Source organism: Mchenga conophoros, linkage group LG15, assembly GCF_057382185.1.
Source record: "Mchenga conophoros isolate Kocher_MC1m ecotype Shallow Benthic linkage group LG15, M_conophoros_male_GT1.1, whole genome shotgun sequence".
Lineage (NCBI taxonomy): Eukaryota > Metazoa > Chordata > Actinopteri > Cichliformes > Cichlidae > Mchenga > Mchenga conophoros.
Window position 1 is genome coordinate 5847777 of NC_140540.1, and position 144179 is coordinate 5991955.

Consider the following 144179-nt stretch of genomic DNA (forward strand, 5'->3'; position numbering starts at 1 on the left):
TGGAATTCTCTCTCTATTATTGTAGGGACTTTACAATATAAAGTGCCCTGAGGACACTATTGTTAAGACTTGGTACTAAACACACTGAATTGAATTCAACTGAACTTAATTGTAAATGACATCAAGTCATTTAGAGCTAGAAAGATCATTCTAGTCTGCGACTTAAAAAAACAACAACAACTTTGATATAGCCTTTATTCATCCAGGTTAAAAATGACACTGACATTAAAATTTTTTATAAAGTCTATAAAGTCAAAAATGACTGAATATAATGTAGGTATAATAATGCAAGGTAATAAACAAAGAAACAAAAAACAAGTAATTTCTTTATTTTATATATAACCCCTTCGTAAATCTTGTTTACCACAGACTATTTACCCCCAACAAGCACAGATTTTAGACATCAAAAAAAGCAAATCACACATAAAAACATGGGAAATTACTTTTGGGGGGTCAATCACATTTCAAACAGGCCCAATAACTTTTCCTAGCCACTCAAACCTCATCAGGTCAGTTTAGAGAGCAGAGTATCTGCAGCAGCAGGAGCAGCAGCGGGGATTCAAGATATTTCGGGTATCTCTGGTGCCCCCCGCTGGCCCGTTGCATTGTGGGACAGCGACAGGCAGTGTTTTCACACAGCTAGTCGACAGTTGCGTTTGCCGTGCATTTTGCAGAACGGTATGGAGGAGAATGGGAAGCCACCGTACTGACTCTTCACAGTGAAAGCTCCGCACGGATTCTGCGGTTTTAGGTAAACTACTGTGAGCGTGGTTGTTGTGGTTCGACACGGTGTTGACGGTGGTTCGGTCCGGGCGGGTTACTTGCAAGTTGCTAGCTGACGCCGTTGCTAACTTGCTATTAGCATTTCCGTGATGCTGGCTGTCATAAAAGAGCGAAGCCGAGGCGCCCGCCGTTGTTTTCGGCTGCTTTCTGTGGGTTTTGTGTCAGTCGGCGAAATGCTAAAAACTGTATCTCGTGGTTTTAAAAAAATCGATTGAAGCCGCCGCTGGCTCGGTGTTGTCCAACGGCGGCCAATTTAGGACAGAAAAAAAAACTGATGGGGTTTGTGCTGTAGGCTCCAAGACGAAACTGCACATTTACATGATAGGCGCTTGTACTGCTAGTATAAACCGGTTTAGGTCACGATAAAAGAAATTAAGTGGATTAAAATGGGAAATACTTTAAGCTGTAGACCAAATATTTGAGTTGATTTGGCAGGAGGCGTGTGGAAAGCATTTAGCACGGAAAAGCCGAATGTGGGCATGCAAATTACAATAATTTGAAGAATGTGGGTTAGAGAGCTGTATCGTTTTACTCCTGCATTTAGCTGCTTTCCTTAAAGTACACATCACATATTAATACATTTCTGTGCACATTTACTAATAGCGTTTGGGGCTTACTTTAATGTATATGTCTGTGTGGGGCAGTTACAGGGAATGTGTTTACTTCTGTTATCACAGACTCTAGTAGGTATCAGATACCTTTCTCAGGCAGTGTCGGTGACACACTGCAGTCTGGACTGGATGCTACCATTAAGTAGAGTTTTCAGGCAACCAGAAAACAGAATAAATGGTCAGGTAGTCAGCCTGAGAGACTACTAATTTAATAACGAATAAAGTATGGAGGTTTGCTCAGCAGAAATGAGCGATCAATATTGATAATGCAGTTAAGGAGGAAAATAAATGGAGGGCAAATTAGAAGCATTGAGCTTTAACCAACATTAACGATATAAGCGAAGATGAAGTATGGGGTAAGGGTGAGGGTTGGATGAAATCACAATTGTGGCGTTTGTGATACTCTTTGTAGGGGCTGGCTGGCAGCCAGTTGCATGTATATTTCTAATAAAGCTCGGTGATTATCATTTATTGAATGTCTGTGAAACCATAATATATACTTTTACATTGTCATCAGACTAAATGCATTTTATTGGATATGTTAACTGTACTCTGCAGATAAGGGAAGATAAGTAAACTGGAGGTGCTTTCAGGTATTAGCTCAATGCAAAGTACAGTAAATATACAGAAATCTGTATTTGATATGGTCAATGTTCTGCCTGTAAAACAGCAGCAGTTATGTTGACAGTTTTTGGTGGCACTTGGCAGGTAGCTTGTTTTAAGCACTTTGTAAAATCTGCTTCTTTTTCATTTGAATTTTGTCTTCCTTGATTGTAGCCCCTGTCTAATAATCTAATCTGATTAATTCTAACTAAACTGATCTCAAAGCTATATGATAAAAAACTGTCTCTGTACCAAGTACAACATTTTCAAGAAGGATAGACTCTGTTTCATTTAACTTTCTCCTGAGTGATCATTTTACTTGTAATTATAAGAAAAAAAATTCAGCTTGGTTGTTATGCGATGTGTATGTTAAATTTGTCCATTGTGATTATAGAATGAGACGCTCTTAGGGAATAGTTCCTAAACAGGAATTTTTTCCTGGCATCTCCTACCCTGATAACATTATTTTGTGAGTATTGCTTTACATTTGGTTTGGAAGTCAGATGTCAGAGCTGAGAGTGAAATCACTCCATAGTTAGTGGGTTCTGGCAGTAAAGTTGGAAAAACAAGAAAAAAACCAAGATATTTTTGGTTCACAGCCAGGTAAAGCCATTCAAGTATCACTAACAATACAGCACAATGCTTTTCTTTTATGTGCACGTCAAAACTCAGCTGCAGCACTTTAACAGATAGACTGGTCAGTGTTCTGCATGAAGTACCTAAAACTTTCATAGTACTGCACTGTATGTTTGAATAGAAGAAGTTCAAACCGATTGACATGGTAACTTAAACTGCAGGTCTGATTATTAGCCATTTACGGAGATTGATGCTGTTTCCTACAGTTATCACCATATTAGTTTTGCGCATTTGTCGTGTAGGTGGTTCAGTTGTTACCAAGTGACCTACCTTATGTGTGTGGGATGGCAAAAGCTAATGAGTGATGATTACTGCACCGAGTTTGGTCTTGCGTAATTTGCAACAGTATATGCTTAAACATCAATTGATGTCTTTTTCCATGTTCCAGCATGGCAATGTGCTTTATATACTGTGGAAACAAATTTCTGTCAAGATTTTCGTAACATTGCCTTACCCCCACCTGTCACAATGCACTTAATTTTATTTTCTGGTTTATTTTTCATTCAGGTGGTGCACGCACACTGCCACTCTGCTGCCTCTCAAAAACCGCCATGCCTTATGGAATATTCATTCAGCACCAGTGACATTCCAGTGGGATCCATGTTTACAACAACAGTTAATTTTGCCAACACTTAGCCTGATAGCACTTTCTTTTTAAATCGCTCCTGTTCTCAGTGCAAAGCGTAAGCCCCCCATACAGCTGCATCTTGAGTCCCAATTATCAACTTCTCTCCCTTTACAAGAGGATAACCCTCTATCATGAGATTCCGAATCTACAAGAGGAAGGTGGTGTTACTGACTCTGGTGGTTGTCATATGTGGCCTGGCTTTCTGGAGCAGTGGAAGGCAGAAGAAGAACGACAGTGGATCGTTACCCAGGGAAGTGGAGGCGGTGCGGAGGAGCAACATTATCAGCAGCAGCAGCAGTAATAGCGTCAACAGTCATAACCAGGAACAAGCAACGCCAGCGGTCAGTCGGGCACCTGTCCCAGCACCTGTTATACAAGCAAATGACACACACCAAGAAAAAGAAAAGGACAAACCCAAAATATCCAAGCCAGATGTGGATAATACCACTTTAGTCTACCGTGGCATTGTCTTCCAGCTAAACTTTGATCAGACGATAAGAAATGAAGAGAAATTTAAGACGACTCGAAAGAAGGACGATTTGGTTGTAGTAGTTCAGGTCCATAACCGACCAGACTATCTAAAGCTATTGGTAGACAGTTTACGAAAGGCCAGAGGTGTGGATAGCATACTGCTGATATTCAGCCATGACTACTGGTCCCCTGAGATTAACAAAGTGGTTGCCTCTGTTGACTTCTGCCAAGTCCTCCAGATTTTCTTCCCCTTCAGCATCCAGCTGTACCCACAGGAGTTCCCTGGAAATGACCCCAGGGACTGCCCCAGAGACATCCCCAAAAAAGACGCCTTAAAACTGGGTTGCATTAACGCAGAGTACCCTGACTCGTTTGGACACTACCGGGAGGCCAAGTTTTCCCAGACCAAGCACCACTGGTGGTGGAAGCTTCACTTTGTATGGGACAGAGTTCGAGTTCTCAAAGACCATAAGGGTCTCGTTCTCCTGATCGAAGAGGACCACTACTTGTCTCCGGACTTTATCCATCTCTTAAAGCAAATGACTGCTCTGAAAAGGGAGCAGTGCACAGACTGCGATATCCTCTCACTGGGGAGCTACAGCCACATCGGCTACTCCAGCAAAGCAAATAAAGTGGAGGTGAAAGCCTGGAAGTCCACCGAGCACAACATGGGGATGGCTCTGAGTAGAGAGACGTACCAGAAACTCATCCAATGCACCGACACCTTTTGCACTTATGATGACTACAACTGGGATTGGTCTTTACAACACTTGACTGTGTCATGCCTGCCCTCCTACTGGAAGGTCATGGTGAGCGAGGCACCACGGATTTTCCATGCCGGAGACTGCGGCATGCACCACAAGAAGGCTTCTTGCATGCCCATTAACCAGAAAACCAAGATAGAAAACATCCTACAGAGCAGTGGGAACCAGCTGTTCCCAAAAAACCTCCTGATCACAAAGAGATTGCCAGCCAACGGGGCAGGAGGAGTGGCCCCACATGTGAAAAATGGGGGCTGGGGAGACATCAGGGATCATGAACTCTGCAAGAGCTATGTTCGATTACAGTGACCTTAATTGCTACTATTATATATTATTGTCTCTTTTGCATCCTATATAAAGAAAAAGTAAATCTTTATGGACTATTCTTAATATTGCCTGTTTTATTGGCTTGTTCCAAATAAAGACGAATGTTGGATTTTTGGCTTCTTTAACACAAATATGTCTTTACATTGAATTATTTAAGTAATTCCTAACAAGTCTGCAATGTTTTGTATCATTGATATACTAAACAATATATATTGCTGTGTTTTCTATAAGAAGATTTTAAGATTATTATATGCATCATTTGATATTCAAAGTCTAAAAACATACTGATGGGAAACAAATTAAAGGTAATGTCAACATAACTTAAGCCACTGGTTTCCACTGACCTGTTGCTATTGTTCAGTCTGCACACATACACTGGAAAAAAGGTCAGAACATTGCCTAAAGGTTGCCGGGAGTTTCTTATGACAGAAAGAACCACAAATTTTTCCTACGCAGCTTATCGGTCCGTTTAAAAAATGCACCAAAGCGAAACTAGGACCAGCACTACCCTGTGCTCCTTTTCCACGGATCAATGGCCAGTTTCTAACTCATAAACGTCTGTTGCTAGTGCCAAAAACTGGTGTCAGTGGGTATGGAAGGAGCTATCACAAGAAATATACCAGTGATTGGACTGAAAGGCAGCCCACGGATTCTATCCGCCCTAATTTTCCATACAAGGAAATGATCCCAACATCTTATAGTACACACTAAGAAATGATAAGTTCAAACCTATGAAAATCTGGCCTACAAAAGGCGCCAAGGCAGAACTGGGTCCAAATTAACAGTAGCTTAAAAATGTCTGAAATCTGGCTTAGGAATTTGAGTTGAAGCCTGGTGACTGCCCACCGTTATCTCTCCGGTCAAAAATTTTTTGTCAAGCCCTAAATACTCTGAAGAAACCCTAACTTCTCACATCCTGTGCTTTTGACCACTCAATTTCTGCTCATCAGGGTGGAAATGTTTGTGGAATAAAGGTGACTGCTCAGAACAACGTTTTATTGATGAGTAGGGATCTCTTCCTCTTAAGTTGACCAGTGACCCTTGCAGCATAACTGAGCTACAGCATCCCCTCACTATAGCACTTACGCATTCAGGTGTTGCCGTAATTTGTCACCCATCTGTATCTCAGTAGGTGGTAAATTGGGAAGAGCAGGCAAGTGCTCACTGGTGCAGTCACGAGTTTGGCGAAACTATGGACTCGGAGGTCCCGCTGTGCTCACATAATTAGTTTGAAGGTATTTATATCTCACAAATTTGCTGAGATCAAAGTAGATCCGTTGAGACACCTCATTCTATTTAAATAATTTCCATTTAGCTTCAACAGGTTATTAGAGAACACCAGAAGACTCGATATTAAAGTGACTGCAGCAGTTCGGAATTCAATTCCATCAGTGCTTTCAGTAACGGGGGCGCGCAGAGCTACAGTTTTCATCGTGTTATATCTGACAGAAGTGATGGTGATGCACTGCAGCTAAATAAAACTGCAGGCCATTGTTTTGTTGCAATGCATCACTGCCCCTACCCAATGTAGTATAACGTTGTGCTACTGTATCTGCAGAGATTCTCACAGAGAAATAAACGCGATGCACCTGGAGAGCTCCCAAGGCTCTGACACTACTTTCTGTTTTCTGTTGTTCCTATTGAAGATGCATTTACATTTTAAGTGCTTAGGCCACAGCTCAGTATTGATAGTTTCCGCTGACGCCCGAGCTCACTGGCTTCTCTGGCTGCATTGATCCCCTACTCCCTTTCCATCACTCCATCCCTCAACCATCCTCCTGGCAGTGTTCAACAATCAGTTCTGCATACTTTTCAAAATCTGGAATAAGTTATCAGTGACTGAACTCTTCAAACAGTTCACATTTAAGGCCTCCTCTGGTAGACTCTGCCGGTGGCCTTTCAGTGACACAAGTCTCAGCATAAAGCACCACATGAATTAAAGATGAAATACTTTAATGTATGTAGAGGAAGTTGTTTCCTTAGTGTGATTTTTTTCTATTTAGATTGACACAAAGCCTCTCAAATGTTCCTCTTCGGTACAAAAACAAAGCAATGCAATCTCTGCAGGGTAAGCAGTTCCTGTTAATTTCTTATTAGTAAACTTCAATTCATAATGCAGTGTGAAGACATGCAGTCATACTGCTGCTGCTTCTCTGAGGTCATGCAACTGGCAAATTGTGCAGCTGTTCCCATGGTGCATACTCAGAAATTGGGCCTGTACCACAAGGGAAGCATGGCTTAGAATAGAACTGAGAATAGAAGAAGTGGCACATTGTTCTTGATACGTGGTGACTAATGGTTAGCTGACATTGGAGCGTTAGAAACTGTTATGTGTTGGATTTAAGGTCTGTACAGCCCAAGACCATTATCCATACCTCTCCCCCCTCCTAAAAATTCCCGATACACAGTTATCTAAATTGCAGTTGAAAAGGCGCAGAGGAAAAAACTGCCTATCCACTCTAGAATCCAGGCCAATTGTCAATACAGCCATCCTAATGAAGCAACTTTGTATTCCATGTTGCATTTAATTTGTCACCCTCTTATCCCGACTTTGTAATATAACTCATTCTTTAATGTCTAAACTAACCACAGGTCTTAGCAGCGGGTTAAATAAACATCCCTGCAGAGCTTGAAAATGAAACTAGATTAATGTGATCCTTTCCCCAACTTGACTAGACGTGTACGTTCAAATCTATCACTGACATAAAGGCATGAATTAATTTTTTTCCCCTCCCTCCCTTCTCACAGTATCTTAAGATGTCAAGTTTCTGCATCACATGAAATGTTGCTCAGTCTGGGCTTCTAGCCCCCGAGAGGCAATATTAATCATTCATAGACGTTGCACACATTGAAGGTAAACAAAACTCTGGGTCAATATATGGAGACATGCAGACGAGGGAATTGCATCAGTGTGAAAAGATGGTCAAAGAGGGATTGTGCAGTGGGATTCGTTTTCAAGCTATTGAATACCTATCAAAGAGGGCCCATTTCCCTGAAGGTGTAAGATAGATGCAGCTCTTTTCAAGCCTGTGCTCGACGCTACTGTAGTTTGATTGCCATTCAAAGGTGATAGGGTTTGTAAACAGCACAGAAAGCACAATAATAGCACATATATTACAATCAGTGGGGTTTTTGTTTTTTAAATGTAAATATCTCACTAATTCTGATTGACACTTGCTCAAGATTGATGTTGCCAGCCCAGAAGAGATCAGTAATGCAGTCAGAGCTGTTTTAGTGACAGCCTGACGGGATGATTGTGCCAGTCTATCCTGCTGATCACACCTTTTTTTCCCCTCACATAACAGCGATGCCACAGGCTGCCGGTTTAATGGCTATGAGTGCTTGTGTTTCTCCTAAAAGTAGCTCATAAATTATGGAGAGGCAGTTTTATTCTGCTCTTTGAATATAAAATATATATGAAGTGGAAGCAATACATTTGTGATGGGAGACCAAGGGAAAGACAACAGGATATAGGCTACATATCACATAGACAGCAATTTCCCCGTTTGATCAAGTGATTGTTATTGAAAAAACATTCCAAAAGCTCTCATTTGCCTGAACAAGACTGCCACCTGCTGGTTAGCTGCAATACTAATACTTCAGTGGTCAGGGAGGTAATTCTCAAAATGAAGTAAAAGGAAATTTTAGAAATCTCCTATATAAGGTGTGTCAAAATTAAGGCCCGGGGGCCAGAATTCACACGGTAAATTCGGTCCACTGGATGGTTTTGGAAAATGTGAAGGAGGGCATCAATTTTTGACTTTTAACTGTGTTTTCGTAAGTTTCACAGATTCTTCTGCTAATAAAAACCTCCCCCATGGCTGTTCATTCGTTCATGCTACACCAGAGTAATTCATTAACATTTAAATAACAGAAATTTTCCTATTTTCTCACAAATTATTTCAGAAATGTCTCTTTATTTGGTTTTGTTTTTTAGAATTGGTCCACAAAAAGGGACATTTGCAGTGAATAAACAAAAGCTTTGTTTTGCAATGACAGGACAGTCTGTGTGATGAGCAACCAGAAGTTTTCCTGCTATCTTACACATTTATTTCTCACTATTTAAGCCAGATTTCATTCATTTACCGCAGCAGGATTTCTTTGTCGTGTTGAAAAACTGAGATGTTGTTACAATTGCAAAGCTTATAAGATATCTCTGCAATTAAATCGAAAGAAAAGGGAATTTTACTCATCCAGGTTGCTTTAGATCAAAGTGGCTCACAATGTCAAATGAGTTTGCCCTAGAACCCTGCCCTGGAACCAAGCCATCATGGGAAATTATTAGTTGTGCTAGTCCTTCATTATGTAGTGAAAAAATGTAATACTTCTTTCGCTATGCGATAAAAGTAAAGGTTAACAATGTAAGAAATTCACATTGTATTGAGCCTGACCGCTTATCCAGGCAGAAGAAAGCATGGAGGTGCATGTCCAACTAATAAGTGTTGCATGAACGCGTAGTTTCATGTGTAAATAAACAGTGAACACAAACAGAACAGGTAGTCTGTCAAAGCTGTTTTAATAGGCGTCACATGGAGGAAAAGGCTCCCACTGTTAAAATCCTTAGTTCTGTGTGGGTGCCTGAAAAAGCACCCCTCACCTCAAGCACCTAACCCCCCAACACCACCAGTGCTGACGCATGTCAGCTAGTAATTCAACACAGTGTCAAGTTTGTTCACAAGTTCAGCATCAGTTACTGGCAATATAACAGAAGTCACAGATTTCAGTCCTGTGTGCAGAACAATGTTGTCAGTCTTATTTGTTAAAGTGAGTTTCACAAGTATTATGACGGATGGGACTGCTGCCTATGGGTGAGGAGAACTATGCCAGCGTTGGTCTTCCTGTGGTTTACCTGAGCTCGAAGTGATGGCTGAATTATAGACCACTGCCTCTGCGCCTACCTGTCTACATAGTAAAAGGAATCTGCAGCGACAGGCTAGCTAGCATTCAGCACTACCTGTTAGACAAAAGGATAGACATTTCCTATACCAAACGTTTCATTAATAAAAATACACCTGAAATTTCTCTATGTACAACAGAAAAGAAACATTTTCACCTGCATATTCAAGATTTGTTTTAATATTAGGTATAGATTTTCTGTATTAGAAATATCACTATTTTCTGAAATGAGGATTTTCAATTAATGTAATATGATCATTTCACTCATAAATCACTGATGTACAATATTTACATATATTACAGAGCCCATTTCATCCGAAACAATATTAAAATAAATGCTCAATAGATACAAAGTTTGTTTTTTTAAATTCTATTTATATAACAACCTTGTCAAGGAGTCCTTACACACTCCAAAATGTAAAGCCATACTCCTCTAACTATTAAGTGCAAACAATTTTTTTTTATATAAAAAACTATGATTGCAGCATCCAGCGTTGAGACAGAACGATAACAAGCCGTTTCCCCAAGTGCTTTCAAAGCGTTTTGAAAAACTTGTTCCACCCTCATGAGTTCAAAATATACAAGGGAAGAAAAAGAATGAAAGAAAAACAAAACTGTGCAAATAAACTCCTGAGTTTGACAACTCGGACTTAAAAACGTTTCAAAAGGAAGTAAAAGGCAGTCTCTCTTGGGCAGGTGTTTGACAACCGTGACTGCACAAGGAATCACCCAGGAGGTGAAAAATAAGAGACTTCGCTTTGGGGATATGCTGCTGTCGCTCCAAAACAGTTCCTCATCTTATTCCCTTTATCTGTGAATATATTACATTTATTTTATCTCTTTCTTTTTTTTTTAAAAAAAGGGATTTAATTAAACCCACACAAAAAGGTCAGGTTGAGGCATCATCACAAATGCTTACACCGTATCTAGTCTTTGAAGATTTACAGGCACAAGAGATTGGGGGATTAGTTTGTTATTGTTAGACTAGACACGTTCTGATATGAGCATAGATGCAATAATGAAGCCAGTCAAACCTTCCCATAAGCCTCCTGGATGATTTAAAACTTGCCATCTAACTTCCAATAGAACCCTTTAAACCCACTCCACCTCCCCCACACAGGCGCACGCGCACACACACACACAAAACAAAGGGGGTCAAGTTTCTAACTCTGGCCTTGGCCAAAATTCTTAACATGAACAGTAACACAAAGAGAGCATCTGGGTGCTTGTAGTGATGAGAATGAAAGGAAACACTCGAGGTCATGTGATGTGTGACTGTGTGTGAAGAAGCGCTGCAGGGCCTCGGTCGTGGTCGTCCCCACGTCTCTGTTGCGTGGAGCTGTTATTAGCAGCACCAGCATCGACTATACTACTGTTCCACTGGGGGAATTGGCTGGGTTGTTTTGAGATGATAGCAATCCCTGTGGAGAGACAGATAACACACATTGATAATAAAGGTTTTTACTCAAATGTAACACGAGAGGTAGAACAGTGAGGCCGTGAGGTTTGCGCTCTCTTTTTTTTTTTTAAACAAACTGTCCTATTTATAATCAAAAATGATGCAGGTTTATAATATATATATATATATATATATATAGAGCGATAGATAGATAGATATATATGAGGTGTGAACTCAAACCCAAACAAACCCAAACCCAACTGCTCCTGAATGCAAGAATTACTCAAAAACAAAACAACAACAACAACAACAACAACAACAACAAAACATAACTTTAAAGTGTCACAAGAGAGTATTCTCATGAGGCCCGTCACTCACCACTTTCCCAGGCCTAGCCCAGGTGCAAACGAAACCCTCCTGACAGGCTGTTACCAGACAGTCCTCCAGGAAGATTAACACAGTGAGTCTTTCGTGAGCTATCTTTTTGCACACCAGCGGTTCCAGGAGCGGCACCTCCTCCATGCGTGGGCACAGAGTAGTGCCTAAAGTCTTAGCAGCGTCAGCTTTCGCCATCTTTGACGAGCTGAGCTGGTTTAGCTTGTCGCTGCTCTTGCTGCTGATGTGACCCATGCTGTGGTTTCTCTTGTGGTCCTTCTCGTGGCGCTCCTTCCGCGAGTCGTGTAACGACAGTGTTGCAAACTTGCTGACGCTGGTGGCGATGAAAGCGCTGTCAATGATGCTGTTGGCCTTGGTTGTGGCGGTGGTGCTGCTGCTGCTGTTGCTGCTGCCTGTGTTACTGTTGGGGGTGCTGCCCCCCGCTGGATTTGAGGAGTGAGGCAAGCTATTGGACCGAGGCAAGGTGCCGGGGAGGGAGTTAGTTGGGTTGCCGCTAGTGCTACTATTGCTCAAATTGTCTTTACTGTTGGTGCCACCGGAACTGGTGGTCGTGGACAGAGTAGAAGGAGGTTGTCCTGTTGCTGGAGGGCTTGTGGCACTCATAACATTAGTGTGTGTTCGAGTGCGGGACAAAGGGAGGTGAGGGAAGAGAATGTCCTCTGTGAGATCCCACAGGCACAGCTGGGTGTCCTGTCCCACTGAGCCAAATCTGTAGGTCACACTAACCGGTCTACTGTCCGTAGAGTTTCTCTTAGAAAGCCGAGAATGAGAACTGTTTGCTCTGTCTCTGCCTGCACTGAAGTGATTCTGCTCGTGAAAGTCCTCGTCGCTGCCACTAAACTCCGCAGGCAAGTCGCCATCCTCAACACTGGTGGTACAGTGGTCAAACGCCACCACGCTCACCCATGACTTGTGGCCATGCCCTCGTGCAATGACTCTACAGTCCAAAAATGACCAAACCGTCACCAGGTCGTCCTCCCCTCCTGCCACAATATACCGTCCATCGGGGCTCCAGCACACGCACAGTAAGCCACCGAAGTAGCTCTTCATAGTTCCGTGTAGCTCTGCGGCATCAAAGCCAAAAACCCGCAGGAAGCCATCCTGGCTCGCACAAGCTAGAAACTTTCCATCTGGGGAGAAAGCAAACTCATTGAGCGCCCCTTCGCCCACTGTCCACCGCAGTAAAGGGTTACGAGCCGATTTGCTCTTGCAGGTATGCACAGCATAATTTTCACCCTGCTTAAGGAGCTGGTAGTGAGGTGCTGTGGTGCCACAGGTGTTTTCCACATTGTACAAGTACATGCTGCCACTGGAGTGAGCCACAAGAAACAGGCTCTCTGAACCAGGAACCCATCGCACACATGTTACTCTCGACTTGTCGATAAGTCTCTGGAAAGAGAAGAATAGAAAAAAGGAAAAACAAAGCAAAAAACAAGGAGACAGGTCAGCTAGTGGACTAGATCAAACATAAACACAATTTCTTTAAGGATTAATAAAGTATTCTGATTCTGATAAACATATTATTGGGAGCCTGTACAAGGAAAGTTCATCATATCCATGACACCTTTTTTCTATTTGTCACCACTTACCCCAAAATCAGCAGTCAAGCTAAGGGGTCACACAAAGGTGATTAACAACATGCTAAGTCAGGTTTCTCGATCTAGCTATGAGGATGTTCATATGAAAGAATATGACCAATCAGAAATGGGGTAAGACTAAGGGAAGCAGAGTGATATACACTATGGTATTATAAAAATAGATTTTAAAGACATAATAGAGGCTTAAAAATTAAACTAACACGTGCATGAACACACACTCGCACACACATGCGCATCAGGGCTAAAGCTATTACACCAGAGAGTTTGTGTGTTTGAGACAAAAGTACAATAAAAAAAAAAAAGAGTCATCTAAATATGTCTATGTAGTTATCTCAGTCAGAGAATGTCCAGGTCATGGGAGTCTGGACTGCTTGAGAAGAAGGCAACTGGTATCTTTTGTGGTTTGTGAAAATGAGCCACCATATAATTCAAATATGAAGGTTGCTACAGACTAAATATGCGCCATGGCTTCCCCAGTGTAACCAATTTTTGCATAGAGGAAGTGAAAAGTAACACTGTCTGATCGCCTTCAGAGATCAGATGGGCAGATGACACCTGTGTCACAATAGAAAACCTATAAAGCAGAAGCCTGCATAATGACTGAAACCAGCCCACTGAAGGAACAATGGGCTGGGAGGTCGTTTCAGTCATTATGCAAATGTACTGTTTATAAGATTGGGGAAACCTGCAGTCAGCTGAGACTGAAGAAGCTACTTTAATCAGTGATGAAGCGTTTCTCCCACTGAAAACGCTACGTCCAGATGAACAGAATCAACTTTTGGAGACACCTTATTAATATGAGAATAAATGCACCAGAACAAACCTCAGACATCCACCAGGGATAGAGAACAACAAAGGGAAATACACTGTTGTCCAGTATGTGGCAAGTTTTTTTAGATAAGTTCCAAAAAATGTTCTCCAACCATTAACATCCTAGTACACGTTTCACCATGGAAAACCCTCAAGACAAAAACTGGCACATTCCAAGGCTAAAATACTCTAACATAAGCTAAACAACACAGTGTAATTCAGTAAGCAGTGTTCAGATTTTTACATGGGAGGAACCAAACACTCACTCCACAAATGCATTACACAACATAACAGAGCCACCTCAACAGGAAAAGGACAGGACAACACCAAATACCTCATATTATGATAAAGTGAGGCAAAGACTCATAGAGGATTCCCACCTTGGCCCTGATTACAATAATGACCAAAGCCTTGTTTCACACCTTGGCTCATGTGACAACTCACATAATTAACAATGGCTCACAAGACCTCAGGACAACCCCCACTAGGGATTAAGTCATTGAGATTCTCCATGAGTTGTTTTAGAATTTTACGAAACCTCTTCGATGAGAGGGGAAACTCTTCATAAACCAAAAATAAAGTTCCTTTGTTTCGAAGCATTCATGATGCTGCTTGATTATGTGTGAGCTTCATCTTCTTTGGCCAGCTAGACTGAAAAAGCAATATTAATAAAGTTTAGTCTATTCAAAGTACAATAAAAGTTTTAAAATGACTTACAGATAGCTTGGACAAAAGGAAGAATTTATATTTATTACTAATGCTCACCAGAGAAAAACAAAGACTTTAGATTTTCTTTTATTTTTTTTTACAACCTTTAACTATCTACACACTTGGATCACAAGGATCATCCAGGAATGGTGATGCTTCATTCCAGAAAACTGAACATACCTGTTTATCTCTTACGTCAAACATAACCTGTAGAGCAGATTAGGTCTATGGTACAAATTATGTTGGCGATGTACCCTGGTAAGTAGTGGACCACATTTGGAACACTGAAAATCCAGGGTTAAACCCGAAGTTACATTACTAAGCCTCAAATCCTTCTTCATAGTACAAGGCTCAAGAGAGGCAAGTTGTCTTCAAAACAATGATAACTGCTACCCACCTCCTCATTGAAGAGTTTGCTGGTTTCCTTCTTTATTGGGTCTATGAGCTGCACCTGGCCAGCTGAGAAGCCCACCAGCAGAGAGACACTCTCTGCTGTAGCTGTGAGGGGGTTGAAGTCATGGCACGTAGGCTGCGTTCCTTTGTATATCCTCTTGTCTATGGGCTTACTAAGATCAGCAGCCTGCAATTACAAACACATTGACATGACTAAAAATAAATTAAAGAAACTGTGATATGTTGTTACATGTAGAAAGTCATTATTCCGAAATAGAAAGAAAGAGCAACAAAGCCTGACTAATGCAAATCTAACATTTGTGATAGCTTCATGTCTATCGCTTTCTTCAGGTCTATTTTGGGGCATAAAACAAGTCAGAGAGAAAGGTTAGGAGTTGCAACGCTTCTAAAGGTATCAGTGTTGTCAAAAAGGCAGCTCAAAATAAAATGAGATAAAATAAGCATCTATGGCTGCCTGACAATACAAGTGCTACGATGATGCTGTGGCTAGACTGTCATAAATCATTTATACAAGGATGCTTCATATTCCACCTGGGTTAGACACAGAAGACATATTACCAGGGATGTTCAGCTGCTAATATTAAGTTTAAAGAGAAATAAATACCTCAAACAAAACTTGCTTGATCCCAACTGTTTGCAGTGGATCTGTCTAATCCTTGAACAATAAACTTTATGTACAACAACTCACTGTGACTTGTCATCCTGACATACCCTGGTTAGGGTTTCAGGTGACAAATGTTTTACTCACTTTTGTCAACAGACAAAATGGTGATTTTGATCTATCTGTCACTAATCTGAAACTGTGCAAAATGTGTTGCTGTGCTTCAATTTCTTTTACCCACTGTCCTGTATATGGCTGAAAAACTTTGAGATGTTAAGTGGCAATCCCATTGATTGTAAGATTAGTGGTTTGACCATTAGCTCCTTCTTCATGCACATCACTGGGTCTTTGAACAAGACATTTAACCCCAAAATAATTGAGATAGTCAGGCCTTCACCTTGTAATGTGTGTGTTATCCATCTATGTTAGCTATCTTTGTGAGGACCGAAATCTGCATTCTACTATACTTGTGAGAACCAACAGTCACTTGTAAGGACACACACACTGGTCCTCACAAGTTTGAAGGCCTTTTTGAGGCTCAAAATGTGGTTTTAGTGTCAGGGTTACAATTAGGCTATGGTTAGGTTTAGGGTAAGGGTTAGAGTTAGGCATCATTTTTAATGGTTGGGGTTAGGATAAATGGCTAGGGAAACCATTATGTCAATGAAGGTCCTCACTAAGATAGCTGAACGGGGTTTTGTGTGTGTGTGTGTGTGTGTGTGTGGCTGCACTAGTTCAGTCCGTGCTCTGGGATTCCAAAACTTGATGAGGAAGTTTTGAGAATTGCTGATGTTAAAAACCACCCGAGACCTCCCTACATCAGGAAAATGAACCTGAATACAAATGCTGTCCCTAAAGCTAATGCAGCATTTACTCTGGTTCAATTTTGTTGTATCAACAGGTTAACATTGCTGTTTACTGGCAAACAGTTATAATGGCTAATATTTACTCCCTGCAGTTTTGATTAAGTAGCAAAAGTATCAGCATTTTTATCACTATTCGAAAATTTTCTCTAGGATCTCTTTTCCATAGACAGCAGTGTTGTTAAATGTTTTGACATTGCAGTTTTACGGTTGCTCAGTCAATTTGAAGATTTTTTTAATCATAAGGAAACGTCAAACACTAGCCTCAGGGTTCAAAAAATGTAAAATCGAACCACACAATTCTGTAGCTTAACTTGCTGTCAAATAACAGACTTCATAACTTTTCAAACCTAAAGGTTGCCCTTTGCAGGGTAGTACACCATATTAACTTAGAATTATCCAAAATAAGTGTTCCTCTTTGCACTTTACTTTTGTTAAAGACGACAGAAGAACAGCTCTAACATTAACGTTAATATGCAATGTTAGAGTTTTCGTGGAAAACCAAAACACGAACACAAGTGTGAGTCCTTATTAGGATGCTTGGCCGCTACACCCAGCTTACGGGTCAAGCACATGACCAGCATGATCACCGCTGTCACAGTCACCATCTCTGCTTAAACGTGTCTTGCTGCAATGACATCACCACTGCACGCAACCTAAACAGTGGATCACATTGCATCACAACCCAGTCCTGACAGTAGCGTGCACACATCATTACACCATGAAAAACAACACTGTTCACTTCCATGCCCACAGCTTACAAAGTCTAAAGCTTACATGCAGTCAGTGGCTTCTTTAACAGGAACAACAAAGTTGTTTCCTGTCTGTATTGCCACCGACAGTGTAGAGGTGCACTTTCCACGTAAAGAAACGAGGATAAACAAACACCACATGACATGACAGAACAGGAGAAGCCTTTTCTCGTATAGCACAGTTCACTGGGTAATTTCATGTCACAGCTTTTCGCCGAATTAACTAGTGAACCTTGGAGGGCGCACAAATCTAATCGAAGCAACAACAACAACAAAAACAACTGTGGCGATGTTAGCTAAGAATGCTAATCAGTCTCTAACTTAGCTCGGTTTGCTACATGGCCTTCTCTTGATAATCTGCGCACTTAAATAACAGAAGCCGAGAGAGCTGACAGCTGGTTTGCAACGCATTTAAATATGTCAAATTAACGGACTGCTCCCGAACAGCGGTTACTTTGCCTCCTCGCTCAGTACTGTTTACCTTTCTCACGCCTTTGTAGATATAAAAGTAGAGTTCCCGGCCCACATTGAAACAGATCCTGTCGCCGTTGCCGGACTGGTCGTTTACATTGACGAAGGAGACCTTGACGGGATTGGAGCCCTGCGAGTTGAAAGGCACCCTGTTCGGGCGGCTGTATTCAGAGTGCGTGAGGAGTTTGTAGACACCTTCTCGTGTGGTGAACTGAGTTTTAATTTCGTTCATCTCCTTCCCTCCTCCCTCCGCCGCCATCTTGGAAATCGCCGTTCATCCTTGTCCTGGCCCCGGATGTCAGCGAGAGCGCATGCGTTGAACCGTTGCGGTCGCAGCCATGCGTACAGTGAATTATAGAGTCCAGCAGAAAAACAGAAGTGTATGCGCGTGTAAAACGCGATTAATTTAAACAATAAACACATCGACTTAAAATAACTCGCTGTTATTTAATATTTTTTATTGCTAAAATCAATGTTTTTTTACAACTTTTATGGACCACCAAAGCAATAAATAAATTATATTTATTTTGAATGAATACAAATAAAAATTCTATGTAAATTTAAGAAAACCTATGGTGAAAAAGCTTTCAATTGAGTATAAACAGAGTAAACAAAAATAAATATTATTAGTAAATAAAAACAAAGGGGGAAAATCTCTCTGTGCAATAAAATCTTCCATAGTCAAGGCAAAGACAGAAAGTTCTGAAACAGAAAACCAAGACTGAAACTCATGGTCACTTCTGTAATCAAAGCACCAAAGTAAGAACCATCCCAGGATGTAAAAACTACCTTCTGGCACTAAGTTCCAGAAACATTGCTATTATTCTCATTCTTCCATTTCATTAAAAAAAGGACTGACTCACTGTCTTACTCAAACAGAATAGTGGAACACCGAGAAATTTGGCTTCTCTCTTTCATCAGTTTACACTGAGGTACATGAGTATTCAGCTTCTAGTAACGTCTGCTACCAACTGGAAACATTTAGATTATGTAACTGATCCCTAGAAAGTGCGATACACTGCCCTCCTCTGGTAAGTAAAGCCATTACCGCTCAGATCGGACCAGAGTATTCTAGTCGTCTGTCTTACACAAGTCTGACTTTAATTATTTTTTACATGTAAGTGCAGCCTATTCCAAGTGTTATGGGATGAATGGGTTTTTGCAACCTCTTGCTAAACCATCACAAGCTCTCATCAACACACTGTGTCTTTGCATACACATATTAATGTGTTATAGGGAAGCTTATGATTTCTGCGAGAATTTAAGTTTGGCCAATGGCCACAGAGCATAGTCAAAATTCAGTTTGCTTCACTATAAGTCTCTCTCTATCACCAAATACTTTGGATGGCATATTCTGTTTGCAATCCACAAATGAAAATCAGGAAATTAAATGGAAAGTTCTAGACATTCCTAGTAAGTTGGTCTGCAATATGCATTATGCAAATAAAGAAAAGGTAATCTAAACTCTGACAATATGCATATATAGATGTGTAAATAAGGCAGCATATGGGTTTCCCTCCAGAATTTCTGTTTGGTGAATGTATTAATCAATAAATTTATTAATAGCCCAGAACAAATTCAGAAGTGTATGAAGGTATGAGCTAAACCAGGCCCAGCCCAGTAAAGACACCACTCTGATTGTGAAATGTGAATGAGTACACAGATTTTGAACTTTTGACTGTATTTTCATTAGTTTTTACAACTTTTCCTATTGATAAAAATCTCCCCCATAGCCATTCATATTATACGAAAGTAGTTAAGTAATAGATAAACAATTAAATTGCAGAAAAGTTCCTGTTTCTGTGATATACTATATAAATTTGTTTTGGGTTTTTTTTTGTTTTTTTTGTTTTTTCTTTTATTAGTTTTCTTTTCTTTTCTTTTCTTTTACAAGAAGTCCATTTTAAATGTGTTTGTGATGTGGAAAAATTGAGACACACTGTTAAAATTGCATTAAAGACATCTCAGGGATTAAATGTTTAGGTAAATGTCTTTCTCTGGTCCAGCCCACTGAAGATCAAAGTGGGCTGTATGTGTCCCACAATGAAATGAATTTAACATGCCTAATCTAAACTGTGAATGGACAGCAAGTTGCAAACAGCATCCCAAATGGCTTTAAATATGAGCATATGTGGGTGCAGTGGGGCACCATGGCAGCTGCTGATGGCAAAGGCAATGCACAGCTGTGGTGCTGGGTTATGCTGTCTAACAGCTATACAAGCTATCAGCGAAGCTCTCATTGTGACTGACAGGCACTCCTTGTGACTCTGCAACCCTATAAGGGCACACCAACTTTAGAGCGCCAATGTCCCAATCGCAACCCCCTTCCAGACCATTCCTCAGCACCCCCCTGACTGTAGTGAACATACAATCTGGAAGCTTCTGAATGGGAGCTTCGAGAAACCATCCCGTAAGTATAAAAACACGTTGTCATGTCGTGTGGTCTGCATAGAGTCAGAAGACGCTCACTAGAACACAACCAAGAGAGACTTACTGCCCACAGGAGCAGCAGAGAAGCACACACTTGAAGTTCTCCAAGAAGAGAAATCAAGCTCAGTGATACATTTGTCTACTAAAGGTGACAGAAGACAAAGATTAAATCTAAGGTAAGAATGGAATCAATGCAACAATCATTTCAATTTTAGAGTATACTGGGTGCTTGCACGGTTTTATGTAAAGTGAGTGATTTAATTCACAAGACACTTACTGCTCACAGGAGCAGCAGCCAAGCACACACTTGAAGCTCTTGAAGAAGAGAAATCAAGCTCAGTGATTGATTTAACTATACAAAGTAACAAAAAATAAAGATTATATTCAAGGTATGAATTAGAATTCAAGGTAAGAATTAGAAAATTTAAAACAACTTTTTCTTTTTACAGTATATTGGGTGCTTTTGTGATATAATGTAATTAACTTTAACCTTTACTATCGGTTAGAATCAGAATGGTATAGTGTATGTGCTTTTCTATCAGTGTCTAAGTAGGACTGTTACAGGCATGAAGCACATGGCAAGCAAGGTGACCCAAGTATGGGACCAATGGCTTCTCAGAATCTATTCTAACAGCTGATGCAGCACATTTGCATCTTAGCTTAGTAAACTGTAAAGGAATTATTGATTCTGGATTAAAGCTTTTGTTTAATCTATGAAATGTTCTTAGAAGGCCTAAAAAATATATGCAGTAGCATTAGCCCCCCCCCCCCCCCCCCCCCCAAAAATGCCAGTTCTCTGATTGACAGAAGGAACATGTGCGTATCAGCAGGCCATGTGGCTGCCTGAGAAAAACGTAACCGAAGAAGTTCAGAGTAAATAAATTTAAACTACAGGTGAAAATATAATTATTTGAAAACACAAAAAATATAGAGGTACAATTTCAATTTTGTTTTTCTGAAAAATGTTACCCAATATGTTCTCCCCCTTTAGATGCCTGAGAGCTCTGCACACATTATGGAGGAGGAGGTGGAGACCTTTGCCTTCCAGGCTGAAATTGCTCAGCTGATGTCCCTTATTATCAACACTTTCTACTCAAATAAAGAGATCTTCCTTAGGGAGCTCATCTCCAACTCCTCAGATGTAAGGGAAATAAACACTTCCGCATCATGTTTTCCTTTTTTTTTTTTTTAATGTAAAACAAGCCCTTAAATTTTTTGCCAAAAAAAAGTATTTTAATTGAGTTATCTATTCTCGGCAGGCCTTGGATAAAATCAGATATGAAAGCTTGACGGATCCCACCAAACTTGAGTCCTGCAAGGACCTGAAGATTGAAATCAGGCCTGATCTGCATGCTCGCACCCTGACCCTCCTTGACACAGGTATCGGCATGACCAAAGCTGACCTGATCAACAACCTGGGCACAATCGCAAAGTCCGGCACCAAGGCTTTCATGGAGGCTCTGCAAGCTGGGGCTGATATCTCCATGATCGGTCAGTTTGGTGTGGGTTTTTACTCTGCCTACCTGGTAGCTGAGAAGGTGACAGTCATTACCAAGCACAACGATGACGAGCAGTATGTGTGGGAGTCTGCAGCTGGAGGCTCATTCACAGTCAGGCCTGATACAGGTATGTCTTAGTCCCCTCATTTACAGAACAATTGAATCAGTCATTTTAACCCTGTCTGCCACGGTTCTAATTTTGTTGTTGATTTTAGGAGAGCCAATTGGCAGAGGCACAAAAGTGATCCTTCACCTCAAGGAAGACCAGACAGAGTACTGCGAGGAGAAACGCGTCAAAGAAGTTGTGAAGAAGCACTCACAGTTCATTGGCTATCCCATCACACTTTTTGTAAGTTTTTAATTACACAGTAAGAACAATTATTCAATCAATACTTGATAATAACCACACATTGACTGTGATAATGGCATGGCAAAGCAAAATGTAAATATGCCTTTGCATATTTAAGGTGGAGAAGACAAGAGAGAAGGAAGTAGACCTGGAGGAGGGAGAAAAGGAAGAGGAGGTTGAGAAGGAGGCTGCTGAGGACAAGGACAAACCTAAGATTGAGGACGTTGGCTCTGATGAGGATGAAGATACAAAGGATGGCAAGAACAAGAGGAAGAAGAAGGTCAAGGAGAAGTACATTGATGCCCAGGAGCTCAACAAGACCAAGCCTATCTGGACCCGTAACCCTGATGACATCACCAATGAAGAGTATGGCGAGTTCTACAAGAGTCTTACCAATGACTGGGAGGACCACCTGGCTGTGAAGGTAAGCTAAATCTTCTTGTGATGATCATATTTACCAACACCAGTTGCAATAATGTTATGCTAATTAATACATATCTACCCCCGCAGCATTTCTCAGTGGAAGGCCAGCTGGAGTTCCGCGCCTTGCTCTTTGTACCCAGAAGAGCTGCATTTGACCTCTTTGAAAACAAGAGAAAGAGAAACAACATCAAGCTTTATGTGCGCAGGGTCTTCATCATGGACAACTGTGAAGAACTGATCCCAGAATACCTCAGTAAGTAACAATGAAGTAACGCATAAATCTTGACGCATTCTCTCAAAATTCATAGTTATTAGTAATTGTTTTTGGAACTCAACTCCTGGCTTTGGGAAGCTGACCAGTTTATTTTCCCTACTCAGATTTCATCAAGGGTGTGGTGGACTCTGAGGACCTGCCACTGAACATCTCCAGAGAGATGCTGCAGCAGAGCAAGATCCTGAAGGTCATCCGCAAGAACCTGGTCAAGAAGTGCATGGAGCTTTTCTCAGAACTGGCTGAGGACAAGGACAACTACAAGAAGTTCTATGAGCAGTTCTCCAAGAACATCAAGGTAGGTTCATCCATCTGAATTTCTTCAACTCTAAAACTTCAGAAAAAATGTCTGATACCAATCATCTTGCATGGATTTTAATACCACGAAATGACACGCTGTTTTTTTATGTTTAGCTTGGAATCCATGAAGACTCCCAGAACAGGAAGAAACTGTCTGAGCTGCTCCGCTACTACACCTCAGCCTCTGGAGATGAAATGGTTTCCCTCAAGGACTATGTCTCTCGTATGAAGGATAACCAGAAGCACATCTACTACATCACTGGTAAGTTATTCAGTGTGGTTTATTTTCCTTTGTTTTCAAGTATTCCCCAGTAGTTTAAGTTCATTAAACACCATATTGAAATAACTTTAACAGGTGAGACCAAAGACCAGGTTGCCAACTCTGCCTTTGTGGAGCGTCTTCGCAAAGCTGGCCTGGAGGTCATCTACATGATTGAGCCCATCGATGAGTACTGTGTCCAGCAGCTGAAGGAGTATGATGGCAAGAACTTGGTTTCAGTAACCAAGGAAGGCCTGGAGCTGCCTGAGGATGAGGAGGAGAAGAAGAAGCAGGAAGAGCTCAAGACTAAGTTTGAGGACCTCTGCAAGATCATGAAGGACATCCTTGACAAGAAGATTGAAAAGGTAATTTTTCTCCTTCAGAAAATGATACAGTTATTTTAGTTAACATTGTTAGGGATGGGAAGTTGGCTTGACTGTGTTCAAACATACTAAAAATACTGAATTTCTATCCTGACAGGTTGTGGTTTCAAACCGTTTGGTTGCTTCCCCTTGCTGCATTGTCACCAGCACCTATGGATGGACGGCAAACATGGAGAGGATCATGAAGTCTCAGGCACTGAGAGACAACTCCACCTTGGGCTACATGACTGCAAAGAAGCACCTTGAGATTAATCCCTCGCATCCAATCATTGAGACCTTGAGGGAGAAGGCAGAGGCTGACAAGAACGACAAAGCTGTGAAGGACCTGGTCATTCTCCTGTTCGAGACCGCTCTGCTCTCCTCAGGATTCACACTGGAAGACCCACAGACACATGCTAACCGCATCTACAGAATGATCAAACTTGGTCTTGGTATGTATATCTTTTCCTTTAAACATTCAGGTAGTAGTTAGGTTATTATACATTAATTGAGGAATTTGTTTTTTAATGGCTGTATTTCTATACACAGGAATTGATGATGATGATTCTGCAGTTGAAGACATAATTCAGCCCACTGATGAAGATATGCCAGTCTTGGAAGGCGACGATGACACATCAAGAATGGAGGAAGTTGACTAAATTATTTACTAGACTTTTTCTGGCTTTCATTTTTATTTTTGTAATTTATGTTCCTAATTTAAATGTACATTATTTTTTAGCAGAATTTCTGTTAGTAAACAATGTGCTAGTCAGAAAAAGTTGATGGAATTAATACAGACCACAGTGGCTTTAGTTTATATTGTATCAGCCACTTGTAAAACTTCTGACAATCACTAAGAGTATTATTGAGTCACTGGGGGTTTGACTTGTATCTCTTTTGTAACATTTTTTATGAAAAGCAATCAAATTTGTAATAAAATATATTTTAAAAATGACACCTGTCACTTTTTATTGATCTACTGCACTTTATTTTATCACCTGTTCTTGCTTCCTGCAAACAATAATACTGAAAGGTGAAAAGTTGTATTAGAGAAGCGCATTATACAGCTGGCTTACATTTATCAATTACATCGTTTGATTTATCATGTATTCTGGAGTTTTCAGTGAATACAGCATGGTTCATTTTAGTTTCTGCTCTCACATGCCTTACTCATTAGGCTCAGCGACCCCTCCCTTAATCCCGCCTCCTTCTGCCAAGAAAGGCAGAGAGGCATGTACACGCACCATGATTGACAGGCCACCGGGCCAGTGAGTGGCCACCACCGAGCAGGAGGATTCCAGACGGTTCTGGAAGCTTGTGTCAGGAGGATTTCTCGAATGGTCATAGAGGGTATAAAAACCGCACCGTTACACCAGTTTCCGTAGGAGCATTAGCAGTCAACGAACCTGTGAATAAGGAAGGATCTCTACACATCTTCCTCAGGAGGTTTTGGCACACTGCAAACCAAGGTAAATACATTAACAGCCTTACCACAGACATTTGGGATACGAAAATATTACACTCCCTGAAATTCAGATTTAATAGTACTAAATGTTAGCTTATTTGACATTAATTTATAAACAAAGCTGACATTTTTGTCATGTCTGGATAAAAAGTGAAGCTAAAGTGAAGAAAGGGTGAAGTCTAGTTACAGCACTTGGTCTTTAAAAACTGATTTAAAAAGTATTAATATCTGCTCTGAGAATATTAATGTCAGCTTCATAAACGGTAATAAGAATTTGATTCCTATTGTGCCTCATTTCAGAATTCAAACCTGCGGGACAGTAGCCACATGGCAGGATGCTTTAGTGATGCATTTGGGAGGAAGGTGTTATGTTAAGCAGGGGTTTAACTGTTTGAACCTTAATCAAATTTCCTGTGCTAAAATTTCTGCAAGATTTTTGGGCCACCTTATCCTTGTACCAGGTTTTAATTCAGTGCAAAATCAGTAGGTACAGAGTGTGCATTCCTTTAATCTCGTCAGCTGTATGAGAGGCGGAGCTTTTGATTCCTATGGAAACTGCTAGAGAGTTCTTCTTGCCTCCTCGTACCTTCTAGAAACCTGCACTTCACCTGGGAAACCAGCAGGTGGAGTCATTTCTGCTGACACGGATATGCAATTCAAGCCACGTGTTAATCTGATTAGCCAATAACCAAGCAGAGATTAAATTCACAGTCCAAGAAGGGGAAAAAAAAGGTCCTTGTACCTTTTTAATACAAAATTATGAAAGTAAGCAAGAAAGAAACCCGGGAAAGTCACTATATACTACACATCTACAGAGAATTTGCTTTCGTTTGACTGCTGTTAATTCCTTAATGTAACATCGAGGCTACTTAATAAGGATAAGCTGTAACTGCAACATCTTACATAAGAAGGATTGGCAGTGTTTTTCAAGTGTACATTGCTGGGATGCAAACATTTAGTGTCATAAAAATAGTATTTTATATTGTGTTCCAGTCACTTTAGTCAATGTGTTTTCTAAAAAACAATATTTGTTCTCCGTCTTCACTCAGATGCCTGAAATGCATGACCAACCAATGGAGGAGGAGGCAGAGACCTTCGCATTCCAGGCTGAGATTGCTCAGCTTATGTCCCTGATCATCAACACTTTCTATTCCAACAAAGAGATCTTCCTTAGGGAACTTATTTCCAACTCCTCAGATGTAGGTTTTCAATATTAGTCTGTGTTGCTGTGTTTATTATTTAAAATAATTAATTAATTAAATTACATGCTTTTTTCCCCTTAAGAAATTTAATTATATTATTATCAATACAGAATAAATTCTGGAATTTGTTTAAACAATTAACATTTTGTTTTGCTCTGTCAGGCACTGGACAAAATCCGCTATGAGAGTCTCACAGATCCTTCCAAGCTGGAAACTGGCAAAGACCTCAAAATTGAGATCATTCCCAACAAAGAGGAGCGTACTCTAACCCTAGTTGACACAGGTATTGGCATGACCAAAGCCGACCTGATCAACAACTTGGGCACAATTGCAAAGTCCGGCACCAAAGCGTTCATGGAGGCTCTGCAGGCTGGAGCTGACATTTCCATGATCGGTCAGTTCGGTGTGGGTTTCTACTCTGCCTACCTGGTAGCCGAGAAGGTGACAGTCATTACCAAGCACAACGATGACGAGCAGTACGCCTGGGAATCATCTGCTGGTGGCTCATTCACAGTTAAAGTAGACAACTGTAAGTGATATAACCCCGAATTTGAAGTGAATTATTAATCATTTAACCCAGTGGTTATAAAGTATACTGACCTATAGTCTTCCTCTACAGCTGAACCACTGGGACGTGGAACTAAAGTGATCCTGCACCTCAAAGAAGACCAGACAGAATACCTTGAAGAGCGAAGGGTCAAAGAGATTGTTAAGAAGCACTCACAGTTCATTGGCTACCCTATTACGCTATTTGTAAGTACTTAAGTCATATTTAATGATCCCATAGAAGAATTACATTTGTAACTATTGCAGATAGCTTCTGCACTTAAGACTTCTGAGAAAGTTGCTCAATTAATCTCGGAAACACTGATATTATAAAATAGTGACTCCCTAAGGCCAGGGCTGGATTGGGACAAAAAATTGGCCCGGGCATTTTGACTACAGACCGGCCCACCAGGTATTATAGGAAAAACCATAAAGCCTTTGAATGAAAACAAACGCTGTTGTGACAGTGATGTACACTGTCTTGTTGGTATATGTATGATTTCAATACGTTGTACATCAGATAAAAACTTTGGTTGTAAGATTCAGATAATTATTTAATAAAAGCTAGATATTTTAAATGAGAATAAGAAAGAAAAGTATTTCTTTGTGCCCCCCTCTCCCTGTTAATGCCCCACCTGGGCCCCTGGCAAAGCTTTGCTAGACCCGCCCCTGCACAGTTACCAGCTGTCAGCTACTTAGAAAAGGAACCTGGTGTTATTTGTCTCTCAGAAACAGTTCATAACTTCAACTCATTCATGTCACCTAAAAGGTAAACCTGTTTCTCCATCACCTGTTCAGCTCTGATGATTCAGTAAGGACATCTCCTGGTTTCAACTTCATGCTTCCCTCTCCCCAGATAACCAAACCGACATAATGACCAGCAGCTTTTACAGCTGTGACTCCAGCAAACATCAGCTGATACTAGAAATTAATATTAAATAAATTCTAACAACAGCTGATCAAGCTTAAACATGCTGCTGTTGCTTAGTGCGACATCTGCTGGTTTCCTCTTTCTGGCGCAAAGTGGGCGATAAACAAGCAAGAGAGCCGATCAGCTGATCATTGATCAGTTTCACGATTGAATGAGAGAAGAAGGCCACGTTCACACTGCAGGCGAAAGCGCATCAAATCCGATATTTTTATTTTTTTTAATTTTTTTTTTTTTTTTTGACCCTATGCGACCCATATCCGATCATGGTATGACAGTGTGAACGGCACAAATCCGATATTTTCAAATCCGATCTGGGTCACTTTCATATGTGGTACTGAATCCGATACACATCCGATGTTTCAGAAAGCGACTGCTGTGTGAACGGTCAAGTCACATTAAATCCGTCTTTTACGTCACTGACACAAGACAGACGCCAATTATCAGTGCCGGAGAAGCGCCCGATAAGACATCGCGAACGCTTCCTGGCCATCCGGTGAAACTGCTGGGAAGACAACGTTGGAGAAACGTGAACATTTTATTTGTACTGCATAATCTTCAGATTCTGACAGAAATCTGCAACTATCCCTTGAAGCACCGCTCCTCTAAAACAGCAATAAGGATAATGATTAAGTTATTTACATTATTATGGAAATAACAAAATAACTTAAAGCAAAAATTGGGAAACATGAAGTCCGAAGTCTTTATATTAAGGGCCATCAGTCAAACGATATTGTTTGCTCTGTGTCTAAACAGAGCGCGTTGTGTGTGACATCTTCTTTTGCGCATGCGGGCCACTTTGAACGTTCACACTAGAGCGCGTTCGCTGTCGCATTTTATTTGTAGTGTGAACGAGCAGACAAAAAAAATCGGATTTGATCAAAAAATCGGAATTGAGCATTAAGACCTGCAGTGTGAAGGTAGCTGAAGAGACAGCTGACAGCGTAAAGACAGAAAAACTCCAGCTTTGTGTCTTTTTCCATTCTAGCTGAAGTCCGGGACAAACTGTTCCTTTTCAGCTCAATACGAAACGCGTGATATTTTCTCTGAATACGGGACAATTCCATTTTTCAGGGGACGGTTGGCAACTCTACTAACTAACCTTATGAATAGAATAAAGTTCACTATCAGTAACATAGCACCCACTCAGCTGTAGAAACTCCGTCATGCTAGCTAGTACGCAGTACAAGTTATTGTAACTGACGGTAAAAACTCAGCACAACGAAAATAAACTACACCTAAACTTGGATTATATCTGATCCAGATAGATTGCAGGTCATAACTTCTTACCTGAAGTTCAGTTCACCTGACACTCGGACGGGCGGCCGCCTCGGGTCTCTGCTCCTCCTGCCTCCCCTTTCCCTCATCCACCTGGCCTCTTGTGGCAGCTCCGCCATAGCCACCACCAAACAACTGAGTTATTTTTACACATCTGCCAGCATCTGGCCAATCCATCACCTTTCATTGTTTATACTGTTATTAAAAAAAAAAAAAAAAAAAATCATCGGCCCATAAAAATGAAAAATCACCATCGGCCCACCAAGCAAATGCCCTGTATGCCTGATGGCCTGTCCAGCTATGCCTAAGGCTAAGGTGTAGGGAAATTCTTTAGTGTGTGACCAAATGTATTTTCCTTCAGGTGGAGAAAGAGAGGGACAAGGAGGTGAGTGACGACGAGGCAGAGGAGGAGAAAGAGAAGGAGGAGAAGGAGAAAGATGAGGAGAAGGATGAGGACAAACCTGAGATTGAGGATGTTGGATCAGATGAAGAACATGACCATGACAAGTCGGACAAAAAGAAGAAGAAGAAGAAGATCAAGGAAAAGTACATTGACCAGGAAGAATTGAACAAGACCAAACCCCTGTGGACCCGAAACCCAGATGACATCACGAATGAGGAATATGGAGAGTTCTACAAGAGTCTCACCAATGACTGGGAGGACCACTTGGCTGTTAAGGTTGGGCTTTTGAGATGTTATTTTAAAAATACCTAAAAATGTAGCAGTACTTTATAGGAGGAAAATTATGTCTGATATAATGTAGTCCAATATATAATCACTTTAATTTTTTTTTTTTTTTTTTTTGCCTAACAGCACTTCTCAGTAGAGGGTCAGCTTGAATTCCGTGCCCTGCTCTTCGTGCCTCGGCGTGCTCCTTTCGACCTCTTTGAGAACAAGAAGAAGAAGAACAACATCAAGCTGTACGTGCGCAGAGTCTTCATCATGGACAACTGCGAGGAGCTCATCCCAGAGTATCTCAGTGAGTATTAAAGTGTGGATTACAATTTCCCTAACAATAATAGAATTATCATAATGAAAATGACACAATGGAATCTTTAGAGTTTTAACAGTTTCCTTTCTGCTTCCTATCAGATTTCATCAAGGGTGTGGTGGACTCTGAGGACCTGCCACTGAACATCTCCAGAGAGATGCTGCAGCAGAGCAAGATCCTGAAGGTCATCCGCAAGAACCTGGTCAAGAAGTGCCTGGAGCTTTTCACAGAACTGGCTGAGGACAAGGACAACTACAAGAAGTACTACGAGCAGTTCTCCAAGAACATCAAGGTCAGTATCCACAGCCTTGACTGAGTGAGGTGCAAGGTTACCAGATCTTGTCTTTAATTCTTTTGCTTGAATAATTTAGCTCTAGCAGTATGAATATTATAAAGTAGCTTAACAACAATTGAATGCAGCCAGTGGTAGCGCCTGCAATTTTTTTTTGCACATTCAGCTGAATAAATCTGCACTGTTGATAACAGTTGACTGTTTTCCTTATTACAGCTTGGCATCCATGAGGACTCCCAGAACAGGAAGAAGCTTTCTGAGCTTCTGCGGTACTACACATCAGCCTCTGGAGATGAGATGGTGTCCCTGAAGGACTATGTCACACGTATGAAGGACAACCAGAAACACATCTACTACATCACTGGTGAGGACACTTTTAAAACTGCCAATCAAAAGCATGCGTTCGGCAAACAAAACTTGTCTCATGTGGGCAATATGGCATGAATGAACAACATTATCATGCCTGCATTTCAGGTGAGACCAAAGACCAGGTTGCCAACTCTGCCTTTGTGGAGCGTCTTCGCAAAGCTGGCCTGGAGGTCATCTACATGATTGAGCCCATCGACGAGTACTGTGTCCAGCAGCTGAAGGAGTTTGAGGGCAAGAACTTGGTTTCAGTAACCAAGGAAGGCCTGGAGCTGCCTGAGGATGAGGAGGAGAAGAAGAAGCAGGAGGAGAAGAAATCTCAGTTTGAGAACCTATGCAAAATCATGAAGGATATCTTGGAGAAGAAGGTTGAAAAGGTAAGCTGATGAAACCAAATGACAATATAACAACGGAATTTGTTTTCTTGTTCAACTGATTGATACCGGTGGCTTTTGTTTTCCTCTGCAGGTCACAGTCTCCAACCGCCTAGTTTCTTCCCCTTGCTGCATTGTCACCAGCACATATGGATGGACGGCCAACATGGAGAGGATCATGAAGGCTCAGGCGCTGAGGGATAACTCCACCATGGGATACATGGCAGCAAAGAAGCACCTTGAGATCAATCCTGACCACCCAATCATGGAGACCTTGAGGCAGAAGGCAGAGGCCGATAAGAATGACAAGTCTGTGAAAGATCTGGTCATCCTTCTTTTCGAGACCGCCCTGCTCTCCTCAGGATTCACACTGGATGACCCACAGACCCACTCCAACCGCATCTACAGAATGATCAAACTAGGTCTTGGTGAGTATCTGTTAAATCTTGTATCTTTTGGTGGTATGTTTGCCAGTAAACGAGTTAACCCTGCTTTGCTGACTGATCTGCTCCTATTTTCCTTCCAGGTATTGATGAAGATGATGTGACATCTGACGATAACACCTCTGCACCCACTGAGGACATGCCCCCTCTTGAAGGGGAAGATGATGACACATCTAGGATGGAAGAGGTGGACTAATCAGCTTCCATTTCCTGTTTAGATTAAAAAAAAACAAAACAAAACTAATGTTATAAAAAAAAAAATTAATGTTAAATGTTGTAAATGAGCCTGGAATGTCTGTTCCTAAACACTTTTGATGACCATCGTAACTTTATTTCCACTTGCGTTGACCACATGCAGTTCAGTCATTCCTTTAGATGTTTAGAGTTTTCAGATTGTTATTTTTGTTTTTGTATTGAGTTGTATTGATGCATTTGTTCTTTTTGTATTTGACATTCCAAAGTTTGTTCTTTATTGTAAATATAACAAAACACGATACTGTTATTTGAAACGGTGCAAAAACCATTAATAAAGGTTTACCATGTTAAGCTATTTGGTCATTGTTACTGATGAGTGAACACAAGTCTCGTGTTTTATGTATAGTATGCTGCATTTTTAGATTGGACAGGTGGGTTAACCTGTCCACTCTGTCTATCTGTCTATCTATCTTTCTATCTATCGAGAAAATCAATGAAACTTAGTGTTCACTTGTAGTCGAAGAACTGCTTTAGACTTTGTTCTCAACAAGTAGAAAGCTATGTCAAAAGGGTTTCTTAATTCAGCTCAAATGAAGTACAAACATTATTTTAGAACCTTTTTTTTTCTCACCAGGATTTTTTAAAGACATTCTTTATCCATCATTTGACAGAAATTTATATCTTGATAAATATAAAGTGATGATGTGACATTGTAATTTCCATGTTTGAAGTATACTGTTTTCATTTAAAACCAGTGAAGTCAACACTGTTTATGAATCATAAGCTACCAAACCAATGCTTGCTTAAACATAGAGTGAAAGAAAGAGAAGAACCACCCCTTTTTTTTCTTTGCTTCATATGAATGAAGCATTGCCCTTGGGCAGATTGTTTGCTCTCCAGTTGCCTTTTTAGTTTCTCCATGGAAAAAGCAAAAAATCTTGTGTAATAAAAAGCAAAATGCTTGAGGGGAAGTCAAGAAATAGCAGATAAGTCTGATAATTATGCCTTTATTGGGAACAAATTGAAAGAAAGACAAACGGGGAAAAGCCAAAAGAACTCGAGGCTTCTTTTTTTGGCTATAATTTGGGAATTTGTTCATTTTTACGTAACCTCACTGAAGTCTTTTCCACAGTACTGATATTTCTTGCCAGATTGAAGCTACAAGGATATAGATGTTTGTGTTGAAAAAGTAAAAGTGGACAGAGAAACTCCTAAAGAGGAAGGAAAGGTTTATATAATACATCATTGCTGTAGTCAGATTCATCCAAAAATAACTTCCTTTTTTTGTCTCCTCTTCTACTTTTCTGCTTATCTATCTTTAAGCTTCTTCTAAGATACAAATGATCAAATTAAGGCTTACCCATTTTGTTATTTGTGGAAAGGCACATGTTTAACTCATAAGTCTGTGAAGGTTCTCAGTCATCCAGGTCATTGTAGTCTAAGGAGCTTGGGAAGAAAAGAGTCTGGACTCTCCACCATTTTACCCTATAACTGAAGAAGCTTCTCGGATGAGTAGTGAAACGTCTTCAAGCAACCTAAAGAAGTCCAGACGCTTTTTTTCCCAAGCTCCTTAGACTTAAACTCATAAGCTTAAACATCGATTTAGATATTTTCATGCATTCCGCACTGCTTTTATCCTATATGTCCAAGTCATTTTACACGTGTGGGTTCCTGTTAACTACCAGTAGATGGCAGTCGTTGTGCATTCAAAGAAGGTTCTACCAAGCTGTTCAAATATTCTAGAAAGCTCCGGCCTAGTAGGGGTCTCAACCAGCTGAAAGAAGAAGGTAGGTGGCGGAGCCTCACCTCTGTCAGTGCGCCCCAGGGCAGCTGTGTAGCTTGCCACACACCAGTGTATGAACGACTGAATGTAGTGTAAAGCGCTTTGAGGTCCGTAGGGACTAAATAAAGCGCTATACAAATACGGGCCATTTACCACTGGTTTTACAGGTGCGTGAATATATTTAGCCAAAAATATAACTATAAAGGAAAATTATTTTGACACATAACGAAGATGGTTCAGCCTGGTATAAAATGTTATAATTTGTTTTCACCATCCGAGTCTACCCAAAATTCTGCAGTATATAATACTACTACTTCTACTGCTACTACCACTATAATAATAACAACTTTATTTATATAGGATTTTTTAAACCTAGTTACAAATTGCTTCACAGTTTGGATAAAATCACTTATTAAAGATAATTCTACATATTCAAACACATTAGAAGAACAAGAGCCAAAAACACTGGGAGAAACATTAAGGAAACACAACTATGGAGACGAGTTTTTAGCAGATTCGCTCCTGAAACTATGGTATGTGCCAGGATTGGGATGCTCAAAGATTTTAGACGAAAAATTGAATGAAAAGGAATAAGTAAAATAAAAACTGTACCTGAACATGTATCTGTAATAAAAAAAAATATATATATACACTGCCAACTCATTATGAGGGGGTCATGTGGGAGGCACTGATTGATTTTCCATGGAATGACCATAGGAAGTATGCTGTCGATGGCTGTAATCCAAAGTATCGGGAGCCTGTAATCCTATGTGTTGCTGTCCTGTCACCGGCAGGGTGCGCTCTCGGTGCCTTTACACTGGCCATCGTTAGCGTGACGCGCCAGAGTCAGCTGACTGAAAACAGCCAATCACAGCGTAAGGGCAGACTGAACCGCCTTGCAGTGTGCTGTCCTGAGAGTTGTCAAGGTTTTGGTTGTGGAGTATCCGTGAGGGGAGCAAGGGCGGTTACGCTTGTACAATGCCGAATAAAACGAAAAAAGATAAGGTGAGTTAGACAAAAGCTAGCAGGCCGTGTCCATAGTGAACAAACTTTGCACGAGTTACATTTCATTGAATTTATTGATAACGTGCCGGGTGTATAATACGACATTTTGCTACCAGCGCAGTGTCCCATCACACAAACGTTAGCCAGCCTGCAATCATTACCTGCTAGCCCTATCCTGCCGTCATGTTAGCACTTGGCACGTTGTGCAGTGTTATGTAAATAGAGTACCCTTATCTTAAAGTGATACTTACATTGCACGTGTGTGTTATTTTGGTGTAAATTTAAGGACTTTTAGAAGCTGAAACCTCGGGTCGTGTAACGTGAGCTAGCTAACAGCAGACTTTACAGTGTGGTTAAACAGGAGTGCGAGACTGGGTGGGCAGGCGTGCTATATTTAGCTTGGATTTGTGCAAGGCGGCATTCACCAATTGCATTCACCTGATGTTGTCAACCAATATAAACTTCATTTAATTAAATCAAGTTTATAATCTTTTGATTGAAAATGTTTTTGCAGGAGTCTCCCAAGTCTGGCAAAGTGGGGAAGAGTGGAGGACAGGAGAATTCAGAACATGAGGTATGCTAACAAGGAAAACCACTCTAAGAACACATAACTTTATTTTTATTTAAAATGTATTTAACCCTCAAATTGGGACTTTTGAGATGTCAGATCTCGTTTGTGATAGTCCCCTGCCCAAGAGAACAACTCAAATAGAATGAGCATATACATTACCAAAGACCCTAAACACAGAGCGATATATAACATTAGATTAGATAGAGGAAATAGAAACTTGTAAATGATATATTAAAAGCTAAACAAGCAGTTAAAAAAAACCAACACACCCTAGACTCATCACAGATCAAACAGAGACCGCAAGGGTTGGGATAACCTTTTCAACTTGATGTAATTACCTCCAAGTCATTTAAAATTAAATGGAATTTAGTGACACCAGCTTTGCAAGAGGAGTATTACATTATAATTGGATTATTACTGCATGATAGTGGTCTCCAGTATTAGTGATTGTGGTTGCAATACAAATGAACGTACATGCTGAACTTATTTTTTCAGTTTAAAAAAAATGAAGAGGGACACGATAAAGCTTAAGTTTTATTGTGTATATCTAGTTTATTGTCTTGTTATCAATTCAGTGTTTTGCAGATTACAATTTATAATGTTGCTCCTGAAGTGCCGATTCAGAATACTTAAATGCATCACAAAGGCCTCCACAAACCAGGATGCCTATGTTATATACTTGTGCAGAAATTGTATATTTTTCACTTGACAGCAAGTACTCATGCAAAAGGACAGGAAGCCTCCTGTGGAGTGGAACAAGAAAAGCTTATTCTGTTTTAGGTCTCATGATTCTTTGAACTCATCAGGGGAAAATTCTTCTTTGTGACCAAATTTGCTGTAGCGAGCTAACTAATGATGGATGTGAGTCACATGAACACCATAGTGAAATATGGGAGTATGGACTACTTGTGTTGGCCATCTCAATTTGAAAATCTCAGTCCATCACAACTGTGGACTTACTGTAATATTGGAAAAACATGAACTTTCTGTCATTTAATTGTTTATCTCTTACTTAATGGCTTTGTAGGAGTATGAATGGGAGTAGGGAGTGATTAATCAATAGGAATCTATGAACTCCTTCATATTTTCTAAAGCTGTCTGGCGTGCAGGATTGGAGTCTTTGCCATGCTCATTCTGGTCTGCTGGCCTTACATTTGACCTCCCTGTACTAATAAAACTAGTAAAATGGGATGATGATAATGACTGAACTCAAACAACTAGAGGCGCTTTAATTTTTTTTAAAGGAAGGCAAGCATTTGAATGCAGTTATGTCGCGTGTGGAATGAGAGCTGGCAGCTGTTTGTGCTGCCTAGAAAGCAAAAGGTAGTCCTGCTCTTGCACAGATTACAATGTTCTCAACCAGGCTGTATTCCGGTGTCACCACAGATGGACTGAGTTTAGGTGGCAAGGTCTTTTGAAGTCTGTCCGAGTACACTTGACTCATTTTAACATTTACATATTTTTCTTTTCATCCTTTCAAGAGATCCCCCCCCCCCCCCCCCCCCGTGTCCAATTTGCATATAAACCACAAAGGCACACATACACACAGATTATAGTCATGGCACAAATTTTGTATTGTATACAATATGCAACTTGAGTTTTTACAGTAGTCATTCACACTGGTTCAGAGTTATTGTGCCAAGAGATCAGATTCATTTTTATGAGCTTCTGGACTTAGCCCCGAAGCTGACATCCAGCATGTCACACTGACAACAAAAGCTTATCAAATGCCTATGATTATGTTTTTACCATATTATAAAAACATGAAATGAAAACTTTAGGCCATGACTGTACAAGCTAAATCTGTGGGAAACACACTATTTTATTGCCTTGTGTTATATACACAGTCCAGTTTATTGAGTTATAAAATCCACACTTGTCAGTTAGCAGATAATTTCATTAAGCTTTATATCTATTTCAGAGCTTTATGTAGTTACCAGTTTAATATAATCCCTATTATTTTCCACATTTGCGTTGTACATTTACAATTACAATAAAGGCCTTATCTGTTCTATTTTAAAACCTGTCCTTTAATAACAGCTGGCTAACAGCTGGCTAACAATTACATATATTAGTCATCCTTGCCGACCTACTGAAATTTATTTATTTATTTATTTATTTATTTATTTATTTATTTATTTATTTATTCAAGCTGAAAGTTTCAGGCTCTGCCAGCATTAGACTTGCGTGTCAGCAGCCATGTATTAGATCAGCTAGTGCACCAACCTGTGTCAAATTAAAATCGCTGGGCTGCAAGCTGTTGTCACTGCCCCCACCCTTCCTTTTTTCCCATATGCTCTGTCAACCAGAAATGCATAACTGTAAAGGCTGTTATGTAATATATATGTAACTTTCATTTGGCTTGTTGTCAGCAACCATAACTGACAAATGAAAATTTGAAGCATTAAATGAGAAGAACCATAGATGACAGATGTTTCTACTTTGGCCTAATATACTTACATGAGTTAATTCAGATCTTTCCAGTACATTAATATGTAATCGAGTTCATAGCAGAAGTCAGCACAGCGGCATTTTCCACTTCACACAACAGCTTTCTAGTGGCACAGACTGATTGTCTGTCTTGTAGTGTGGCTCAGACTGTGGCCAACTTTGTCTGGGTCTTAAGCGAATTTGATAAATCTCTTGTGACTCAGACTCCACAGCTGCATCAGGTGAATTAAGCTCTGTGTCATCAGGTCCACACTGATAAATGGATCCTAGTAGGAAGGCTGGATCAGTTGAACTTGCTGCTTTCAGGTGATCCCACATCAGGATGATGCACTATTGTAAAGAGTAATTGTACATTTGGTAAACGGGTTTGTTTTTTTTAATGAGCATTTTGTCAAGTGGATGGCAACTCAGTGTATATAATTAAAAGTACCAGTTGTGCTCCTTGGCTGGTGGCTGCATGCACACATTTTTATTAGATTTCTGCAGAGGTTCATTCGCCCATATTTTATACCTGCATCTTTTTTTTTTAGTGTGTCTTTGCTCTTATGTCCGTGTAACTAATGTGTGTTTTCTCTTGTTTCAGCAGAGCTCTAATAGGAAGGCTAGCAATAGTGTTCCTCCAACAACTCAGCTACTAAAGGGGAAGCAGCCAGGTTCCCAGACACCTGTCAAAAAGGACAAGAGGCAGAGCTCCTCTCGCTTCAGCTTGAGCAACAACAGGGAACTGCAGAAACTTCCTGCTTTTAAAGGTATTCACCTGTGTGACAGTCTGAAATCCATTTTATGTAATCACATAATGAACTACAGAGTGCGCTCGATTTGGTAGAATTTGCATTTGTTATATATTCATAGAGAACGGAGTTGAGGTAATGTTTTCACGCTTCAGGGTTTTGCACAGAATTCAAAAATCAAATCAACCAAATTTGGCAGGTGGAGAAAACTACCTGGTCTGCCTGTGTATGTTTAATATGTAAGAAATGTCTCAAATGCAGATCTAGATAAGTGCACACCTCACAGAAATATGTACTAACAAGCACGTACTCAATTATTTAGTCACTCCTTCCCCACAGAAGTTCCCATGAGCATCCCTTGCTGCATCACCCCCATTTTAATACCAGGCTGAACATGACATTATGCAATATGTGGAAACAAACAGAGGACATGCATGGCATGGATTTTGCTCTGGATTTAACCCAAGCATCTATATTTAGTGATAATCCAGAGATAAAGCTTTAATTCCACGGCCCTTGTGTTTCCGAATGTTGCCAGTGAGCAGATAAGACATGTCTGCCAGCTATTACTATTCCTCCTCCTGTCTTTCCTCGTGAACTTTACAGATGTATATGGATATTTAGTGTCCAAGTTCAGTGCCAGATCCAAGAGCAACGAGCAAACACTGCTGCGACACAATAAATGCATATTGTCAGCATTGTCCTGTGTATACATGGATGACTGCACGCATAATTTCTCAGTACTTTAATTATAGTTACCTAACATAGTGGTATGCTTTACAGACAGTTATATTGACATTGTTGGCTGTTAAATAATCATGTAATTAAACTTCAAAAACAATTTTATAACTGATAGTGGCAATGGCACAACAGGAATTGGTTATACTGTTTCTGTTTCTTTCTAAATGTTCAGACTCAGGAAAAATAAGAATCTCGTAGGAAAAGTGTATTTTAGTGGTCCCCAGATGACTATTCTGTTTAGTAAGTGAAACAAAGTTGGGACATTGGAAATGTGCCCGACACTTTCAGAGTGGGTAGGGAGAATTATCCATCTCCTTTCAAGGACAGATATTTCCTGGATTGTTAGATTATTTACAGTTGATGCAACAGCAGTGTAAAGTTTATGGAACTGATGTAACCCCGAATGGTGGTGAATGCAGTCTCGTTGGGTTACTTGCTCAAAAGTTTCTGTATTTGGTAAAAGATATTGTGGACGTTCTGGCACTGATGCCGTGTGTGCAGAAAAGAGCGCTTTTGTTTTTGTTTTTCGTCATCGGTGGGAGGCTTGTAAGCTCACAGTAGAGCAAAGGCAGCGTTCTTCAAGGAGAATTTACGAATGTTATTTCTGTCTATGGAAACCTTGGCATGTAGAGCAAAGTTGGATTTCCTAAGGTGGCAACATGATAACAGGCCATTTATTGTTCATTGTGTCTTTATGCTCTGCCATAAAAAAATGATTGTGTCTTTATCTTAGCTAGCCGTTACCTTTGTAACGTGTGAGGAAACCAATAGGCTTAACTTCATTTCTGATACAGCCTGCTCACTTCCCACACCCCAATGAGAGCTTTGATAACATTCTGCAAAACATTATCCCACAGTGGCCAAGTAGATGTTATCACTTAGTCCTGTCCAAACAGGCTCCTCGCTTGGCCTGTTTTCATTCCAGGCATGTTCACCACCTCCTGATGGAAACACATGTCCGTGAGCCTGTCCCGCAGAGCCGCAAAGTTGAGGCGAGACTTAAAAACCCTGACCAGAAGCAGGCCTTTCCCATGAACTTCCAGATTCGTGTGTGCTTTCTTTGACTGTATGGTTCAAATTTTTGCATTTGTTTGGACGATAGTTTGGTTTCTGTTGAAACCCGATGTGGTGAGCTGCCGTTTTTTTTTGTGTGTGTAGATTTTATAAGACAAAATACACAAATCCAAACTTGTTTTTTTTGTGTTTGGCATAATGTTCAGCTGGAGATCTGTCTGACTGAGGCAAGTAAACAGGAGATTAATTCCTCTTTCTTTGTCTCATTGCAAGTGTTATATACATGTGCCAAAAAGCACAGAACAACAACAGTTGCTCCCTCTGTATGGGTTCTCTTTTAAAGCAGGAGCTCTCCTTCATGGAGCCTTGGTCTCACAGGGTTTGGTGCCACCTTGTGGCTAGAGTGTCAAATATGAGAGGTGATGTTGAAGGACATGAGTATATCTACTTGTAACCAAAGTTTAAAAACAGATAATACTTTTTAATCTGATTTTTTTTTTTTTTTTTAAATTGAGGGTACAGTTAACATAGTGTATGAAATTTGCAGTCCTTACCTTTTTAATGAGACTATGCTTAATGGCAATGCAAAACTTTCCCATGTTCCTTTATAAGTTGAAACTGTTTTAAGGGGCACTTTAATGGATATAACTAACAGTCGGCAGACCGCAGATATGCAAACATTGTACACAATGTAAAAAAGAAAACATAAGGAAAATAAAACACTTAAACAGAAGGACACCAGGAAAAGCCTTACAAAAACAACATAATGAAATCATAATGACCGAGAATGTTTATTAGTCTGTGAACAGTAGTTCGTGCTAACTCTGAGATATGTTTTATTGAGTAAACAGTTGGATGAGAGAGAAATTGTGTAGAGTAAAATGTTACAGATAGTGACGAGGCTAAATGCCTATGTCACGGCAGATTCTGGTGGGTACTAAAATATTATTTTTATTGTCGCAGGTTAAGTTGGGACATTTCTGCTCTTTTATAAACATGTAGCTACTAGTATTCAAAGTAGTTTGGATTTAGTTTATGAGTCACAAATTGTTATGTTTCTCCCGTTGTTGTGTTTCTCCTGTTGAATGAGCGTAGTTCATTGTAAATTATTAATTGTCTGAAATGAATCTTATCAGTGAGAACGGTACACGGGCTTCAGCACTAGTCAAAGACACAATGGACACAAATGACGAAGCACGGAGCAGGGACAGCTGGAGACAGTGGGCTGTCCCAAGTCTAATAAGCTGCAGTGCTTCTGACAGTTCTATTTTTTTTTTTTGGTGTCACACTGTGTGCCAACAGCTAGTTATGTTTGACTTCTTCAGTGTACAGTCATCTTCATTTTGAGGGATAAACAGTAAAGATGACAGAAGTTATATGGTCAGCAGTTATGTTTTTTTTTTTTTAAGCATTTTTTCAGCCTAGCACTAGGGAGACAGGATAATGACAGCAAACGTGAAGATGTTAAAACTAAATAAGTTGTGTGTTTAGTTCTGTTATTGCTACCTGTAATACAGTTGTTTAGTAGGTGTCAATGACTGTTAGCAGAAAACACAGGTCTAAGTCAAACTACTAAAGTGTACGTCAGTCAGTTTTTATTTTTATGAATCGAAATGTTGCTTTTACTGTGGTTGTCTTTTAGTTACATTCTAAAGCTTCCAGGAAGTAATCTTAACGTTAAATCACTATTTGTCATGTCATGTCAGAGAAACGTCTTTAACTTTGAATACATGTGGGAGCAGAAAAAGGCCCCTACAACTCATGACAGAAACTTCCCGGGTCAGACATTTCATATGAATAAAAATACAAAAAAAGTCACTGGCAGTGATCATGGTGTTAAAACTGCTCAAGCTGTGCACTGGTTTTGCACGATTGGACTTTTCAGCATTGCTTCTAGAAGGGTTTTGTAGCTAGAAGTCAGAGAATCAGACACATTGCTATATTTAAGCAGTGAATATTTCATTTATGCATCAGCAACATTCAGAAATGACAGGATCCTACTAAAAAACATGACACTGTATCTGAATTGGTGGTCTTTTGTTTGGAAGAATAGTAAATATTGAAAATGGTATTTAATTAATTCACACACGTTTACTATATCTGCAGGTCTAAAACTTGTTTTTGAACTTTGAAAAACGTTTTAAGCTTTTAAACTGTTGTACATATTATAATAACACATTCCTCAAGTTACCAGGTTTAAGCTGCAACATTAAATGCGATCTCCAAGCGTGTTTATCTTGCAGTCATCAGCCACAGGTGTTTTCCACTTGTGCAACATTTTTAGTGGCACAATGAACAAATCTGGGCTTTGTTTCTTAATATATCTGCTTCTAATGTGACTAATACAGATCAGCATGTATCATCGCTTTGTGATTCATCTTTGCGTTACGAGAAGAAGAAAAAATAGGTTGGATCTTGATAAAGATGTCCCTATCATTGGAAGCTGCCTAAGTTCAGCCACTGTTGAAAGAGCCTGTGTCCTCAGCTGCGTCGATCAGTCTGTTTCTCCAAATAGATCTGAGCCTTAAGCGTTTACAGAGGACCGTGACATTGAAGATCAGCAGACCTGTGAATGAACCACTTCGTTGTGTATTTTAGGCAGTGCTGCTGATATCAATGATACGTTTAGAAAAAGCTCTGAAACCATGCTTGTGTTATAGCAATCTCACAAGTTTCTTCGCATTTAAAAAATAGCACAGACACAGCAGAAAGCTCGAGTTTGGTGAATGCATGTGCCAAAGTAGCATTTGTAATGAGTAATCCAGTATTTTCTTCTCATGGTCATGGATGCACTCTGCCTAAGGTACAAAATGGCAAGAAAGAGCCCTTTATATGCCCAGATTAGTTCCTGCTGATGAAGTGCTCCATTATCGTATATATTAGGACCAACTAAACTAGATGTTAAGTATTACATCCATTAGGGGTGTAGTTGTTCCCATTTTGTACAGTTGACTTTAGTGTAAGACTTTTTACATCCTCTAACCTGCAGACAAACACGTATACAAGCTCAAGGTTGTGTAGCAGGAGCAACAGTGGCAATACAAGAAGTGTGCAAGAACAAACAGCAGCCGGACTCGAACCACACCGCACCTCCTGCACCTCCAGCGGAGAAGTGCAAACCCACAGGGAGGAACCGTGACACCATTATGTGCTTTATGAAATACCACACAAAATGCATTTTGCACAAACATTACATTAGCCTAAAACAGTGTTTGTTTGTTTTTTTGTTTGTTTGTTTTTTTTTGAAAGTGTGAAACTTCCAAAACACTTTATGTATTCTATTTTTCTTTTTTGAGCTTAAATGGTAAATGGCCTCTATTTGTATAGCGCTTTACTAGTCCCTAAGGACCCCAAAGCGCTTTACATATCCAGTCATCCACCCATTCTCACACACATTCACACACTGGTGATGGCAAGCTACATTTAGCCACAGCCACCCTGGGGCGCACTGACAGAGGTGAGGCTCCCGACACTGGCACCACCGGGCCCTCTGACCACCACCAGTAGGCAACGGGTGAAGTGTCTCGCCCAAGGACACAACGACCAAGACTGTCCAACCTTCCGATTACAAGGCGAACTCCCAACTCTTGAGCCACGATCGCCCCGAGCTTAACCAAACCTCTGTATAGAGTTACATCTGCTGGACAATATTATCCACAAATAATGATTCCCCTAATTACTTTTAAGCAGTCAAGAGTATATCAATGTCTTCCTTCTTTGCACATTATGCAGAAACTGCATAGAAAAAACAACCCTGTTGCCTTGCTGTAGTTGCTCGGCCAGTTTTATGTAATCTTAGCTAACGCTGCCAATCACTGAAATGACAGCAATCATAGTGCAAAAAAATAATGTCGTTTTTTGTCCTTCACAGAAGAGAAGTAATTGCGAAGGCTAGTATGCCATACACACATTTTAATAGAAATGTTTGTGGGTTGTCACACAGCTACGGTTATGAAATGTTCATTCTAATGGGGTAAGCAAAGTCTTTTTGTGCAGTCTTTTCTCCTCGGTGGCTTTCTTATGCAGCAAAAATTATTAGATTATATGTGACTGTAGTCCAAATCTGTTTAATTCACACCCATCTACACTGTATTTGCGTGGTTATTCTTCGTGCATAGGAATGCTTATGACTTTAGCTGAATCACTGTTTCGACACCTTGTCTGTATGTGCTTACTGTACTTTCAGTATGATGACACATATGGCATGCACAAAAAAAAAAAAATGTCGGTGTATGTTCTGATTGTGTTTGTCTGTGTGCAGAGTTTTACAGAGCCCTATTGTATTCTAAGGGTGCAGTGGTTACTATATTTGGGAGTGCTACGCCAGTGACTGGGAGTATGGATTTCTTGCTTTTAATTGTCTGTGTCACCAATGTGCCCGCAAAGGTTTACAGTGCAGGCTTTTGTTCCCCAGTGCTGCTGATTCAAAATGTGGCTTTCTGCATATGCACATCCTGTGTTGCTCACATTGAGACTTCCTGCCTTCCTGTTTCTCTTGTCACATACACCTGGGCTCAGGCTGTGCTGCTGAAGAGCCATCTGTCATGCAAACACAGACACACGCGCACAAAGTTGGCACGCATGCTGGAAATGGCAGCAGACATTAAAAAAAGGTCCACTAGTTGATGACCAGTGTAAGGTGACATTAAGCATTGAACACCTTGTTGTATTTTGTTTTATTTAGGTTTGCCAATATGGAAAAGATGGAAAAGATATATAAATCTTCTAAAGTTTGTATCTGTCTTGTGTGAAACTTGTATGAAAAGCATATAAGAGTGAAAACAGATATAAGATCCCTTGAAAAATTATATAAATGAAACTTCCATGTTTTGGATACTTCCTAAAACAATATATGAAAGTAATGAGAAAGTGGCCACTTTCATGAGTATATCATATAAGCGTTATATGATTAAGCAAGCTAAAGCTGATGCAAGTCTTTTATAAGTTTTTCTTATTTCTTTTCCATGTGGGTGTTGTTGGGAGTTAAAGACTAAAAGAGAAATAAATGGTTTCCTTTGTCCTCTGCTTCTTACAAGCAACCTACATGTTGTACAGTTATTTGTATTCCATGGTATTATTATTCCATTTGTGGTTATTTCAGAACCGGTTAAATGGAATTCAGGCGAGTTGTTTGTGCTTTAAAAACTCCTTGACAGATGTAGGTTCTTTTGGCCCAATCACAGTAACTGGCCCACCCCTTTTCTCCCCACTCCAATAGCCAGTCTCTTTCCTCATGTTTATTTATTCTGACAGCCCGCCCATGTGATTGCAGCTAACCAACCAGGTTGCTTCTGTGTGGGATGACATCACTAACTAGCTGGTTCCCTCCAGCAGCAGGGGAGCTTCATTTTCTGCTCAGTGTTCGTGCTAAAATGGAGGCTGGCTCCTCGCCTTAGCCTGGGCTACCCTCTTCTCTCCTGTTTCCTGCCTCAGCTCACTGATGTTGGCATGTACTAGAGCTGCCGGCGGGATGGTTCTGGATGGACCGAGCGCCAATGGGCCTTTCCAGCCTGTGGCCCTCATGCATTTTAGAGGTGAGAATAGGAAATCTGCTGCTGTGTACTGGTCTGTTTAAAGAGGAGGTGGGCTTGAGTGTTAAGCAGCCACAGCTGGTGATTTAAAAAAAAAAAAAAAAAAGAAAAAAAAAAAAAAAGCTTGATATTATATGTATCATTACTTTTGTGGAGGCGAGTTTAAGAGTTTTTTTTAGTGTTGTTTGCACGAGGGTTTTTGAAAGAGAAAGGAGGTGATTGTGTTTGTATGTCAGCAAGGAAGGGTTCTGCCAAGACATTGCAAAGCTTAGCTTTAGTTTAGGGGGGGGGGGGGGGGGTGTAAGATTGGTAGTTTTGAGTCTCCCCTCCCCCATCAACACTATTGATGTCATAGGAAGTGAGGTCAAAGCTTGTTGTTAGTTTGTATATGTCTGTATTGTATTGTTGCAATGTGACTAACATAAGTAGAAAGGTTGTTTGATGTTGTTGTAGCTCCAGTGTTCTTTTTGAGTTGACGTTGATTCGGACAAACTTAAGGAAGCTGGAAGCTGTCTCTAGATGAAGTGGCAGTGTGTGTTTAACATGCAGCCAATTATTTCATATGCTTGCTGCTGTCACAGTGATGTCAGTATCATGGTGTTGCTTATGTGGCTGTTAACATGGTCTCGTGACATTTATATGCATAGTGATAATTACAGCAAGTTATGGCAGAAAGCCACCGGTCCCTCCTTCGGATATCCTGTGTCTGAAGGGACAGATGGTAAGCGCACCACATTTGCCATTAGGGACACTTTATTAATCAGTTATTTTCATATTCCGTAGTACAGAATGTCTGAGTCAAGAGTTGTGCTTAGAAGCAATTTGTGTTCGTGGCTGGCTTCCTGTATGCATGCTGGAGCTTTTAGATGAGTAAAGGTTATTCACTGATCCATGCAGAGACGCTCGTGTGTGAAGTCTGCAGTTGCACAGCAGGTCTCTTAATATTTTAGGTCTGTTCAGAAACCCTACTGCTGTTGTGTAACAGGAGCTGGTAGACCTCTCAGCACTCAGAGGCTGATGAGTCGAGGTGCTCATGAGTCGGCCTGTAACAGTAATAGGAACAAAACTTGATGCAGGTGTACCAAGCCTCAAATAACTCAGCAACCGTTTTTCTGTATTCATCTTACTCTTTTCGCTATAAACACCACATTTGACCACCTCCCCTCTACCCTTAATGACAAGTTTTGACACCTCAGTGTTTATCAGTAAAGATGTTGTTTGATGACCATTATGATAGTTTCTGGGTTTTTCAAAGGGTAGCTGAATAAGCAGAGACCACCCTCACGAATCTGCACACCCAGTCATTTTGTTCTATAAGCAGCTCAATTCAGAAAAGACCTTAAAGGGTCCTTGTAGGATTTCAAGCGTTAAAGAGTTAAGGGTAAAATTTTGAGACTTCCTAGTAAAACAGATGCTACTATATTAACTTAACACTTATAAATATTTTTATTAACTTGCATGCATTTAGAGGGGATTGTTCATCATTTTGACAAGTATTTGTGCTCACTGTCCAAACAAGGCTTAATATATATATATTTTTAAACACACTGTACGCACTTAAGCAGAAGCAAGCTGAATATTAGTCATGAACACAAAAAGTGGTCGTGAGTTTTACTTTCACAGTTAGTGCACCTCACTGGAAAGGAAGACACTCTTATGTAAACTTGCTCCAGAAATACAAAATGGATGTTGTGGCAAAAGCTCAAGAGCTTGGCTGATGTTTGACCTTTTACTGTGCTCAATTGGATCCTGTTTGCGGATAGTAGTTTGAATATGGCAGTTAGTCTTCTAAATATAAATTCAAAAATCTTCCAGTTTTTTCCAAATATCTTATGGCATGTATAACTATTTGTATAAAAACAGACAAATGTAAAACAAGAGCCAACAAAGAGCTATTAGATAAGAAAGGAAGCAACAGTAAAGTAAGGAAGCTTCACCACAAAGCTTTGACACTGTAACAGTGTTGGGGAATTATAAAGCAAATACATTATTGATTCAAAAGGGTAGTCTACCTAAAAGAACTCATAGGACAGCTTTGTTTCATGCTGTTTTAAATGCTAACGTTTCCTCTGTGACTAATGTGGAGGTGTGCTGTCAGTCGCAATTTGAGGTTCTAGTCTGTGAGCATTGCCTCCATTACTGAATCTTTTAGAATTGACCTATTTTATTGGTGCCAGCTGTTAACATTTTGTCTGGTATCAACTTATGCAAAGCAGGGTCTGCACAGAAAATACTGTAGATATATAATTACAGATTACCGTGCTGTTTTAACTCTTTATTCCAAAGTGTTCAAGAAAGCCACTGGACGCTTATAAATGTATCTGTAAGATTACTGAGTGTAGCAGGGAGTGCTGACTGACTTATTTTACTCCATGATTCATGTTTTGCATGATGCCTTTGGCTGACACTTTTTTCAGCCATAGCTGATGTGATCAGCAATTCAGCGGTCTCTTGATTCCAGTGTAGAAGCAGCAGACATGCGTCTCTGATTAGCAGTGGTCACCCCCTGGTCCAAAGTCCTGTCTCTGCCTGCAGTCACCATGGTGATGTAGGGTACACATGCAGATTGTTAATGGGGAGAAAAGAAAGACTCAAGAATCACAGACTGTGATGAAGAGATTAATGCTGCCCCATAGGTAGGTTTTATAAGGTGACATTCTGTTTTAAGACACTAATCCCTGTGTTGGATGAAAATGAATGAGCACCAATCCACTTCTCTTGGTTTCATGGTATTTTCTGGAGCTTGGGAATCGGATGAGCTCAGGCTAATTCAGAGGAGAAGCTTCCTTTCTGTGACTCGTGTCATTTATTACAGGCTGCTACTGACAGTTTTGATCATTGTAAAGAAAAGGGAAATAGCTGTGTCCTAGTGAAGGCCCCATCACAGTAGAGTGCATAATGCTGGGGTTATTTGGTGCTATATAGGCTGCTTGTAGTAATGGCGTCCTTTCTACTTTTGTCAAAAAAAGGTGAAAGTAAGTTGCACTTTATTCAGAGCTCTTCTTCCTGAGTGCTGATAAAGGGAGAGAGCACACATTATAGCCATTTCTAAAATTGCTAAAATGGTTACCTGTAGATTTAGAGTAGGTCTTGTTTATAAAAACGTCCGTACTTTCATACCTTGCACTGTTGCACACCTTATGATGTATGGAGTGTGCAAACCCTTCAAGCTCTGTTCAGGTTCCCTCTGAGCAGTCCAGAAAGTTGATTGAAATTATGATATATTTTAATATATAATAATTCTGTTTAGAAGCTTTGTTATTGTCACTTAATTACTTAATTGCAGACAAAAAATGTTTTCATACTTTTCTCTAATCGTTCATATCTTTAAGGAAGCTGTCAAGTGGTTATAAATCATTTAAACTGACACTGATTGGAGGTTAGCTCATTGTGCAAAATTCATTGGCTGCAAAAACATGTAATTTTTTTTAATTGCAAGCTAATAATGATACACAGGTAGGTGTGGCCCCACATTCCCAGAGGGTGATTTAGATCTTTTGCATCATTGATGTGGCGATAACATAGCAGTCATTACCTCACTAAGTTGAATTGGTTGCTTTTTGCTTTAATAACTAGAGGAACGTGTGTATGTGTGTGCAGAGTTGAGTTTGAAATCATTTGGATGAACAGTTTTCATTTTTTACCAAAGGATTTCACAACAGTTGGCGCACGGATACGTCAGCTGCAGGGCTGCTCTACTCTGTGATTGGTTATTGCTTTAAGCAGCTGTGATTTGTTATTTGGCTGTCAGCAGGCTTTCATCACCGGGTACACTGGCAGCACAGAGAGAGCTGCTGTGCACAGTTGATGCATGGGGCACTGGTAACTTCATTATCTATCATGTGACGTGCCACCCGGATATATTCTGCTTTATCAACCAAAATGCTTATCTCCAAGCAAACAGCTGAGCTGCTGTGCACAAATTCACAGTTCCAGTGAAGTCTGTAGAAACAATGCAGTCGTGCCCAGAATAAAGCCAGCAAGTCGAAATGTTCTTTCCTCTGGAGAAGCACAAAATATGTGTATCTGGTGTTTTTATTAAAGAGTTTTCAGTAGGAAATCCAGCATTTCCTGAACTATCAAATAAATGAAAACGCACACACAAAAGCTGCAACCGTTCTGTCTCAAACAAGCACAGCACAGCTCAGTAAACCTAAAGTTATTCAGAGACATGCCTTGCAGTCTATAACATTATAAGTCCTTTGTGATGGATCACAGCAAAATAAAATATGGTTGTAAAATGAAGAGATTGCTTAGCAAAACATTTAAAAGTAAGTCAGCCTGTCGGTATCATTGCTGCTCTAATGTTAAAAATCATTGACATTTTGCTTTGTGAAGAGAATTTGAATTTAATTCCAGCCTTTCTTCTCTCTGTTTCACAGATGTTCCCCCTGCAGAGCAGGAGAAGCTGTTTATCCAGAAGTTGCGTCAGTGCTGCGTTCTCTTCGATTTTGTCTCAGACCCACTGAGTGACCTGAAATGGAAGGAGGTGAAACGAGCCGCGCTGAGCGAGATGGTGGAGTACATCACCCACAACAGGAACGTCATCACCGAACCGATCTACCCAGAAGTGGTTCACATGGTCAGTGTTACAGTAAACAGTGGAAATGAGAAGCTTGGACCAGTTGTTTTTATTTTATTATTTTATTTTGACCTGGCAAATGTTTAATAAGAGAGTATAAGTGAACATAATTAACTAAATTTAGTTAGCCATCTTTGTACTTTGTATCACTCAACTCCTGGAAAAAAGTAAAGCCTTGCATAAAAAGCGATTTGGTTACTCATATTGCAAAAGTATGTGTGGACTTTCTGTCTCGAAAGGCTACATCTTATGTCAACTTAACTTTCAAAATAAGAGTAAGGGAATTTTCCAGTTGTAAATAGGTCACATCATTGTCGGAGATGGAGGAAAAAATTAGAAGAAAATGCAAAGTATGTTGCCAAGATACATGGGACTCCCACCCAAGTCAGGTTTAAGTGTGAGGAAACTCTGCCACCAGTGTTTCCATGAATGAAAGCTTTAAATGATTTAGAATAGAACATTAAAATCTGTAATGTCCTGTGATGTACTAGTGCTGTGGTTCTATAGCTGATGATATTTCTCATAAAGCTTTTTATCCCATAGAATATGCAATGTGTAATATGGTTTGGGGAATGTTTTAGTAGTTTAGGTCTAAAAATATTCACTTACACAAACTCTGCATTGTTCCTTTATAATTGCTTTATTTCGTGTTAGCGAGATGTCACGTGTCACTTCTCTTACTGTAAAATTGTGTAAGTTGTAATTGTGAAAAAAGGCTCAGTGGAAGCCACATGGCCTCGGAGAGCCATCTCACCCGGTAGATTCCCTTTTCTTTCTTTTTTTCATGTTTGTGATGAAGCTGATTTGTTTTCTTCAGTTTCATTTTCGCAGCATGGAACGAACATTTTGTGGTTTTCACTTGACCCATTTTAGTTTTTATTTTGGTAGTTTTTTTTTTTTTGCCACAAATCTTTTAAGATCATTTAAATAATTCGTATGCAACCAGGTGATCTGTTTGTTTTCTTCAGCATGTCTCTTGTTTGAATTCGTCTAAAGATTGTTCGTGTATTGCACACCCTAAATTGTTTGTACCCCTCAGTGGTGTAGGTCTGAAAACTGCTCGTTTAATCAGGGTGTTGCCAGTGCAGCTGTGTTGGAGCTCCTGCTGTAGATTGGAGAGGTGTTCCTCTTAGGTCGTGGTCTCAATGTGTTCCTGGTGCCAGATTTGCTTTCCCAAGCCAAATTAAAAAGCCTTTGATGTTAATCAAAGGCCGGCCTCAATGCCACATGGTAAACTGCAGATGATCAAGGTGCAAATTTCCCCCCGTCCTCCTTTGCCTGGGCTTTATTTGATCAATGCGGCAGAAAATGCAACTGAGCTGTCAAATCAGCATAAAAATATACTCTTACTCCTGGCAGCGCCTGTCCCCGTACCCCCTTAAAGACAAGGGCTCTTTGAAGTCCACTGATGGCTTTTATGATCAAAGTAAGTAAAGAGTGACACGACATTTTCCTTTATGGTAATAAAGTGTATTCTGATGCTAAAACTTTGCACATTATTTACTTCCGTAAGGTTTCTGTATTTCAGAGCATTTTTGACATCTCAGTGTTCAAGCATCATTATTTAAACAGGCATTATTTGCACTACATGGCACTGTAACAGTGGTTTCGTTGTCCTGATCTATTTGTTGAAAGTAAGGAGTGATTTCTGCTTGGAATAATAACCTGATGGTGAATGAGTGTTTTGACCTCTGATCGACTGGAATCCCAAAGGAGTTCTGAATGCGCCGTCTCAGAGGCAAAATAGATTCTTCACAGTCTGGGGTCTGTACAGTCACAGAAATAGGCCAGTATGGACAACTAGCACAAGAGACTGTTGATATCCACTCACCTACCACCTTTTTATTAATTCTTTAATACAAACAATACCTCAAAGTTGATGTATTACACTGAACTTGTTAAAAAACAGTTTAAGTCTGATATGTTTGCACAATGTGTATTTAAAATGTAATCTCAAAATACTTCACTGGTCTTTCTTTCCACAACATTTTAACGTCTTTGCCCCTTACAGAGTCTGCTGTATTTTGCAGATATTAACTTATCCATATTGCACATTTTTGGTGATGAATCAGTTTCACAGCACTGCTCTTAATCTGAAGAAACGAATATACACCAATCCCCAAATCAACGCTCACTGCCTTGTTTTGCCTAGTATACCTAATATGTGCTGTGGATGTAGCATGAAAAATGGATACATTTCAAAGCACAGTCAGTCCACAGATACACAGATTCATCGTAGTTAAATGTATGAAATATTAAAAAGAGGAAGATACGAGCTCAGAGAACAGAGAGAAGCAAACAAATCTAAAGGCTGATTAAAAAGCAACATGAAACACAGTAACCTACACTCTGTTCTTGTTTATTGCTTTTCATAATATCTGATTTTCATTACATTACAGCATTCCAATTTTGACATAACTGTGGCTCGTAGGAGTACACTCAAACCTAAAGGTAACATTAGCCACAGCAGCTGCTCATACTGAATTTAATAAGGCAGGTCTCCTTCACAGCCGGGGGCGGTGCTTATCAGGTTTTGACGTCTCAGTTGGTTTTAACCTCGAAGGGCTCAAGAAGGAAAAGGAAGGAGAGGATGTAGTCAACTCATAATTTGTGGATCTAGACAATTTTTAAAAAATGGCAAAAAGTGGATTTTGCAACATTTAAACACGTTTATGCTGATAGAAATATTTTACTTGTCTTTTAAAGGCAGTTTGGACAGTACATGGTCCAATGGATTTGATCTATTTGTTACTACAGGTTACTGGCAGCCTACGTAAACAAAGAAATGGTGATGTTTTAAATATTGTGTTTTTATGCAAGTAAAAAGGGCAGAGGCCACCGCTTCCTTGAGCGGTTTGGATTTCTGTGGGGGAAATGTCTTTTTCAAGTTTATATTTATCTGGCATGTCCGATTGTCTGTCCTCTGTTTTTGTTTCCCAGTTTGCTGTGAATATGTTTAGGGCATTGCCGCCGTCATCCAACCCCACGGGTGCAGAGTTTGACCCAGAGGAAGATGAACCCACTCTAGAAGCTGCGTGGCCGCATCTACAGGTACATGCATCACACCCACATACATGGTTTAGTCAGAAAGAGCCTGTTCACCTATTTCTGTTGTTTTAAAGTCTTTGCCCCTCTTCCACAGCTCGTCTACGAGTTCTTCCTGCGGTTCTTAGAGTCACCGGACTTTCAACCAAACATAGCCAAAAAGTATATTGACCAGAGGTTTGTATTGCAGGTGAGCATGTTGCTAGAGCACAGCTTCTTTCTCTGTAAAGAGGAGCTATGATGCTCATTTCCACCTTGATATTTTTATTCTTAACTAGACAAGCTTTGCATGATTGATAGTTCAAAATAATCCTTGTTTATCGCATACCAGTGCTTGGTCCAGCCCCTCTGTTCGTGCACTGTCTAAAACAAGCTGTTTTAGCTCCTCTGCCTTTATGCATGTGGGTGAGGCATCTGCGTGTACAGCTTTGACTGTGCGCACAGATGCCTGGAAAGAACATATTGAGGATATCTGCTCTCCTACACGTCATTTGAGGCCAATGTTTGTCTGAAGTTTAGTGACTAAAGCAGCCTAAGGCCTGAAGTTTTGGCTTTTTCAGATTAGTTGCACATACACTGAAATCATTGTTTGAAGCTTTAGCCATGTTTAGTATGAGCATGCATTTCTGCATTTCTGTAATAGTATCAATGTGACAAAACAATAAAAACCGTAACATGCCCACTTAAGAGCATTGTATGTAGTACTTGGTTACGTTTAATTTTATTGTCCCAGTAACCTTCTTTTGTGTGTGTGTGTGTGTGTGTGTGTGTGTGTTTCTTCAGCTCTTAGAACTTTTTGACAGTGAAGACCCCAGAGAAAGAGATTTTTTAAAGACCACTCTCCATCGCATCTATGGGAAGTTCCTGGGCCTTCGAGCATACATTAGAAAACAGATTAATAACATATTTTATAGGTGAGTGTGTGTCTTCCATAGCTACATTAATGGTGCTTGTTTTGTTTATGGGTTTTTTTTTTTTTTGGTTTTTTTTTGGTTTTCTTTAACCCTCAGGGCTCTATACTGGCCACTTGTGGCCACGAACAAGCTGAAAGGGTGGTGATTTTTAACAAAGCCTGAGGGTTAAAGGAACATTATTGCTAACTTGTGTGTGTTTGCCCTTTTTCAGGTTCATTTATGAGACTGAGCATCATAATGGAATTGCAGAACTACTGGAAATACTAGGCAGGTAAGATACTTTTAGATTTGTTAAAGCAGCTGCTGTTCTCAGTATAGGGCTCAAAATATAGGTTTGTTTTGTGTGTGTGTGTGTGTGTGTGTGTGTGCGCGTGCATACACGTACACAAGTGGTCCGCAGGTGTGCATTTGCTATCAAAATAAAAGATGCGCACCAGATAAGAAGTTTCAACATGCGTTTGCATACATATTAAAGGCACTGTTTTGGTCCACTAGAGTGGGATTTTCATGGCATATTCTGCACCACATCTCTGTGCGTTCATCATTTGTTTGAAGCCAACTCACCTCCTCCAACCACTTCTCCGAGAATATGCGCTTCTTTTGCGGACTCCCTCTGACATTTCTTTGGAGGTGAAGGAACACCAAAGTAATTGCTTAAAGGAGCTTCTTCGACATCTTTAAGAGTTCTAAACAAATGTCTGTCCTCCTCCAGAAAATCTTATGCACGCAAACGTGCGTTGCAACTTCTGATCTGGTGCGCGTCTTTTATTTTGATAGCGAGAGTGCACCTGCGGACCACTTATGTACACCCCTGTGTGTGTATATGTGTGTGTATATATATGTGTGTGTACGTACACACACACACACACACAGTATGTGCAAAAGTGTTGAGCTACCTCTTTTTTTCTTTGTAGTTTGCTAGGATAATGGCTAAAGGGTGCAGTGATTTATACCATTTGCAAATTTAAGTAGAAATAGAGTATATGAGGCAAAAAGTGAGTTTGCATAGTTTTAGTAAGTTTGAGAGTCAATATTTAGTAACGCCACCTTTATCCTTCAACACAGCCTGCGCTTTCTTGTGATTTCTTTGAGTTGTCTTCAGAAATAGTTCTCTGGGCTTCTTGAAGGACATTCAAAGCACTTCTCTGGATGCAATTGAAAAATGAAGCTGTTGGCAATCAGATGCTTTCCAGATGGAGTTGTATTGTGGAGGATACAGATTTCGGTGCCATCACTCCATAAGACTTGTTGCCACTGATTTCAGTCCAGTCCTTGTGTGATTTGTCATTTTCATTAGAACATTTCTAATGAGGCTTCAGTAAACAGATAATGGGTCACCTGAAAGGCCACATGGTATTTGCAAAGTTGCTATGTATGGACATATTACTGGTTCATCCCATGAGTTGAGAGATTATTTTGTGTTCGTAGGTCTGTGCTGAAAAAAAATTTCTCTGATAATGTTCAAGTACAAGGACTGAAAATGAGTGAAAGAACAGTGTCCAAAGAAAGTCTTTGAAAGAGCTTCAGAAATCCTGCAGAACTATTGTTCAAGACCATTTCAAAAATGACAGGCTGACTCCTTGGAAGAAATGTATAAGAGCATTAGTGGTGGCTCAAGACTTTTATTAATATTTAGATGCCGAATTATTGTAAACTGGAGTAATTTCTTCTCTAATAACGGTCTTTCTCACAGCATAATCAATGGATTTGCATTACCTTTGAAAGAAGAGCACAAGATATTCCTGCTGAAAGTCCTCCTGCCTTTGCACAAAGTCAAGTCCCTTAGTGTGTATCACCCACAGGTAGGAATTTTCTTATGCCTTGCTCTGCCTTCCTCTGCTATAAGCAAAACGCTGTAACAAAAGTATGTCTCGAGCAAAGTCTTTTCACTTGGCAGACATGCAGGTAATGCCTCAAAGCAGTTATTTTGTCAGTGAAGCGTGTATCCAATGATAAAAAATGTGGAGTTAGTCACAACTTTAACTCTCAATGTTCACCAGATAAAAATGCACATTTCAACTTAACAATCTGGTCCTTTTACCCCTAACTAATGTTTAAAAATAGCGTACACATGCAAAAACTGACATCTGTGCTCATGTGCCAATGCAGCAACATTTTTTTGCCTGATTAGAACATTTAGGACAGCCGCCATCTTTGATGTTACTTTATTATGTAGATTCTGTAGTTTGTTGAGTGCAATCTCTCTCCCAATAATATTTATGATACTTCTGATTTTGTCAAAATGAAAACAAATGCCGTTTCCTGTTTTTCCCTTTTATTTCCCAGCTGGCCTACTGTGTGGTACAGTTCTTAGAGAAGGATAGCACCCTTACAGAACCGGTAAGATTTATTTATTTTGATATTGATTTTTTGGCTTTTTTTTATTTTTTATTATCGATTGACCTTCAAGCTCTTTTCAGACATACGTCATTCAAACTCCTCAAGACAGTATTCTCTGTTTGTTTTATGGTGGGTAAGGTCGGAGCAAACATAAACGCGCTCACAAGTCCTCACAAACCTGCTGGAAGGTGTTTTGGATTTTGTGTGCTTGCATTAAGGCCCTGAGATCAACTAAACTACTTTATGAATATGTTGACTACTGTTTCTGCTTCTACTGATAGTTTTTGTAATGTAAGCTCATGTAATCCACCATCAGCAGATTAATAGCTGACCAAAATCGGCTGTCCAAACATTCCTGCTTCCTCTTTAATAAGCCTGGTATCCTGTCTGTGTGCGTAGACGGTAATGGCATTGTTAAAGTATTGGCCAAAGACTCACAGTCCAAAAGAAGTTATGTTCCTCAACGAACTGGAGGAGATACTGGATGTCATTGAGCCTTCGGAGTTCGTCAAAGTCATGGAACCCCTCTTCAGACAGCTGGCCAAATGTGTGTCAAGCCCGCACTTTCAGGTCTGAACCACATCCCTGTTTATTTTGATGCGTGTTTTAGTTAATCGTACAGTGTGCATTCTGTTTGTCTGTGTACGCACGTAACCCTGTGAAAAACTGTGTTGTCAGGTAGCAGAGCGAGCGCTGTACTACTGGAATAATGAGTATATCATGAGCCTGATCAGCGACAACGCTGCCAAGATCCTCCCCATCATGTTCCCGGCCCTTTACCGCAATTCCAAAACCCACTGGAACAAGTGAGGCTCCCCCCCCCCCCCCCCCCTCCATTTATCTGTTTATCTTTATGATGAAGTGTATGAGGATAGTACGTAAGCAAAGCAAGTGACCTGTGGTAACCTTTTTGTGTCTGTAGGACGATTCATGGGTTGATTTACAATGCTCTGAAGCTCTTTATGGAGATGAACCAGAAACTGTTTGATGACTGCACCCAGCAGTTCAGGGCAGAAAAAAGCAAGTAAGTAATGCAGGGAGACATCACACCCATTTATACAGCGCAAGCTACAGTTTCCTTGTTCTCATTACAGTGTTAGAAACGTCATGGAAAACATTGTTTAAACATCATTAGAAGTGGAAAAGATGACTAAGTAGATACAAACTAAAACCACAATCTCTTAACTTGAAAGAGTTTGGGTATATAACTTTTTTTTTTTTAACATGAGTTTATCTTTCAGCAAATCTTCTCTGTTTTGAAGAAGTCTCTTAGGACTCTGTGTGTGTTTGTGTGTGTCAGAGAGAAAGCCAAATGGAAAGAGAGAGAAGAAGCATGGGTGAAGATTGAGAATCTAGCAAAGGCAAACCCACAGGTGAGCAAATAAATAGTAACCTAGCAATTCTCACAGTGCTGCAACCCTCTCAGTGGTTTGCAGGGTATCTCAGTGCGAATCAAGCAGGGTTTGATGTTTTGGTGATGAACATCAGTTGGTGTTTTGACAAACACTCCAACTGAGGGGAAAAAAGGAAAAAGAGTTTCTAGTTTTTCTTCTCTTCTTTTTTTCTTTTGTGTATGTGTGGAAGCAACAGATGGAAAGTTACAGGATGGATTGTGGGGAAATGTATGTCCAAAAGCTGAGGATTAAAGTCATTGAGAAAAGTTCTGCTTAAAGCTAGCACCTCTCACAAACCTGTATATTGGATAATGCGATTCTTTGTGGTTAACTTTTCTTTCTCTTCCTGTGCTGCAGTTTGTCGTGTATGTGGACTCAATAGGATCAGGGAGTCCGATGGACATGGAGACAGATGGGCCACTGCTAGACGATGTCAACATGCTAAAGAAAGCAGTAGTTGAGGAAGCCACACAGGTCAGTGTGTGTAACATTTAATATGCATGCCTATATCTGAGGGGTACCACACGTTCTCACTGAAATGTGCACAAGCTTTGATGAATATCGATTTAATATGAGACCTGTTTACATTTCAGTCTTAATGAAATCATATACGTGGTCATAAAAAGCAGAAATCTGGACACTTTAATTTATTTATTGATACTGACTTTGGCGCCAGGAATGGAGGTTTATTTTTGTTTGAAAACAAATAAATGTGGTTATGTTAAGTGGAACCACACAGCCACAGTCCAGCAGTCCGGTTTTTTTTTTCTTTCATTTTGCTTCAAAGCAGCAGAAAACTACAAGAAATGTTAATAATGAAGAAAATGTGTGAAGTGAAAAAAGCTAATAATATGAAATGAATTCCACTAATCACAGCTCATTTTGCAGGATGCTGTGGAGCCTCTCTCATTAGTTGACATAAATACAAAAGCAATTTTAGGACATTTAAAATTGTGAACTGTGCAGCTCAGGCTTAGCGACATTTTTCTCATGCCGTGTGCCAGTCACTTTGCCTAAATCGTCCAGTTTGGTGTGTCTGTACTGTTTTAGCGATAGCTGTGCTGTAAATAAAAACCACGTTCAGGCCCATAAATATCTGTGTGGCGCGTGTGAAAACAGCAGCACTATCAGGGGACTTTGTAGTGGTTACTGTGCAACTGCCGCTGCCACCAGCAGCTTTTCAGAAGCACAAAGACGAATGCGGATGTTCCAATTCTGCGCGATCGATGCAGCTCCTAATGCGTCCTGTCATCACTTTGTTTTTTTGTTAATATCTGTCAAATGCTAAAATGAAGAATGCTGTCGACCGAGCAGCACAGAACCTCTAAGCTGTCTGCACACTCCTGTTTGTGTAAAGTATGTGGGTGTAGGACTGTTGCAGACAGCATCTTCACATTTGTATTGTTTTGAAACAGTGGTCATAAAATGCACACATGCAGTGAATTTGCAGGTTGTTGGTTAAAAAAATATTTCTTCAGAATCACAAATGAACTTGGTTTATGACTCAGCTGTTTGGCCCCACAAGTAATTCCTGAGCAAAGATGGTTATTCCAGCTGCTGAAACGGAGACAGATTACATAAATCACTTGAGCATCCTGTCTGCCTTCCAAACCCAAACAACAGAGACGGGATGAACAAAGAGTGTTAAAGGACAATATTGCCAGAGACTTGTCCATGCTGCACTATCACATTTTTCTTTATTATACAGTTTTGAATTGTATAGCTTATCAGTTTTGTCATGTAAGTGAGAAAAAGGTTTGAAAGCAAATTGCAGGAATTAAAATCTTGTTCGGCCTGTAAAACGGGCCTCCGTGCAGAAGCTTAGGTTCATGAAGTGGGGCTGTAAATGCATTAGTTCTGATTTTACTGATCCCTCTTTGTGTCTGTGTCTAGATCCAAAAAGACCAGCGCAGAGAACGCCCGTTGATGCGGAGGAAATCTGAGCTCCCCAAAGACATCTCCACAGTCACAGCTTTGGAGTTGCACCGAAGAGCAGAGGAAATGTTGACGCCACACGATGGCCATTAAGAGACCATCCCAGACCTACCATAAACCAGCAGCATCCACAGTGGAATCACAAACCCACGGAGGGCCAGCACAAAACCCCCCAAAACAAAACAGAACTGTGGTATCTCAGTCCAGCCCAGTGCAACACAGAAATGAACGATCCCAGCTCCACCTGACACAGAAAATGTCTAAAGCCACACATCTAAGCCAGGTCCGGCTTTGCGAGACAAGCGGTGCTCGGTCCTTACTGATCCCCACCCCTTCACCTGGTTCTTGCTTGCGGTGCTGGGATGTCCTGCATGACCACAGCAACCCGCCGTATACTGAACTTCAAATAAGAAATTGTCATAATCTCCTTTTCTTCTGTTTTTTTTTTTTTTTTTTTTTTCCTCCTCCCCCTGTCCGCTCAACTTGTGTTTTGGGGTGCTGTGCTGCCCCCTTCTGGTCATTTTTCTCAGGTGTTCTGTTCTGGTGTGTGTGTGTGTGTGTGTGTGTGTATGAGCCGTCTTCTTCTCGTCTCTTCTTTATCAACGTCAGGTGCTTGTACAAATAATAAGAGCCCCCAACTATAACTTCAATGGAGGCCATCTACAGTGGGGTGAGACTGTGTCAGTTCTTTCTGTATATTTAATATTGGCTGTTTTTTCTCATAAAATTTAAACTAGATAGCTGTTTATATTTTTCCCTTCATGCTATATTAGGAGCTCTTCTAAGATTTTTAAAAAATCACGTCCTATCTGAAGAACTGTTCTGTTTCTTGCTATTATTTTAGGATTCATTCATTCACTCCATTCATCAGGACTGGGCCACTCCTGAATTCAGCAGGGGTGTGTATTAAGGATTGGGGGAAAAAAAAAACCCTTTTAACTCAGTGCTGTTCATCAAACACGGCCAACCCGACTGAGGTTCCAGGTTTTTCTTCTGCACATCATTATTCCCGTGTAGAAACCTAGTTCGGTGCCAACTTTCTCATTTAGTTCCTGTTTTTAAGAAAAAAAGATCTTTTAATTTTGAAGGCAGTCAGTTAGCACGGCTCCCAAAGCATCTATGGCTTAAAGTTTACCACATGTTCAGAGCATTTTTTTATCGGTCACAGCGATGAGTCCGCGGCCCAAGCATGTTTGGCTGCCCGGTTACATGAGAGCGGATTGTGTCGATTTATTTTTAGTTTCCTATTTACGTCCAGCCATTGTGTGTTTAACATGGTTATTAGCATTCAGTACAAGTCACTATCATTCATTTAAGGCTTATGAGAGGTTAAAGAGATGTACTAGGTTGTTTGGGATTAACACGATGTTACTGTGTGTTGAGAGAAGTTAAACAGGGGCAGAAACCGTGCCGATAATGAACTTTGTCTTTTTTGTTTTTCAAATCTTTTCAAGCAAGATCCTTTTATTTGTACAACAATTGGTAGAGAATAGATTGCTCCGTAGAGGAGGCATGTTTGGTTTGAAGAGGTCAAACATAAGCCTTTCTTTTCACAGTGCCTTTTGTAGTCGGAGAGGGTATTTACTCAACTGAGAACAGAGTAGCAGCATGACATAAAATGTCAGATGATTTCAAAGGTTATAACAGTAGTTTCCATAAAAAACGTATTCAGGTCCATTGTTGGACTTCTGCCTTGTTGAAGCTACGTAGTTGGATCCGTTTTGTTTTTTTGAGTTCAAGGCTAAAGAGCAGAGATGGCGTGGTTGCCCCAAACCACTTCAGCAAAGAAGCACTTCCTGATAACACTTGAAAGACACTCGCAACACAACTGAAACTAAAACAAACTAGTAAACATTTGAAATCCGTGATGCTGTCTGTCTTGGTGTGTGTGTGTGTGTGTCTATGTGTGTGTGTGTGCGCTTGTTTGAGTGTTTGAGTCCCCTCCCCATAGTGCCTGTTGTTAAGAGCTAGCCTATACAGGAGAGGAAAATCACCTCCCATCCCAACTTTTCTTCTTCCATCCTGTGGCCCCTCTATTCCCGTTCCACTTTTTCTGATTTGTCCCATAGTCTGATCCTCTCTCGTCCCGCCCTCCACCTGCGTGCCCACACGGTGCACGCCCTCTTCAGTTTAAAAACACGAAACAAAACCTGTAGGGCTCGTTATTTGAGCACGTGTTTGCTTCTGGATGCTTGCAAGTTCTTTTTTTAAAAATTTGTTTTGTTTTGTTATGGTTTTATTCTTCCTTTGCTCGCAGAACCTCTCTGTCAGTGTTTTCAACTGAATGTGCAAATTTGTAAATAGTACTGCAACCACACTGTTCAGTTCTCTCCATGTTTGTCTTGAAGAACAACAGTCATTCAAGGCTTTCACCGAAACCCGACAAAAAGGAAAGCGATTCCATCCCGGCTGAAGCGCAGTGCTGGCTCCCATTGGTGACTGCTGTTCTTCTTCAGATGGCTTTAATATTGGCTTCTTTGGAGCTCTCTTCATTTGACATAAGCTTTTTGTTTCTTTGAAAAGAGTTATATTTGCAAGTGTCCTTTAGTATGCGTCTGATACTAAATGGCTTTGTCTAATATTGTACATACAATGTACTTTTGTGTTATAACTATTATTAAATGGTAGATTTCATATTTTGTACAAAATATCCCGTGTACAGATTACAGAGGTTATTAGCAACTGCTGACAGTTGGTATGTGGGACAGAGTTCAACACATGTAACTATTTACAGTTAGAAACCATATAGAATTTGGGTAGTTTTTTATCTTTGTAATTTTGACATCGTTTCCATTTTTTTTTTTCACCTCCAGATGTGTTGACCCTACATACATGAGCTTTTCGTGTGTGCTTTTATCCAAATCTCCAGTGGTGTACATCTATCTATATACAGCAAATAAAGAGAACATGTGTTTTATATTTTCATCCTAAGAAAAAAAAACCCAGTGTGTCATCTTTTTTCCTTGCAGTGCTCCTGATGGTCACAAGTTCATGCTTGGACTAAATAGTGTTGACATTTTGTAACTTTTTGATCCAGATGATCATCTGCTCTGTTCATCTGCTTCATCTTTTGATTGCTCTGTAAATATCTAACACTCCACAAGCTAAAATAACAAAGATTCTGTCTGAGTGGTGCCCAAAAAACGACGTGGGCTTTATAGATCATTAGGAAACCTTACGGGGGAACCCAGAAGCATCACCCTATAGCAGAAAACTCGTAAGCTGGAGAGCATCTCAGTGATTTAGAAGATCATAATTTAGCCTGAAGTTTATTTAACACAATTCAGTGGGCTACATACTGAACTTAAAAGATAGATCCAAAGAATCAATGCTATCAGCAGTGGTATCAATACTATTGATATTTAGATCAATCTTCCAAACTCTAGCTGCCAGTAATTTCTTTTAAATGTACAGCCAATCTTTGGTTTGCGTCGGGGTTAATTGTGGAACTTAATTTGATGCAGTGTGTTTAGTGTTTATAGTAAAACTAAGACAACCAGCTCTAGTGTGTTGAAATTGATGTATTTCAGTTTAGTAAAGTTTAGTAATTTTTTAAAGTTGGACAAGAACAAATTAGCTTTGAATTTGAAGTCAGAAAACCAAATAAGCCAAACTGTATGAGCTTAGATTACATGGCCTAAAAAGTCTCCAAAGACTGCCTATCCAGTATATCCATTTACACATTAGCAATGACAGGTTGTAACACACACATTTTTAACATGTCTTAATGTAACTCATCTTCTTTATTAATGATTGATTAAAAAATAATGAAAAACACTAAAAGAGGAACCCCAGATCCCCAATCCTGAAAAAAATACCCTGATGCATCCACAAGTTACTAAAGAAATAAAGTGTTTTGCTGCCACCTGCTGGAGAATATTTGAACCTCACGCAGATTAATTGTCTTGTCAAGAAGCTTAATCGTGAATTGATGTGGTGCTTCACTTGCTTTCACTGCACTCATTTCTCACACTTTTAAGATGCAGACTTCATGCATCTCTGCAGACTTTTTCTACCTCCAAATTAAAAGATGATTTGGCATTTCAGAAATAAGAGGGGTGCGCAAAGTATTACACTAATGAAATGCACATCAGCATGCCACCTTTGATGTTTTCAGCCCTTTATTTTTAACATTAAAAGCTCATTTTCAAAATAGAATCTCATTTGTTGTTGTCGTTCCTGTTAATTATTTATCATTCTGAAAAAGTATATAATCCAGTCAGTTAGGTTTCATAATTTTACGCTGGATTACAATAAGAGTAATCTATGTTGCATTTTCTGAATGTTTGACTGTTTTCATCCTTTTTTTATGGTACTTTTACCAACCAGTTCCAGCTTAAAATGTGATCATATCCTCTTTTCAGATCAGAAGCAGTGATATTCATTCGGGTATCATCTGAAGGACACTGCTTTCTTTTTCTCCTCTTGTCTTCGAGTGTTGCTAGGTGCTTCCATCGGCCATTCACAATTGCCCGAACGCTCTCTAAATTGGCTTGTCTGAGGTCACTCAAGTTTCACCTATGAGATTGATAGACCACGTGACTTTCGCGCATTGCATTGTGGGTACACGTGGCAACAACATCAAGACACTGCATCAAACACTAGCATTTCCAGCACCAGTAATCATCAATTCTGCAGTTTTAATCCCTACTTTCATTTTATTTGCCCCAAAAACAGTTATGTAAAAAACGACGGAGAACACAGCAGGTCCGTACAAAGACAGACTTAACGAAAAGCCAAAAAAAAAGTACGAGGAAAAAAAAAATCAAAGGAGTGAAAGGGTGAGACCCATACGAGCATACAGAGTGGACTAAAGACGTTAGCGTGCTGCCCAACTTTCATCACGCACATATTTATTATTATATGATCCTGAGTGAAGTGTGAGTGCAACACTCACAAAATGTTTAGTAACTTCAGATCCCTGCAACAAGCCCAGGTCTAGTTTACTTTGGTCATTTCACCGCTGTTGTTACATTTTTGTTCTTTATCTCCTGTACAGGCCAACGCAATCTATTTGTTGTTTCAGGTTGTAGTATTACACAACATTTTCAGATCTAATAGAAAAAAAAGAGTGTTTTGTAATTAATTCAGTTTTTCTTTATTTATAACTGGCATTATTGTTTCATTCTATTATAGAATCTTACACGAAAGAGGCAAATTGTATTCCATCACGCTTTATTAGCTGCTTCGGTGAAAAACAAATCAACAATGAAAAAAAAACAACAACATACTGGAAAACAGTTATTCATCACTTGATTCCTTCAATACAACACTTGGACACATATATGCAGACCTTTCGTGGCTGTTTTGATCTCGCTCTCTTTCAACCGATCAAATCTCGCTGTGGTAGCAGCTTTACACTCGGTCTGACCCAGGTTGATAGAGGGGCCCCAGTCTGGATCACATTCCAGCATTTTATAGGCTGGTTTTTTCTATAAAACACATCAAAAAATTGGCAAACATTGGCCCGCAAAGCCACAGTGAACAAAGCAGCATAGCGCAACGAATTAAATTCAAATCAATATAGACTTATTTGTAACCTACGTCAACAATTATGTTACGATAAATTACGTAATAACTACAACAGAAGACTTGCCTTTGTGGAAATGCTTGGAGCAGACTAACATGTGAGCTGCAGTGTTCTGAAACGATATATTTGGTCTTCAAATTGCAGCAATCCAGGCCATCCGTCGGCTCTTTGTTACTTCGGAAACGTGGCTTAAACAATTTCTCTTCGACGACATAATCCGATAACAACCGATCTCTTTACCCGTCGGCTTCCCATGGCTGTCATGCGACCGGCTATTGCAGTTAATAATACAACAGCTTCTTGCCATTTTTTTGTTTCTTTTTATCGCTATGTGACTGTTTTCATGTGAAAGCCTGCGTGCGCTAGTACCGCTTGCCACTCGTTCCCAGAATCCTTTGCGGTTTTGCCCCTGAATGACGTCACATTTCCAATCTCTATTCATTTGAAGACAACAGTGAGGTTTGGCACCCACCCTCTTGTGTCTAGCACCCCTGCTGGGATTCATCTGCTGAACCCAAATGAACCAGCTGGGATTTGGAAAACAAATAGACTTGCATATTTTTCGCTCCAAAAACACACAACTGTTGGGCTGCTGGCATGAAAGCAGAAGGGAAAGTGTGTCAATTATTTAATTTATTTATTTCTCGCTTTGTTGGCGTTTGATCTTGCGCCCTTGTTGCAGTCAGCAAACTTATTATTCACAGATTTCTATATTTACTCTGAATGGGCATAATAACCCTTGTTCCTAAAAGCTTGCCCTAATGAGGATGAAAAAACAAAAACTAGAAAAAAATCCCAGTTGGGCTCATTGTCAACACGTTGTCCTCCAATTATCTAAGGAAATATTCCTCAGGGCTGCGTGCGTCATTGAAAATCAAAATACATCAGTGGGTTTTGTGGGTGGCTAAAAGGCTCTGTGTATCTCTCTCTCCCTCATCTCAGATGAGGTCACATGGGTTCATTGTTTTTGCCTGCAGTCACACTCTTGTACCACACGTCTCGACTTCAAATATGGTGTGTTGCCCCCCCCCCCCCTTTTTTATTTCACTCTTTTTTTATTAGGATGTTCTGACAGCGTTCCTTGACTGTCAGTGCTCAAATCTTGTTGTGCGAACCCCCCCCCCCCAGTCCTTGCAACCAAAAAGCATCTCGTCACGACAGGAAATGTCAGAACCTATTGCCATGGAAACAGTGCTCCAAAGTTTGGAGCGTCGACCCCCATTTTGACTATATCCAATCAGATTTTAGGAAAAGCTTTCGGCTGTGCATTACTTTAATCGGAAGTCTGTTGTGGGCACATCTGTGTGGACCAGATATTACGTCTGAGTGATGCTTGCGTGTGTCTTGTGTGTGTGTGCATATGTGTGTGCATATGTGTGTGTGTGTGTGCGTGTGATGTTTGCAAGCCAAGAAGTGACTCATCATATCACACAGGGGGTCTGGGATTTAGCTCTGTGTCCTTATATCCACTTCATCTTTTCCTCTCGTGCTGGTGCTGTGCAACACCTGAAGTCTTTTTCTGGAAAGCGACGAGTCACACCTCGCACTCCAGCCGCTCTCCTCCTGAGGATGGAGAGCTGGGGTGCAGCCCAGGCCCGCTTTCTTTGATGCTCGACACTCCAGCTTCAAAGTCATCAGCATCAAAGCCAAGGACTTGGGATCAGGCCCAGGAGCAGCCCAGTATCCTTACGTTCGCGCACACACACAGGCAGAGACAACTTCACTTCAGGTTCGTCCGGCTTGAACAAAGCAAACTTCCTTACAGGGACACCACAAAGTTTGGTAAAACAGCACTTTGCTTAAGTGTTTGAAGATATAACCCTGCCAGTGAAACTAGAAACAACCCTCATGTTCTGTAAAGACTTTTATTTATGAAGTTAGACCTCATCAGTATGACTCACAGCTCATTCTTTGGGAGAAATCCATTCATTATTTGACAGAAATGATTTCAAACTTGAACAAGAAACCTTGGAAACACAACTCTAAACTCTTACCTATGATTCTTTGACCATTTTCAGGAACTTCTGCTGCTTTTACTCACTGAAATGATGAGTTTGTCCAGACCTGTAAGGGCCAAAAACGGGATTTGTAATTTGGCCTGAAACAAATTATTTGCTCTTTTTACTTTAAACCATACTTCACCATGTAAACCCAGAAAATTTTAATTGTTTCAACAATTAAAAATGAACACATTAAATATCGATTTGCATATATATGTTTTCATTTCTATAATTTCTCCAAAAAATCCCGCATTTTTCTGCAGTTTAGGGCTCACAGTAGCACCGCATGTATCTGATTGCCTACATCAGGTTTCGTTAAGGCGGAAGAAAATCACACTGATGATGTAGAAGTCTCAAAAAAATCATGCATAAATGTTGTACACTTGGAATCAAAGCGTTCCATTTGAAAACGCAGGCTGCTGGCTTTCTTGGCTGTCAGTAATAAAAAAAGATGAAAACTTCATTTTACTGTTATTATTTTCTTTATTTTTTAAGCACAAAAGCAAACAATGTTTAGTTGATTAATGAATAAAACACAGAGGCTCGGTTCAGCTGTGGTCAAATTTAAACATATATTGATGTTATTAGTTCTGAAAAGAGGAAAAATGTCATGTTTCTATTATCTTGATTACTGACTGTGTACTCTCAGTGCTGCTTTTAAATTAGGTTTGAGAAAATGAGTCCAAAAATTGAATTAATCTTCAAAGTATTTTTGAAGGGACATTTAAAAAAATAAAATAAATAATACCAGACTAAGAGCTGTGGCCTGAGGACAGCATTCACGTGTGTGTCTTTAAAAACAGTGTGAGGTTTAAATAATGAGCCTGGAAAAAAACTGATGTGGAAAAAAAAAGCAAAGGTATGAAAGTCTGAATTCAGATCAATAAAACCAGAGTCGAAATCCGACCCCACATCTGCCTGATCAGAAGACTGCGGAGTCTTGACATTATTAGCCTGTTCTCTCTCCACAACTAGTTTCCTGCCTGCTCCACGTGCACGTGGATGCACGTGTATGTGCGTTTTGGAGACAAAACTGCGTTAACCTCTCCAGCAGTAATCCTGCAGCCTGCCACTCTGGGCACAACAGAGTCGTACCAGGACAGCCTTCCATGTCTGTCTGAGACACACAGAACCTTTATTATCTTGCAGGGATTCAGGGGCATCTGGGGACGACCTGATTGTCTGCTGAATCCACGCAGACGCATAAAGGGCTCGGTGGTGTACGACGAACCCACTGGTAACTGTGTGACGATGTGCTGGGGAGATGAACCAGAACGGTGTTTGGAGACGGCAGCCTCACCTGACTGTCTGGAGCCTCACTGCTCTCAGCACACAACGTCAGAGCACACTTGAGGGAGTTGAAGGGCAGAAAAGACTGTGCAGAGCACCGAGTTGTATACTTGTATTTGGAAATATGTCAAAAAGGACGAAGGAAATTGGAGGAAGGAAGAAAAAAAGCCCGAGCCAGGCACACACACACACACACACACACACACACACACACACACACACACACACACACACACACACACACACACACAAAGCTTTTTCACACTCTTTGCTCTTTTTCCACTTGGCTGAGCAATAGCTGAAATGATGCAGGGGCAAACTTCTGCAGAGGAGGATGTTCAGATGAGAAGCGTTATCTAAACAGCACTGCTGGAGAATGATTTTTTCTCAGCATGTGCATGGCTGCATTCACGTGCTATGCATTCTTTTTTTCAGGGTTTTTTTTTGCAAGAAATTCAATTTTAGGCACATCTTTCACAAACTATAACACAGGTATAGCATGTCTGCAGATGTAAGTGCATGAACTATGACTTAATTGTGGAAAAGCATATTCTGCAACTTATACATGATTCTTTGCTTGAAAGTCACACAGGCTCTTCCAACTTGCAGTGCAGGGTAACAGAAGGTAAATGAATACAAGCTTCTTCTGATGGTTAACAAAAAAAAGACGTGGGAGTGTCTGCATGTTGGCATTGGGGTCAAGCTGATTTTGGGCGGCTTGGTCTCCAGAGTTTCTTATAGAAACACAAAAAGCTCTGACTTCATTGATTTTTGCTGCATGTGGCCGGGGATGGATAGCCTGCTGGAGGTCGACCCTCGGGAAGAAGGGTACACATTCATTCTAATGTTAAACCAGCTTTTTAACCTCTGAAGTTCGACCACGGCACATGGTTGTTTGCACATGCTGTGTAGACCTGAGATAGATTTTCCTTTAGAGCAACTGTAGGGCTCCTGTGAGAAGAAATATGCAGGGCTGTCAGCTAACTGCCCATTAACATCTATAAGCAATAATAAAAAAATAAATCAAATAATAATCATGCACGCATGCATCATGAAGAACCAACAACCAAACATCCTCATTGTGCATATGCGGTTTTAGCAATGCCACTGCATGTGCAAGCTGCTGTGACACAAGCAGCCTCGCACACATATTGCTGTTGCTGTTTTTGCACATCTAAAGCTCAGCCATCACCTGAACATACTTTATCAACTGTGGATTTTGCAGAGAAAACAGAAATGACAAAACTAAAAAAGGCTGTTACTATTTATGGGTAACATTAAGATGATGGCAGAAGAAAAGAAATCCTAGAAACAGTCTCAGTGATCTTTCTCTCTACAGTTGGTATTATATATTCAGAGTCTTCTGCCAAATTTCTTATTTTCTTTGGGCGTTTTGTCTTTATTGGAGACAGAAAAGCGGAGAGAGCAGGGGGAAGATACACAGCATGGGGCTTCAGGTCAGAGTCACCTGCTCAACCCACAAATTAACCGATACTAGAGGTTGGCAGCTCAATTAAAATATCATTGGTACTGATACCAATGCTGGTATTGGTATCAGATGGATAGTAGTGCAATAAAACCAATACTTTGTTTCTGTTCCCTAAGCTCAGTATGCAGCCCACTACACTTTAGAGACAGTCACATTTAGATTCAGGGGCTCCAAAATCAAACAAACAGAAAATCACAAAAAGTAAAAATCACAATGGTCATTAAAGTTTGTTCAGAATTCGCAAATTGATGATTAAGCTCACTATATAAGTTAAAAGTATCTGTATTAGTGTTGGCCCTATATTTAGCTGACATCACTTTAATACCAAAATGTGCAGTAATGCACAGCATTTACATAAATCAGAATTTCTTATTTTCTACCTGCATTATGCACATACTTACAGAGCTGGGGCCATTTCTGATAGCATGGTTTCACTATGAGCAGGACAGCCGTTTGCACATGTCGGAATTCCCCTTGAAGAATAATCTATGCACATTAGAAACGCAGTTATCTTAATAACATCACTAACCTTTCAAAGAACTCTAGGAGGGAAAAAAAGACTGAAAATCTAATTCAGCAAAATAAGAACTTACAAAGATTCGCATTTGACTCTCTTCCTCTGCTTTGGTCTAAATATTACGTTTTTGGAAGCTTCGATTAATCCTATTAGAAGTCTGAAATCACACCAAGTGCTGAACTGTCAGTTGAGTGGAAATAAATGATTGGTATGTAGTAAACAAACAGTCAAAACAATCTTAATTCAGCTCTGTCTGTTTCATAAGAAGTTACGACATGGTAAAATTGGAATGATTAGGAAATCATTTCAAGGTGAAAATTAGAAATGATTTATTTTATATACATTTTTATATCATATTTTAAATTTGTAAGCCAACAGCCTGTTCATAAAAAAGTGGAAAGAGGGTAAACAGAAGACGAGAAAAGCTGTTGGACATCTCAAAACTAATTTGGTTAATTTGCAACAGCACAGTAACTTGATTTGGTACATAAAAAAAAAGCACCACAGAGAAGCCATTTGACCACGGTGAACTCATTGTCATGTTCAAGAATGAACAGGTCATTTGAAATTTTGGACCTGCTGTAAGCAGCCAATCACATTGTGGGTACGCTTCGGTCATTAAGGGATGGACATGGTCGGGAACAATACTGACACAATAGGCTGTGGTGTTTTGTAAATGGTAAATGGCCTGTATTTGTATAATCTTTTACTAGTCCCTAAGGACCCCAAAGCGCTTTACACATCCAGTCATCCATCCATTCACACACACTGGTGATGGCAAGCTACATTGTAGCCACAGCCACCCTGGGGCGCACTGACACTGGCGCCACCGGGCCCTCTGACCACCACCAGTAGGCAACGGCTGAAGTGTCTTGCCCAGGGACACAACGACTGAGACTGTCCAAGCCGGGGCTTGAGTTTGCAGTTTGTCTTGTAACCGAAAGGTTGCTGGTTCAAGCCCCGGCTCAGACAGTCTCAGTCATTGTGTCCTTGGGCAAGGCACTTCACCCACTGGTGATGGCCAGAGGGGCCAATGGCATGATGTGGCAGCCTCGCTTCTGTCAGTCTGCCTCAGGGCAGCTGTGGCTACAACTGTAGCTGCCTCCACCAGTGTGTGAATGTGAGAGTGAATGAATAGTGGAATTGTACAGTGCTTTGAGGGCCCTGAAAAGTGCTATCTAAATGCAATCCATTATTAATCACTGACCCAGAAACCTTTAACCAGTTCAATAACAGTAAAACAATATACTTCTTTATTATACTGGAATCTTGCTCAAGAGTACTTTAATCTGGCAGCTTAACACCATTCAATTTAATTAACTATAGGCAGTCAACAAAACTGAGTTTCTTTGTTATATTAATTAAACAACCACCAATCCTGAACAAAATAAAAGACTCAGGCATTCTTGGATGCATGCATTTAATTCCTAACAGCTGATTATGTATAGTCATTAGCTGTTTATCAAACTACTTAATGTTATTCGCTGTTAGATAAGATTAGAGTAGCTATGGTTTACCAGGCCACTTCTTAAATAGCTGTAGTTCACTGATCATTTACAGTGACACCAGGCAGTTAAACAGCTCCATAAGCCCATAGAACAGGGGTGGTAAACAGAAGGTCTGGGGACCAGAATCAGCCTGGCAAAGACTCCGGCCCTCTGGATAAAAATAGCAAGGCATTTGTAGATGTAGGTTTACAACTTTGGCTGATGATAAAGATCACCCCAAAGCCATTCACACTACATCAGAGTAGTAAAGTAATAGATAAACAATTCAATGACAGAAGTTCCTATTATAGACGGGACAGTCTGGGCAGTGAGCTACCAGAACTTTTTATGTAATTTTACAATTTTACACATTTATGTACAAAACATGAGATGTGCTGTTGAAATTGCATTTTTTTTTTATATTATATTATGATATTTCAGGGATTAAATATGCAGTCAAATTTCTTTGAACTGGTCCGGCTCACTTAAGATCAAAGTGAACTGTATGCAGCCCTTTATATAAAATGAATTTGACATCCCTGCCATAGAACTAAGCCCATAGTCCCAAACCCTAATTCAGACATCACACAACAATATAGCTACATTTTCAAGCTAAAAGCATTGGAGTGAGAGGGTGATCTCTATTGCTTTGCTCCAAAAGAAAAGAAAAGAAAAAAAAAAAAGCCTAGAATCTTCCAAAATGATATCTTCCCCTCTGAAAACAAAGAGTTCAAAGCCACACTGACCACAGCGCCACAGTAACAGGCTTCCCTAAATCTGTTCACAAGATACACGATGCTTAATGATCATCCTGCTGTGGATTGCAAGGAAAGGTGTGTGTGTGTGTGTGTGTGTGTGTGTGTGTGTGTGTGTGTGTGTGTGTGTGTGTGTGTGTGTGCGTGAGTGAGTGAGTGAGTGACTGGGGTGCTCCCTATTCAACGAGAACATTGATTCAAAGAGATTGAAAGACATTTTAAATCGGAACAGAAAAATGACCAGAAACGAAACACTCAGGGATTTTCATTTTCTTCTCTCCTTTCTCTCCCTAACACACTGGAGGGTCTGAGCTTGCCAGAAAATCAGCTGGAAATTTGCAATTTTACCCCTAGAGGGGCTTCACACCTCATCTCTCTTAGTTAAAAACATGTCAGGAAGCTGAGGCGAATTAAGTGCAAAACTCGCCTTAAATCCAAACATCCTTGCTTACCAAGAATAACTGTGTGCCTCTCATTTCTCCAGTAAATGATCTGGATAAGAAAAATACATTTCTCTTTTAAGAAGACTAGCTGAAAGCCTGTCATGTGAAGAAAATGGCAATCAAATAATGAAACATTACTATTATTTATCCTTACCAGGACCTTTTATTTTTTATGTTTTCTGGTGTTTTTATCCTCCTAGGACCTGGCGTCCACATATGTGGACATCACATTTTGCGTTATTTAGACCAAAATACTCAATTTTGCTCTACAAGGGCCTGATATCCACTTACGAGGACATTATACTGCTACTGTTCTATCAAAATTTAAACGAATATCTTCATATGTGGCTCTGATTTTTCATAAAAACAAAAATAAGGTAAAAAAAAAAAATCTGGTAATTCTTGGTTTTTACATTCATTGAGCCCCAATATGCCCAAATATCAAAGAGAAATTAAAAATGCATGCCGTGGAAGAGTTCGGGTCTTAGGAGGTTAAGCCATAGATCCTAGAACACCCTAACGCATCATATCAGAGATAAAGTCTTTGCCAGCACATGAATGAAATTAGTGTTAATTAAATTTCTCCCTATTCAATAAAGTTTGTAAAATCCAAAAGACATTAAAAAGAACATCATGCACAGTTTAATGTTATTCTTGTCATGTGACAGCACTGCTGTTCAGTGACCGTGAATAGTCCGGTAGTTAGGCAGTACAAAATATGCTCTGTGAGAAAACAGTGAGTAAACATTTGTATCATATTCTTTATCAAATCACAACTTATTGTTTTCAAGTGACAAATGACAAAACTGCTGTTTTACAAGAAAATCAAGCCGTTTATGTAGTTTAACAGGCAGGTGGCAAATTTAAGCCCGCGAGCTAAGACATGCATTTTACAGAAAATGAAGCATTTAAGGTGAAGAACGTTTAAATTAAGTGAATCAATCTTTTATGTTGTGATCATAGTGTGTTTTTGAGGCCACAGCATCATTTAATTGCTCATTAATGGAGCTCTTTAAATGTTTTTTAACCATCATTTGAAGTGCTAGACAGTCATTCAATCAAGAAAGCTACCCAGGTGCAGAGATATTACATTCTATACTTAAGCACAGATGTTCAAACTCACCACAGAACAGCAAGCTGACATGTTTATACTGGACAAAACTACCCAGTATTTCCGTGCAAAATTGAATAACATAAAGTTAGAATACTGATTCATCAAAACATATTACATACAAATCCAGTATTTGATTAAAATGATGACATTACATGTCAGCTTTAAATTTTCAGTCTGTAAAGTACCACTGAACAGTCCTTAACTTTAAATCTGACCTCTTCTTCCTCTCTGTCCTGTCTTTTATGGCCTTCGTATATCTTTCTCCATCTGTGGGTGAAGTGAGCTCTCATTATTTTCTCTCGCAGATAGGAGAAGAAAGAACATATTTGTGTAAAAATGTAGGGAGTAAACGTAAAAAGTAAATAAAGTACAGAAAACTGAAATTCTACTTAAGTACAGTATACAAGTATTTGTACTTCATTGCTTCACATCTCTGCCCAGGAGACACAACTCAATTATCTCTTGTCCCAGAGACGGCAGCATATAGTAAATATTTGTACATCTTTGCTTGATTCATGGTAATTAAATCTAGAAAGGACATTTACAGGCAGGTTTCTCTGGCAGATTGTTTTAAATTTGTTTTAAAACTTCATGTTCTCTCGTGGTTCATTTTTCGAGTCATTGCCTGCTCTGACGCAGCCACTGAGAACATTTTATGACTTGTCAGATCAGTCACACCCAATAGCCCACCCTGATGTATCATCTATTTTGCTCTAAATGGGACACAAAGAAGATACTGTGGCATTCATTAAGACTTAAGCCAGACTGAAACTCATCAGGAAAGTGCTCATGGGGTCCCCTGCTGGCCATTAGAAGAATTCATGGCCCCTCTGCACTGGTTTCACTTTACGGCTACCTGAGGTTTTAGTGCAGCTCACCTCACTTTCAGCCTGCTTTGATACTAATGTACCTTCAGGCTGTAGCCCATTACTGCTTCTCTCTAACACTGTAATGAGGCTCAGCTACTGTTCACAAACAGCAGGCGATTTGCTCTTGCCTTTAACCGCTTCACATCCTTTACATTGCTGACGAACTGTGTGTGTGTGTGTGTTTTCAGAACTTTATATTAAGTTAAGTAAGCAAAGGCCGCACATTGGAAAACTACCTTCCCACTTGTGCCACATACCCCACAGAGTACATACACTGACAGAGCACATATGAAATTAAGTAAAATAATTCAGGCTCACTTAAGTAATTTGCCTCAAAATTCCTTAGCAGGAATCTATTTTGTTGTTGGTGGGGTTTTTTTTCCAGGACATTGCTGGTGAGATTGCCCAAATGTGTCCTGTAGCTGACATCCTTGTGAGGACATTGTATAGTCTTACAGTCACTCCCTCTTATCACTTGTGATAAATACAGGCTGACATAAATGAAGACATATGAGCAATAAAGCAATTTTCATATGACACTTATGGATATTAATTACTGAATGAAACTAGAGTAGGTTTGGCATCTGTGGCATTCATCTGATATATTGAACACCCGAGAGTGTGCATTCGGGTCACAGTTTTACGCAGTTACCGGAGGAGAGTGAAGTACCCAAAATGTCCCGACTACTTTATCGATGCTTTCAGTCTTTGTTAAACTCTTTTCTGTCAAAGTAAGTATCGACTGTAAACCTTAAATGTATGTAATTTAGCCAGGGCATTGTTATTAAAAGCAGCACCCAGTGACATCTGCAACCGCCAGATCTCCAGATAAATTGATCTCATAGCAACCATATTCCTATGGCAACCAGGATACAGATGCCACGCTGAGGTGATATGCAGAGTAACTGGCTGCCACAATGACATTTTTTTCCATAAGAGAAAAAAAACTTGGCTGAATGATTCATCTAGTTTCCATCCCAAAATTATTGCCTGCATCATTGGCCTCCTACGATTTCCTGCCTATTCTTCTTACTTTAATTACTTTTTACCATTTCTCCAAAGCAGCCTCCTCTCACTGTGATTGATGTACCCCCTGAATTATGGATCAGAGACATTTGAAAAAATTGATAGTTTTTGCTATAAGTTACCCTTGGAAAAACTTTTAAAAATAATTGTAGATCCCTACTAAATCCCTACTAAACTAAGCGAGATGTATGAATATATGAAGTTTTTTGTGCACACTAAAAACACAAACAAAACCAAGCAAGTGGCCTAAAATGTCAGGAGTAAAAGTTCATTTCTCCCTCTTTACATGCTCTGAAATATAAAGAATAATAATCATTAAAATTTAGGTTTGATTATAGGTTCTGTTTGTGATGAGTTGTACTTGATGCTTTAGAAATTTAAATGCAAGACTTTTTTGAATCCATCACATTGACCATTCAGTAACTATATTCAACACCCAATCGTTCATCCTTATAAACATGCAAAGATAGGCACGAATGAGCATTGGCCCCAAAAAAGAGAGACATACAAAAGACTGATATATATATATATATATATATATATATATATATATATATATATATATATATATATATATATATATATATATTGTTCTGTTCTGTTCTGGAGACAGAACAATACTGGAAGAGCATATGGGAGAAGGATGCAACCCATAACGGCAATGCTCAGTGGCTAGAGGATCTGAGGGCAGACCACAGCGACCTCCCTGAACAGGGTCCAGTAACCATCACAGTGGCAGATATCCTAGAAAGGGTCTCCAGTATGAAGAGTTGGACAGCACCAGGGCCCGACATGGTTCACACCTACTGGCTGAAGAAGCTGACTGCACTCCACGAGCGTCTGGCAGCACAAATGAACCAGCTGCTAGTTAACGAAAGACACCCGGAATGGCTAACTGAAGGCCGGACGGTCCTGATCCCCAAGGACCCCAAGAAGGGACCGGTCCCCTCCAACTACCGACCAATAACCTGCCTCAGTACTACATGGAAGCTCCTGTCAGGTATCATATCGGCTAAGATGAACAGGCACATGGGTCAATACATGAGCGGGACACAGAAAGGAATTGGCAAGAATACCAGAGGTGCAAAACACCAGCTACTGGTAGACAGAACAATCAGCCGAGACTGCAAGACCAGACTGACCAACCTGTGCACTGCCTGGATTGATTACAAGAAGGCCTATGACTCAATGCCCCACAGCTGGATACTGGAATGCCTAGAATTGTACAAGATCAATGGGACCCTAAGAGCCTTCATCAGGAACTCAATGGGGATGTGGCGTACAACACTAGAGGCCAACTCCAAGCCCATAGCACAAGTTACCATCAAGTGCGGGATCTACCAAGGAGATGCTCTGTCCCCACTGCTGTTCTGCATAGGCCTGAACCCCCTCAGTGAGATCATTAACAAGACTGGCTACGGATACCGACTACGGAACGGAGCAGTTGTCAGCCACCTCCTGTACATGGATGACATCAAGCTGTATGCCAAGAGTGAACGAGACATCGATTCACTGATCCACACTACCAGGCTATACAGCAATGACATTGGAATGTCGTTCGGACTGGAGAAGTGTAGTCGGATGGTAACAAAGAGAGGGAAGGTAGTCAGAACTGAGGGGATTGAACTACCAGAAGGCAACATTGCAGACATAGAGGACAGTTACAAGTACCTGGGGATCCCGCAGGCGAATGGGAACCATGAAGAGGCCGCTAGAAAGGCTGCAACCACCAAGTACCTGCAGAGGGTCAGGCAAGTCCTGAGGAGTCAGCTGAATGGTAAGAACAAGATCCGGGCCATCAACACATACGCCCTGCCCGTGATCAGATACCCTGCTGGGGTAATAAGCTGGCCAAAGGAGGAGATAGAAACCACTGACATAAAGACAAGAAAGCTCCTTACCATGCATGGAGGGTTTCACCCCAAGTCCAGCACCCTGAGGCTGTACGATAAGCGGAAGGAAGGGGGCCGGGGACTGGTGAGTGTCAGCACCACAGTCCAGGATGAGACAAGGAACATCCAAGAATACATTGGGAAGATGGCCCCAACTGACCCAGTGCTCAGTGAATACCTCAGGCAGCAGAAACCCAAGAAAGAGGAGGGAGACGAGGAACCATCATGGAAGGACAGGCCCCTGCACGGTATGTACCACCGGCAGATAGAGGAGGTGGCTGATATCCAGAAATCCTACCAGTGGCTGGACAAAGCTGGACTGAAAGACAGCACAGAGGCATTAATCATGGCAGCACAAGAACAAGCTCTGAGCACAAGATCCATAGAGGCTGGGGTCTATCACACCAGGCAAGACCCCAGGTGCAGGCTGTGTAAAGATGCCCCAGAGACAATCCAGCACATAACAGCAGGGTGCAAGATGCTAGCAGGCAAGGCATACATGGAACGCCATAACCAAGTGGCCGGCATAGTGTACAGGAACATCTGTGCTGAGTACAACCTGGAAGTCCCGAGGTCAAAATGGGAGATGCCCCCAAGGGTGGTGGAGAATGACCGAGCTAAGATCCTGTGGGACTTCCAGATACAGACGGACAAAATGGTGGTGGCTAACCAACCGGACATAGTGGTGGTAGACAAACAGAAGAAGGCGGCCGTAGTGATCGATATAGCGGTTCTGAATGACAGCAATATCAGGAAGAAGGAACACGAGAAGCTGGAGAAATACCAAGGGCTCAGAGAAGAGCTCGAGAGGATGTGGAGGGTGAAGGTAACGGTGGTCCCCGTGGTAATCGGAGCACTAGGTGCGGTGACTCCCAAGCTAGGCGAGTGGCTCCAGCAGATCCCGGGAACAACATCGGAAATCTCTGTCCAGAAGAGCGCAGTCCTGGGAACAGCTAAGATACTGCGCAGGACCCTCAAGCTCCCAGGCCTCTGGTAGAGGACCCGAGCTTGAAGGATAAACCGCCCGCAGGGGCGTGCTGGGTGTTTTTTATATATATATATATATATATATATCTATATATATATATATAACGGTGGTCCCCGTGGTAATCGGAGCACTAGGTGCGGTGACTCCCAAGCTAGGCGAGTGGCTCCAGCAGATCCCAGGAACAACATCGGAGATCTCTGTCCAGAAGAGCGCAGTCCTGGGAACGGCTAAGATACTGCGCAGGACCCTCAAGCTCCCAGGCCTCTGGTAGAGGACCCGAGCTTGAAGGATAAACCGCCCGCAGGGGCGTGCTGGGTGTTTTATATATATATAGATATATATATATATATATATATATATATATATATATATTTTTTTTTTTTTTTCTGAGTCTTAAAACAACCAACATTTTCTTTTTTACTGAAGTCACAGAGCAGGAGCAAGGGGGGGGGGGGGGGGGGGGGTGTTTCCCCCAAAGGCTTCCATACAGCTATATTTGCAACTTGAGAAATTAGCCCCTAGTGGTCATTAAAAAGAATGCAGGTTTAAAGCACTTCCATGTTAGCGTCACTTTTCACGCATCCATCTTTTATGTTGTCAATGGTCCAGATAGATTGTGGTGTAACTTAAAAACCAAAGGTGTTAACTGACAGATGCTAAAATTTATGTCATTTGGACCTGAATGGACCCTAGGGGACTCGTGGTAAAAAAGCATAAAAAATGTTTAATTAAGGTTGCCATGGCTCCCATTTTAAAATGCCAATCTTCAGTGCAAAATAACCACAATGTAAAAAGATATGGACTGTATGGTTAGTTTCCCCTTTCATGTGGAATTGCTTTAGAACTTACCTATCTACATTTTTATTTAGTAAATTTGCATTATTACAATTGCAAGTTTGCTACTTTGAATGACAGGTGAATGCTCACAGTGTCATTAACTGAACAAGAGGTCTGTAATCCAGTTTTGGGAAGTGGAATTCTAACATTTTATCTGTATGTCACTTGATATCGTATCAAGTGACATACGGTTACTAATTACTATACTAATTATAATTAGTGTCTGTGACTTTGTGATGCACCTACACGCACAATGCTATGCTGCATTAATATGAAATTTGTTGCATGAGTTGATAAAATAATTTGCCAGCATGATCATCACAGGGATTTTGGATGAATCAGCTGACATTATAAACTCGAGGCAATAATCTTCTAAGTTGAAAGCTTGAACCTCTCTGTTAGTGTTAAATTGATGAAACCAAATGACGTGAATCAAATGCCATGCTGATTACTAGTTTTGTTAGGAAGGCAATGAAGGCATGTCCCAAGTGTGGCTCACAAATATGTTCTTCTTTTCCTGGGATGTGAAGGATCCAACTGGTATATTCTTCATAACCCTCCCTATATATTGTAATATATAAATACCGGTATTGCTTTTGAGCTGTCTCACTATGTAATTGTATTTCATCCAACTGTTGAATGCTCAATTTCAGCCTATGTGCTAAGCTGTGGTTTTCCATTGTTTGAAGTCTGGGAAGCATTTCCCATCTTGATAAGGTATTTCTATCAGTAAACTAGTCATTTATGTGTCATGTGTTAGGTGTAAACTATGTGATGACACAAGCTTATATAAAAGTCTGATACCAGCATACAGCGATCTGTGGTCACCTCCTCACTGAAAATGAGTCCTCACTGCTTCTGTGATTCTTTTAATCTTATTATTGCCTCTGATGTTTGCATAGTTTATGAAACTGAGTCAAATCTCCCTAGTGTTATTGTCTAGCCATTTCTTTTTTTATTATGATGTGTTGTTTCCACAGTTTGTATTGTCTGCACAATTCTATACACTATATGAGACTTTGCCGTGTGTTACAAGGCTCAGACCTAATTATTTAAAATTATGGCTTGCTCATTGCAGGTATGTTTCCCAGCTTGAGTCTCACAGCACTAAAAGAAAAAACGTTTGGATTCTGCCTTTAATGGCAGCAAAATTTCTGATTCTAGTCTTGTACCAAATCAAAAGCTTGATAAAAGTGATAAACATGATAAAAGTTATCCAGTGGGGTCACTAAGGTAAGGTAAAAATTTGTCATAGACTGGCTACACTGTCCCATGGTCACAAACCTTGTTTTGTACATCATATGACTTCAAGGGCTTGCAGCTAAATGGAAAGTCATGAGATTGGCAAGATGAAAAATGATAATTTCACCAACAGATTTGATGTCTTCCTATACGTCACCTCATTTCAGATAACATAATGATTCATCACATATCAGGAACTTTACATATTGTAGGTATGTAAAGCGCTATACAAATACAGGCCATTTACCATTTACAATTTACCATGTATCGGTATGTTCTGGGATTTCTTCTGTTCTTTTAATGCCAAGTCAGTGCTTCATGCAGAAGAGGTGGCCCTATGCCAAAAGATGGGTTCCTGTGGTTTCTGGAACTCACTGGAACATTAACTTAACAAAATGCTCACGGATTACATGGATATCTATTATAAAATCTTTTAAAAAAACGCTTTTGCCTCTGCTGGAAGGGATAAAATGAATACGATGATATAAAGCTTAATAATTTATTTATTTTTTGATGAAATACTGCTTATGTTTTGATTTTATATACTGTTGTTTGTTTGTTAATTAGTTAGTTAGTTTATTTGCTTGTTTTAATCAATTTTAAATCATGCTTTTTATTTGTTCTTGTTTCTAATGTCTCTGTAAAGCACTTTGAATCACCTTGTTGTTGAATTGTGCTATACAAATAAACTTGCCTTGCCTTGCCTTGCCTATAAAATGTGACAAGCATAAAAAAGTACTAAATCAACTTTTAAACTTAGTTAAAGTTCTTAACTAATGGATGCAACCAACCGATGCTGATCCACTATAGCAAAACATTACAGCTCACCTTAAACATAATTTCTATCAACTGGCAAGTTTACCAGTTAGTTGCTAACTTCATATTTGGTCAGTCTTAACTGCAGACCTGGGCATTCCGCTAAGGGTTTGAGTTTTTGGCATGTCTGGCCAAAAACTCAAATTTGCTGTGGTGCCACAGCAAATTTTGATCATTCGCCGTGATATTTTCATTTGCTGTCATTCACAAAAGCATAATCCAAAGTTTGATAAGGGTATACCCTTGAATATATTTCAATTGTAATATTTAACAATGGTTACAGCACCACCTAGTGGGAACAGGAAATGGCATGTTTTACACTTTGAGATACAGCTTCAAGGTGACTGACCTGAGCCACCCAAAATAACTCAAGAAGTTGGTCTTGGGTTCTGTGAATTTTTTGCCAAAGGGCGTCACCCTGGTGGCACTGCGAATTTTAATGTTTCACCATGAAGCATGAAATTGCTATAACTCAAAGACACGTGGTCCAGTCTCTCCCAAAGTTCACTGGCAAGATGAGAGTCCAGCCCTGAATAGACTGATATGATACTTGTCAACAATAGTTAGAACTTCACCTAGTGAAAACAGGAAATGTAATGTTTTAATTTCATATTCTACTCCTCCTAGATTGACCACATGAATAAATATCAGACTTTGATGAAGCTACAGTGTGAAAATTGGGAGATTTCATTTAACAACAAACCCTGGTGCCATGGTGATTCGTCTTGAAACAGAAGGTAATTGTTGAGGTCTTGAAAAGCCTAAAAAAATCATAAAATTTGGAAGAGACGATCAAGATGCACAAAGACTCTTGAAGCCATGGACTAAACTCCAATGGTAGTGAGCCATTTTGAATTTAATGTATAATTTTGCCAGCATTTTTGAGTTCATAGGCATCTATGTGCCAATATTATGTCACACTTATAGCACCACCTGGTGGCAACAGGAAATACCCTGCAGGTTATAATCATCAAACAATTTATATGGAATTTTAATTGGTTGTTCCAGCCATAATATACAGCAGTTGACATGTGGGTAGTCGATGTATTTAGAGGTAGTCCTCCTTATTCATTTGTCAGTTTACTCTCTACATCGTACCTCTACCACTGGGAACAAAAAAAGTTTCAGAGCATGATGATACCACCGCCATGCGTGACAGTGGTACTGTGTTCTTAGGTTTGAAAGCTTCACCTTTGCGCCTCCAAACATATCTTTTGTCATTGTGGACAGATAGCTCAATCTTTTTCTCATCTGACCATAAAACCTGTCTCCTGAAGGCATTTGGTTTCTCTAAAAAGTTCTTTTGCAACTGCAAATTTCAGTTGAGCTTAAACATTTTGGAGCAGAGGCGTCTTTCTTGGATGAACCCCTTTTAGTTCCTTGGGTTGCTCATGAACATCCTAACCAAATCATCTAAGGATGACAGTTTGGGTAATCTTTCAGACCCTTGGAAAGTAGGGATGCATCAGAATAACATGTAGTAAAATACAGTTGTTTAAATTGATGAATCTGCAGCTGTTTGGAAAGGACCCATTAAGCTTCTGGAATAAACTTTCCAAAGCCCCAACTGACACCCTACTGAAAATTTGTGGACTACGCTTAAAAGCTTGTTCTGTTCCAACAAATCAACTATGTTAAATGAACTCTACCAGTTCTGTCAAGAAGAGTGGTCATATATCAGGTCAAAATTATGCGAGAAGCTTGTTGATGGCTGAAAAAAGGATCTAATCAAGGTGCGATTAGCCAAAGAACATTACCCATATATTAGCTAGGGCGTATTTTATACTCTTGACCCTGTGTGGATTAAACAAAATCCAAGTTCTTGTGTTTTCTAAAGTCAATAAAGCTGTACAATCATTCCACCCTGGAAAAAATAACAGCACAGAGGAATCATTAAAAGCCCTTCATACCCATGATGATTATATGTAAACTTCTAAACACAACTGTATCTAAAACACATGAACAGTGTCAGAAAGTCATTTGAAGAAATAAGAAAAAACCCCCAGCAAAGACCTGACACAGGACGATGATAAAATTTATTTATTGTCTAATTAATGTTTTTGAATATTATTGAGACTTTGAGTGATAGGTGGATCTCAACATAGGCAGTTGGCTAAATGATGTAACCTCAACAAATATGAGTCACCTGTCTTTGTGGTCTTGGTGGCTCCGGGAACTTTTAAATGCAGCTGTCAGACAAATAATATTCCTTTCTCTGTGATCAACTGAACATGTCATTTACAAGTCAATGAAATTAATAACAGTAGCAGGAAACAAGTATCTGTCTCTGTGAAATGTACTCATACAGTCTATTGATCCACCTTGCTAACTAAACTGGCAATCTGCTGACAACAAAACTTAAAAGTGGTCGGACCTGAACTTTCGTGTCCTGCCTAAAAGATGGGTGTGTACCTCCCTCTGCAGACTTCACTGTCACTTCCTTTTAAGTTGAAATGCCTTATTTTATTTTAAATGTCAAGAAGAAACAAAGGACACATTTGTTTAGCTGCAGGACTTATAGAAAAGTACTAATCACTGCGGCTTGGGGTAAAGAGAGTTGGGGTGGAGGATGCAATAAGAGTTTAGATGAAAAGGTACTGCACTCGCAGAGCTTAACAAATGAACACCTACGTGACCAGAAGATCTTATCTCTGGCTTTTTGTTATAATTGATAGTTCCACATTGCCCCTCCTTGGAATTTCCCAACATTATACAGGAGGGATTATGAGTTTAGACTGTTTTGTGTGTTATTTGATTGTTATTGTTAATAGCTTTATTTAACCAGGATACGTAATGCCGAGATTAAAAACCTTTTGTGCGCTGGCCAAGACGGAAAAGAAATTGACAACTTGAAACAAAATCACATTTAATAATACTCGCAAATGTCTAAACAAGGATATTCTCGCAACCTTGACTTGGTGCTCGTTCGTCTGGGAGATAGACGCAGAAATGAAGCCACACAATTAGCCACATCTAACAAAAGAAAAGGAAAGAGAAGGCAACTACTTCTATAGATCATGTACATGTACTTATGCTAACCTAACCGTCGCCATTTTTGTTTTTGCCAACTTCAACTGATCTGTTTAGATTTGTTTCCCTGAATTTGACTCAACAGCAAAACCCAAGACTTTGCACAGAGTTTTAGACAATTGTTGCCGACACGTACTGTAATTCAAACCTTCACGCTATCTCGAGTAAAATGTCAACATTTAAGAACTTTCATACTGGTAAAGGTTTTTGGCCTATAGGAATATAAACATTTACAGTCTTTGCTACATCACCTTTACATTCCCAGTTTTGTAATTTATAGTTGTTTAAAATATCAGATTAATTAAAGAAGGAAATGGGCAGTCAAAGAAAGGGAAAGTAAACGAGGAAATTATGAATGAATACTTATGGTGAAAATGAATTATTCGTGGTTCATTTTTTCCAAAAGCAGGATGAGCTTTCTGAAAGGCAAAGCGCCACAAACCACAGTCTGAAGGAAGCAAACACATGTCAGTCACACTGTGTGACTCACGTATTACTGTTAAAATACAGTCAGTGCACTACTGCTTACAAGGAGAATAACTATTTCTCAAGCTTCCTGCTAAACACACAGTTTCATTTTTCACCACTGTGATTAAAAATGAGCTAAAAAAAAAAAAGCCTCCTATCAGCAAGGAGGGAATGAGCTTAGACCATGTTGGTCACACACAGACTCTGTAAGCCTGTTATACTAACAGGGATTGAAATGGTCTGCATCCATTATGCACTTAATACCTCAGTGTTATGCACACGGATCTCTGTATGTTTCGAGAGACCACTTAAACCGAGATCATCCTCTGACTGTCACTGAGCATCACTTGGTCCCATAGAAATAAGATTCCCTGGAAGACCGAGTCGTCTGACGCAAACAGTGGTGTGATCTGATAAAACTGAAAGATGTGTCATCGGTGTTTGAACCCTCGGTCTGATGGGCCCTTAAGCAGTCTGCTTGCCTCTCTATTCATTAGTCAGTTTGCCAGATAAGATGAAACTAATATCTGTATGGCACACGGTAGCCAAGCAAGTAATTCAACAAGAGATCAGTGGTTTTTTTTTTTTTTAAGTCTTGTCTGATCATGTTGTTTGCATTATATTCAGAACCCAAAAGAAAAAAAAGAGGACTGGGACACTAATGAAAATGTCATTTTAAAAAACAAACAAACTGAATGCTAGAGTCAGTGCTCGACAGTGACGGCCCGTTTGGTAGTTTTGACTCGTGAATCTCTCTCAGGTGACCAGTGATGTTTTTAAAAAGCTCTGTGGTCAGACATTTCTAATTGACCGACCTTTTTTTCCCCCTCTGTTTTTCCTGAAAGACCTGGAATGAATCAGAAAGGGGAAGTTTAAACGAACACTGACTTTGTTCCCCACATTTAGCACTGAAGCGAAAGCAAGGACACATCAGTTCCCCTGCTGCTGTACACTACATTAATGCCTAAGGACATACAACATTGTATAGCACATACATGAGAATCAACCTGAATACATTAAAACTACAGAGAAGTAACATTAGCCACAACTGACCTACAGTATTACACAGCACTCCCTAATCCTGATTATGTGGCAGTGTGTAAATGTATATGGGGGAGACTTATTAAGAACTAAAGATGCATCTTAGCTATCTCAGTTTCTTTAGAATAACTAATATTCCATTTTTAAAAATTTTTTTTTTAATATGCAGCTTCCATATTGAGAGTATAAAGTTTGCTTTTCTGTGCATTAGTTGATCTGGTGAAGTCAAGACAATCTCTGATGAGCGATTTTTTCTGCCAAAATGCAGATTACATGAATTCAACAAAGAGAATAATTTATGTTCATGACTTCCATTAATGTGTAATATTAGACAAATTCGGTTAAATTCAGATTTGTTTGGGGTTTTTTGTTTGCTTTTTTTTTTAATCTTTTCCTCATTGCTTGATCATCATATCAGTTTCTCTTCACTGTCATTTCTCATTAACCGTCTTACACAACATGAAACAGGCCTCTTCTTTTGAACTGTCTAAATAAAACTGAGTAGCCTTTTGTTTCCTCCTTTTCCCTCTCACTGACACACAAAAAGTTCCTTTCTTGAACTGGTGAATGGTTTACAGATTAGCCACAAGGACAGATTATGTACCAAATTAAAAGAGAATAAACAACGTCATAACAGAGAGATAAGCAATCATATGAAGCTCAGTTCTAAATCTGTTCTTTAAAACTACACAGCAAGAAAATGTGACGACTTACTTTTTCCTTTCTTTCCTTTCTCTCTGTCTCTCTTTTTTAGAAGTAAACAGAAGCAGTAAAATAAAAATGGATGCACCAGGATGACCAAAGGAAGAGCTTTAAGGCGTTTTCAACACTCAAAAGTGCGTCATCAGTGTGTAATCTGACATTTATTAAAAACATTTGTTCAGTTACAATTGCTTCAACGTCACACCGTTAGGCAGTCGGTCACCGAGTGAGGCGTCCCGCTAATATGGACCCGCTACCAGTGTCGGAAACATCAGTGTCGGTTTTCTGGATGAGCCTTTTAAAAACCGAACTTCACAGAGACACCAGAAGGCGATATTAGCGCGCGCGCGCACGCACACACACACACACACACACACACACACACACACTAGAAAAATAGAGTGATTACCAATTGAATCCAATTGAGACTTTTTCATACAAAAAGAAGAAATAAAGAGAATCGCTATGCGCAATCAATGAAAGTCGAGACAAGCACAAAATTACAGCCTACGGTCTATGCTTCAACATGACTTTAGGCTATTTTGACAAAGAGTCCTGAAAAAAAATTCTTCATGTTTTTTGCAAGAAAAACAACAATGTGCCATGGGTGAACATCTGATAGCAGCATCTGGATATTTTGCACTGTGGGTTGGATACTTATTAAGCAGAGTGGGCAGAGCAGCGGGCAGTTCAGCATCTACACATGGAGTATCGCTGTTTGGGAATTCAGCAGATCGTTCCTGTATTGTTCCAGCCAGTTTCTAAGCTCGGAAATCCGGTATCCCTCTGGACCCCTGCCCCCCTGGTACACCACTTTTTCATCGCTCACGATGTAAAGTCTCTCAAAGTAGGCTCCATACGCGGCGTTACATGAGTTGTCCATATTATCCACCACCACGTTGGTCTCCGGCACCTCAGTGAGCATCAGCTGAGCGGCTCTCAGTCTGTCCTCCAAACAGCGATGCTTGGGGATCTGATACGGCGCGTCCGAGCTCACCCAGCCGTCCGAGGGATGCGCCTCTTCGATATATACAACTAAAAAGTCCGCAATGTCTGCGTACTGACTCACGACGCGCTGAAACGCCGTCAGACGCGTCATGAATGGCGGTCAGGAGCAGCTGCCAAAGTTAAGAATGAGCGGTCTCTTCCCTTTCACGCAGTCCAGGATTCGCACCTGCTTCCGCTCCTGGACGAGCACCACCTCGGTGTTGGGCGCAGGGCGCCCAAGGTGCGCAGATTTGAGAAAGTCCAATTTCTGACCATGCCACACGGCCCTCAGGGACTCCAAGGTGAACATCTTGTTAGAGTCAGAGACGCACACCGGCGGGTCGTCAGGGCTCTCCTGCCTCTCTCCCATTTTCAGCAGCACTTGTTTCCTAATGCACAAGAAATCCAGGAGCCACAGCATAACTGCGGCCAGAAGGAACCGGGGCAGCAGCATCAGGCAGAGGGCTGCATGCTTCAGCGCCTTCGCCATTTGGACACCGCCGGAGTCGTCCATCATCTCTCCCCCAGCTGATAGGATGAGACTGTGCCGGCAAACGAGACAACTGGTATTTAGTCACCTTTACCCATTGGAGAAAACTATCTGACGCACGCAGGCACTCTTTTTATAGGTACAGCAGCGTTTGAATAATGAGGGGGGGGGGGGGGGGGGGGGGGGGGGGACACGCCTCCGGTACCCGCACCGCCCACTCACATGGTGGGGATTACCTCCCGTCAACTCTGGGCTTCAAAGATCCACAAAGACATGGGAAGCGCGAGAGGAAGATATATTGAGAGGTTGAATGTTGATAACACATAACAGTTCTCTATCTTTTGGGGTTTGTTTTGTTTATTTATTTATTTTTTCTTTTTTGTACTTTATTGGGCATGTAGACTTCGTACGGTTAGTTCAGAAAGTAGGCAAAACATTTGATTCACTTCATGCTTCAGCGGCCTCTACGGCCACTAGACGGCGCTGGATTCATACAGACCATCTAGGCTGGATGAGTCATTCGCTTCGTCTAGGGCCCCTCAACATATTGTTAGGAAAAGGAGGCAGCATAAACCTGCCATCACCAGTTTCAAAATTGAAGTGCGTGTGTCTGTGCCCGTGATCATGGCAAAACATGATCCCAAAGACAAACTGAAGGAGGAAATAATCACTGTGCTGTTTTGAGCAACATTTGGGCAGTGCTGTGTAGGTGAGATTAAAATGAAGGTTCGTCTATGGGAGCTATGAACAGTGAGTAGGCCATGCTGAGCTGGGCTTTGGGGTTATTGTAAGATAAAATTCTGTTATTTTGTCAGCAACTTTTTGTTCCTGACTGTCTGGTCTGGTAAAAGATGATTAAACTAGAAAATGAAACGTGGAATTTACTGTATTGTCATTCTTAAGTTCCTCCTATTTACGATGATTACACAGAAAAAAGAAATGTGGAATTACTGTATTCTCATGCTTAAGTTTCTCCTATTCCGTATGATACAAAAAGGCCAAAGCAAATCATGTTGCCTCACCATGAAATTTCCTCCTCATCTCGGGCGTTGATGACATGGCATCCATGTGACTGCTTGGATCGGTTTCTCTGATGCCATAACACTCCCAGCATGTGTCCAACCTTCTTTCCCACCCCTGAGTCTGTCCCCTGAGTCTTTCTTTCCTCCTCCTACCTTTTTCATTCTACCCCATGGCTTGTTTCACTGTGTTGGCTGTGTCATACACCGGCTGTAAAAACAGATAGGAATATACAGTTTCTTGTCACCTACAGAAATTCTACTATGCTGTTCACTATTTATCATCACCCATATACAGTTACAATGTTGGATGATCATTTTAAACATAATATGACCATTCCCCCCCCCCAACATTGGCTTCTTTTTACTGGCTCCCTGTTAAATCCAGAATAGAAACCAAAATCATTCTCTTCAAATATGGGTATCAAATAACCAGGCTGCATCTTATCTTAAAGATCTAATAGTACCGTGTCACCCTGTGAGGTAGCTTGACCAAAGTGGCTGAAGAAGGGCAGGAGACAAATGCTGTCCAGTGCAGCAAGTGATTTATTCACCATCTTGGTGATAATTTTTATTTTTATTTTTTTTAACCCCCCCCAAAACCCCCCCCCCCCCCAACTCAACTCCAAAGTTAACCCAGTTGTTACGTTCCCCCCGAAGGGGTCTAGGCATATGAGTGAGGGGACCAGTAACAAATGAGTCCGGAATCAGAATGAAAAGGAAAACAGACAGAGTTGTTCTGTATTAATAGAACTTTATTACGAAATGGTACAGGTGGATTACAAACGACATTAACATTAACTTAAAGGGCCGGCAACGCCGTCTTACCAACAACGCCAAAGAAACAAAGAAAACGCTCGCAGCCACGAAAGGCAGGAAGACTACCAAACAAACACAATAAAAAAGGCGGCACTTCCCACACTTCCTACCCTACTCCCCACCACGGGGAGACACTCTCAGGGCCCACAAGCCCGTCTGCTCACTGGTCAGAAAGAGGCTGTCTGTCCAACATCTAGCACCGAAACGCGTAGAGCCACCGAGGAAAAAAGCCACCCTGCTCACAGCTCATCCCCAGTTTAAATAGCCTCAGAGGATGATTGCTGACTGAGTCAGGTGGCAAACGAGGCTAATCAGCAGCAGCTGTGTCCTGGGGAGAGAGGAGAGTGAGAGAGACAGAGAGGGGTAGGAGTGGCAAGAGGGGTGGAGGCGGGGAGAGTGGGCAAACACCCCACCCACACACTCCCACAGCCTCACAGAACGTAACATTCCCCCCCCCCCTTACATTGAAGCCCAACAACAACAACAACAACAACAACCTATTGCGAGCTGCGTGAGAGTGCATCAGCCACTATCATCAGATTGTAATCCTGGGCCAGGAGTGCCCAGCGCATCAGTCGCTGGTTGTGATTGTACATCCGGTTCAGAAAAACAAGGGGGTTGTGGTCTGTGAACACGGTCACCGGGGAAGCGCTGGAGCCCACATACACTTCAAAGTGCTGCAGAGCTAGAAGCAGAGCTAAGGCTTCCTTCTCTATGGTAGAGTAGTTCAGTTGATGGGGTTTGAACTTTGCAGAGAAATAACAGACCGGATGGCACACACCTTCCTCATCATCCTGCAGCAGGACTGCCCCGGCTCCGGTGGCACTGGCATCGACCTCTAGCTTAAAGGGGCGAGAGAAGTTTGGAGCTGCCAATACAGGGGTGCTGCACAGAAGAGATTTTGCCGACTCAAAGGCATGCTGGCATTCAACTGACCATTCAAAAGGCACCTTTGGGCTACACAGTTTGGTTAGCGGGGTCACGACCACAGAAAAGTTCTTACAGAAACATCGGTAATATCCGGTCATCCCTAGGAACCGCCTTAGTTCCCGTCTGGTGGCTGGACTCGGGTAGTCCAGGATTGCAGCAACCTTCGCCTCCACTGGGCGGACCTGCCCAAACCCCACCTGCTTACCTAGGTAAGTGACGGTCGTTGAAAAGTAGCTGGGGCATTTTTCATGCCCAAGGCCATTACTGTGTATTGCATGAAGTGGTCAGGGGTGACAAATGCAGAAATCTCTGAAGCTCTGGGAGTGAGAGGCACCTGCCAGTAGCCTTTAAGGAGATCGAGTTTGGTGATGAATTTGGCAGGGCCGATGCTGTCAATGCAGTCTTCCATACGAGGAAGCGGAAAAGAGTCAGAGACCGTTACAGCGTTTACCTTCCGATAATCTGTGCAGAAACGGGGTGTGCCATCAGACTTAGGTGTTAGTAGACATGGGGAGCTCCAGGGGCTACAACTAGGTTGTGCCAAGCCGTTTTCTACTAAGTACTCAACTTCTTCTTTCATGACCTCACGTTTGGCGAAGGGGCAACGATATGCATGCTGCTTGATTGGGACTGCGTCTCCAACGTCAATGTCATGCTCACAAACGTGGGTACGCGAGGGTACGTCACTAAAAAGAGACAGGTAGGAGTGCAGCAAGTCAAGTACCTCTTTACACTGGGACGGAGGAAGGTGAGATAGGTTGGCCTCGGCCTTAGCTAAAAAAAACAGAATTTGACAACCGCCCACATTGCTGTCCCTCAGAAAGGGTACCCAGATCATCATCACCCTTAACTTCAACACTTAGCAGGGCAACAGGGACTGAACCGGGGACAGCCGTCCCAGCAGTGTCTGATGATTCTGTCATGCTGGTGTCTCTGGTATGGTATGGTTTCAACATGTTGACATGGCATAGGCGAGTCTTCCTTCTGCGTTCTGGGGTGTTGAGAATATAGTTGGTGTCAGACACTTTTTTCACTATCACATAGGGGCCTGAGAAACGAGCCATGAGGGCAGAACTGGGCACGGGCAACAACACAAGAACTTTGTCCCCAGGCTGGAACTGTCTTTCCACTGCTTTTTGATCACATCGTTTTTTCATGTTTGCCTGGGATACACAGAGAGCCTCTTTTGCTAACAAAGTAGCCCGTTGCCACCTGTCCTTGCATGTTTTTACAAACTCCACCACAGTAGTTTTAGGCACACAACCACTGAGAAAACTCTCCTTCAGCACCTTTAGCGGACCCCGCATGTCATGTCCAAACACCAGGGTAGCTGGGCTGAACCCCAAAGACTCCTGCTTCGCATCACGTATAGCGAACAATACAAAAGGGACCCCTTCATCCCAGCTTTTTCCGGTGTCGTGGCAATACTTACTCAACATCGCCTTGAGAGTTTGATGCCACCACTCCAGTGCACCTTGTGACTCTGGGTGATAAGCACTAGACACAGAATGAGAAACTCCAAAGGACCGTAGAGTCCGATTAAAATCCCTGGACATGAAATTGGTACCCTGATCTGTCTGCACGGTTTTCGGGAGGCCAAAGGTGGTAAAGAATTTGACTAGTGCTTTGGTAATGCTTGCTGTCGTGATTTTCCGCAGAGGAATCGCCTCTGGGTATCGAGTGGACACACACATTATGGTTAACAAGAACTGATTCCCTGCCCGCGTCTTTGGTAAGGGGCCAACACAGTCTACCAGGATATGCTCAAAAGGTTCACCGACAGCAGGGATAGGACGTAGGGGGGCGGGGGGCACCGCCTGGTTCGGTTTACCCACAAGCTGGCAAGTGTGACAGGTGTTACAAAACTGCACTACATCTGCTTTCATTGCCGGCCAAAAGAAATGCTGCAGTATACGGTCATATGTTTTAGTGACACCCAAATGACCTGACCATGCGTGATCAAGTGCTAACTGCAGCACATGCCACCGCAGACTGGTCGGAACCACCAACTGCCGCACTACGCTCCAGTCTTCTCCAGGCCTTGGGGTCCACTTGCGCATCAATAAACCTTCCCAAACGAAAAATGTCTGCCTCTTGCTCCCCTCACCTCCCTTATCCTGAGCTGCTGCGGTAAAACACTGAACTAATGAAGGGTCTTCTTTCTGAGCCTTCACAAGTGCTTCCCGGGTGAGCAGAAAAGGAGCTCCAGACACAGGAGCTGGCTCAACCACACTGAGCTAACTCTAAGGCTCCATTATCTCCCTCATCGGTGCAGGGCATCACATCCTTCTCTAGAATAGAGCCGATCACTGATTCTGACAAATCAACCCCCCCCACCTTGTTGCTGGGCACGTGAACGAGTCAGAACGCTCACCGGGAACACATCCGGGTGCTGCAGGCTGAGGGCATCTAACACAGGCTCTATAACAGGATTGTTGGTCACCTCAGGGGTAGGGTAAACTTTCCCACCCGCGATATCATTTCCCATTATAAAATCCACCCCATTAATCGGGAGAGAAGGCCGCACACCCACTGAGAAGAAACCACTCACCAGCTCACTCTGTACCCAGATACGATGGAGGGGAGCAGGCACAAAGCTCATCCCAACACCTCTTACAATGATGCTAGAGTCACAGTCAGACTTCTCATTAAATTCAAGCACACTAGCTAGTGTGAGGGACTGTGAGCCACCAGTATCACGCAGAATGGTCACTTCACGCTTATCCTCGGTCTTACCAGAAAGCGAAACTATCCCCTTAAAAATGAAGGGCTTAAAACACTCATCCGGGGTCTCAGGGGAAGGGGGCCTACTGACAGGAGGCATGGTTTTAATCAGCCCAACCCCTTTTGGTTTACATGAAGACGAGACTGATTGTTTCCGTCTGTAAGCTTCACAATCTGCGATCAGGTGGCCAGACTTAAAACAGAAAAAACACTTTCGGTCTGCCTTGGGACGAAACACAAGTACCTCACTCTTTGGGTGCTGTGCAACTGGTACCTCGCTAGCCTTCACTGGGGCATCGCGCCGGTCATACCTACTGACACTGGTTTTATGGACGAGCGCGAACTCATCAGCCAGCGTCGCAGCCTGCTGTAGCGAGGAAACCTTCTGTTCATTAATATATACCGCGATGCGCTCAGCAATGCAGTTCTTAAATTCCTCTATGAGCATTAGTTCCCGGATCGAAGCCAGGTCAGTGGCTTTGCAGGCCGCACACCACCGATCGAAAAGAACACCTTTTTCCCCTGGCAAAATCAAGATAGGACTGACCCTGACCTCTTCTCAACCCCCGGAAACGCTGCCTATAGGCTTCTGGGACCAGCTCATAGGCCAGCAGGATAGCCCTTTTCAGCTTGTCATAGTCCAAGCTGTCCTCAGCTGACAACGAGGAACAAACTTCTTGAGCCTTACCCGCCAGCTTACATTGGAGCAAAATGGCCCATGAATCCCGTGGCCAGTGCAAGGCCGTGGCTATTCGTTCAAACGACTCGAAGTAGCTGTCGACCTCAGTGTCACGGAACATCGGAACCAGACGACTGTTTTTCCCTACGTCAAATGGGGTGTCCGCCTGACGAATGGAGGCGGTCGGAGGAAGGGAAACCTGCCGGAGTTCCAGCTGTCGCAACCTCACAGCTGTCTCTGCCTCCACCTCCACCTTCCTCAATTCGACCTCTCTGGCTCTAGCAAGCTCTGCGTCTAAACGCCTAAGCTCCAGCTCTTTCTTTAGCTGGAACTCCCTCTCACGGTCCTCCTTTTCTAACTGGAGACGAGCCAGGCGTACACGGAGCTTAGCATCCTGCTTCGAGCCTTCACTTGATTCAATGGAGAGGGGTTCGAAGCGAGGCAATGTCATGGGTTTGTCCTCAGGCAGCCCCTGATCAACAGGTGTCGACACCAATGGACCTACAGCTTGAGCTGACGCCTGCGGAACAGGCTGAGACGCTGCCCCATGCTCAAGTGGACTGGCAGATACTGGCAAGGCCACTATCCCTTTCTCCACCAAGCCAGACACAAGAGCAGCTTTCAGCTCAGCCTTACGCAGAGCTGTGGAAACAGAAATGTTATAACCTGATGCCACCTCATGCAAATCCCTCTTCCTACAGGCGTCCAGTTGGACAAGCGAGGGGTTTTTCTTAAACACGGCAATATCAAAGGTAGCCATCAACTCTAAAAACAAAAAACTACCTGAGGCTAACAATAACAACAAAGAAGCACCACCTCCAATACACAAATGAGAAAACAGGCGGGAAAAGTGTGGCCAGAGGTTAACCAATAAATAAAAGTACCGCCGACCCTCTCCCCAGACCTGCCTACTAAAATCTTAGCCTAGTTAGCTTCTGGAGTGTACCAGGCTCGAGGCAACTTTAAAGGCTAAGCATCAAGTGCACAAAGCACCGACAAGCCTACCCCCGACAGGGAACTAATCCCCACCCGGGATTACTCCGAAAATAATAAAGGAAAAATAAAAAATGAGTGCCTGAAGGAGGAGCTTACGCTCAGCTAGACACTCCCCTTTTGCTAACTGGAGAGGGAGCGCAGCCGATACCATACAACTAACCAGGCCACCGGCAAACAACTCACAAAAACTCTATTTTCCTTCCATTCATATCCCGGACGAGCCCCCACATTGTTACGTTCCCCCCGAAGGGGTCTAGGCATATGAGTGAGGGGACCAGTAACAAATGAGTCCAGAATCAGAATGAAAAGGAAAACAGACAGAGTTGTTCTGTATTAATAGAACTTTATTACGAAATGGTACAGGTGGATTACAAACAACATTAACATTAACTTAAAGGGCCGGCAACGCCGTCTTACCAACAACGCCAAAGAAACAAAGAAAACGCTCGCAGCCACAAAAGGCAGGAAGACTACCAAACAAACACAATAAAAAAGGCGGCACTTCCCACACTTCCTACCCTACTCCCCACCACAGACACTCTCAGGGCCCACAAGCCCATCTGCTCACTGGTCAGAAAGAGGCTGCCTGTCCAACATCTAGCACCGAAACGCGTAGCGCCACCGAGGAAAAAAGCCACCCTGCTCACAGCTCATCCCCAGTTTAAATAGCCTCAGAGGATGATTGCTGACTGGAGTCAGGTGGCAAACGAGGCTAATCAGCAGCAGCTGTGTCCTGGGGAGAGAGGAGAGTGAGAGAGACAGAGAGGGGTAGGAGTGGCAAGAGGGGTGGAGGCGGGGAGAGTGGGCAAACACCCCACCCACACACTCCCACAGCCTCACAGAACGTAACACCAGTACAAATAAACATAACTGAACTTAGACCAACAAAAATTAAGGTCACGTGCACTCAGCTACCCTGACCTGGTCCTTTCCACTTGAACACTTGAGTTCTTCTGCTTAAATAGTCAGCTATCCAAACAATTTCTCCTCTGGACTATTCCATTCAGTAGGTAAGACAAACATTCCCATACTCATAAACTTATGATACTACTCTTTACTAGCAATAAAAACACTCTAAGGTGTAACCAATACATATTACATCAATGCATCCATTTGTCAACAAACAACATAAACTTGACTTTATTAAATTACACCAATTCTCCCCCTTCTTCACCTGGTCCCTTTCTGTGACCTCAGACTAAACAGGAAGCTATAAATACAGGAAGTGAAGCAGCACTTCCTCCTTCTACTCCTGGAACATAGGTAAGTAAGGTGAGTTCGACAAACTAGACAAGCTGGAATAAATAATACGTTAACTTAACAAACATGTCAGAGTTGATTTAAACCAAGATGTTACATTACATAATCTGTGAAACAACAACAACAAACTTTATTTATATAGCACATTTAAAAACCAGTGGTGTACCAAAATGCTTAACATGCAAGAGAGTAGGATGAAGTAACAGGGAAGGATGAGGGCTATGGCAAGGTACCAAAACATACTAGCAGGTTGAATGTCATTAAAACACAAAAGGAAAAGAATTTCATATAAAAGCATAAAAGAAAACTAAGTGTAAAGGATAAAACAGTCAAAAAATTGAAAATGATTAAAAGTAATTAAGAATAAGCCGAAGATAAGAATAAGCATTAAGCTAACTAACAAGCAACTGGTAGAAAAGGCAAGGCTAAATAAGTGTTTTTGTTTTTTGTTTTTGTTTTTTTAACCGCGATTTGAAGGAATGGAGGAATGGTGAAAGTGCAAAACAAAAACAAACCCGGTATAGTAAATGTTTGCCCACAACAGAATAAAAAAAATAATGTATGGCTAAATCAAACCAAGAATGCTAACTAAGAATAACAAGCTTCAAATATGGACAAATGGTATTCTCACCCACTTTGTCACACACCCCAATAGAGTACTTCACTCACAGACTGCAGGGTTACTTGTGTTTCCTAGGCTATATAAAAGGGAGGCAAAGCCTTCAGCTTTCTGACCCCTCTTCTTTAGAACCAGCTGCTAGTTTTGACATGGGAGACAGACACAATCTTTGATTTTAGCATTAGTTTTAAAGCTTCACTTTTTAATAATAGTTAGGGTTGGATCAGGTATATATTTTGCATTGTTTCTCTCTCATCACCGGTTGATTATGGCAGGTGGCTGCCCCGCCCTGAACTTGGTTCTGCTGGAGGTTTCTTCCTGTTGAAACAGAGGTGTTCTGTCCCATTGTCGCCAAGTGCTTGCTCATAGGGGATTGTCTGATTGTTGGTGTTTTCTCTGTATTATTGTAGTTAGGGTCTTTACCTTACAATATAAAGTACATTGACGTGACTATTGTTGTGATTAAGTGTTGTATGTGCAAATAATCCCTGTGCATCAAATGGTCTCCACACTGCTGTAAGCGTTCCATTTCACACTCTCCTCTCAGAGCTACATGATGTCAACAAGAGAGGATATATTTAATATGGTCATCTGTACCATACAGCCCTTACTGTGAGCAGAAAAGACCCAATGACCTGCTGTTCAAACTAGGGACAGGATCGATCCAATATATAGTATCGGTCCAATCCTGACCTAGGACATAAAAAAGGACACCGGATTAAATATCAAAGGCACCTTACAAAACTTGTGACATGGCGTAATCCAGGTATTGCCCTTAGCATATTGGAGCAGTATGCGTCACGTGATAGAGCGGCTGTTGCGTGCGAGACCTGTCAGTGGTACTTTACACTGAAAGCATCTAGAGCCTCGTTACGTGCTACCAAACCAGCATTTCATCTCTGAGCAAGCTATCCCAGAGAAGTAAAGCAAGTGTAAGTCAATCTCTGAATGTTTGTAAAGCATTCGATGTTAAGCTTAACATCGCTAAGTATGACTGTACAATGGATGGACTCAAGTTTTACTTTGAAAAAAAACTGTGTTGCAGGTTAAACAGTTCTGTGGTTTCAAGAAAAAAACTATGAAAACCACCTATTTTCATACTTGTCTTAAGTTTTGTATAGAAATTACACAAAATTCAGTCTCAGGTTAAACATCACAGAAACGGCTTACACTGACCTCAATCTTGATAAAAGATGAGTGTCATGAAGCCATGTCTGATTTATTTGCACTGCTTTCCACTCTGGATGTCTATTTATGTTAAACTTGAAAAAAGGGTCCATTCTACAACTATTTTTTTTTCTTTTTGAAGATTGATTGATTCAATTTTATTTTGTGCAGATTGCGCTTTTTTCAGAACCAAAGTTTTTGAAATCTGCGTGAAACTGCATTTTAAATTTTTTTAATATTACTTTAAATAAGATTTAAAGCTCCGCTAAATGGTTAAATAAAAAGTTAGTTTTGCTGAACTGCGAAATATTTTGGGTGCAGCATATCTTTTTGTAATAGAATAGCTTTAGTGTTTTGTCTTTTCAAATTTGAGTATGAACTTATACGAACGGCAGCAAGATATAAAAGAAAACAGTTTTATTGGCTATAAAATAGACTATCGGATTCACATTGGTATCGGCATATCCAAATTTATGATATCAGTATCGGACAAAAAAAAGTGGTATCTCTAGTTCAAACCTGTTCTACAGTAGAGTAACCATAGCCCACCTTTATATCAATTGATTCATTTATTAAAGATTTGGTGTATTCTTTCAATAGGCTTTATATTTTATTTTTTGTGAACCAGATGGCCACAGAATGTCCCTATCAAATACACTACCAGTAAAAAGTTTGGACACCTTCTCATTTAATGGCTTTTCTTTATTTTCACGACTATTTACATTGTAGATTTTCAATGTAGGCATCAAAACTATGAATGAACTTAAGATTCTTAAGCTCCTTAAGCATCTTTAAGATTCTTCAAAATAACCACCCTTTGCTTTGACACTTAGCACTTGTTGGCTTTTTTGCCTTCACTCTGCGGTCCACCTCATTCCAAACCATCTCAATTGGGTGTAGGTCGGGTGACTCTGGAGGCCAGGCCATCTGACGCAGCACTCTATCACTGTCCTTCTTGGTCAAATAGCCCTTACACAGCCTGGAGGTGTGTTTGGGGTCATTGTCCTGTTAAAAAAATAAATGATCCAACTAAACACAAACCAGATGGGATGCCGTGTCGCTGCAGGATGCTGTGGTAGCCATGTTGGTTCAGTGTGACTTCAATTCTGAATAAATTCCCAACAGTTTCACCAGCAAAACACCCCCATACCATCAAACTTCTTCCTTGCTTCACAGTTGGAACCATGCATGCAGAGATCATCCGTTTCTGCATCACACAAAGACACGGCAAGTGGAACCAAAGATCTAAAATTTGGACCAAAGCACAGATTTCAACTGGTCTAATGTCCATTCCTTGTGTTTCTTGGCACAAACAAATCTTTCCTGCTTGTTGCTTTTCCTTAGTAGTCGTTTCTTGTTTGACCATAAAGACTTGATTCGCGCAGTCTCCCCTGAACAGCTGCTGCTGGAACTTTGTGTGGCATTTATCTGGGCTCTAATCTCAGGTGCTGTTAACTTGTGATTTCTGAGGCCGGTGACTCCTCAGCAGGAGAGGTGACTCTTGGTCTTCATTTCTTGAGGCGGTCCTCATGTGAAATGTTCAAATAATTATAGAAAGGACTTTACGCCAAAGCAGAGTGTAAAGTTTTTTATGAGCCAGCCGCTGCGCTTCCTGGTTTTTGCAACTGCACCTGGGGACACATTCAAAGTTTTAGCAATTTTCCAGACTGACAGAACTTCAGTCCTTAAACTAATGATGGGCTGTTGTTTCTCTTTACTTAGCTGATTTTGGTTCTTTCCATAATATGAATTCTAACAGTTATCAGATAAGACTGTCAGTTGCGTACCAGCCTGACTTCTGCACAACACAACTGATGTACCAACCCTATTAAGAAGGTAAGAAATTCCACAAATGAATGCTGACAAGACACACCTGTGTAGTGAAAACCATTTCAGGTGACTACATCATAAAGCTTATTGAGAGAAGGCCAAGGGTTTGCAGCGCTGTCAACAAAGCAAAGGGTGGTTAATTTCAGGAACCTAAAATATAAGACATATTTAGAGTTATTTATCATTTTGTTCTTCCTACAAAAATCCATATATATTGCTTCATATATTTCATGTGTTCAGTATGTATCTGCAATGTAGAAAGTAGTAAAAATAAAGAAAAACCATTTAGAGAAGGTGTATCCATACTTTTGACTGGTAGTGTACAAAGGCCCATTTTAAATTAACAAATGCATGTTCATGGCACTGTATGTGCATATGTAAGCTATGCGTCTGTTTCAGGATGTGCACTATATCAAGCTTATAATGGGTTATCATACTGCCTAATGACTGCACCCCATTAGACTACTGGTGCTCCTTAGCACAATAGGTTTAGCGTGGGATTTATTATAGTCAGGTCATGAGTGTGTGCGAATCTACTTATACAAATTTAACGTGAATTTATTTATTTATTAAAATATGGCCATTCAAATAATATCTAGTATGAATTGGACATTCAACAGACTCTGTTTTAAGCCAGTTTTGCCTGATTTTAGTTTGGACAGCTCAAACTATTTAAATCTATTCAATAAGAAGCTGCTCAGTGAGTTTATACATCTTTTTCTACGCATTCTTTCAAGACTCAAACCTTTCATGTTTTGTTAGTAGTTAAGAGATGTGGAAAAGTTGACTTAACATCTTTTTGGTGTGTAATTTTACAATTTGCTGCTTCTGCGATCCAGTCCAGTTTTCAGTGAATATTATAAGAATAGATCTCAGCAGGTTGTGGACCGGCCTCCCCAGAGCTTTGAATGTCCTCTAAAAAGCCTGGAGAACTCTTCCTGAATGTAATGTATTATTACTGGACATGACACACTACATGTATTAAAGGTTATTTACACCATGGAGCCTTACGCTAAAAGGAGTCTCAGATTTAACACTATTGGTGAAGCTGGATTCTTAGAATCAGTGTTACGATAGCTGGGATAGAATACAGCCCCCCCACGACTCTGATAAGGACAAGTGGAAGAGATTGGCTGGATGGACTGATGGCAGCATCTTGTCCGATTGAAAAACGGGATGTCAATGGGAAGGTTGATTGGTTTGTTGCTGACAAAGAAAGGTAACTAGAAAGGTTGACTAAGAGAGTTCAGGTTGTGTCGATATGCTGTATTTCCACAATGCTTGCTCTTGTTTCAGTAAATCATTGCATGTATTTCCCACTTTCCTAGGAAAATTGAGCTGGCGTCCACATATGTGGTCATCACATTTTGGGTTGGCTAGACCAAAATACTAAATTTTGCTCTACAAGGGCCTGATATCCGCTTACAAGGACATTATACTGCCAGTGTGCTATCGAAATTTAAAGCGAATGTCCTCATAAGTGGATCTCATTTTTCTCAGAAACAAAAATCAGGTAAAAAAAAAAACCAAACAAAACACGTAATCACGTAATTCTTTGGGACCTGATGAATGTAAAAACAATCAGCCCAAATAGCACTTAAAAATGCATGCCATGACAGAGTTCGGGTCTTAGGAGGTTAAAGCCTGAACCATGAAAAAATTACTAGAAAATTTGACCTTTACGATTTATGTTTATTGAACCTTTTCATGTTTAAAGTGCAACTCAAAATCATAAAATACATTTTACTCACGTCTGACGTCAGTTTGCTTCCTTCATTAAATCAAGTTATTTATAAACAACATCAGCACATTCCCCCCCACCAATGGCCTTCACCCAGGAGACTGGGTTTCGTGCCACTGTGGAACCATTATTTTTACACTCAATTTCATATCATTATCAATCTTTTGTTACAAGTCATTGCTTAGTTTAATTCTCAGCCACTACCTGTTCACAGCCCGTTGAATCTGTCATCAGACGTTATTAGTCCGAGACACATTTCCCGTAGGTAGTCTTCTCAGCTTTAGTTAGCAAATCGTCCTTTAGTGGTTCCTCTACCCTCCTGAACGGAAGCAATGGGTCATCTCTTTTTAACTGTGTGCTGCCAAATTATTTTTGTGGTTTTGTTTGTACTCACAGCTTTTTTTAAAACCCTCTGCAAGGATTGGAAAAAGAAAGGAAATGATTCAATTTCATTTAATTTAATAAAAGTTTCCTTTCTTTCCTACTTGTACTTGTTATTTCTAAGTTTCATTGCTTGAAATTGTTAAGGTTCAAAATTGAGGAAGGAGAGTACAAACCACCCATGGTCCAGAAGGTCTTGGTCAAACAATGATTTTAATGACTACACACGTGTGGGAAGAACACTCTGTACGCCGACAGCAAGTGATCTCCGACTTCCTCAAAGCATAAACAGATATTTTATAGCATCAGGGTTTGATTTACTGACGCCCCTTCATGCGTCACAGATACATTTTATACATAGATCAGATCAACACCACAATGACTTTTAACCCAGAAGATCATCTTCTATTTTCATGGCTGGTACTTTCCGTTCTTGTCTTAAAGTGAATTGTTCCTCTTTCTTACCGAGACATGACTAATCTCTCCTCTAAATAAATCCAACTCATGTGTGTGTGTGTGTTGACCTCACATGCTCTTTGTGTCACCTCTTCACCTACTAACTGTCTGTGTCTCGTCCTCAAATGCTCTTTCTCAATTCACCTGTTGCACTTATTTAACAATAGCAGTAAAATAATTTCCCTGCTCCACAAAATATAAGGCAGCACCTGCTTGAAATTAACTGCCAATTTTTCTAATGCATTTTAATTTTTTATGCAACATATAGCAACATTCAGTACAGTGCAAAAAGATGCAACAGTCAAAGCTGATCCAGGAAGCTAGCTTGCTAACTTTGCAACACTGTTTCTTTATTCATTTTCTCTTTGGGTGTGTTCATACATAATTTAAACTTTTGCAGAATTATAATCACCTTATGATGCTGTTGTTTTGTTGTTGTCCTGTCAATCTCACTTGCTCTAATTTTCTTTAGCACAGAAAGATGGATACAAAATCTAGACAGTTCGAATTGCTTTCCTATTTTGTATTTGATTTGTTTTTTTTTGTTTGTTTGTTTTGTTATCAGTGTGCTTTTTGTTAGTTTCGCCAGTTCAGATTTTTGACTGCCACCTACATCAAACGGAGCTCTGTATGTATGCTACAGCAGAACTGGAAATGGTTTTAGTTTTGCATCAGTGCATTTACCTCCTTGAAGCAGCTGTCAGAAAATTTGTTCACTGTGGTCGTAAAGGGACGGACATGGTCAACAATAATACTCAGGTAGGCTATTGCATTTCAATGATGCTCAGCTAAGAGGCTCAAAGTGTGCCAGGTGTATTCACCCTACACGTTACATCACCAATAGCAGTCCGAATTGTTGATACAAGGCAGGATACATCCACGCGTTCATGCTGTTTATGCCAAATTCTGACCATACCCTCCAAGTGATTTAACATGGGGGTTTTCTGCTGCTATGGTCCACTCTTTGAAGGTTTCACATTGAGATGTGCATTCAGAGATGCTCTACTCTATACCTTGGTTGTAATGAGTAGAAATTTGAATTAACTGTTTCTATTCTCCTCTGACCAATACTAGATACTAGAAAACTTGTTTGTTAGCAAGCTCTTGCCAGCTGACACGGATGTACAGTTGGTGAATTGTAGTGTAGTGCCTCAGGGATGAGTGAGCACTCACAAAAAACAAAAAACATGAAAACCTTGTGACCACCCTTTGATAATGGTATTTATGTCACTAGGATCCCATGCTAGTGAATACAGAAACCACAACACTGATTAAACATCATATTTGCTTTCTTTCTACATTTGTTGCATGTTGAACAACTAGAACTCCACCAATTCTTCGTTCTGGGGTTGCACCTATCCAATAACAAGCATAAAGATTTGTCTACTATGGCCATAATTTCTGTTGTGAATATAAGAGAAAAACACAATCCAGTATTCCAGCAGTACATAACTGCTTCTGTTTATGAGGGCCAACCAATCAAAAGGAATTTATCTTAAACCAAAGATAATTTTAAAGCAAGTGGAGGTCAAACAGCTTGTTTCAGAGAGTGGATGACCTGAGAAGAAGGCCAAATATAAGAAAGTAAAGCTTATTTTTAACCACAAAACCACATTCAGACTCCAAGAATAAAAATATGCAGCTGGAAAGTTGCTGTTAGCAGCTGAGTATACACCTGCAAATACAGCCCAGATGCCCTGGCTGTCTGAAAGCACCTGTAACTGTTTAGCAGCTGTTGCACTGGAGGCCTCTGATGATGTTTTGCAAAATCTCTAAAACGAACAGAAGACAACCTGCTGAGAAATGGCTGTAATAAACCAGATGTTCCCAAAGCCAGATGTGTGTTTGTTTAGAAAAAAGAGGGGTGGAATGAGATGCCAGGTGCCACACACTGCGGAAGACCATAAACCTGCAGTGTTTACTCAAACAGACATGTTATCAATAAGTTAGGCACATGCTTTCCATCCAGTAACTCACCTTTAAAACAGTGTTTATTCTAATTGCAAGTATATTAAATATTATAATTAAACATGAAAGCGAACCTTCTTTGTTTTAAATAGCAATTTGGAAAATGAATAAGAATGAACACAATAAGCGCGATATTAAAAGTAGTTTATAGCATTATTAAAAAAATCAAAAACAATTCCGGCACCTCTCTTTATCTAAATCTAAGCATTAAAAAGAGTAAAAGCATTAGAGTAGACTTCAGTAAATTGATGTAATTGATTGAATGTTATGCTGGTGAATTCAAATACATTCAACTTTCAAAATCACCATAAAAAATACTTCTGGGAATAACATTTGTGCTTGAACTTGCAAAACGCATTTTCCTGCAAGTCCAATTTCACCATTTGTAATTCAAAGAAGGCTGACTGGAAGTGGAAAAAAAAGACATAGTTAAAGGGAAGTGACTCAGATGCTGCTACTAACATAATAGCTGCTGACATGTTGACACTCTTGTGTCTTTATTCTTTACCGACACTTGATTAGTTTAAACACTTATATAATCGGCTAACTGATCTAACTGCCATTCAATTCATGTCAGTCTAGTAATGAGCTTTGGCCAGTGAATAGCCTGAAAAGGGCACGATGTAAAAATATGCTTTTTGAGAAATTATGCAATGTGCACATGTGGACTTTTAACAAGAAGTTGCAAATCATTAAAAAACAATACCTGAGATGATCAAATGTTATATCATACGATATTGTTTAAATGCTTCTAAAAAGGTGTTCGCCATTAATAAAGGAAACAGCACCAAGCAGAAGGATTTCTTAACCGCTTCTGTAAGAGAGAAGCAATTGAAACACCGAGAAGATCAGGAGTTACTGTGAATTTGGCTTCTCCACATCACTCTGGGAAACTGCCGCTGTGATCTGGATTACTCGATTGGACTAAGTCTTTTGCTTGTTTACATCAAGGCTAAAGAAGGAAAAGAGCATGTGTGCTGGCTTGCAAGGAGCCCTCGGCCAGTGTCTTTGGCTGAATCAGATTTTCATGGAATAATTAGGACTTCTAAGACAGGGTTTACCCTTGTGTGACTCCACAGCCCAGGAGGTCATCAGAAATACTGTTGCATTTAAGCTTATTAACTCTAGCGACGATTGTCAACTTAAAACCACTCAACATGGGTCGCTCAAATCACGGGCCTTACACATGCACACATACTGTGACCTCTGAAAACCCTAAGCACCTGATTACAAATGCAATAGGATGAGCAGGACAAGAGCTTACCTTCACTTTCACTTCCTAGATTAAGATAAGATAAGATAAGATAAGATAAGATAAGATAGAACTTTATTAATCCCTCGGGTGGGTTCCTCTGGGAAATTCGACTTCCAAAAAGCACAGCAACGACCGAAGTTACAGTTACAGAATTGTTATATATATATATATATATATACACACACACACACACACACACACACACACACACACACACACACACACACATATAAATACAGAGACAAATATAAATAAAATATACAAAGGGGATAAATAGAATAAGTAGGAATAAAAAATAAAAATACAAGTGAATTGCACATTTCAAGTATTGAGTCTTGATTACACTAGCTCTTCTGGATGGTTCTCTCTCCCGATGTTTTGCTGGTCTGTGTTTAGAAAGTCCACGTTTGATTTTGGTGCAATGACTCTGTAGTAAGGGTAGAAAAACCCTATATAAATACCAGTCCATGTTATTGCAGCTTAACAAACAAGAAGAATACTCCAATAAATTATACCCAAAAAAATGGAGGTAAAATTGTAATTTTTCCTTTATGTCTTTAGGGTTTTTCTGATTCACTTCACCTTTTCTTCTTCATTTTCTTTAGATTGCAACAATTTATAACCTACTCTAAGCAATCTGAAGCCACTTTACATTTCACTGCGAAAACTTTACAATATTCAATGCTAACCAGAAAAAAATTTCATCTTCGCTTAATAATAATAATTTAGAGAACAAAATGGTTCCCCTTACACTGTGAAAATATTTCTTTTCCTTTAAACCTTCCAGTCTGTTATCACATTCCCACATCTACTTTTCAAATTCTCAACTACTGGCTTGACAAGTATTGCTAATGAAACACTGTTGTCCTGAGCTTTGATTCTTTTTTTTTCTTCCCTTTTTTTTTTCTGAAATAAACTGCTGGAACCCTACTTTCATTAGACACCGCCTGGATCTTGGCATGGGAGTATGGGTCATACAAGGACATCCCAGAATAGGAAAAACAGCCTGGACAGAGCCTGAAGCAAAGCACTAAAGGTGGCAGAGATCCAGCTGAAACCACTATAGTACACCGGCCACTGGAAAGTTATTGAATACACATGCCGCAGGTACGTATGTACACCGATTATTGCAACAGAAGTTTCAGGGCTGTGAGGTGATTCTCTTGGCACATATGTTTACATCATGCTGTGTGGAGTTCAAGGTGAGGTAAGGCTGGAACATAAAGCACCTTTGACTATTCATTATTCATGGTCAAAATGCAGCCCTGCCCATAATGTTCGCCAAGCATTTGAGTAGGTTTGTAGTTACTAAGCAACCATCATGTAGTCCCTCTCAGGCTAATCCGTCTAGGCCACTTTGGCTGCATGGAGTCTTCGATGCACAATGGTACATCACCTTGGATCACCGGCATCCTTTGTCCGCAGCATCCTTTGATATACCTGCTGAGGTCTTTAGAGAGGGTGACTTCTTTTCTTTATCGCAACACATATCTGGTCATTTGGTCGTGAAGAATAACTAATCTGTTGTATTGATAAAGAGTCAGCAGCGAGAAGATAGGTCTGTTTTACAGTGTGCCGCCGTTTATCAGCGTGCTCTGAAATGAGTCGTGCTGCCTCTTTTGACTTTTCAGCTTGAAGCTACACCAAAAGTTAAAAGAGATAAAGCCAGAACAAAGTACGTCAGCGACACTGGTGTGAAAATGAAAGACTTATTTTGAAATGTCAAAGGACAGATTTATTATCCAGAAGAGATTTCCAGCTGGCCTACTAATGTGATTTTGATTTAGACAGAAATGTCACTCATATTTTGTTCATTTCACCCGGTTCACCCAAGACAGTCTTTAGTGTGTTTCAGAGATTCCTGCGATTAAGGCATGATAAGAGAGGACTTCTTGGGATAAGTCTTACTGGAATTGAACGTTTATTTAACCAACATGGAACATAAAATGCCATTAACAGAATTCCCACATTGCCTGCACGTTTCACCAGAAACAAACAGCATTGGCTTGTGAAGCTCACATCTTTAGAGAGTATATAGGACAGCTATAGGTCGCTGCATGCCTATGCAGGCTCCCTCTCCATAAAGTGCACATAAAGCGAGACTATACCATTTGGAAAGAATGCAGCAGCATTAATCTGATTTATGGTTTGTTTTTGATTTTTTGTTATGACTTCTGACAAAGGCCATGCAGGCAGCACCTCTAAAGCTCATTTACTAATTCACTAATTCAATTTATAGCATGTGAACACAGACTGTGAGTATTTCGCAGAGTTTGTATTCTTGTGAACATTATTCGTGTACAGATTACAGTGCAGATAATCTGAGCACATTTCTGCCCAGTAGGTGTGTTGTGATACCGCCCCCTTGTTTTCAGTCTTTGTGCTAATCTCAGTCTGCTCGTTGTAACTGTATAGGGGCATGAGTGGTATTATTTAACTCTTGGAAAGAATGAATGTTTCCACAAATATTTCCTGTGTATACTTACCTGTGCATTAAAGGTCACTTCACTTATAGGTAGTGCTGGGAAGTAATGGAATACTGTACCGGCATTACATTTTTAAAATACAATCATATGAGTAACTGTATTCAGTTACAATTACCGTTTAAAAAGCTGGTATTCAGAATACAGTTACTTATTTGAAATAAAGGCGGTGGTCTTTTCCTGTTTCATATGTTGTCCCCTCTCTATTTCTGGTAATTCCACGCCGGTGGAAACCCAAACAAAACACGCATTAAGAGGCTCTAATGTTCAAAAAATTATTTAATATGAAGGCAATAGGCAGAGTGTTACAGACATAGCCTTATGGGCAGTGTAGCCCAGTTAAAAGTAAGCTATCTCTCTCTGTCTCTCGCTAGTAAAGTTGACCCAGACAGCAAAGTAAAACTAGTTTTCGGCTACACGACATATTATGCAATGCAGCCTTATCTAATGTTCACCCTACTGTTACTCGTTTTATATTAAGATTTAAAAATCTAGTTGGTATTGGTATGGCAAATAACCTTCAGTAATAGTAAGAAATCACACAGCAATAGTACATTCATGTAGTTGTAAAAAACTTGATAATATATTAAATAATCCAAAGTATTCAGAATATGTTACTCTCATTGAGTAACGTAACGGAATACGTTACAAAATACATTTTGGGGCATGTATTCTGTAATGGAATACATTTTAAAAGTAACCTTCCCAACACTGCTTACAGGTTCTTTTGATAAAGTAAATGCCACTGTGTGATTTCAGATAATGGTTGGAATTTTTTTTTAGAAATGTTAAAAGTAGTTAACAAAATGGAATACTTTAAAGTGAGCCTTTATTGTGCTAAAATAAAGAGGAAGTGTTACTGTGCTCCACTGTTTTTGCATTTTCAGAATTATTTTATTTTGAATAAGTGACTTTGTGACTTTATTGTAATACTTAATCTATTTTTTATTCAATGCTATTAGTAACAAAGTTTCAACTATCACTTATTTGGCTTTAAATTTTTTGTTTGAATGATTACATATGTACAAATAGTTCTTTTAATGTTGAATAGATTATATTATTACTTCATATCGTGTGTCATAGATTTACTTTGACTCAGTCTTCAACCTGATACAGTTACACACTTAATGTATCTGACTCTGCTGAGTGTTTCTGTGTATTTGCGATAAAACAAAATGTTGAAAAATGGTTTCTCCTTACACTTTCCCCCCCCTTTTTTGGATTCATGCTTTAAGTTTAAGCCATTGCCTCAGAATGCCTGAGCAAATATTTGCCAATGTATGTCCAACCCCCTCACCAGTATCAGCTCAACCTATGCACTGCTATCTGTCTGAAAAGTTACAAGGACCGTAATGGAGCATGTTGGAATGCTAACCTGTCAATAAACAACAAGATACGTATACGGCTCCCAGAAACCTTTGCACTTTAAATGCTGATATGATGTGGAAAGAGTTGAGCTGACCAAAGTTTTGCATTATTCAGAGTGCACTTTCCTGTTCCCCTATGAACAGTTTTCACCTCATATGACCTGCAAACCGGTTTATTTGGCTGGTAGATCACAGACTCAGAGTCGAGTTGTTAAACTGTCCCGCCTACAGAGAATTCCTTTCCGTGCTTGCAAGTTCTCAGAAGCAGTTTATGTTTCGGTTCTATATTTATAAGGCCCAGCTAGTTAAGTGTTAAATATTAATAGTAAAATGGTAGTATTTTATATACCGTATGCTTTTCTCTCCTAAGCATGACTTTATTTAATCAAGAGATCAATAAAGATCCTTATGAAAATGCACACACACCTCTATACGAAAGCACTTTGAATGAACACACATGAATGAACCTTAATCATAAATTATATATCTTCTGGTCTAAATATAAAGTGTTTATTTAACACATAAAAGGAAGGCAGTATTGTACTTTCACTAAAAGTGTAACTTAATTGGATATCTTCTGGTTTTCACAGACTATTTATGTCTTTTTTTTCTCTCTTTTTAACAAAAGTGGTATCAAGCCATGACTAGGTGTTGTTTAAGACCAAATAAAACCACTACGGGACTTTCCCTCAGTTAATACGGACTTAATACCAAGCCACCAAAACGTGGGGGTTTCCAGTGACTCAGACAAGACTGCAAGGAGATTATTACTTTTTTAAAATAGAATTAAAATATCACAATGTTTTGTTGTAGTTGACTGCAAAGAATATACTAAAAGGGCGGCAAGCTGATTATTGACAAAGCTATGTCTGTGCTACCTGTTCTCAAGTGTCTAGAGCAGGGGTGTCAAACTCAAATACACAGTGGGCCAAAATTCAAAACTGGAACAAAGTCGCGGGCTAACATTAATATTTATTGAAAAAAAAAATCTTCCTCCAGATATAAGAATGAATCTTTTCTTATGGACTCAAATACGTTTTGCTGGAAAACTGAATATGGAACAAACAAAGCTTAATACTAAACAATATAAATATTAGCTGTATAATACCAGTAGGCCAGCTCTAATAGTAATTTGGTGTGGCTTCGCGGGCCAAATGTAATTAGGCTGCGGGCCAGAGTTTGACACCTATGGTCTAGAGCATAAATTGTATATAAAAGGTAGACATAGCGACATGAGAGCCTTGGTTTTTAAAGCTCAGTTTCAAAATTTCAACGTTAGGCCGTGGCCATGCATTTTTTTTCTGGATCCAGAAGAGAAGTGACCATATTTTGATGAGAGGAAACAATTAAGTGCTAAAGCTTGAGCTAACACTATTAACAGGACACCACAGAGTCACATATACGTGCTTATTATTGCAAATTAACATATTAATAAAATATGTGAATTTAATTCAACAAAACTGGAGAAAATAAACTTAAATAGGCTACACCACCCTTGTGATTAAGAAGCTTCCTCTACATTTAATATATACTCTATATGTACTGCATCCTGTACGTTATTATTTATTCATAATGTAAAGTTGGGCATTTCAATATGGGACTTTGTGAATGCTTTTTGGAGAAAGAAAAAAAAATTAAAATTTTTTAACAGTACAGTGGGTAAAATCTCATCATTAGAGGTCAGTAGATTAGATAACAGTCAACTGATTTCTGTGTTCTTACCCCTCTCAGTTCAAGTGCACAATCCTAGCTACAGTGGCTCCCATTCATCTGTGGTGACTGCAGGCTGCCAGTCTGTAAATATGTGTCATCATCTGGAAAGGCGGTAACATTTTGTCTGATACAAGTCAATAAGTAAATTAAGCTAATTTCTGTCCCATAACTTTGATACTGAGGTGATTTGTTGAGGGTATTCTGGACTTCTGCTGGTAAGGACTGCTATTTTTGCAGCTATTAGCTAGCTGCTGTTAGCTTGGCTTATCTGCTGTGAGCCTTTGTTAGCTAACATTAACCACCATTAGTGAAACTATCCTTAAAGTAGAAAATAAAATTGTTTAACATTTAGCAAATAAACTCTCAGACAATGTATGAATGTAATTTTTTTTTTTTATTAGAAAGTGTAATTTTGTTGGACAATTGAGCCCAACATTAGCCGGCATAGTTTTAGCCGAAAAACAGCTATTATTGTTTGACTGGCTTGTCGTCAGCTATCAAGAGATGGGAGACTTAGTAATTGTTACCATATTGGGAATAAATAAAAATGTTTATACGTAGTTTCATTTGTTATAACCTTAATTTCAGTGAAAGAGATGAGGCTAGGGGTTAAGAAAACAGACATTTTATCCAGATGCCGATTCTGTTCTCTCTTTCCTTCATGTTTTCCCTTCTTTGATAAAAGGGGCCCCTTTTCAGATAATAAAACTGCAACAAATTTCTCCATCTAAATTAAAACAACTAAACACTCAATAAAAATAAATAAATTAAATTTGACTGACTGCATCTTTAAGAACATTTGTGCTTCTGGACAGAAACATGCACAAACATTATTGAGAAATTCAGTGATGGGTTTGAGCTTGATTACATGGAAAATATAGGAAATGAACTGTCTTACTCATTAAGACAACTGTTACGTTTCGGTGTTGTCAGTGTGTTGTTTTTGGCGTGACTGTTATGTGTTTCCTGTTTTACTTTGAAAGTCTGTGTTATCTTAGTCTTTTCAATTTACGTTTCCCTGTCTCGTCAGTTCTGAGTTGCCCCAGCTGTGTTTCCCTCTTGTTGTCCATTTTCCTGATTGCTCCCTCTAGGTATTTAAACCCTGTGTTTCAGTGTGTCATGGTCGCGATCTCCCCCGTGTTGTAAATAGTTTGGTGTTTTGTTGTAAATAAATAGTTTGTTGTAAATAGATTTGTCGATACTTTCGTTTTGGGATTTTGGTGGTGAGCTTTAGTGGGGTTTTTTGTGTGTGTTTTTTTTTCTTTATTTTTACTTTTTTCGTGTTGCACTCCGGTTGCCTAGGCCAGGGTGTAACAACAACACTACAGCAAATGGGTACAATGTGGAACAAGTACTGACATGTGGACTTGTTTGTCTTAAGAAGAATGCAGCAGGAGACCAGCACATGAGAAGTGAAGTGATAAAGTCTTGGTGACAGGTTATTATTTGTGCATGCACACAGCTCCTTGTATGAATGATTGACATACTTCACATACAGAAGCAAAAAAGGAAGTTAGCACTTCCTGGTCTACCAGTTACTCTTCACTGGGGTTTTGCAATACAAAACTAAGTAAATAATTAAAAAAAATAGATTACTGCTTTTTAATTTATGATCTGCTGCATAGGGTTTTGTATAACAGTGTTGTTTTTGTTTATTTGTTACCTGACAACTGCTAACAGCAATTGGAAGCCTTTGGCATCTTTGACAAGCCCATTTTTTTCTTACATCAGTGGTCAGTGTCAGCAATAAAAACATGGACTTAAACTTGCATTTTTTCTACTGGCTAGAAGTAGACCTCCGCCTCACTTTATCTGAAAACTGAGTAATGAGTTCATAGTCTAAACCGGTATTTTTTTTTTGTTAATTGTGTAAAGAAAAATATAGTGGAAAAGAAGAGGAAGCTTTAGGGTTGGCCAAGTCTCTACTATACAAGAATAAGGATCATCAATCAGATCAACCTTGCATTCACAATGGATGCTTCAAAACACCAAGATGGCAATCATCTCCATTTTATGTTTGAAAAAAAAAATCTCAAAGACTGTTAAAGATAAAAGCTTGAAAATTTCACTGGTCTTTCTCACCATCAAAATGAAACAGGATCTGCAATTTAGGGATACATACAGTACATTCAAAAATGTATGATTAGTGGTTAGTTATTTTATAGATTTAATTTTTGCCAAAGTAACAAACATGAACTCAGTAATGCGTAGCTCCGTTATTGTTGATCACTTCAAAAACTTGTTGCGGCATACTTGATGCAAGCATTTCTGAAGGACATCTATTGTCCATTTTTGTAAACTTCAGTGGCCATCCCCCCAAAGGTTCTCTGGATTTAGATCACGGGAACACCATTTTGTTCTCCTGGAAGATGTCCCTTGTCCTGCGGGCATTGTGTACTGTAGCATTGTCCTGCTGAAAAACCCAGTCGCTACCACGCAGACGAGGGCCCTCAGTCATGATGCTCTTGGCAACATCTGGATATAGCCAGCAGCTGCACCTCCTGGAGCGCCATTGTTCCACTGAAGGAAAAAGCATCCGAGACCAGACGCGCCCACTCCAATGTGGTGCGTAGAAAACATCTCAGGTGGGATCTGCTTGTCATAGCAGTAATGTTGGAAACCATCAAGACCATGAAGGTTAAATTTTTTCTCATCAGAGAACAAAACTTTATTCCACCTTTCTACCTTGTCCCATGTTTGATGCTCTCTTGCAAAGTCCAAACGGTTAATTCGGTGACGTTTAATGAGTCAAGGAATTTTTTGATTTTGAAGCCCTTCAGTCTCAGGTGCTAGCTGATGGTTATGGGGCTGCAGTCGGCACCAGTAACAGCCTTAATTTGGGTTGAGGATCGTCCAGTGCCTTGATGGACAGCCAATTGGATCCTCTGGCTCAGTGCTAGTTAAATTTTTTGGGGTCTTCCACTTGACCTTTTTGTTCCATAACCCTCAGGATTATTAAAAAAATTCCAAATTACTGTCTTACTGCGTCCCGCCTCCAGAGCAATGTTGCACTGCGAAAAACTCTGCTTATGTAGTTCAACAACCCGACCACTTTCAAAAAGGGAACTTTTTTTTGCCTTTGCCATCAGAACATCATGACAGTGTGGCTACCTGACAGAAAATGACAGTGAATCCACATTTTTGCACAGATTTGGCCTTTTAAAGGCATGTGGTCCTAAACTTTTGATCAGCTGTAAAACAGCCTGTTTTTATTTTAAGCATTGTTTTCAATGCTTGTCTCACTCCCAGTTCTTGCATGTTGAAGCTCTACTTAGAAACTTGTTCAGATCCAACCATGAAAAAAAAACAGGATTTTTTTTCTTTTTTAACCATTTTTCATCAGCTGATCTACACTATAGCAGCATTGACAGATGAGATGCTTAGCCACAAATTAAACAGCCACAAGGAGCATAGCTGCAGAAAGGTCTGATAAAGAAGGTGCCCAAGAAGTACAGGAAGCTGTCCATCCTAAGAAGTACAGGAAGCTGTCCATACCTGAGGCCTTGGAAATTGCCAAGCAAAGACTCACAGCCTTGGCCAACCGCTTGAAAAATCAGAGAGACAGAAGGCAGGAGAATAAACCAGATGTTCTCCAAAGAACCAGCCAAGGTTTACTCTCAGTGGCAGGGGAACAATATGAGAACCGCACCACCAAGTCTGGAAATGGAGCAACACTGGAAGAGCATATGGGAGAAGGACGCAGCACATAACGGCAATGCTCGTGGCTAATGGATCTAAGAGCAGACCACAGCGACCTCCCTGAATAGAGTCCAGTAACCATCACAATGGCAGATATCCAAGAAAAGGTCTCAAGTATGAAGAGTTGGACAGCACTAGGCCCCGAGATGATTCCCACCTACTGGCTGAAGAAGCTGACTGTAGCTACTGTATATATCCAGCCCTTCTGGTCCAGCATTTCTGCAAAGTCCCATATTTGAGCACACATTGATAAAAGAATGCAAATTTCAAAAAACAATTAGTGACAATTTCTGAATGGCATATAGTTGGTAAAACAACTGGTATGCAGTTCAACAATAGTTGAAAATGGGGGTTTGCAAATCAAGGGGTGGCAAACATGGTGGCATGTTTTGCAAGAAGTCGGCAGAGCCAAATCAGGTTTTAATGTTGGGGCTCATTGGTGTATATTTCAATATGTTAATTCAGTAATATATTTATGCCCTGTAAAGAAGTCTGCAGTGATATTTGATGAATAGGTAAGATTTATAAATGTAAGAACAATATGTGTCCCAGCCGAAATAAAAGGACAGTTGATGTTTTGAACACCACTATATCTCATCAGCCAAGTCTTCAAAACCATGGTGGACGTTGGATGACAATCTCAGGTCGAACCATAATAACATACATGATTTACAACATCTTGCAGAAAACCTGACACAAAGTGCACATAATTCTTCTGAGAATTTTAATTGCAATATATAACATTTAAAACTGCTAAAAATCATACATCACTTGTGATAGAGCCTTTATTTTATCTGAGGAAAAGCAGTGATGGTTGATGTGTCATTTTGTTTTGGGTGCAATAGTTGAATAAAATTAGAGGCTAGCAAATGCAAGCCATTCACGCCTTAAAAAAATTAAAGCTGTGATCTATATAATAATCTATTTGTGTATGTGGATCTTCTATTTTGTTACTTTAGTTTCATTACCTTTATTGTATTTGTGTTTTTGTCTGAAAACAAGTTGGACTTCTCTATGGTCTATTTTTAAGGGCATACCTTTGAAGATGTCCTGGGGTTTCTCTCCCTTTGAAGTTGCAAAAATATGTATTACATTTCTTCAGACAATCCACTTTGCTTTTTTAAAATTTTTTTATTCAGGAGCTTGTTAAATTGTGCTTCTAGACCCATACTGTACTTATACTGGCACATATTGTGGTAAATCTGAGAGAGAGTTGCTTAAGGTTCTTAGTCAGTCTGCCCCAGGGCAGCTGTGGCTACAACTGTAGCTTGCCTCCACCAGTGTGTGAATGTGAGAGTGAATGAATAGTGGAACTGTAAAGCTCTTTGAGGGCCCCGAAAAGTGCTATATAAATGCAATCCATTATTAAGGTTCTTAGTGATGTACAGCAGTGTCATCCTCTCTGTTTGATTTCAATTCCTTTCATCAGAAAACCTCTGACAAAACTTTAACTTGCATTTCTTACGATCACCCTTTGTTTCAGACCCTCAGGCTTCTGCATCTTTAGATCAGTGCCTCTATAAAATCAGAGGGAGGGGGGGGGGGGTTGAATGCAAACAGCTTCAGTTACCACAACACCAAGCTACAGAGTGTTTAAACAACTATTACTATGGAGATATGCCTTTCCACTCTCTGTTATATAATAAAGTTTAAAATTCATCCTTCTGAGGATAAAAGAGAAGTGTGCTTTAACCACCTAGAGCGTGTCGGTGTGTGTTGTCTCGTAGCCTTCAATGTTCTGAATAGTCCTGTGGAGTTTATCTGGATATATAGTTTCAGGTTTATTCAAGATTATGTAATGATCGGCACATACTATACAATATTTTGGTAATTTTATATTTAATAAAATAACTGCTATGCCATGATTTTTTTCTGATGCTGCTCAAAACATATACACTTACCTATTTGTTGTTTGCTCATATGTTCTTAGTTTATCTTGGTGATGAAAAATTATCTGACAGGCCCCTGCTCAGTAATGTCATGAAGATTGTTTTCTTTTCTAGCACGAGCTACCCAGTGGAGTTACTACATATCACAATCACTGCAAACCAGTAATCATATGTGCTAACCCTAACCCTTATCCCACCCGCACTTTGGGAGAGCTGCACCAACCATTGTTAGCAAATGGTGCTTTTCAGTATCAAACTAAAACAAATACCTAAATCCCAAATGTCTACTGAAACAATTTAAAATATAAAATTAAATGTGATTCAGAACATGTTTGCTTTTCTTTTCTTTTCTATAGTTTAACAATATCATTATCATATCATAAAAGGTTTGAAAGTCTTCCTTTTTATTTATAGTAAGATGTGTCCACAGCATAAAAAGCATAACCATGGCTTCAGTCATTTATATGGTGTAGGACTTATATACATCAAACTGTCAATAAAATCTGCATAACTGCACTGTTTGGATTTGGCTGCTAGACCATGTTAAATTGATGATGTGATTTTAGTGCACTGCTCTGTTGACTCCAGAGGATTGAATTGCTGCCATCCGTCACTACAATTGGCTATTGTCTCTGGAAGCAGGCTTAATATTGCTATCCACCATTTATTTTTTTGCTTCTTGACCTAATGGGCAACTGTGTCGACTTGAGCTTGTCAAGCTGAGCGATCCGGAGCTTGTTCTGGTCGTGTTTGCAAGTGCATCATGGATAAATCTCTGGTCTTTTACTGAAAAATAGTGGGACCAGTGCCAACTTGTGCTAGAAAAGCTGGCGCTGGATTAGCTCACCCTTTACTGTTTTGAAATCATTTGCCTGTATGGAAACAGAGCTATAATTAGCAAGTAAATGACCACTCTGATTTATCATTTATCAACAGCTTTGTCTCACTAATCACCAACATATAAGATCTGCAGGAGTTAGAATGTAATGTGAAGAACTTTTTAATAATTCCTTTAGAACCTTAACAAAGAAAGCCCCGATGACGGAGTGGGGCATCAAGCGTTCAGCGTTAAACAGTGGAGGAAGATAGTGTCCAGTCAGGTTCTGTGTGGATGCTCCTTAAAAGAAATCTGAATGTCAGCCACACCAGCACCAAATATTAAATCCCACAAATAATTGAAACAATAAGTTGGTTTTGACATTTTGCCAAATGGCTAAATTATAAGAAATCAAAATCAATACCAATTTTTGCAAATAACTGCAAAAAAATGTATATGTTCAATATCTGCAAGCTGATTGGCTTTATGACACATCAGGTGGTTAAATCAATATTTGCATTTAAAATAACTCAGTTTTGTTGTCAACTAGTAAATAACAGTAATTCCATTTGTTTGAAAGGTGTTTATAATTATAGAGGAACTAGAGACAGAAGATTACTATTAATGTGAACTAGCACATTTTCAGTTTGAGTTAAAAAATTTTTAATCTGGAACTAAGGTCATTATTCAGTTCCTTTAAACTAAACTTTAATTGGTGACTGAGAAGCATGAACTAACATGGCATTATATGTGACTGCAAGTGCTGACCTAATTATTGAACATTCAGAGCAACAATTTGGAAGCAAATGTTTTCTAAGTGCCCAAAGGCAGCATGCAAGCTCGTGAAATATGGCAAAGCAACAATAGTATGCTGGACTGCAGGTATTTAGTTTGTAGAAAATCTGGGCATTCACAGAACCAACCTAAATGAAAGACAAAAGCTCACAATTTTATATGACAAAGCAAAGTTCTTCATTTTATGGAATTTTTGAAACTTACATTCATTAAATTGCAACAAATTCTCATTAGAACATATTGGTAGTGCAATCAGGCCGTATCAATTCAGTGGTTATTAGCTAACGTATGCTAGCATATGTTTTCCCACATTTTACATATGTGATAACACACCTTATTACATTTCAAAGTGATGCCATTATTTAAAAGTGATTATTTTAGAGTAGATGAAATGAATAATTAAAACATAAACCTCTAACAAAGATTCAATATAAATCAGAGACACTCAATTTCTACATTTTTTACTTTTTGTCATCACTGAAGTTTAAAGTCTAGCTGCAAAGCAGAGGGATGTGTGTATGAGAGAGAGCCTTTTTATCTAACAGCAGGCACTTGCTCTGATACTTGGGTAAAGCAGCAGGAGGGATGGGGCATGGAGGCAGAAAATACGCAGAAAGCTCAGGTTCACATGAGGCCATGGTATTTCTGTGGAACTGCTGCATACAAGGAAGAATACAGTTGTATATGTGCTATGCGTGACAGGAAGAAAGAAAGAAAAAACAATGTGGGCAGAATGGGGTTAAAGGAGGTGAGCAGGTGGGACAGCATAAATAACAAATTAGTTTAAGGGGCAAAGAGGAAGAAAGATTGTGACTTTCAGCCCTGGATTGTATGGGGGTGGGAGGAAAGTTCCAGTCATGCTGCCAGCTGCGGTGACGTATTTAAGCTCTACTGCGTGTTGTGCTTGAGAGCACATGGACTGTACACACAGACACACAAACATGCTCCAAACACACAGCAGGATGTAATGCTTGATCTGTGGTATTTGTGAGCATTGATAAAACTAGACCCACAGGACACTTGTCAGAACACAGATTAATTCATTTGGCCTAGTAGATGGCATTACATAACACTGGGGTTAGGTTAGCAATGAGAGAAGAAGATGCAAAGAAGATGAAAGCGATATAAATAATAAATAATGGAGCACATGTCTGGTGCAGTCCTTGAGCTGGGCATTGTCAGCAGGAACTCAGCAGATATATACAAGTACAGAGAGATTAATGAGAAAAAAGACATACTGAGTGTTCTTTTGAAAAGGCTGTATTTGCCAACTGCACACTGTGTACAAGAAGGACTGCTCTTTTATTATGAGATTTCAATCCTGCAGTATTTACATAATCCATAAGTCCCTTAACTTTAGTACAAATTACTTGGTGGAGTTATATGTGAGCAGTCAAATGTGCAGTTCAGTCAGGTCAGACTTTGACCTGCCCCCAACCCCCTCCCTCCATGCGGGTACAAAGTCAGCGTGATATCCTTTTGTGGCCATGTGAGAAGCGGGCAAGTTATTATCCAGTAAATGTACAGTGAGTGAGCGAGTGTTATGCATCCTGTTGCCTGTATGTCTACACCAGAGTGTTTCCAATGGTGGCAAAGCTTCTGAGGAGGAGAATATTCCCGTTTGTTACAAGTGGGAGGAAAAAAAGCTTCAGACAAGTTCTCGACCCAGTTCTTCGTCTTTCGCACGATAGATGTGATAAAATCTGACAGCTGATAAAACGGATGTCAGTCTCACTGTTTTCATAAATATTTAGTTTGAAGTTTTAAGTAACTGAGGAATCATGGTGGAAACTACTGTCAGACATTTAGAGACAACTTTCTAGTAATTAGGAGTTGGCATGTAAATGCAAGTTTATGTAACATGGGTTGCTGTTATTTTTATCGCGTGGGATTATTTGTCATGTGAAGCTGCCTATAGTCACCCTCCATAATCCCATTCAATATTTATTCTCCACATAGTAAACAAAGATTAAGCTTAGGTTAAGTTAAATGTTTATTAGGTTTATTAATCTCCTGGTCTTTCACTTGACTGAGCGTTTTTCAGGCTTTACCATAATCTTTATCCTATAGTAATGTGTTAGACGTGATGTATTATGAGCACATTAGCACTCACAGAACCAATCCTGCTGTTTGAATACTTGCACTGTTGCAGTGTTAATATGTAACCATAACCTAGAAAACAGCCACACAAGTAGGACACGAGCTGACCATCTATAGACTGAAACAAACATGTAAAAAAGGTTAGTAAAGAGTATACATTCATTAGTTAATCTACTGTTTGCACAAATCTAGTGTGTCACGTACTATAGCATCTTAAACTAGGCCAATATAAATAGATACTGGTATTGGGGTTGCCACAGTTTTTTTCTTTTAGTTTCTTTTTAAGTCTCTGAACCCTGTTGCAACTCCTCATTGCTCTTAAGTGTAAAGTTTCTGTGACAAAGTAGAGAAACATGAACCACCTGCTCATCAGGATCATCAAGCTGATTGTGTTAAATCCTTCCTCAGGTAACTTAAAACATATTGGATTAAGGCAAGCAAGGTAAACATGCTGTGCGAGTGTAGTATACAAGTGTAATCCTGATCAAGCCAACGGAAATAGCCCAGACAATCCTATCACCCTGCCTGCTCCTACTGTACATATATTAGATTAGCATTTGACCACCTTAAGTATAAGAAAACAGGCCAAAAGGTCACATTTGTAACTATGGCTCTATTACAGGTTACTTCACCTAGTTACATATGCCACATGTTAATGTGGTCTGACCTAGTGACATGAGGTATTTTAAAAACAACTGTGACACATTTCCATGCAGCGTGAACATGCAGACACTTACGGGAAATGGAAGACATTCCCTGACAATCTTTGGTTAAATATTTCACAATCTGTTTTCCTTCCTAGTTACACATCCCATATATGGTCAAAATGAATGCGCTGAATCTAATAAAGCGTTGTAAACGTGACACTTTGTTCTGTAGTGTGAGATTTTATAAATGTAAGTCATTTGCACAGAGGGTAACAGAGGGTAGGGACAGATTATATTGTTTGTGTGGTCATTTAAGGTGAAGGCCTTGTTGTTTTTGTTCAAGCCATAACCTTGACTTTTTTCTATGTAAAGGAAAAATGCCCTCCCGCTGATTAGAAGCTCTTGTGACTGTTAAGGGCCATATATAGAATTCACCTTATTCAACCCCGGTGTAAATCACAGGTTAAACCGCTGATCTCAGTGACATCAAAAGATATCACCATATTATTTAGAGTATTTGCACCACTATAAAAATCAAAATGTAATGATAAAGCCACAAAGAATATCAATGTTATGGTCTCAAAAGGATTTTTACTTTCCTGAGATTAATAGTAAATAAATATGTTCTAAATAATCATTTTTTGTAACAGCATCTTAGTGTGTGTTTTGAGTATGCCTACGTTAGCTATTAAAACATGCATTGTCTAGTAGGATGTGCTAAAATTCCAAAGGCCCTGAATCATGACCAAACCAGCTCCTTCTAGGGAAACAAGTAATGGCGTGTTTGAGTCAAGTTAGCCATACTGAAGATGACATATAAACAGAAACAACAAAAAAGTCACTAAAATGCACTTTAGATAAAAAAAAATTCACATTGTGCATGCAAAAGTGTGTGATACTTTTATGCATTTTCCACTTTTTATTTTTCACTCATACATTAATCTACACATCAGGTGGCGAGTAATGAGCAGAAAATGAAAGCATTTCAGAGAATGAGGTAATAGAAAGTTCATCTGAGGTAACGCTGTCCATGAAGGGCACGATAAAAGCAGTGTGCCCTGCTGTGCCCTGGATTTCCCTTTTGAAAAGCTGCCAACCTGTCAGCCCTCAGTGTGCGTCATGATACGCTGCATGAACTGGAACGGAACTTTGTGTGCGCGTGCTCGCAAACACTTTTAATATCAGAGCAGCTGCGTTTCAGTGTCTCTAAACACTCGTACAAGTTTCTTCACAATTTCATTTTCGGGATCAGCTTTTGTTTGCGTGTCTGTGCGTGTTTGTGCTTGTGCCCTGTTTGAACATTTCCGAATGGCCCCTGTGCGTTCCTCTGACCTCAGCCGGGACATGCCGTGTTTGTTGATGTGTGTTATGCAACCTCAATCAACCACTAATTCAGAGTCATCTGAAGTAGCAACATTCACCATCCGCATACTATAGTATTCGGTTGCCTGAATCCACTCTGCCATCGTGTTACTCGCTTTATCAAAGCTTGACTGGCAAAGATTTCAGACTGCATGAGTCATAAGTGTGACATTGTTGTGATAAGGTAAATCCTGCTATACATTATAAAATGTCTTCAGGACGTGACATGTGGATTATTGATAATGTTTCACTGGATAAAGACGTCCATGTGAATGCTTGAAAAAAATCTTTTCAATTCTCCCCTGACTTCTAGGATCACAGGAAATGATGTTTTTGAGGGTCATTCCACATTCACTGTGGTTCAATATATGTGGCAGAGTAAAGAATCAAACTAAACATTTGTTGAGAATGTCCACAATACCTAACAGAGTTTTATCAACAGCCTATAAAATGGGCACCTGCATAAATACATATAATAAAAAACCTGCTCTTTTCAAGTGCTCACGATTGCATCTTGCTCATTTGCAGATAAATAACAGCTTGCAGAAACAAAGACAGAACTCACTGAATTTGCATGTGCGACCTGCATAACGTCAGTCTTGTAACGTGGGCGTGTTACCCCTTACAGCAGAGAGGTGGTATTTAATATCATTCCATTTGTCCTGTTTGTTGCCGGCAAATATCACATTTTGACAAAACTGAGAGTTGCTGCTATGTAACCATTTCCATTACTGGAATAAAATATCAACAAAATATGAATTTCTAGTGAAAATTTCAAATTATTTTGCCATTTTAATTCATTTACACCTTACCTGTTATCTATTATTACTTGGGCCTATCTTAGCTTTACCTCGGCTAACCTCTTCCTTCAGACAACATGTCTCTTAATAATGTTTCTTATCAGCATTCAATGGATAATGCAGACTAAACAAGAACTGTCAGAACACATTTTTACGTCATGAAAAAAAGCAACACGTTAACTTGCAAAGATAAAGAAGAAAGCGATCTAGAAAGGAAAGACTGCAAAACAATGAGTGTGTTTCATTTGTATTAAAAGAAAAGTTATAGACTACAAGGAGACGTGTTTAACAGATATCCTTATCTTTGCTGAGATTTGCTGTATCTGTTCAGAAACACCCAAAATACACGTCACATCAAGGTCTGCCACATCAGCATGTCACTTTGTTTTTTTTCTTCTTTTAAAAAAAGCCATGTGGTTAGGTCATGAATAGTTTAAGGACTTTAAATAATCCGTTTAAGAAAGGAACAGTCTGACAGTTTGGATAGTGCACTTATTCACTGTGTTGTTCACAGCTAGACGAGGAGATTGATGTCACAGTCACATGCGTCTGCTCCGTGAAGCTAGAGTAAGCAGTCAGTTAGGCTCTCATAAAGACTTGTTTAACATGTTGTATCTTCTGTTCAATTACCGACAAGCTAAAACTGCAGTTGTTGTTTTTTTCCTTTTTCTTTTTTCTCTCTCTTTTTTGTCCCTTTGGGGACAGGGTAACTAAATCCAGATAATCCTCATGCTGTAAAGCAGCTGTGAGATCCAGCTGTGTAACATATGGACAAATATGGGATCTTGATCTTCTTTTCTATTTCCAGGAAAGAAAATCTGCATATTTTCCCCAATGGACCAACTATTTCATTATATTCATTCATAGAGGCCAGACATTAAAAAAAAAAAACCAAAAAACCCCCATATAAATAAATAAATGTAAAAAAAATCAATAAAGATCTCCCTTGTCTCAGCATTGATGTGATCTTGGGTGGCCCAGAAGCATGCACACAACTTGCAAGTTGGGTACAAAGAAGAAAAACGTTCCAAAGGGACACAGAAAATGCTTGGCAGACACCACGAGTCTGCCTGCTAAACTACAGTGGCTTGCAAAAGTATTCAGCCCCCTTGAACTTTCGCACTATTTGTCACATTACAGTCACAAACATGAATCAATTTTATTGGAATTCCACGTGAAAGACCAACACAAAGTGGTGTACACGTGAGAAGTGGAATGAAAATCATACATGATTACAAACATGTTTTACAAATAAATAACTGAAAAGTGGGGTGTGCGTAATTATTCAGCCCCCTGAGTCAATACTTTGTAGAACCAGCTTTTGCTGCAATTACAGCTGCCAGTCTTTTAGGGTCTGTCTCTACCAGCTTTGCAGATCTAGAGACTGAAATCCTTGCCTGTTCTTCTTTGCAAAACAGCTCCAGCTCAGTCAGATTAGATGGACAGCGTTTGTGAACAGCAGTTTTCAGATCTTGCCACAGATTCTCGATTGGATTTAGATCTGGACTTTGATTGGGCCATTCTAACACATGGATATGTTTTGTTTTAAACCATTCCATTGTAAATGGCCTGTATTTGTATAGCGCTTTTACTAGTGCCCAAGGACCCCAAAGCGCTTTACACATCCAGTCATCCACCCGTTCACACACACATTCACGCACTGGTGATGGCAAGCTACATTGTAGCCACAGCCACCCTGAGGCGCACTGACACTGGCTTTATGTTTAGGGTCGTTGTCCTGCTGGAAGGTGAACCTCCGCCCCAGTCTCAAGTCTTTTGCAGACTCCAAGAGGTTTTCTTCCAAGATTGCCCTGTATTTGGCTCCATCTTCCCATCAACTCTGACCAGCTTCCCTGTCCCTGCTGAAGAGAAGCACCCCCAGAGCTTGATGCTGCCACCACCATATCTGACAGTGGGGATGGTGTGTTCAGAGTGATGTGCAGTGTTAGTTTTCCACCACACATAGCGTTTTGCATTTTGGCCAAAAAGTTCCATTTTGGTCTCATCTGACCAGAGCACTTTCTTCCACATGTTTGCTGTGTCCCCCACATGGCTTGTGGCAAACTGCAAACGGGACTTCTCATGGTTTTCTGTTAACAATGGCTTTCTTCTTGCCACTCTTCCATAAAGGCCAACTTTGTGCAGTGCACGACTAATAGCTGTCCTATGGACAGATTCCCCCACCTGAGCTGTAGATCTCTGCAGCTCGTCCAGAGTCACCATGGGCCTCTTGGCTGCATTTCTGATAAGCACTCTCCTTGTTCGGCCTGAGAGTTTAGCTGGACGGCCTTGTCTTGGTATCTGGCTGGGGAAATTCTGATACCCCAGGAGGTGCCGGACTTTTAGGTTTTAATGTAGCTCAGCGGCTGGCCACGAGTAATGTGTCAAATAAACATCTTGTGAACACATCTTATGAGAGTTGACTTCGTAAGAGAAAAACTTCTGCACACGTATGTTGTGTAACTCATTCTCATTTAGAATATGTCTGACATTTTTGAACTTTTAATTAGGTAAAATTCTAATCTGTCACAATCTTTCTTCTTCCTTGGATCCTTTCCAAGAGGAATTTAGCCTCTTCCAGAGAAAAAAAGATCCTTATGTGCTCAGTGGAAAGCTCATAATGTAATAATAACTGGCTTGAAATCACTTTAAGTGATGCATGCTGGAAACTGCAAAACAGGCAGATATCAACATTTTCAGGCAGTGTGCAAAAAGGTGTTTTGAAAATAAGGCTGCAGATGAGTCATGGCATGCATCAGACACACATTACAACACCCTCTGCCCCTGTTCTGTTATGATGTTTATGAGAGCAGGCTGTCCTGGTTTTTCAGGATGTGAGACGTGTGCTTATTGAGTATCACTGTTTGAACTTAGCTCACTCCATCCAGCTGAAAGTAAATCTATCACCTTGGTTGAACTTTATGGATCCCCTACGCATTGACGTGCAGTATTACAGGAATAAGACAGAATCCAAAGGTTAATAATGGTGTGGTTTACAGGATTGTCAGGGTTAAAAACATACAAAGAAAGATCTGTCCATTAAAAAGTATTTACCTTAAATAACCAACAATCCTTCCCAATAAATCAGTCATCTCCTTATAAATAAATAAATAAATAAATAAAAGTCATATATAGTTACAATTATTTGGTAAGACTCAATGAAAAAACAAACATATGCCCTTTTCACTTTTAAGCATGGATAAAACTGACTTGGACAGTTGAAGTTTATAGATACAAAAACCTGAGATTCTTGACTTAGTGCAAAAGTTTAACACTTCATGACAATAGTTAACAGAGGTACTGCAGAGTGTGCAGGTAGGGTTTTTAAGAAAAGCCAACTGAGAGTCTGTGACAAAGGAGAAGAGAGACATGGATGTCATCTCAGGCAGGATGACATCCACATGAAACTACATTTCCCTAGAGTAGCCAAGAGCCTGAACGTCACATAGACATCATGATCTGGTGGAGAACAGATGGATGAGCCAGTGCTTTTAAGCAAGAGGCAAGTAAGGACCAGGAGCCAGAAACTTGTGCTTATCTTCTGTAGCAAGCAAGCACAAGACAAACAACTAAGGGCCCCCGAGAGGGCAGGAAAGATGGGAAACAACAGATAAAAATGCTGGGCAGGTGCTGGAGAATGTGGTAACCATGAAACTTACAAGTTTCACTTTCAATCATTGTTCTCTTTCATTTTCATTCAGCTTTAGTAAAAAAGAAAAGGCTTGGTTAATGCTGGGAAAAGATCAAAGTTTGAGTCAAAACAGACTATTTTGCAACACTAAAATGTGCAGCAAAAATCAACTTTCGGTATTTCAGGGTTTTTATTGGACCAGTAGTTGTCTCTTATCTTTAAAAGGTAATCACAGGACATCACAAAAGCATGCTCAAGTAACCTATCCTTGAATTTTCTGGGGGAGGACACTCAAAGCAAAAAAACATTTTCAGGGTACACTGGCAGCACAGTGGTAAACTGGATAGCGCTTTTCCATCACAGCTAGACGGTCTTAGATTTGAATCCTGTTTGGTGGGTTCTCCATGTGTTTATGTGGGTTCTCTCTGACTACTCAGGTTTCCTCCTACATGCATGGGTTAGGTTAACTAGCATTTCTAAATTGGCCATGTCTTTGTGATAATACCTCTGATAGACTTGCTCAGTAATGTCTGTTCTGTCAGTCATGAAATAAGGAAAATTTCAGTATGGTTATCATGGCATGGGTGAGTAGAGTTTATAAGACCATATGGTCAGAGGAAGTCACGAGGGTTCAAAAAAAAGAAATGAAGAGTAAATCCCCAATTGGCTTTTAGCTATTAGTGAGACAGAGAAAACCTCAAAAGTCAGATGACCACCTACGAGCAAGCACTTTGTGACAGTGGGAAGGAAAAGACCTTAGGGAGTCAGAACCAGGCTCGGGGTCAGGGGTTAGGGTTAGCTGCTGCATTTTCTTGATATCTAAGAAAGGTCCAAATATTTTGATGGTCAACAAAGTACTCCCATTTTAAAAGTGAATTCATTCCTAGATAGATACCTCAATAAATTTACTGTTACTTTACCTTAAGTTTAGTTTTTTGTATGTTGCCAAATGTGGTCAGGATTCCACTTCCATTGAATTTAGGCAAGTGAAAAGCCTGAATTTCTAGTCCTCAGGAAAACTTGCTTCTGGCCACAGGGGCTGCTATTGTGAATGTGCAGCAGATGTTATGTAGTGTTCCTTCAAATGACTGAAGCTTTAGTATTGTGTTACTGTGCCTACAGCAACTAATTAACAGCATAATTTAGGTGCTTGTGTTGATGTTACATAATGGTCATTTCTAAGGGGGAGGATGCCAGATAGTGTGTGAATACACCACAAAATTACTTGGCTGTAACAATAAATGAATCCACAGAGAAAACACGGCTTTGCTTTTCCATTCCTTTTTTCTTATTCACTGTTCTTTTCTCGCCTCTCCTCTGCGCTCCCATTTACTCCCCGTCACATCCTCCCTTACTTTCTTTTCTCGTCCTGTCCTCTTCTGCCCTTTCTTTTCTCGTCTTATCCCCGCCTCGCCTTCTTTCCTTCCTCTTTGGCTGGGGTCCCAAAGTTTGTTAAACCACTTGGTTTCACTTCATGGAGAATCCTTTATATAAAAATCTATAAAGCTTAGATTCTACATAATATCTGTACATAAATTCACTTTTATATTCAGACATTTTCTCAGTTATTTGATTTTACATTGTCATTTAAACAAGATTAATTTTCAATTTTGTTCTGTAGGTAGAGAAATGTGGACTTGCTCATGTGGACTGTTGTACTGGTATCCAGACCTCTGCTGCCTCCCATACTCTCTCTGTGCAGGTCTTTCCCCACAGAACGACCAGATTTCTTGGACCCAAAAAGGACTCTTTGAGCCAACAGAGAGGACATGACCCCAGTGTTAATTCCTCTGTTGATGGTGATGTCCTTTATTGATGTGGCTTTTAAGCAGCGTCACCAGAGCATGTCAACAATTCGCCTGAACTGACCCTGAAAAGCACACAAACAACTGTAACTGGAAAACAGTTGCATCAGTAATGAAAAACTGCTTTCACTGAATTTTAAAAAATGCTCAAGAATACTTGTACTTTTTGTAGTTACATATTGTTTGCTCATTAATATATATCAACTTCAAGGCTGTGTCAGCTTTTGATTCTATTATTAATCAACCAACCATTATTTCAAGGTCAAGGGCATGACAATGTATTGTATTAGCTGGTGACTGCCCTCTTCTGGAACTGAAGAAGAATGTGGTGATTGTGTTGATATTAGCATTTAAAAATAATTTCGACACATTTCCGCTGAGCCCAAAATCCCTCTCTTGTTCAGTTCAATTACAAAGTGGCCCTGAGTTTTTCCTTTAAAGCATAAATCTAAGGTTAAGGCCTTGCTTTATTTTCTGAAAAGAAGCCCAAAGATAAACTTGACTTTGAGACATGCAGTTTTATGGTAACATCCTTCTTTTGGATGTCTCCCTATGCATCCTAAGCAGAAAGTGTCCAGGCCAGTGTTTCTAGTAATATTTGAACAACATAAAAGAAATGACTCAATCTGAGCCTTAATAATTAAAATGGTGGACTGCAAATATATGGCACTATCAATTACATAGTGGACACAACCACTGAGTCTGAAACATACAAAATACCACAAATTAATAAAGGTGCAATTGTGATTTGTTATTGTAGTAAAACAGTGACTCAAAAATTGATGGGGTCTTTCAATGACGCGATCAATTTGCTATATAGTTATCATATCTCATTAAAATTACTCATACACGCACCTGCCATTAGGTACACCTGTTCAGTTGCTTATTATCACAATTATCTGTAGGGATTAATGAAATATGCTGATTCTGATCAGGTAATTCAATGCATTTAGGCACATAGACATGGTGCAGACGACCAATTGAGGTTAAAACTGAGTATCAGAATGGGAAAGAAAGTTGATTTAAGGCGCTTTAAATGAGACATGGTTGTTTGTGGTTAGCTTGAGCAATTCAGAAACTTGGTCTGCTGGGATTTTCCCCACAACCATCTATAAGGTTTTCACAGAATGGTCCAAAGAAAAAACACCTACCTCTTTGGCATCAACAAGATGTTTTCATCCAGAGTTCAGAGGAGAATGTCCAGACTGCTTTTAGCCAAACGGAAGTTAACTGTAACTCAAATAACAGTTGCAAATAACTCAAATAACTCGTTACAACCAAGATAAGCAGAAGAGCATCTCTAAATAAAAGCATGTTGAACCTTGAAGAAGATGGGCTACAGTAACAGAAGAGCACGCTGTCTTCTGTCAGCCAAGAAAAGGAAACTGAGGCTATAAGTCACACAGGCTCAACAGAATTGCACAGTGAAATATGCAAAAAATCTTGTCTTGTCCGATGAGTCTCAATTTTTGCTAAAACATTCTGATGGTAGGCTTAGAATTTGGCACAAACAACATGAAAGCATGGATTCATCCTGCCTTGTAACAAATGGTCAGGCTGCTGCTGGTGGTGTAATGGTATGGGGGACCTATTTAGGTTCCTTAGTAAGAAATATATCTTGTGTCATTGCTGCAGCCTGCCTGAGTATTGTTGCTGACCACATTCATCCCTTTATAACCACATTGTACCCATCTTCTGGTGTGGAATCTATCATGTTAGCATTTTAATGAAACAATGCTTGATGTAATGAGGGTTCTACCCTTATTATACCCATAGTCCATTCATCTAAGGAATCAAGTTGCCATGTAAAAAATAACATACTTTATATTAGGAAAAGCATAACATTAATTATATAAAATTCTATTAAAGGGTCAACGATTTATCAAAATTTGATAATTCTGGTAGATAAGATAAACGACAAGGTTTTATAGGAATGCACACAGTGTGTTCTATTGGCAACCGAGAACTCTATTCTTTCGTAAATCTTGAGTCATCTAAGGTTAGGCTCAGTGTCCACGCAGGAAAGACTCAATAAGCAAAACATGAAAATACTTTTGTGCTGATAGCAAATACGTAGCCTGTGTAAAAGCTGTACGAGGCAATAGACACAATCTGACCTGAATGCCTAAAGCACTGGAGGGAAAATTAGTTAGTTTTCAAAATGTCTCCACAGTCTAATGACTGTAAAATTTCATTCCCAGTAATGATTAGTGATTTGATTTTTGGCTTTTTTGTGACTGAAAAGAAAACCATGTAGCAAACCCTATTAATATTAATTCCATTTTTGGCTTTTGCATGTTTGCAGTACAGTGTTTCAGATCAAATCTGAATAAAAATGTTAATTTACAGAGCAACAGCTTCCCTTTAACCAATTTTCTAAATCTGTGCTTGAAGTTTGTTTATGGGTTTTAGCTTTGCCATTTTTATGATTCCAGGAAAATCAGTTTGGACACCGGACACAGATTTTAATTTCTCATTCACTTTGGATGCAATTGATAGTGCTTGGGTGGCTGGCAAGAACCCTACCTCACTGATGCCCTTAATCACCTCATTCTGCTACTGTCTCTCACACATGTACCACAATACACACACACACACACACACACACACACACACACACACACACACACACACACACACACACTATAGTGACATGAAACTACTTGGGATTTTGTGCACAGATGGTTAACACAATAAAAAGATAAATAAAAATGAATTAGCATGAGCTGCCCCTGCAGCCACTCATTCATTTGGTCTGGGATTTTGTCTGCTCCGAGTGTGTTGACAAGTGCAAATGGGAATTAATCGGTAATGTCTAACCGGATTACTATAATATTCAAAGAATTTAAACTAAAACAGCCTTTCATGTGTTCTTCACATGAAAAAGTAAGTCAGGGTTAAGGCTAGAGTGCTAAAAGTATGGTTGGTTGTGATAAACCTTTTGCCGTGTTTAAATATCAGACAGATTTCCTGCCAAATCATTCAAGCACTGGAACCCTTATTGGAGGTTGTTGGAGGTTCTTGGTGTCGCAGGCATCCTTCATTCTAACCTCCAGGATCTTATTTTCTTATTTACATTCCTTCATATAATCACTGGCTGTGACACCTTGTTTTCTCTCTTTTGTTGCATTTTACGTGCTACTCTTACATTGGAAAAACTCTGTATACCATGCCATACTCGTGCATTTAAAACTTTTTAATAAAGATTTTTGTTAAAAATCTGGTTTTCTCAATAAAACTCAGATAATTTAAATGGCCTGTATTTGTATAGTGCTTTACTAGTCCCTAAGGACCCCAAAGCGCTTTACACATCCAGTCATCCACCCATTCACGCACACATTCACACACTGGTGATGGCAAGCTACATTGTAGCCACAGCCACCTTGGGGCGCACTGACAGAGGCGAGGCTGCCGGACACTGGCGCCACTGGGCCCTCTGACCACCACCAGTAGGCAACGGGTGAAGTGTCTTGCCCAAGGACACAACGACCGAGACTGTCCGAGCCGGGGCTCGAACTGGCATCCTTCCGATTACAAGGCGAGTTCGATTACAAGGCGAACTCCCAACTCTTGAGCCAAGATTGCCCCATTTAAGTACAAATCGTTGTGTCATTACTCTTTTAAATTGTTTTTGAAGTATGTCTACTTTCGTTTTTTTTTTTTTTTTTTTTGATGATCACGGAACCAATTACCACTTTATAATGATGGGATTTGTTATACGGCACTTGGAAGCATTTTCTTTTGGGGTGGGGGGTATACTTGCTTGTTTTAATTCATGCTGATTACAGCTGGATTAACAGCTTTATGCGCCTTATTAAATTATATTAATATTGACCTACAGGTCTCAGTTGACACAGAATTTAAATTACCCATTTAATTTTAACAGCAGCTTAACTTGTTTGTGTACCTTTTGCAATGTAACTGTTTAAATATGCTTACTGAACCATGTGTTTAGGTGTTGAAATTTGCTTAATCCTAAAAGAGACTTAAAGGCTGTAAAAATAATAATCCATGTGGGTGAAATGCGAAAGTCGATCATTCCATGGCCCTTAAACTTGAGGGGAGAGCTGAACTCAAAGCTGACCCTTTTGTTATGTACTCTTTCCTCTTTCATCCGAAATTTTAGGCCTTTCCTTATATGGTGTCATGTGTCCTGCTTTTGTAATTCAAAGGCCTTTCAGCCAGCTTTCTCCTAATGTTTATACTGATCTTCTGTCTTTGCATTTAGAATTTTTTTGATGTAAAATATTCAGTCTTATAAATTAAAATTAGAAGTGGCTCTCTTTCAGCAAACTTCATTTCTGGCCCTGGACTGTTTTATCTTTGTACAAGATGATTTGAAAGTTTACCATACGGATAACAAAAGAAAATAACAACTTCCATATTGAGTAAAAAGTTGAACTACCAGTAAGTTTGGGTTTAATCACTTTTTCATCGCCCAGGGGTCCAGTGTGAAGTTATTGTGTGATCACTAAGAGTTTTTTTATTGTTTGATGTAAACTTGGTGGGAGTTTTTACATATAGCAGGTGGTATTAGCTCCAGATTCTATCCCAGATGTCATAGGGCAAGAGATAGGGTACACTAATTTAGGTCATTTAGAATCACCTTTTAAACTAACCTTACTAACTGCATGTCTTTGGACTGTGGGAGGAAGCCAGAATACCCAGAGAGAACCCACTCAAACACGGGGACACAGAAACGCTCTGTCATGTCACACTGTGGAAGGCAGGAGGAAGGACCCAAATGCAGAACTCTGAGTGCACAGGGATGAACTCAAAAAGGCAGCTTTATTTTGCTGTAAAACACTTGAACACTACAAAACAAAAACAAAAACAGGAAAACTTGAATAATCAGATACAAAGAGACGAGGGAAAGCAAAACTAGATGCACTGTCGCGGTACAAGACAAGGACTATCAAAATAAAACAGGAAACACACGACAAACACAAAGGCACGGACTTGATACTAACAGTGGGGAACAAGATAATAAACATGAAGGCTAAACTAAATCTACACTAAAAATGAGGGGCACAGGAACTAAACCCCCAGAACCCCCACTTGAGTATTACTGGGAAGGAAGGAAGGAAGGAAGGAAGGAAGGAAGGACTGAGATGACTAAGCATAAACGAAAGATAATCAAACCAGGAACAACAATTGTCAAATATAATTAAACTCAGAATGGAAACAAATACTGTGACAGGCCCCAGCCTGATGCTGGATTCAGACTGAGGTAACAGTGCTAAAGTAGGAAAGATATGATTACAAGGCTACAGAATTTTCTTTATATTTTCGTCCTTAACAGGTTAAACCACCAATAGCATACATGTGATCTTGTGAAATTTCGCGAGTCCAGGGAACTAACTACTCTTACTATATTGTATCATGTCATCTCAACAAGAATAAGTTGTTGAATTTCATGCAGACACCACATGATTTAGTTAAATTCACCACAGAAGCATTGAATTATTTTGTTCAAATTGCAAGGCAGACTCTTGTAAATGTAACAACCACCCAATTTAATTTTTTTGAGTGTAGATCTAGATGAGTATATTTCTCATGAGACAAGCAAATTTGAACTGTAAATAGGAGTTAAAAATAATGAAGGCTAAAGGCAATACAGCTGATGCAGAAGTAAATCTAATAAAAATGCAGAATGTACACGTTATCAATTACTCATAGTCTATCAGTCACTTTCTCATTATGTCTCACCCCCAGCCAGTCATGACAAATGGCTGCCCCTCCCTGCCCCTGATTATGTTGGAGGTTTCCTTGCCACTGTTGCCAAGTGCTTGCTCATTGTCTGATTGTTGGGGTTTCTCTATATAATTAAAGGGTCCTTACCTTACAATGTAAGCACTTTGAAGTGACTGCTGTTGGGATTTGGTGCTAAATGCTTAAATCTCGTGTTGTGCTTCCCAGTGAGCATACACTGGCGTGACTTTCTGCCGCTGCTCTCCGTGTGTGTTCGTTTGCTTAGTTCAGTTTTATTTTTACACTAAAGTATTTGATTTTACTGTTTCCCTTTGATTTGATCCTGGTAAACCTGGATTTTATCATTTTACCTGTGACTCTCCTGGGTACCTCCTTACCCTTATCTTCCCTGCTTAGCCTCTATGTCCTTGTCTTGTCTCGTGTGCATTACTTTCCCTGGAACACTCTCTCACTGTCGTTCTCTAAAACCTAAAGAGAATTATGGATTTGATCAACTGGTCTCTGAATGCTATTGACACCCTTTTCTCAACGAGAAGTCAGGGCTTGGGAGAGCCCGAGTGCCCTGGAGGGACTTTCCCTGCCGGTTACACGATGGACGGGTGGCAGAACTGGAGGGTCATGTGCCTGGCGGGACTGTCGATCGAGGACGCTGAAGATATCTATCTATTCGGAACCGTGATAACAGGGTTCTTGTTGATCGGAGTTGGCTTAGCCCTGGTTTATCGGAGAAATAAGAGAGTGGAACCGGCTGTTCAAACCCCCCCAAGGCTGCCTGCTGGAATCGAAGCGATGGGACGAGGTGCGACCTCTCACAACGAACGTAATATGGTTAACACCTTGGAGACGCTTACAGCTGCTGTGAAGGCTCAAAATAACACCATTGAGCGTATGGGGGGATACATCAGAGAGAGGCCTGCTCAGAATGAGACCCTTGAGCGACAGTTGGAACACATCGTGGAACGGATCACTGCAGTTGTGAGGTCTCAGAATCAAAAGAATGATAACACCATGGAACAGAAGTTTGATGCCATCATGGGGAGGCTCGCGGCTCTCCAACGGGAGATTGAGAGACCAGCATCAGAGTGTTAAAGAGCAGCCTGAAAATTCTCCTGGGCTGCTCGCATGGAAATTTACAAAATCAATATCAAAATTGTGGACCCCCATCAAGGCTGGAGCCGAACAATCACTCCCTGATAACGACTGTGTTATGGCTGTTCTTCCCATCCCACGCAAGGCCACCTGGGTTGGCTGGAAGACTGTTTACTTAGCCTGTTGGGGCGAAGGACACTGTCTCAGCTGAACTCTGGACACACACACACACACACACACACACACACACACACACACACACACACACACACACAGATGTGCACACACTGACCCCCCCCCCTCCCTTTCCAAACTCCTTCGATGCTTGTGCCCTACCGGGGAAGATGGCAGTCAACTGGACCAGCGCAGACATGCTGCAGGACCGGATGTGCTGTCTACACCGGCTCTCTCTTACCCTTTACCCGCCCCTGTTGCTTGTCTTGTGTTTCTATGGTGTATTGATAGTCATGTGCTTTTTGTGCTGAGGTGTTTTTTCTGTTATCAAACTGTTCTCCCACTAGGAGCTCAGTCTGAGTGGAGTTTTTTTCTCCTCCTCTTACCTCATGTTATGTATTTTCGTTGTTTTTTTTCCTATCAGCCTACCTTTCTGACATGTCTCCCCAATGTGATGTTTGTGTAAAGTTGGTCAGAAGGTTCCTTTGTAAGTGCGCATGCGCCATTAGCGTGCTGCCTGCTGTAACCTTAATTTCCTTCGGGATTGATAAAGTATTCTGATTCTGATTCTAACCAGCCTATACAAGTTATCAATTACTCATAGCCTAGCAGCCCTTGCTGGCCTTCTCCACGTACTACTGTTTGGCTGGTTAATGCACTCGAGCATCTGCCTTCTCAAGTTGCCCACAGTATGTACAGTACCAGGTAGGTAATCGCAGCTACTTTTCTGGCACTGGGTTGTAATCGTGGCATGCTGGCTTACATGGCTGTGTGAACAAATGGATAAACTATGATTCCCCTTTTAACCATATGCTTGATATGCCTACCATTGCTTGGCTTTACTATTGGACTATGCAATGTTCTTTGTAGCCATACCAAAGGTTTGGACCTTTAAGCGGATGACGGAATGCACTATTCAAAATACCCCCATAACATCTGAAACTGCTCCCCAATTTTGCTCTCTCTTTAATGAAAGTAACCCTGATGAACCACTTGCATGCTTTAGTTTGGCTTGTACCAACACTATGGACTCAATTGCTCCTCTAAAATGTAGACAACAAAAATGTAAAAGTCAGCCTTGGTTAAATAATGTCACTTGTGCCGTCAGACAGGAATGCAGGAAAACAGAACAAAAATGGAAGAAAGCTAAGCTCCATGTCAAGGTAGAAAGAGCAAATTATTTCCCTTAAGATTTTTACAAAGAATTCTGGTAAACCTGAAGTCCTATTCAACAGTCAACTCTGCATCCCACCACTACAGCTATATCTGAGACTGCCTCACACACTTGTGAGTATTTTCAAAGGTTCTTTACTGAAAAAATGGCTAATATCAGGGCACATATCCGGCTCCCATCCCAAGACCCTTCTGAACCACTTACATGCTCTTCCTTTCTTACTTAATTTAAACCAATCTCATTATCCCATCTTACTGATATAATAATGCACATGAAACCAACTACTTGTCCCTTGGATGTGTTACCTACGCCATTTCTCAGAGATGTGCTGCAGACAAACAGCCCTAACATCCTCGCTATTGTTAATGGCAGCATCTCAAATGGAATTGTTCCGCGTTCTTCTAAACAAGCTGTTGAAGCGGCTGGTTTGGATCCGTCAGTTCTTAGCAATTTTAGACCAATCTCCAAGCTGCCATTTTTGTCTGAGGTTCTCAAGAAAGTTGTCCTCCACCAGTTGCCCTCATTCTTAGATACACATAGTATTCTGGATAAATATCAGTCTGGTTTTAGAGCCTTCCATAGCACAGAGTCTGCTCTACTTAAGGGGTTGAATGATGTGCTTTTTGCTACTGACTCTGGAAAAAGTACAGTTTTAATTGTTTTAGACCTGAGTGCAGCATTTGACACTGTTGACCACACAATCCTATTAAACCATTTGAAGACATGTGTTGGTATTCAAGGTTCTGCTGTAAAATGGTTTAACTCTTAGAGAGCAGAACATACTCCGTGATGCTGGGTAACAAATACTCTTCACCTCCTACACTTGCTTGTGGAATACCTCAAGGCTCTATTTTGGCTCTATACATGCCCTCATTGGGCTCTATTTTTCAGAAATACCAAATTTCCTATCATTCTTATGCAGATGATACCCAGTTCTTTCTCTCTCTAAACCAGGTGCTGGGTCCAGGTCCAGGTCAAAATCCTGAGGTGACAGGCACCACTCCTAAACTCTGGAACAGTCTTCCCTCTTTTATAAAATCCTCTTCCTCTCTGGAAATCTTCAAATCAAATCTGATGACCTACCTGTTTTCAAAGGCTTTTGAATCTCGTTGACACTGCTTTTATTCTGTTTTAGCTATTCTGGTCTTTTATATCATTGGGTGATGTATACATGTATTTATGTCTACATGTGTACGTGTCTGTGTCTGTGTGTGTGTGTGTGTGTGTGTGTGTTTTGTATTTTTCTTTTACCTCATTTCTTTTAATTCTCTTTTATTTGATTAAATTATCCCTCTGTTCAGCACTTTGGCTGACACTTTTCTTTTAAATGTGCTATACAAATAAAGCTGACTTGACTAAACTGAATTTAATAAAATCATCAAGGCAAGGTAGATATGACTAATTACAGATGTAGAAAAAATGAACATACACTATATGGACAGATTTATTGGGCTCTTGAATGAATCCAAGTGTTTTCAGTTCCATTGCCACAAGTGTATGAAATCAAGCACCTAGCTATGCAGTTTACATGTAAGCCTTTGAATTCTCATGTGGTGCTGCAATAGGATTCCATTGTTGCAAAAATTCAACTTCAGTTAGCAGCAACTCAGTCTGACATATGGTGAACATTGAGTGGTATTATTGAAAAGCTCAAGAGTGTAGGAACCACAGCAACTCAGCCACTAATTGGCAGATCCCATAAAGTGCTGATGCTTATAGTGTGTAAAAGTCAAGTCCATCTGCTGACTCAATAACTGCAGAACTCCAGATCTCCTCTGGCATTAACAACAGCACTACGAGCTTCATGGCATGGGTTTCCATGGTGGGACGTACATTGCACAAGTGTAATGTGTAGGTTCCTAAATACTGATGTGCATTTGAATTATTCTTTTGAATGAATACGATGAGTAGAAGTGTAAAGAGCAGTGAAGGTAACCCCAATGTCACCTTCACTCATCTTTCGCAAGGTCCATGAACATCATTTGGGACAGGTCAAAGTACCTGGCTCTCTGTCAGGCAGCTTCCCATGTCCAATAGTGGAATGTGTATACTCACTCAACATTAAACCCCATCTTACTCAGTATGGTACTCCATGACACCTCAGTTGAGACCTGTACCTGTACCTTCAGCTGTGCAGCTAGACCAGCTGGTCTTGGAGCTCATGTCTGCTGATGACTGCGCCCTTAACCCTAATACAGACGAGGAACTACAATACATATCAGCTGCTTTGCCAAGACAGCGAAAGCCTTTTGGATCACCAAGAAGAAGAAATAAGTCTTATATCAGTGCCATCCTGTAAAACACAACGCTGTTGATGGTGCCAAGCTGTCTGAGTGGATTGTCCAATGTAATGTCTAATCACAGTCACCAATAAATTTGAATCCAACAACTTCTTTGGATGCCTTGCTAGAAGAGTGTGACAAGACTCTTTGTACACATCCACAAGCATAAAAGCATACCGAGCAATTGTAGTCATCATGTTTCAATATGAAACAGAAATGCATATATGCAATTTCACCAACAATGTCTACACACTATAAGAGCAATAACTGCAGAAGTACGTCTTCAGTGAGGCATAAAGAAAGTAAATCTTCCGAACTGAAGTGAAGTGAAACTGTAGTTCCAAAGGGTGAGGCATGTCATAAGCTGGAGAGCTGGAGACTGCTAATACTCTGTTTGAAAAAGGTGACTAGTAAGAAAGGAAACAGAAAAGGCTGGCAGCCTCAAGTTTAAAGCTTACCGAGAAACAGCTGTTGAAGAAAAGAGGAAAAGAAGAAGTGAGAGTTCTGCCTTTCAATCTTCAGCAGCCCACAGTTTCCTTTGTCACATGTGCACAAATGTCTTTGTCCAGTGGACTGATTGTCCACAGAAGATAGACTGTTGGAGTCAAATTGTTAAATGTTGCCATTATTGTACTTAAATTTGTAAGTCTTGGTTCAAACTATATGATCAAGGACATTCCTTTGTTTTTGACCCCAGAAATTTTGACATATACAACCTAAATTTGGAAGATGATAGTCAGAAATCGTGACTTATGAATGACATTTTTTTCCTTTTTGTTCTTTTTTGTCTTGGTGGAAACAAGATTCCATAATGGTTGGGCTGAATTGAAACAGCGAATGCTGTTTGTTGATTACAGTTCAGCGTTTAACACAATAGTGCCCTGCAGACTGTTCACAAAGCTGAGGGATCTGGGTCTTAACAGCCGTCTGTGTGCATGGGTGTTGGACTTCCTCACTGGCAGAACTCAGGTGGTGAGGGTGGGCAGGTGCTTCTCCAACACCATCACCATCAACACAGGAGCACCTCAGGGATGTGTCCTCTCGCCACTGCTCTACTCCCTCTACACTTCAGACTGTGTGGCCACCCACGGCTCCAACACCATTGTGAAGTTTGCTGACGACACAGTGGTGTTGGGTGCCATCTCCAACAACGATGAGGCAGCCTACATGGATGAAGTGAAGAATCTGGCATCGTGGTGCCAGGACAACCACCTCCAGCTGAACGTCAGCAAGACCAAGGAGCTGGTGGTGGACTTCAGAAGGGGTCAGCACAGAGACTACAAGCCCATTATCATCAATGGAGCTCCAGTGGAGAGGGTGCAGTCCTTCAAGTATCTTGGTGTTCACATCTCCTCAGACCTGACATGGGCTGCCCACATTCAGGTCCAGACCAAAAAGGCTAGGCAGCGCCTGTATCACCTACGACAACTGAGGAAGTTCAGGGTCTCTCCAAAGATCCTCAGGATTTTCTATACAGGCGCTGTGGAGAGCATCCTCACACAGAACATGACATCGTGGTTTGGGAACAGCTGTGTGAAGGACCAAAAAGCTCTCCAGAGAGTGATCCGTACAGCAGAACGCTGCTGCAGGATTGCTCTCCCCCCGCTTCAGGACACCTACACCAGGAGATGCCGGACTAGAGCAGCGCAGATACTGAAGGACCCGTCCCATCCTGGCAACAAACTGTTCCAACTTCTGCAATCTGGTAGAAGGTTCCGCATCTTCCGGGCAAGGACAGAGAGACTCAAGAGGAGCTTCTATCCCCAAGCCATCCGTGCCCTAAACACACACACCCGCCCTCTCACATCATCTATAATTGACTGAGACAGGACTCTTCCAGACACTAAACCAAGGCACAATGTACATTTCAATTCCTTTAATTTTAAATATGTTTATATTGTCTATCCTGTAAAATAGTCAGATGTCTATCCATATTAATGTACAGAATTCACCTGCTAGCTGCTACTACTGCACATTCACCCAGTGTATATACTATATGTATGTATATATATATATATATAATGTTCTTCCTCTACACCCCCCCCCCCAATTTTTGCACATGTCGAGGAGCATGTCAGACTACATTTCACTGTGTGTTATACTTGTATAACTATGCATGTGACAAATAAAGAACCTTGAACCTTGAACCTTGAAACCAGTTTAGCCCAGAGGCTCTATGTCTGACATTGCTGGTTTAGGGTTACGGGTAAGGCTAATGTGAGAGCGGAGTTTTGTTTTAGCCACATGGCCAAATTTTCTCAGATTTTCTACCATGTAAAGTCTCACAGGTATTTTGACATCTGTGATCATTTATTTTATTTTCATTTATTCAATTAAAAAACAAAAAAACCCTACCTTAGTGATTATATTTAAAGCTACAAAAGAAATCTTATTTTATTTAAGAATGTTTATGAAGTTTATCAACTGATGGGAATTTACAGTTTTGGACTTTAATCTATTTTAAAACTTAACCCCACCCCACACACACACACACACACACACACACACACACACACACACACACACACACACACACACACACACACACACACACCACCACCACCACCACTATTCTCCTATTTATTCTCCTTTCCCCCCCTCTCTCTCCATGGGTCTCAGTAATTTAGCTGAACCCCAGTTCTTTATGGGCAGTTTATGGGTTCTGCGTGACTCTTTCCTAATGAGGTTTGGTTTGGTGGTCTCCTAATGAAAAAAAAATTGAAGTCCCATTGTTGACAGATTGCTAGTCACAAAATAAGGCCCTGTATGGTCAAATACAGCCACAAGACAAACAAGCAAATTGAGCAACGCGGCAAAGGCTGAACCAGGTCAGAGAGATAAAGGTTCATTAAGCGAACCTAATGGAAGTGGGAATGACCCCCAAACAAATTATTTCAGTCAAAGTCAATCAGCGGCTAGGCAATCTCATTATTGTCCAAATCATTAAAGCATAGCTGTTGTCACTTGTCTCAGAGGAAAACAGAAACAATGCATTGTACAGTCTTAGTAGTGGTCATTATCATTAGGATGCCCTTGTGATAATAATTAAAATGTCCCACAATTATGAGCAACTCTTTTAGCCTGCTCACTGTTTTTGACCTGCCTCTCATTTCATTCAGCTCTGTTCTCCTCTGTCACCTTTTGTCCTGCTGTCTGGCAGAGGTTGTCCACATCCATGCGGCATCTGAAGCGTACAAGGGGCTGACAAAAACAAAGGCATTTGCCACAAAGAGGGCAAAGATAATCTAGAAACAGGGAGAAAGTCTACTATACTGGGGCAACTTATTGACTGATTTGACACCAAGAAGAAAGACACCCAATAAATACTAAATTCACTGCAAACAAACAGATCTGCCAGTCTTCATACTGACCAACAGTGGACTAACGTTTTGAATCCATGGCATTTCAGTAGTTGCCAAATGATGGGAGAAAAGACTACAACTGAAATGAGAGGGAGTAGTTAGAGCACAACATGGGAAGACAGAACACAACACTATAGATGTCTATAGATAGTCTAAGACCCAAGCTGACATATAGACACAGACGAACAGGCGCACGCAGACACATTCCCACCTCCATATACACAAACAAATACTCGGCACTCACCTGACATGGAGACAGACGCAAATAGACACTGTACACACATCCACACTCCCCAAACATACTCTATATCCCAGGTCCGGGTACCCCTACTCCCAGAAGGGCAAACTGTACCCGCACCCAGGAGATGTAACCCTTCTCTCTGGGGTGGAGGAAAGCAGACTGCCTCCTTATCTGCAGTAGCAGGGAGGCCCCGCATCCCAGACCCCAATCTGACAGCCAGCACCTCCTCCCAGCCCCCCAGCCCCAACGGTTACCAGAACGGGGGTGAGTGAAGACCCCAAACCTCCCTCCGCCCGCTCATATGTAGTGTTGCTGCCTGCTGTTCTAAAGTGCATTTAAAACACAGGAGGGCATGGTGCTTCCTGCCAGAGAGCAGCACGGCTCCTCCCGAATGAAACCCCCCCCCCCCCCAAAAAAACTGTCATTTTATACGGTTTCCTT

General features: G+C 40.4%; 7 protein-coding genes across 9 annotated transcripts; 5 read left to right on the forward strand and 2 right to left on the reverse strand.

Annotated features, from left to right (window-relative positions):
- Positions 1-600: 600 nt before the first annotated feature.
- On the forward strand, positions 601-5140 carry mgat2 (alpha-1,6-mannosyl-glycoprotein 2-beta-N-acetylglucosaminyltransferase). The gene is made up of 2 exons (XM_085247559.1): positions 601-751; positions 3141-5140. Exon 2 carries the CDS (start codon positions 3393-3395, stop codon positions 4800-4802), a length of 1410 nt encoding a protein of 469 aa, XP_085103685.1. The 5' UTR covers positions 601-751; positions 3141-3392; the 3' UTR covers positions 4803-5140.
- A 4179-nt stretch (positions 5141-9319) lies between these two features.
- On the reverse strand, positions 9320-18035 carry wdr20b (WD repeat domain 20b). Its single transcript, XM_085247305.1, has 4 exons — positions 17739-18035; positions 15025-15207; positions 11494-12900; positions 9320-11137 (listed from the first exon to the last, which is right to left on the reverse strand). Exons 1-4 carry the CDS (start codon positions 17985-17987, stop codon positions 11081-11083), a joined length of 1896 nt encoding a protein of 631 aa, XP_085103431.1. The 5' UTR covers positions 17988-18035; the 3' UTR covers positions 9320-11080.
- A 1974-nt stretch (positions 18036-20009) lies between these two features.
- hsp90aa1.1 (heat shock protein 90, alpha (cytosolic), class A member 1, tandem duplicate 1) lies at positions 20010-24575 on the forward strand. The gene is made up of 12 exons (XM_085247471.1): positions 20010-20138; positions 20232-20334; positions 21150-21299; positions 21418-21784; positions 21873-22006; positions 22125-22430; positions 22517-22682; positions 22808-22998; positions 23115-23262; positions 23356-23624; positions 23740-24073; positions 24171-24575. Exons 3-12 carry the CDS (start codon positions 21150-21152, stop codon positions 24278-24280), a joined length of 2175 nt encoding a protein of 724 aa, XP_085103597.1. The 5' UTR covers positions 20010-20138; positions 20232-20334; the 3' UTR covers positions 24281-24575.
- A 350-nt stretch (positions 24576-24925) lies between these two features.
- LOC146557583 (heat shock protein HSP 90-alpha) lies at positions 24926-32057 on the forward strand. Its single transcript, XM_085246022.1, has 11 exons — positions 24926-25090; positions 26136-26285; positions 26451-26817; positions 26908-27041; positions 29402-29719; positions 29855-30020; positions 30134-30324; positions 30541-30688; positions 30799-31067; positions 31159-31492; positions 31591-32057. The coding sequence occupies exons 2-11, from the start codon at positions 26136-26138 to the stop codon at positions 31701-31703; spliced, it is 2190 nt and encodes a 729-aa protein (XP_085102148.1). The 5' UTR covers positions 24926-25090; the 3' UTR covers positions 31704-32057.
- A 2286-nt stretch (positions 32058-34343) lies between these two features.
- On the forward strand, positions 34344-62691 carry ppp2r5cb (protein phosphatase 2, regulatory subunit B', gamma b). Of its 3 annotated transcripts, none has more exons than XM_085246023.1 (16): positions 34344-34490; positions 35005-35064; positions 38096-38261; positions 49912-50111; positions 53052-53162; positions 53254-53346; positions 53940-54070; positions 54282-54341; positions 55764-55872; positions 56357-56410; positions 56810-56980; positions 57089-57216; positions 57333-57434; positions 57711-57783; positions 58162-58278; positions 59698-62691. In XM_085246023.1, exons 1-16 carry the CDS (start codon positions 34464-34466, stop codon positions 59830-59832), a joined length of 1737 nt encoding a protein of 578 aa, XP_085102149.1. In that variant the 5' UTR covers positions 34344-34463; the 3' UTR covers positions 59833-62691. The 3 variants fall into 3 exon arrangements, with proteins under 3 accessions (XP_085102149.1, XP_085102150.1, XP_085102152.1); XM_085246024.1 differs by having other exon boundaries at positions 38099-38261; XM_085246026.1 differs by lacking the exons at positions 34344-34490; positions 35005-35064; positions 38096-38261 and adding an exon at positions 45001-45532.
- A 24726-nt stretch (positions 62692-87417) lies between these two features.
- dio3b (iodothyronine deiodinase 3b) lies at positions 87418-88860 on the reverse strand. Its single transcript, XM_085247382.1, has one exon. The coding sequence runs from the start codon at positions 88777-88779 to the stop codon at positions 87973-87975; it is 807 nt and encodes a 268-aa protein (XP_085103508.1). The 5' UTR covers positions 88780-88860; the 3' UTR covers positions 87418-87972.
- A 46958-nt stretch (positions 88861-135818) lies between these two features.
- Positions 135819-136505, forward strand: LOC146557586 (uncharacterized). The gene has a single exon (XM_085247272.1). It carries the CDS (start codon positions 135897-135899, stop codon positions 136503-136505), a length of 609 nt encoding a protein of 202 aa, XP_085103398.1. The 5' UTR covers positions 135819-135896.
- Positions 136506-144179: the final 7674 nt, after the last annotated feature.

What these genes read in the sequence shown, in the direction of transcription:
- wdr20b (XM_085247305.1), bottom strand. Translation starts at nt 17,987, where the DNA reads ATGGCGGCGGAGGGAGGAGGGAAGGAGATGAACGAAATTAAAACTCAG. An exon ending in GCAAACTCTTCAATGAGGAG is followed by an intron (nt 12,901 to 15,024) that starts GTGGGTAGCAGT and finishes TTCTCTTTCCAG; the next exon opens with AGACTTATCGACAAGTCGAG. An exon ending in GGGCTAGGCCTGGGAAAGTG is followed by an intron (nt 11,138 to 11,493) that starts GTGAGTGACGGG and finishes GTCTCTCCACAG; the next exon opens with GGATTGCTATCATCTCAAAA.
- LOC146557583 (XM_085246022.1), top strand. Translation starts at nt 26,136, where the DNA reads ATGCCTGAAATGCATGACCAACCAATGGAGGAGGAGGCAGAGACCTTC. An exon ending in GCTACCCTATTACGCTATTT is followed by an intron (nt 27,042 to 29,401) that starts GTAAGTACTTAA and finishes ATTTTCCTTCAG; the next exon opens with GTGGAGAAAGAGAGGGACAA. An exon ending in AGGACCACTTGGCTGTTAAG is followed by an intron (nt 29,720 to 29,854) that starts GTTGGGCTTTTG and finishes TTTGCCTAACAG; the next exon opens with CACTTCTCAGTAGAGGGTCA.
- LOC146557586 (XM_085247272.1), top strand. Translation starts at nt 135,897, where the DNA reads ATGGATTTGATCAACTGGTCTCTGAATGCTATTGACACCCTTTTCTCA.
- ppp2r5cb (XM_085246023.1), top strand. Translation starts at nt 34,464, where the DNA reads ATGCCGAATAAAACGAAAAAAGATAAG. An exon ending in ACCCAGAAGTGGTTCACATG is followed by an intron (nt 50,112 to 53,051) that starts GTCAGTGTTACA and finishes TTTGTTTCCCAG; the next exon opens with TTTGCTGTGAATATGTTTAG. An exon ending in TTAGTGTGTATCACCCACAG is followed by an intron (nt 55,873 to 56,356) that starts GTAGGAATTTTC and finishes TTTATTTCCCAG; the next exon opens with CTGGCCTACTGTGTGGTACA.
- mgat2 (XM_085247559.1), top strand. Translation starts at nt 3,393, where the DNA reads ATGAGATTCCGAATCTACAAGAGGAAGGTGGTGTTACTGACTCTGGTG.
- hsp90aa1.1 (XM_085247471.1), top strand. Translation starts at nt 21,150, where the DNA reads ATGCCTGAGAGCTCTGCACACATTATGGAGGAGGAGGTGGAGACCTTT. An exon ending in GCTATCCCATCACACTTTTT is followed by an intron (nt 22,007 to 22,124) that starts GTAAGTTTTTAA and finishes TGCATATTTAAG; the next exon opens with GTGGAGAAGACAAGAGAGAA. An exon ending in AGTTCTCCAAGAACATCAAG is followed by an intron (nt 22,999 to 23,114) that starts GTAGGTTCATCC and finishes TTTTATGTTTAG; the next exon opens with CTTGGAATCCATGAAGACTC.